The sequence below is a fragment of the Fundulus heteroclitus genome, unplaced genomic scaffold (assembly GCF_011125445.2).
Source record: "Fundulus heteroclitus isolate FHET01 unplaced genomic scaffold, MU-UCD_Fhet_4.1 scaffold_74, whole genome shotgun sequence".
Taxonomy (NCBI): domain Eukaryota; kingdom Metazoa; phylum Chordata; class Actinopteri; order Cyprinodontiformes; family Fundulidae; genus Fundulus; species Fundulus heteroclitus.
Window position 1 is genome coordinate 1,102,463 of NW_023397186.1, and position 144,179 is coordinate 1,246,641.

Genomic DNA, 144,179 nt, shown 5'->3' on the forward strand with positions numbered 1-144,179 from the left:
AATAAAGTTGAATATTTGCTTCACTTTGCGTCATACGTATCTAGTTGATTATATGACATTTTTTCGAATGCTGCAACTTGTGCCATCTCCACAGCCCATTCTTGCAGAGAGGGTACCCCCTCTGTCTTCCATCCCCTGACAAGCAATTGTGTGCCATTCATAATACTAGTCTGGATAAAACATTTAACATGTTTATCTTGTCCATTCAGAATGGAATGATCACTCAAAACAAATAATTTGGGAATACATGGAATTTGCCTCTTTGTAATCTCACATAGATTATCATAAAATATTTGTCCAGAATTGTTGGGTTTTGTGTAATGACCATAACACATGAATTAAAGTACCTTCCTCAGACTTACATCCCCAGCAGTGTGGAGTGGATAATAATCCTAATCTAAAAATCTAGAGGGAGTCCAATAAAAATGATGAATCATTTTGCAAGAGGCCCATTACCAAGACTCTGAATCAGCATAAAACAATAGATAGCTGCCTCATGTCCTTTTCCATAACTCTTTAAAAAAAATTCTAGGGGTTCTCCATTGTGGGGAACCGATGCAGCAGACCCAACCCCCCCCCCAACAACATATGTCAGATTTATCGTTACCGCTAGAGTACTCTAAAATATCACGATTATATTTTGGCCATATCACATTACCTTAAGTGACATCCCTTATGACTTGGATACAATCAGAGGGCAAGTCTTCTTTAAAAAGCCAGCAAGGAGGAGAAGGTGGGTGAACTTTCTCAATATGAAAGAGTGCTTGAAGACCAAAGTTTCTCCTGATGCAGTCAGTACTAGGTGGAATACTTTGTTTGAGGCAGTAAGTACCATGCAGAGCATGTTCATCGGTACAGAGAGTTCCTCTCGGCAGAAAACAGCTGACCTTCATCTCAGAGGGATGCACTAAACTGATGACAGCTCTAACAATACTGGAAGCAACCCATCATCCCACAGCAGTTTCTGCAGACAATGTAATGGATGATCTGGGGTCCTACCTTATGAATTGCACAGCAAAAACACGTGGCTTTGGTTTAAAAACAGATTTGCTACTGGGCTAGATGTCCATGGCAGAGAAGCCAAAGACATCTCTGCCATGGACTGTAATGCATTCCATCTGGCATTCACAAAATGTTCAAAGCACTGAGACACACAACCAGCCAAATAAGTGTACAGGTTGGCTAGGGTGTTTGATCCTAGGCACCCTACAGCCATTGAAAAGGGTATTCAAACCTACACACAACTGAAAACTCTTGCAAGCTCATCAGCAGAGTTGTGTTAACAGTGGATTGCTTATCAATATTCTGTGTCCAGCGAGCCTCTTATGGCTGGCTTGGAGCTTGGTGAATAATGGAGAGGCCTGAGTGTGAGATTCCCAAAGGTTACAGAAGTTGCAGTCCCCTACATCTACTTTCCTGTCAGTTCTGTTGACTGTGAGAGGAGTTTCAGTAAGTACAAGACTCTGCTCACAGACATGAGGGAATCACTTACAGAGTTGAACATAAAACGATTGACAATCATGTACTTTAATGGATACGTATGTGACAGATGGAAGAAGTAAAAACAAAATTTGTGTACAAGGATTTATTTTTTACAGGTTTTGTCTCTTTATGAAACATTTTTGTGTTGCTCTGAACTCTGAAGCATTTTACAGTTACAATGGGAAGACCCTTTCCTAAAATGTGAAAAGGTTGAGGTTTTTTGTTTTGCACATTAACAGTGTTTTTGTACTTTAAAAGACGGAAATATTGTTTTCAATACCTCTGACAGGCAAGAGTGGACAGGTTGCAAGAGGCAAGAGGGTTTATGGTCCGTGTATCATTCGTTCTTTCTATTTTCAATTGCAAATCAAAAAACAAAAAATAAAAAAATGACTGGTTATTTTGTTTTTTATTTCTTATGGTTAAACAAAACGAAAAAAGGATTGGTTTTTCATATTTCAATTCTAAGCTCAGATCGAAAATACGAAATGGAAAAACGGACAGCAAGGCAGAGTTTGATTTTAATATTTAATCGGTACAGTTTACGTGACCCGGAAATAGCTGTTTGCGACTTCAGTAAAATTAGAAAGATATTCACAGGTTCGGCTTTTCCGGATCAATAACTCATCTGCGGATGATTTATTCTACAAAACAGACACCTCTCTGTAACCACAGCAAGGCAGTGAGCTACAACCGTAGTTTCCTCAAAACGAGTCTCCCACCGCGCAGGGAGAATTACGTTGGACCCATTGCAGAGCTCGCTCCTCCGCAGATGCTTAGGGACCGTCTGCAAGTTGCTACCCCAGAAACATAATCACAGAGAAATATACAACAGCGTCACCAAGGAGAGGTGGATTATTATCAAATTCATTTCATATGTATCTGATCTCATGTATATCATATATTGGATTGGAAAATAATGTTTGTTTTTTTTTTAGGAATTTCCTAAAGCCTAAATGGCAAATGGCACCTATTTTATTATTAGAATAAGTATTGCATTATGCAAGGAGAGAAATTAGACGGGCTTGAGAAATGTGTGTCGTGAGGATGAAAACTAACAAAACGTAATGTTTGTCACACAGCGTCAAAATGTTTTAAAATGCCTTATTTAGATCCTCATAATTAATTTTATTTTATTTGTTTTAACGCGCCAGTCATTTTACTACCTTATTTGATAAGTTAGTCAGCAATTTACTGGGAATGCCTGCTAAAACGGTCGTATTTGGCAAAATTACCGTCATGAAATGGAGGGGGGAAATGGAAAAAACGAACAGCGCATCTGTCAAGTTATGTCTGAGGGGAAGGATATATGAAAGTTGGTCCCCGCCCGGCTCATGGCACAAATACAGAGTTTAGAGCGTATTGCCGCAGATCAATGCGTCTTTTTCCTCTGCTCATCTTGGTGCTTTTACGTACCAGGCTGAGAGGCAAGCGCTCCGTGCAGCAAAAGATCGCTAAAATTCCTCCTCACTACTCCTAACATTTTATCACTTTAGGAGCTATGTTAAAGTCCAAGATGCTTTGTGAATAACTTATTTTAAATTCTAAGAAAAATCGTAGAATTCGGGAAGTTCTAGGATTATTCCTAAATAGCTACCTTTTAGTCTTGTTGAATCTTTGTGAATACGGGCACTGTAGTCCTCGGGCATGCGCTCATATAGAACGTATAAACAGAGTTATTTTTCAAAAACTGAGGTAGAATAGGAAGGCTGGTCAGAAAGCAGCGGAAGCCGTGCACTGCAACAGACTCCAAGTGCAGCGACAGCAATCCAGAAACAAACGGCAGATGTAGCGCTCAAAAAGCAACCAAATTGGTTGAAAAACGGTACTTACGATCTCAGATAAGCAGATCCCAAAAACACAGCCACACAAACTGCTGAAATGAAGCAGAATTAACAAAGACGCACACCGCCACTATCCAACTATACAGGCGTCTGCCCCACCCGTCAATCGGTGGTGCGCTCCGATCAGCACCTGGCGCTCGCAGAGTGGGACCGTGGAGCACCATCTCACCAAAAATAAAAAATTCTGTATTGTCACCGCGTGTTACCGTGGTGAAATTTATTTTTGGCCACTCCGGCTAAGAGTACACCTAATACAGACAAACAGGCAATGAACAAGGGTTCGTTTTTTTCTCATTATAGCGTTCAAAAAAATAAAAAAATTAAAAAATAAAAATTAAAAGGATGAACATTTAAAAGTGTGTATGAACTACTTGCCCTCCATGAGTCACATATAACGAATAACGAGGTAGTAAGGCGCTTTTGTGCAATGATGATTTCAGGCTTTATTTACAGAAATGTGTATTTAGATATTCTGAGATAGTGTGCAAGTAGGCAATGACAAAGTGATTCTGACGACAGTGGTGCGCTCCGATCAGCACCTGGCGCACACCATGTCACCAGAATTGATAAATGGTACAAATAACTTGCTTTATTATTATTTTGTTTATAGTTCAGCTTGGATTTTATTTTCTGCGTAGCATAGGTTTGTGAAGCAAACCTATGCATAGGTTTGCTTCACAAACCTATGCTATCTGCGTGCGCGATTGCGCGCGCGCGCAGCTTCGGGCGGTGCTGATGAAACACATAGGCCTACGTCAAATTATCGAGGCGGAGCTCACTTTTCACGCGTAATCCATATAAAATGATTCACCTGACACCCCGATCTGCACACAACAGTTTGCTTCAGCAGTTATTTCTACCTCATTTATTTTTCCCCACTGCCACCAAGATGCCTCTGGAGTTTGAGCTGTGTCCCGGGCGGCCGATCGGAGGGAACCATCCGTGCTTCATCATAGCTGAGATTGGACAGAACCACCAGGGAGACATCGAGATCGCCAAGAAGATGATTAAAATGGCAAAGGTAAATTTGATTAATATTCGTTTCACACACACACACACACAACACAACACACACACACACATACATATATATATATATATATATATATATATATATATATATATATATATATATATATATATATATATATGAGATATATAGATAGAATTAATTTTATTTATGTATACAACACATTTTTAAGAGATGTGGTTTAGAAAAGTAAAATATTTTGATCATCCAGGCAATTAAATTAAATCCAGGTAATTAAATTAAATATGAGAGCTTGTAAAATATATAAATGAAATGCAAAACTCTGACTTTGTGTCTAAAGGTGTGCTTACCTAGACAAACCTTTTCTTCTCTCACAGTGGGGAACTTTGGGTGTGACAGTGAGAGTGCAGACTTACACACTAGATTAAAAAATATGAATTAAAAAAAAAGGTAATTTAATGTTAAGTTGTGACTCAGAAGAGAAGCAACTTATGAGAAAGGGGAAAAAATATTACCTTCAGGCAACCAATTTCCCCATTGTGGGACATTAAAGCAATTCTTATAGGAATTCTTAACCATCATATTGTGCCTAAGTCAAGAACTAATCACTAATCAAAGGTTCAATCCCTATAATCTTATAGGGTAAGGACTCTTTAGCCAAAGCGAAGTCTCACAATCCTTTGCGTGACATGACATGACATGAAGGGGGAGTGTTGGCTGAGTGGTTAGAGCAGTGCGCTTGTGCTCTGAGAAGGATGCAAGTACCCGGTTCGATCCCCAGTGCCTGCACTCTGGGTCCCTGAGCAAGACCCTCAACCCCTGATTGCTCCCCAGGTGCCGCACAGTGGCAGAAGTGAATTTCTCCATTGTGAGATCAATAAAGTTCAATTACTGTTTACATATCAGCACAGCCCTCTCATGGAAATTGATGAAAATGTCCAGAGAGGAGAATTGCTTTAATGTCCTGCAATGGGGAAATTGGTTAACTGAAGGTAATATTTTTTTCTCCTTTCTAATAAGTTGCTTCTCTTCTGTGTTACAACTTAACATTAAATTATCTTTTTTTTATTAATATTTTTTGTGTGTAAGTTTAGTGTATCCTAAGTGTTTTTGCCACTGTCAAGCCCACATTTCCCCATTGCGAGAGAATAAAGAGCTCAGAAGTCTACAAATGAAATGCTTGTTGGGACTAATACATTGTCTAAAATTTATTCTATTAATTGTAGGCTCATGTCCTATTCTTAATAATGAAAACATTAAGGTTATAATTTTGCCATTCCTGGTTGTATTATTCATGAAGATACAGAGAGAGCTGTGTTGATCCCTTGGTAAATAGAAGATCCCTGCCTTTTATTGTGCCATGAGAAGACACCCTAAAGGCACACAGACAAAAAAAACCACAAAAAAAACCGACATCAGTTTGGCTGCCAAAAAAACCCATAAAAGAAACTGCCCAAAACTGTAAACAGAACATGACTTTGCAAAACTGGTTTGACGAATATTTCCCAGTTCCACAACAAGTACAAGTATCTTTACTTCTAAATGCAAACATGAAGGCAAAGAGCTTTGGTTAACAAATTTTTTTTCAGACATTAACACACTACTAAATTATTATGCTGATGGGTTAAAGCAAAGATCATCAATTTGACTGAACATTTTTTCTAGTCAGCCCATATATTCCTGGGGCCATGGACATCATGACACATTACATACCACACTAGCTTGTTGTACAAAGTCAACTTTAACCAAATCTGGCAGTTTTAAAATATGCATTGACAATTCCTGTATCTCTCCCACCTTTCAGTTTAAGAGCTTTGGCGTCATCCTGGACAGCCCTCTCCATCCTCTCCTTCACTTTCCACATCCATAACATCACCTGGTTAACTTACTTTCATCTTTGCAGCATCAAGCAAGTTCTTCCTTCCCTGTCTTACCAAACTGGTCCACAGTCCACTCATCTCTCAACTTTAAAATTCAACACCCTTCCCTCCCTGTCCACCAAAAAATCCTCCATAAACTGCAACTGGTAAAAAAGACAGCAGCTTGCACATGGACCGCGGAACGCATTTCAAATTGGTCGGGCCCATCAGTCCGGCGCGCATGCGCGAAAAACCCGGATGAAAGTGAACTACCCATTTATTTAACTTTTTTTCTGACGTTCCAGCACACACGCCCCGTATTTATTTCCACTTACAATCATTATATTACAGCTAACACAATATTTACAGAATAAAAATACTTTAAAAAGAAAAGTCAAACTCACCCCTGCTCTAAATATTCCCAAAAAATGGCTCCGTCTGTCATTATGCTGGATGAAGTCCTATCCTCAAAGCATCCACTATGGTCAAAAGATCCCTGTGTGTGTGGGCATACATCAAGCTATTTAGTCTTTTCTGGGTCGTTGTTAATCTCAGATAGGTCTTGATACGACGGAGGGACGAGAAACACCTCTCAGCACTTGCAGTGGACACCACTGAGCTATATTATACACTGGAGTGCTGATTTTGCCGAAAAACTGAAGTCACTGGCCGCCATCTTGCTACTCCCTACTCTCACAGAATCCCATAGGATTTGGTTGCAACAACAAGCAGTTTTCTGGCTGTGTAAAAATATTTCACAGGTAATTCTACAGTCAGTGGATGTACTAACACTATTAACTACTAGGAAATTAGGTGCTGAAATATTTTACATGTTATTCATATTAAAAGTATGTGTATATGTATATATGTATATATATGTATACACATATGTAAATATATGTTTTTGTACATTGTTATTTATATATTTATAAATGTTAAACATATAAATTTAAATGAATAAAATGCAAAATATTTAAGCACATGACTTTCTCAGTACTTGATATTTTTAGAACATAACATAAAAGTATATGGCATTTGACATTTTAAAAGTCTTAAGCCCCCCCTGAACATTAGAAAATCCTCGTTATTCGATGCTGTAGCGCACATATTCCCTAGTTACTGGGGGGAAATAGGGAGTACCAATATGGCGGCTGGTGGCTTCAAAGCGACTCGTTCAAACAGACGGTGATTAGCACTCCAGTGTATTATATAGCTCAGTGGTGGACACAGCCTTAAAGCTAACTAAGCTAACGAAGCAAACGAAGTAGCGGTCATTTTGTTTTCATCACATGACACAATCAGCCAATAGGGTAGTTCACGCGTGACGTCAGCGCTACGTCCAGGTCCGGTATTGTGCGCACACCACAAATTAATAAAACAGGGTCTTCTTATGCTATTTTTAAGTCTTTCACTTCACTTCTGATAGATTTCTCGTTAAAAAAAAATAACATAAAAAAAAACTCAAGTCAAGGTTGTAAAATTTACTTTAATCGGTAGCTGTTTCCAAATTTATAAAATACACACCACAAAGTAATAAAGCAGGCTCTTCCTACGGTGTTTTTTAGAAGAAGTGGCGAGTTAACCCAGCGGACTTGCTAGTCCTTCAATCAATAATGCAAATGTACATCACGTGATTTTTTACTGTTTAGAAAATGTTTAAAGACCTTGTTTTATTAATTTGTGGTGTGTATTTTATAATTTTGGAAACAGCTACCGATTAAAGTAAATTTCAAAACCTGCGCACAACACCGGCGTGTAGGCACAAACAGTACTGTTCTCGTCTACTACATGACAAAACGGGTGATTTAGAGCGTACTTTTAGTTAGTTTATTTTTGGAATCTAAACAATGCCTACGACTTGTTGTGCTCCAGGTTGCACACAGAGTCATTCCAAATCGTTGGATGTACGTTTCTGTCGTTTACCGAAGGAGGAAGGACGAAGAAAGAAATGGATATTTTCAATGAAAAGAGCGCAGGCAGACACTCCCAATGGACTGGGGGAGCCAACATACTACGACAGAATTTGCAGTCTACACTTCATCTCCGGTAAATACAACTTAATTCTGCTCTAGTCATTGTTCTACTTAAATAGCGGCGGAGGGGAGGTGGCGATCTCTACACGGGCCGGAGAAGCGGCTGCTACAGCAGCAGCAGCCGCTTCTGCGGCTGTCTGGAGCAGTTTCTCTGTTTGCGTCCGCCATTGTGTTCGCCTTTTGCCTACCAGTCGCGCATGCGCGAAAAACCCGGATGAAAACAATAGCAGTGAACTACCCTATACATTTTTAGATGGGATGATTTATCGCTTTCTCATTGGAGAATGATGCTGCTGCCATAGACTATTGTGCATTTGAAAAAATAGCTATTGAATAATTTTATTTTATTTATATATATTATTTTACATGTTTGATCATCAAAAGTAGGTAGGGCCGCGGCCCTACCGGCCCTACCGGTTCCGCGGTCCTTGAGCTTGCATCATTACATCATCTACTTCACACATGTACATTAACCCCACTGGCTCCCTTTCACATTCAATATAAATCAATCTTATGAACATATGAGGCAAACCACACTCTTATTCATTCATAAATTTCTGACTTTCATATCTGTCCAAGTGAATTCAAGTTCAAATTATTTGCTATGCTATTTATATATTTTTAATTTTATTTAGTACCATGTTAACCCACAGGGTGATCTTAAGGTGGTTATAAATAAAATGTATTACAATAAAAGGTGAATATAGACAAACGACACTTCTTTTTTTTTTTCTTTTCCCACTGTCCTGTCTAGCAGTGTGGCAATATTGAATTGATGTCTTAATGCCAAATAGAGCTCGACAGATTTTACTTTCACAAGTGGAGCAAACAGCTTTCGCCATAATGCTCCGCTTGATTTATGCATGTAAATAGTTTTATTGTGATTCCTGCGGGAAGTATTTCAAATTATGTGGACACTACAATGGGAAAGTAGGAGAGTAAAGGAAGAATGAGGAAAAAAAAGAAAGAGAATAAGTGAAAGAAAGAACAGATAAAAGGGATAGAATGATAAAACGTCTTCCGTCTGCTTCATCACCTGGAAAGAGAGATGCAAAAGAACAGCACAACCAACAGACATAAAGCAACAGATACAATAGAGTAACACCTTGATACCATTGCTAAATCAAATGTATTATTATTTAAACTGATGTATAATGTGATAGCTGAGAAAAGAAAGTAAATAAATAAATGATGGGCTTTCTATATAGAAGTGAACACTTAGTACCTGGAACCCAGCACCTGTGGGTGTTTGTGAGAGTGCACTTGTGTATGTGAAATTTATCCAGAAGAAAAATGCTCAATAGTGGTTGTGAAGAATCAAAGGCCCGCCTCCCCCGAGCACTGAGGCGGGCGCCGGGGGAACCAAAACCCCAGACCCCCAAAGAAGGACGCCCTAGAGGGGCCAACACAGGAATTCTGCCCCCCACCAAGGTATGAGGAGAGACGACCCCGAGGAAATCCCCCAGCCACCGCAATGCCGAAGCCCCCAGGAACCACGTGGGCGAGCCCACGGGCTCAGCCAGCAGCCAGCTTTGCTGAAGTGGCACCGGCCATGGACCCCAGGGCCCCCCGCCCCCCGGCAGGAGCATCGACAGAGCCCGCGAAGCAGCCGCCAAGAATGAGCCGGCACCCACCCGGGAATCCGCCCCGAGCCCAAGGGCCGCCAATGGCGGCCCTCGGGCTCTCTCACAGTGGGCGTGAGAGTGGCAAAAACACTTAGGAGACACCAGACTTACACACTAGATTAACAAATATTAATTAAAAGGTAATTTAATGTTAAGTTGTAACGCAGAAGAGAAGCAACCAATGAGAAAGGAGAAAAAATATTACCTTTAGGCAACCAATTTCCCCATTGTGGGACATTAAAGCGATTGTTAAAGGAATTATTAACCATCATATTGTGCCTAAGTCAAGAACTAATCACTAATAAATGGTTCAATCCCTATAACCTTATAGGATAAGGACTCTTAACCAAAGCAAAGTGCGTCAGCAGTTGCCATGATAAGTGGTGTAAATCAATGAAAATGTCTGGAGAGAAGAGAGAGTGCACTTTGTAGTTCATTTTCGGGAAGGCTGTAGGCCCGGATTTGACTCACATCATCCATGAGCGTTTCCGTCACGTATTGACGTCAGAGTTAAAGGCTGTCCAAAATCAGCACAGCAGTCTAAGGCTCCATTCCCCCACGATAGAGTTCTAACTCCGTGGGGGGTCAAGGAAAAGGAGCTAGGAGCAGGAGCTACCTTTACCAATATGGAAATTTGGTTGTGTTCATATTTCATATAACTTATATTGTGTTTCTGAGGATCATGAAGGGTTTTGGTTATTTGATGTATATTAGAGATGGATTGGAAGGCTACAAATTAAATGCTTGTTGGGACTAATCGATTGTCTAAAATTTATTCTATTAATTGTAGGCTCATGTCCTAATCTTAATAAAAACATTGAGGTTATAATTTTGCCATTCCTGATTGTATTATTCATAAGTGGAAGACACGGAGAAACCTGTGTTGATCCCATGGTAAAAACCGCCATCAGTTTGGCTGCCAAAAAAAAACAAAAAGAAAAAAAACCTGCCAAACTCTGTAAACAGAACATGACTTTGTAAAACTGGTACAAAAAATATTTCCCAGTTCCATAGTAAGTACAAGTATCTTCTTCTAAATGCAAAACTAAAGGCAGAGAGATTTGTTTAAATATATTTTTTCAGTCAGACATTAACATACTACTAAGATTACTGTGGCTTTAAACAAACTGGGACACATCACATGAGAATGCTGTGGTGCTGTGGGCCTGTAAGTGAATATCTTTTGATCTAACACAAAAGATCACTGTGTTAAACAAATTGGTAATAATTCTTGGACAAAAATCGCGTCAGTCTTGGAAGAAGGTGAGATGCTCAAATGTTGGAAACAAGTGTGTCAAGCATAGAGTAATCTTAATCCAGCCTATAGAGGCAACTGCAATAAATAAAGGATAACTGATTTTACACTTCAGAAATTGTAAGCAATGCCTACTTAACCTTCTGGTATATTGCCAGGCTAAGGGGTCTGGCAGGCCCTCCCATAAAACCTTCTCCATTTACCACATCAAAAACTGTGAGAATGGCAGCAAACTATCAGTGTCATAATTTAAACATTTTAATAAACCAACCAAAAAAACAGAAACTGCAAAGGAAACAAACAGTTTAAAGTAGAAGCTTTTTCTCCACATACCCTGACATCTATTTAAAAGATTACGTGCATGTGCAAAGACATATGTACAGTACTCACCATTTGAACAGCACAGCTACCGTGACATGGCCTAAATGCCAGATTTCACAGATCCATTTTTTTTTTTTAAATCTTTGCACAAATAAAGCATTGAAGAACCTAAAGAGGGTGTTTGAAATTAATAAATATAGCACCATCTTACCTTTTTAGAAGTGCCCTCTCCGGCATAGCAGCGTCTCTGGAGGCTATTAGGTCTATTATCTCTAAGCGCCCAAGATGCTGGCGTAGTATTATCACAGTTAGCTGCGTTCCCCAAATTGAAGCTGGATCTGGTGCAGGGAAGATCAAAACACAGGGGTGCTGACCGCATATGTGATGACACTGGATGGATCATAACAGAACCTGCAACACTAACATTTGTAGCATTTGAGAAACCATAGGGAAACCACACAGAATGATGAGAGAAATGAATTGGCCAGGGAAAATGTTTCAGGGGTTTAGAAAACTCAAGGATTTGGGACCTATTACAGGGCGCTGCTGTACAGGCAGAAAAAAATATAACACAGTGGTAATGTTAACTGGTCATGGTTGGAGTAAAGATGACCCCTGAGTTGCATGAGGCAAGCGGGTGCAAACATAACAACTACTATTTGTAACCTTTCGAGCAGTAGTAGCTGCCAATTGCCACAGAAGATTTTCAGTCACGCCATGAAGATCAATAGCATGTCATTTCCCCACTCGATGCAAATGAGGTGTCTTAAAAACCTAGGTGATAGTTGGATAAGATGAAGTCAACACAGTGACAAGAAAAACATTCTTAATAACATTGGAATAATTTTTATCACAAAACCATATAATTAATATAGGTAAACATGCAACCATAAGGCAGCATATTGCCAGATTTTCAACAGTCCTGAAGAAAGTCATGTTGTTGCTCCATGCAGAACAATGAAAAATAATGTCAATGTTGAAAAAAATAAAATAAAAAAAATAGCAGTGTCTCTAGTAGGTGACCATGGTGTAGCAGCTTCTTGGCGGGTAACACAGCGTCTCTGGAGGCCCTCCCCGGCGTAGCGGCATCTCTGGAGGGCGACCCCGGCATAGCAGCGTCTATGGTGGGCGACCCTGATGTAGCAGAATTTCTGGAGGGTGACCCCGGCGTAGCAGCATCTCTGTAGGACTTCTCCAGTGTAGCAGCATCTCTGGAGGCCTTCCCTGGTGTGGCAGCATCTCTGGTGAGTGACCCTGACATAGCAGCATCTCTGGAGGCCTTCCCTGGCGTAGCAGCGTCTCTGGAGGAGTTCCCCGACATAGCAGTGTCTCTAGAGGGTGACCCCGTGGTAGCAGCATCTCTGGAGGCCTTCCCTGGTGTAGCAACGTCTCTGGAGGCCTTCCCCGGCATAGCAGTATCTGTGGAGGCTTTCCCCGGCGTAACAAAATCTCTTGAGGCCTTCCCCAGCGTAGCAGCATCTCTGGAGGGCGACCCCTGCGTAGCAGCGTCTATGGTGGGCGACCCTGATGTAGCAGAATTTCTGGAGGGTGACCCCGCCGTAGCAGCATCTCTGGAGGGTGACCCCGCCGTAGCAGCATCTCTGGAGGACTTCTCCAGCGTAACAGCATCTCTGGAGGCCTTCCCTGACATAGCAGTGTCTCTAGAGGGCGACCCCGTGGTAGCAGCATCTCTGGAGGCCTTCCCTGGTGTAGCAACGTCTCTGGAGGCCTTCCCCGGCATAGCAGCATCTCTGGAGGCTTTCCCCGACATAGCAGTGTCTCTATAGGGCGACCCCGTCGTAGGAGCGTCTCTGGAGGCCTTCCCTGGTGTAGCAACGTCTCTGGAGGCCTTCCCCGGCATAGCAGTATCTCTGGAGGCTTTCCCCGGCGTAACAACATCTCTTGAGGCCTTCCCCAGCGTAGCAGCATCTCTTGAGGTCTTCCCCGGTGTAGCAGCATCTCTGGAGGGCGACCCCTGCGTAGCAGCGTCTATGGTGGGCGACCCTGATGTAGCAGAATTTCTGGAGGGTGACCCCGCCGTAGCAGCATCTCTGGAGGACTTCTCCAGCGTAACAGCATCTCTGGAGGCCTTCCCTGACATAGCAGTGTCTCTAGAGGGCGACCCCGTGGTAGCAGCATCTCTGGAGGCCTTCCCTGGTGTAGCAACGTCTCTGGAGGCCTTCCCCGGCATAGCAGCATCTCTGGAGGCTTTCCCCGGCGTAGCAGCATCTCTGGAGGACTTCTCCAGCGTAGCAGCATCTCTAGAGGCCTTCCCTGGTGTGGCAGCATCTCTGGTGGGTGACCCTGACATAGCAGCATCTCTGGAGGCCTTCCCTGGCGTAACAACGTCTCTGGCGGGTGACCCCGCCATAGGAGCATCTCTGGAGGCCTTCCTCAGCGTAACGTCTCTGGCGGGTGACCCCGCTGTAGGAGCGTCTCTGGAGGCCTTCCTCAGCATAGCAGCATCTCTTGAGGCCTTCCCCGGCGTAGCAGCATCTATGGAGGGCGTACCTGGTGTAGCACCATTTCTTGCGGGTGACCCCGGCATGGCAGCGTCTCTGGAGGACTTCCCCAGCGCAGCAGCCTCTCTAGAGCCCTTCCCTGGTGTGGCAGCATCTCTGGTGGGTGACCCTGACATAGCAGCATCTCTGGAGGCCTTCCCTGGCGTAACAACGTCTCTGGCGGGTGACCCCGCCGTAGGAGCGTCTCTGGAGGCCTTCCTCAGCGTAGCAGCATCTCTTGATGCCTTCCCCGGCGTAGCAGCATCTATGGAGGGCGTACCTGGTGTAGCACCATTTCTTGCGGGTGACCCCGGCATGGCAGCGTCTCTGGAGGACTTCCCCAGCGCAGCAGCCTCTCTAGAGCCCTGCCCTGGTGTGGCAGCATCTCTGGTGGGTGACCCTGACATAGCAGCATCTCTGGAGGCCTTCCCTGGCGTAACAACGTCTCTGGCGGGTGACCCCGCCGTAGGAGCGTCTCTGGAGGCCTTCCTCAGCGTAACAACGTCTCTGGCGGGTGACCCTGCCGTAGGAGCGTCTCTGGAGGCCTTCCTCAGCGTAGCAGCATCTCTTGAGGCCTTCCCCCGCGTAGCAGCATCTATGGAGGGCGTACCTGGTGTAGCACCATTTCTTGTGGGTGACCCCGGCATGGCAGCGTCTCTGGAGGACTTCTCCAGCGTAGCAGCATCTCTAGAGGCCTTCCCTGGTGTGGCAGCATCTCTGGTGGGTGACCCTGACATAGCAGCATCTCTGGAGGCCTTCCCTGGCGTAACAACGTCTCTGGCGGGTGACCCCGCTGTAGGAGCGTCTCTGGAGGCCTTCCTCAGCGTAACAACGTCTCTGGCGGGTGACCCCGCCGTAGGAGCGTCTCTGGAGGCCTTCCTCAGCGTAGCAGCGTGTCTGGAGGGCGACCCCGGTATGGCAGCATCTCTTGAGGCCTTCCCCGGCGTAGCAGCATCTATGGAGGGCGTACCTGGTGTAGCACCGTTTCTTTAAGGGTGACCCCGGCATGGCAGCGTCTCTGGAGGACTTCTCCAGCGTAGCAGCATCTCTGGAGGCCTTCCCTGGTGTGGCAGCATCTCTGGTGGGTGACCCTGACATAGCAGCATCTCTGGAGGCCTTCCCTGGCGTAGCAGCGTCTCTGGAGGAGTTCCCCGACATAGCAGTGTCTCTAGAAGGCGACCCCGTAGTAGCAGCATCTCTGGAGGCCTTCCCTGGTGTAGCAACGTCTCTGGAGGCCTTCCCCGGCATAGCAGCATCTTTGGAGGCTTTCCCCGGCGTAACAATGTCTTTGGCCGGCGACCCTGACGTAGGAGCGTCTCTGGAGGCCTTAATCAGCGTAGCAGCGTCTCTGGAGGGCGACCCCGGTATAGCAGCATCTCTTGAGGCCTTCCCCGGCGTAGCAGCATCTCTGGAGGGCGACCCTGATGTAGCAGAATTTCTGGAGGGTGACCCCGGTGTAGCAGCATCTCTGGAGGCCTTCCCCGACATAGCAGTGTCTCTAGAGGGCGACCCCGTGGTATCAGCATCTCTGGAGGCCTTCCCTGGTGTAGCAACGTCTCTGGAGGCCTTCCCCGGCATAGCAGCATCTCTGGAGGCTTTCCCCGGCGTAACAACGTCTCTGGCGGGCGACCCCGCCGTAGGAGCGTCTCTGGAGGCTTTCCTCAGCGTAGCAGCGTCTCTGGAGGGCGACCCCGGTATAGCTGCATCTCTTGAGGCCTTTCCCGGCGTAGCAGCATCTATGGAGGACTTCCCCGGCATAGCAGCATCCCTGGAGGCCTTCTTCAGCGTAGCAGCGTCTCTGAAGGCCTTTCCCGGCGTAGCAACGTCTCTGGCGGGCAACCCCGATGTAGGAGCGTCTCTGGAGGCAGCATCTCTGACGGCCGTCCCCGGCATAGAAGCCCATCTTGCTGGTGACCCCGTCGTAGCAGCGTCTCTGGCAGATGACACAGCGTCTCTGGAAGCCCTTCCCAGTTTAGCAGGGACACTGCTATGCCGGGGAGGGCCTCCAGAGAGGCTGCTATACCTCTCTGAAAGCTACGCCATTTCATAAACGTTTCACCCAAAATAAATATCACAAAATAACAGGATCAGGTTTTAGGTCTATATCAATTGTCTGTAATACTCAATTCAATTCAGTTTTATTTATTTAGCACCAATTCATGAAACATGCCATCTCAAGGCACTTTCCAAAGTCAAATTCAATCATATTATACAGATTGGGTCAGATTATACAGATTGGTCAAAAAGAAATTCCAGTCTAAGGAAACCCAGTAGATTGCATCATGTCTTGACAAGCAGCATTCACTCCTCCTGAAGAAGCGTATAGCCACAGGGACAGTCATCTGCATTGCCCATGGCTTAGCAGCAATCCCTCATAATAAGTAAGCATGAAGCGACAGTGGAAAGAAAAACTCCCCTTTAACGGGAAGGAAAAACCTCCAACAGAACCAGGCTCAGTGTGAACAGTCAACTGCCTCGACCGACTGGGGGTTACAGAAGACAGAGCAGAGACACAAAAAGAGAGACAAAAAAGCACAGAAGCACACATTGATCCAGTAATCCGTTCTACATTAGATGGTAATAGCAGGTGATCTGTCTTCCTTGGATGATGTCACAACTAACAGAACGCCAGACCAGGTGTACCTACTATAAAGAAAAAAATGACAGAAAACAAAAAGTTAAAAGCTGAAATGACAAAAAGCAATGCAAATTGAAGAACAGTAGGAGAACTCAGCAGAGTGAGAGAAATATACCCCGTTTACACTACCCTTCTTTAACCATGCCGAGACCAGTCCGAGCACGGTAACTGAGATAGCTATCGAGTGTAAATGGTTCGCAAACTGAACTGGACCGTGCCAGACACAACCGGACTGAGCTACATCTAGACCAGTTCGATGAGTGGGCTCGGCCCGGTTTTTTCCTGGGTCGTTTCTCAGATAACAAAGAGCACATGAGCAGTCAGCTGACTAATTTTGCGGTTACAGACATTCATAAAAATACTAGCTTCCTTACCGTGCCACATGGTTTCCAGTGATGATTCTGCTTAGCAGTGTGAACCTCAACGTCTGTTGTTGTTTCCTGTGTCTGTAAGCCCTGATTAGACGTTCGTTTGTCTTATCTAAAAGCCAACTCCGGCAAGTAAATTCACCAAAGGTTGCCTTCTTCGCCTGACTCGCCACAAAAAGCATTTATAACCAAGCATAACTTCCTGAATGTTACGGGCACCGCCATTTTGATTTGCTTGAGTCCCTCCTTCAATCCCAGAGAGCAGTAGTACCGTAGATCGTCACTAGGAGGCGAGAAACCGTGCTAGGGTGATGTGTAAACGGTCGTCAGAACCAACCTCGTCTTGGTTAACTGATCCAAGCTTGGTCCGAGCTCAGCATGGATCGTTTCAACAAGGGTAGTGTAAATGAGACCCTGGTGTCCTCTAGCAGCTTAAGCCTATAGCAACATAACTATAGAGATAACTAAGGGTAACCTAAGCCACTCTAACTATAAGCTTTGTCAAAAAGGAAGGTTTTAAGCCTAGTCTTAAAAGTAGACATGGTGTCTGCTTCACGGACCAAAACTGGAAGTTGGTCCCACAGGAGAGGAGCCTGATAACTAAAGGATCTGCCTCCCATTCTACTTTTAGAGACTCTAGTAACCACCAGTATACCTACAGTCTAAGAGTGAAGTCCTCTGTTAGGAACATACGGGGTAATCAGAGTTCTGATATATGATGAAGCTTGATTATTAAGGGCTTTATACGAATATCAATATGGGATGTTTAAAGCGAACAGTTCTTGCTGTATGTTATATATTGCTGAACTCTTCTTTCCTTAATTATCTTCCAAATGGCCCAATTTATTGTCATTTTGTGCACCTGCTCCTTTAAAGGTTTCTGCATGTTTCTGCTTATTAGTGCAAGTACCACAAAGGTTTGAAAAGTTGCATAGTTATATATTTATTCAAAGTATAACAATGTGGATGTTAGTAAAACATCAGACAATAGTCAAGGGTAGCCTCCCATCTAATTTTATCTGAGTATTCTACAGTGACATGCCATAACAAGAACATTTTTATTACAAATGCTGATGTGTGTGTTGATTTAAAACTATGAAGTCCAAGATGTATTTTATATGTAATTATATCCTCTTCTATAGGACTGTGGTGCTGACTGTGCCAAATTCCAGAAAAGTGAGCTGGAGGTGCGCTTCAACAAGCAAGCCTTGGAGCGTCCCTACACCTCCAAGAACTCGTGGGGGAAAACTTATGGTGAGCACAAGCGCCACCTGGAGTTCAGCCATGAGCAGTACAGGGAGCTGCAGAAATACGCTGCAGAAGTGGGGATCTTCTTCACTGCCTCAGGGATGGACGAGGTAAGACTGACTTTTAGTTACTGGTTTATTATGATTATTCCGCTCAGAGGTTCAACTTCTTTTTCTATCTCTGTGTTTTAGATGGCAGTGGAGTTTCTCCATGAAATCAATGTACCTTTTTTTAAAGTGGCATCTGCAGATGCCAATAACTTTCCCTACCTGGAGAAGACAGCCAAGAAAGGTGAGAGGGAATTACCATTATTCCGCAAAGGCTTGTGATTTTAAGTAAAAACAAAAAGGTCTGTACATAATCATCACTAACAGACCGTATACCAATTTGACAAGTTTATTCAAAAGTCCTGTTCATCAACACCACAATAGAATGCTTCTGTTTCATTCTGGAGTCTCGCCTTCTTTATGCCGCTGTTCAAACTTAGTTTCAACTGGTGTCCAGAGAAATCTGACTGCACCTCAAACTCTCTGTGCTAATAGACAAATCGTCTACATCACATACACTTTAGCATCAAATATGTCTGTTCTTCACATGTGCTGTCATGGCACATGCACTTTTAAGGTATACCATATAGAGAAGCTGGTTTCCTACACAAGTCAAAGCAGTTTTGATCAACACAGGATGTCTCAAGATGCTATCCTAAGTGTGTGATTGAATTTATTAAATCCAGGCTCAACCCAGCACCAAAGTAGACCAGCCACATTATGACTTTTAACCATTTGAATTTGCCATGATTGCAGCTACCACGCATGCCCCAACAGGGTTACCCAACCTCCAAACCCCCACCATCCACCTGGATGCAACCCAAATCCCAACATCAAATCAAACATAGTGATGGTAGCTTTGTTGCTTCAGATACATCATTCCTCCACAGCGATGTAAGGCTGATTACCAGGTAGCACAAGTGCTTAATGGCAGTAACTCCCGCTAAGAGAGCATAATCTGAAATTAGATTTAGGTGGTGACTGATTTTTTTTAACCAGGTTGGTCCGGATAGCACTTTTCTCTTAAGAAAATTGTCTTTTGAAAACTGTTTTTTTATTGCCTCTGATTGTTTATAATGATTAGGATGCTCCCCTCTTTTTTGTATCAGGCCGTCCCATGGTGATATCCAGTGGGATGCAGTCCATGGAGACAATCCGTCAGGTGTACAAGACGGTGAAGCAGCACAATGAAAACTTTACCATCCTCCAGTGCACCAGCACCTACCCTCTGGACCCTGAAGCTGTCAACCTCAGAGTGATCACGGTGAATAGCATACTACTCTTAAAAATACGAGCATCAGAGAAACATTGGAGGCTGCAGAGAATTAGGTTTGGAAAGGTTAACGTTGATTTTAGGCAAGGCAAATTTATTTATTAAGCACTTTTCAGTAACAATACGATAGAGTCTCGACTGAGCAGGAGCAGAACGATGTAGATGGGAGCAGGAGTTGGAGGACCGGAGAGAGTTCTTGGAGGTGCAGGGCTGCTGTGGATCCAGAGGTGCGGCAAAGAGAGTCCTTGGAAGTGCAGGGCTGGGGCACAGAGGTAACAGGAGATCCAGCAACAAAGTAAAACACTTACTTGGATGACAGACGTGGAGACTGATGACGAACCGGTGGGGAAGAGAAGACTGAGAGAGGTTTTTGTAGAGAGGCTGGCAGGTGGAGTGAGTTCGGACTGATTAGTGCCAACAGGTGTGACTGACTGCTGAGGGAGTGGAGGCTGAGCTGTGTGAGAGGAGGAGGTACAGGAAAATAACCAGGAAAACAGCCAGGCCAAAACTGAACCATGACAAAAACATTGCAGAGACAAAGGGAAACATTAAAAAGGAAAGCACATTGCAGTGGATTAGTAGCAGTAAGATATAAGACAATTTTTAACTGCAAACGAAAACATTAATGAAAGCAGCGCTAAGCAAATATGTTTTAACTAGGGCTGGGCAAGTTAACGCGTTAATTTCGTGTTAATTCATTAGACTATTAACGGCGATATTTATTTTATCGTGCATTAACGCATGTTGCTCACATGCTTTCAGTCAGTGTCAGTCAGCACGCGCGCTGACTGCAGCGCGCTGTCACGGCAGCACTCTGGTGCTCCCCCTCCCCTCTCGTACATGGCTCAGCCTGGCCCGCCCACTCAGCTCTCACACAAATACAACACACAAACAGCTGAGAGAGACCGCAGCAGCGGAAAGCCGTTTGGCTTTATTTTAATACCGTAAATGAAATCCAGCTGTATGTTTTGTAAAAAGCCGGTTCATTTCAGTGGAAACACAACAAATTTATCTAAGCACATGAAAAAACATGAAAACGTCGAGCCACAGAAACGGACAGAGGAGACGAAACTTCTGTCATTGCCCCGACAGACCCACAGACGTCTCTGACTGAGGCGTTTCAGTCCTCCATGGAACATCCAGGTAGATCAGTGTTCATCTTCAGCAGCAGTTCATGTTAACTTTCAAAGTAGATATTATCTATCATATGTTACTGGAGCCCACACATAACATGTAATTAAGACCTTGAAAGAACGCAGTACATATATTAAAAAGTGTTATTTAAGATAAGATAACATTAGCTAATCCTTTTTTTTATCCCACGACGGGGAAATTTATAGGATTAAAGCAACAGGCAGGTGCACATAACACAGACAAAATTACATAAGGATTGAAATATATAAGAGGTGGATTAGCGAAAAAACACTGAACATAACATTATTGTTATTATTATTATTATTATTTAATTGTAATAATAAAATAAAAACCACAAAACCCAAAAGGTCAACAGTTTCATGATACATCAAGCTTAGGGACTGGCTAATATACAGCAGGTCAAAAAAGGCCATATTTTGGCTACAGTGCTTGCTGTTCTCTTATGAAGAAAAGATCAACTAGTGCACTAAATTCAATAGATGGGTTGAAAATATCCAGTATAAAATAAGATAAGTGCTACAAATGTTACAACACTTTTGTTCATATGGCAGCAGAACATTAAAATAAAAGTGCTCTTTACACTACTTTTGAATTCATTCTTGGAGTTTGCGCATACAATGCGATTAATCATGATTAATCGGGCAAATTATGCGATTAATCGCGATTAAAAATTTTAATCGTTGCCCAGCCCTAGTTTTAACCTCATGGGTTTAAGCACTTTTACAGTCCTTTGGGAGTTTGTTCCAGATAAGTGGAACATAAAAACTAAATGCTGCTTCTCCATGTTTGGTTCTGGTTCTGAGTGTGCAGAGTATTTTGAGCCAGAAGACCTAAGTGGTCTGAAAGGTTGGTACACTGATAACAAGTCTGTGATGTGTTTAGATGCTAAGCCATTCAGTGATTTATAGACTAACAGAAGTATTTTAAAGTCTATTCTCTGAGGACTTTAGAACTGAGGTGATGTCGTCTACTTTCTTAGTCTTAGTGAGGATGCAGGCAGCTGCATTCTGGATCAACTGCCGCTGTCTAATTAACTTTTTAGCAGACTTGTGAAGACACCGTTGCAGTAATTAATCTGACTAAAGATAAATGCATGGATTAGTTTTTTGAGATCCTGCTAAGACATTAGTTCTTTAATCCTAGAAATGTTCTTCAGGTGACAGAAGGACAACTTTGTTATTGTGTCTGGATGCCTTTGAAGGTTCAGGTCTGAGTCCATTATTACACCCAGATTTCGGGCCTGATCGGTGGTTCCTAGCTGAAGCAGCTGAAGCTATGTGCTAACTTTTGATCACTCCAAAAAGAATTACTTCAGTTTTGTTTTTATTCAATTGATTTTTTTTTTGCCACATCCATGCATTAATTTCTTCTAAGCATTCACTCAGCACTTGAATGATTTCGTAGTCATCTGGTGACATGGTAATATAGAACTGTGTCATCTGCATAATTATGGTAACTGATGTTTGTTATGATCTGAGCTAGAGGGAGCATGTAGATATTGAATAGGAGGGGACCCAATATGGACCTTTGGGGAACACCACATGTGGTTTTTGTGGTCTCTGATGTAAAATTACCTATTGACACAAAAAGGTCCCTGTCCTTTAAGTAGGATTGAAACCAGGAAGGCCGACCCAGTTTTCCAGATGCTCTGACAGAATGGAGTATCAAATGTTACACTAAGGTCCAATAAGACCAGCACTGTGGTCCTTCCACAGTCTGCTTTTATATGGATGGCATTAAGCACCTTGAAAAGGGTGGTCTCTGTACTGTGGTGAGCATGGAAACCTGGCTGGAAAATGTCAAAGCGCCTGGTCAATGTTAAGAAGGTATTCCATTGTTGAAACACATCTTTTTCAATAATCCTACGAATGATAGGGGGAATTTGAGATGGGCCTGTAGTTCTGCAGAAGTAGTTTGTCCAAATTGTTCTTTTTCAACAGTGGTTTGATAATTGCTGTTTGTAGGGCCTCTGGGAATATACTTGAAGGAAGGGACGCATTTATTATCTGAGTCAAATCAGATGTTGTGACAGGCAAAACTTTCTTAAAGAAAGCTGTGGGTAGAACATGAAGGCAGCAGGAGGAGGAACTTAGATAGTGTATGTTTTCCTTTGTGGTTTATTTGGCTCAATTGAGACATTTTGTGAAGATGAGGTCTAGTTGGAGACACCTTTGGTACTGAACTTGACATGGATGTACAAACTGCTCGTGTAATTTTTAGGATATTCTTGGTAAACAAGTTGGCAAATTCGTTGCAGGCCTTGGTTCAGTGGAGAACAGCTGCCACTACCTGCCAATAAAATGCCACTGCCAGAGCAGTGTTGTGTATGCACAAGATGGCGGAGAGCCCGCCCAGCAGATCCAAACATTCTCTTGCTAAAAACCTTATAAAGCAGTTGCTTAGTTGCTTACTTCTTTACTAGAAGTAGTGGTGTTCCCCCGAAAGGTGATGCTGGTGATGGGTGAGAACAGGAGGGGAAATGAGTGCTGGGCTGCAGTTACAGGAGAGGTGGAGAGAGGCGTGGCTTGATACACATCTTGTTTTGGTCTACAGACAGCGTCAAGCCACGCCTAGTGGTGAAAAATCGCTTTTACTCCTTTAAGTGGTTAATTTCCAAAGTAGCTACTTTGTTTTTAAATAACAAATATATTATCCACTTATTTACTTTAGGAATTTCAGAAGGAATTTCCTGATATTCCCATTGGATATTCTGGTCACGAGACTGGAATCAGCATCTCTGTGGCAGCGGTGGCTATGGGAGCGAAGGTCGTTGAGCGTCACGTTACCCTCGATAAATCCTGGAGAGGTAGTGACCACGGGGCCTCACTGGAACCCTCTGAACTGGCTGAGCTGATTTGCTCTATTCGTCTGGTGGAGAGGGCAATGGGGAGTAGCATCAAGCAGATGTTGCCCTGCGAGAAGGTGTGCCATGGCAAGGTTAGTTAGACTTTCTACTTATTAGAGTTACCCAAAATTACAAAGCATTAGATCAAAAACTTTTCATCTTTTATAATCTCTTTCCTCTTGATTCCTTTGCCTTCAGCTGGGAAAGTCAGTGGTGGCCAAGGTGAAAATCTCCAAAGGAACAGTCCTGACACTGGACATGTTGGGGGTGAAGGTGGCTGAACCCATGGGCATCCCAGCTGGTGACATCTTCCAGCTGGTTGGGAAGACTGTGAACCAGAATGTGGAGGAGGATGACAGCGTCCTGCCAAACATGGTGGACAACTATGTGCAAAAAGCTGGATTTTAATAAAAAAAAAAACACTTAGTTTTCAGTCTTCTCGAGGGGATCGTTTAAATGGGGTCCAAAGTGACACAAGTGATTTTGGGAGTGATTTTCTTGGTGTGTGGTGGCTTTGTCAAATTTATTTTAAATAATCAGTCATTTAAATTACAGCTGAAGAGTGAACTGAGTTGTCTCAGTTGTCATCTCAGGTTTTCTAAATGATTTTCTTCCTTTGCTCGAGGTAAAGTCTAACTGGGGTTTTGATTTAATTTTTTTCAAAATGAATCTAGAGACTTGGTCATATTTTTAGCTCTGTGGTTGGTACTTAAAAAAGATTCACAATTGGCATGTCATGCTTCTTAGTACTTAAGCGGAAGGCAACTGGACTTATGTTTCTTGAAGATGTTTCACCTTTCATACTAAAGCTTTCTTCAGTTCTGAACATGGCTGGATGTGAAGCTATATTCAGAGTTGAAGGGAACTCCAGTTGTCTTCTGTTTAGGTACTTGGTATTGTCAAGTCCTGGACTTTACAACAGATTTGGTTGTCAATTATCCAAGTCAGAGAGGGATAAATCTGCTACTATCAGCATTTTGTCACCATATAAAGATGAAAGATGTAAACTCCCACATGTGATATTGACATATTTGCATCTGAGAACAGACATGTTTTGAAAAAATACAAATCTCTAATAAAAAATGTTGGCAATAAATAATGTCCTCTGCCTCTTTTTAGCATACCTATTTGTTGAGTCTAAGTTGTTGACTTTAACCATGTTGAATTAAAAGCTGTGCTCCCCAAGTTCCATAAATTCATTGAGTTCCCGACCAGAGAATATAATATATTAAATCAAATTTAATGCAATATCCCAGGAGCATATAAAACTGTTGCGTCAACACTTTGAGTCATCAGATCACATCTCTGTGGACCTGATCCCTGCCTACTGTTACTCTATAAATCAGGCTGCGGTCACCCTAGGTTCGTTTACTGAATAATGTGGTGTTTCTATTGTAGACTTCTGTAGCAATAAAAGACTCTTGAAACCATAGGTAGATTTTACCATATTTAATCTAAAAAGTAGAGGGATGTTTACAGGCTCTGGCTTCCAGAGTCCTTTTATCTGTAATCTCCATGGTAAACAATATTGCTGTCCAGTCTCTGTAGTCTCATAATCTCTAACACCACAGACCACTGATCTGCAGAACAAGATCCGTGATCAAAACCATTAAGGTTTGGACTGAGGAGGCCTGCTGCTTAGCTTTACACGACTGCTTTGAACACACCGACTGGGATGTATTTAAAGAGAGCACTGATCTGGAGATTTAAAGAATTACATAAGAAGATATTGCATTATATGAATCCATATTATAATAGGCACACAATCTTTTAGTATATAACAAATATTTATGTATTATGTATAGTGAAAATATTAATGTGGTGATGATGAAATTAGTGACATCAGGGGTGTTAAAGAAATGCATCACAAATAAAAAGTAAAAAAAAAAACATTTCTGTACATAACATGATTTACCAAGTCTCAAATTAAAGTGACAATCACATGATTATGTATGAATAGGAGTGAGAGTAAATAAGTTTTTCTTTCTTCCCATTCCTTTTCGAGATAAATTTTTTTATTTATGTATAAATACAGTATTATGTAAAAAAAGAATTAACTGGATGACTTAGACATTGTCTGGTTCATACTACATGTGTATTATTTATTACACATATTTGTATATATGCGTATTTAGATGTATTTTTTGTTTCTTTTTTTTACTCAGTATGGGGTATAACATACATTTATTTTTTTCTGTCTGTTTTTCTTTCTTCTTTTTATATGGCTCAAAATAAAGCAAACTACAATATCTGCCCACTAACGATTTGATTCAATAGAAACCTGAACAAGTGATACAAGTTACCTTGCGATTGATCCTGTGATCTACATAAAAGTAGCAGAAATATACAGTTCCATCTCCGGAAGATGTCAATAAAATATATGGTAAATGCTACACCTGTGTTATGCCAGAAGCTGTTTGAATATGATTATTATTATTAATTATAATTTGGTGTTATAATTTTAATAATAGGTTAGTCAAACTCAAATAGTAGCTATAACAAAATATGACTCAAATGGTGGTGATTATAAGGCTCTAAACTTGTAATGCCTAAATACCACTAATGTATTTATTAATTAGCTGTTATGAACTCATTTATGCCGGAACAAGATTATCCGATCAGCTTCTGACCGATGAGATTTATCCAGCTATGAGAACCCCAATATAACTGCAATTCGAGTTTAAACCCTTACTCCATATCACCATTCAATGATTGTGTCTCTGTTTTAATGTCAGATGTTAACACGAAAAGTGGTACCTCTATATTCTGAAAGACCATGCAACTGTGAATTGGAATGAACACAAACAATTACTATTCCACAAGTTGTTGCTTTTATTGAACCAAAAGCAATTCCCTGTTACAGTGATTCTCTGATTCAACAACTTTGGAACTCTACTCACTACTAAACCAAACATGCAAAATATATGTGGAAATAAAAGTCAAAAATGGATTAAAATGAGAGGCAGCAAATCTTAGTTCAACTCGCAGTTGTTTAAACATCACATTCAAGACGTCGCCATTTGATGTAGCAGCATTGAAAAGCAGAAGTAGCTCTAAGAACGGGGATGGACGCTTCAGACGCTTTTCAGCAAGCTAGCTGCAGCTTAACCACACTGTCCCTTCCCAAGATGGGGACTATGACGACACGTGATTTATAACCCTGCGTGTGTCCCCCCCCCCCTCTGGTCATTCATGTTTTATCCCTGGGGGGGACACCCCCCCCCTCTGGTCTGAATTTAAAAATGTATATAAATTAGGGCTGTCAGTTTTAACGCATAAGACCACAACGCCCAAAATTTTTTTTGTCGCCGTTAATCGCGCGTCAAAACACACACACGTTCCCTAATGTTTTTCCCCACCGCGCTCTCCGGACTGTGTTTCTTTTATCCTCGGCGCTTTCCGTAGTTTCAAGAGAGCTAGAGACTGTAGCAAAACAGACCTGCGCTCACTGTTGCACAGGCTGTTCATTTCATGCGACTTTGGGCTTCTTTTATTCTAAAGGCGCTTGTAAATTTTATAAGTCACGGGTTGCGTTTTTTTTTTGGGCACGTTTCTGAAAGTGAAATCACTTATTTGGGCTCTAAAATAAGTGACGAAACAGCGGTTATTAAGAGACCTGCCTGCACTAGACACTTTGAGTGTATCCAGCTGAAATATCCCTCCACCATACTATGCTAAACAGTCTCATTCAGGGTATTAAGCTCCTGCCCAGTTACAAGCAAAGTGTCAGACTGGAATGACCTGGAAATTTAAAACCTTTTTCCAGGCTTAAACTGTATGAATATGGATGTAAACAGCAAACAAAAATACTGTTGTTGGTGTGAAAGCTCAGAATTAGTGTGTGAGAGAGAGTGAAAAAACGATCAATAAAACTTATGACTTTATTGAAATGTAAAATTTTTATTAATACCTAATACCATGTCTATCTTTGTTTAAGAGGCAAAAAAATATATCGGCACGGTATTTATTTACACATTTGTTTACACATTGTGTAAACATCAGTGCGTCATGATTAGTTATTTAGCCATCATGGTCCAGAGTTTAACATTTGGCACTAGGATGTTTTCATTCCAATTCTCAAAAGTGCTTGAAAAATAACAAAACAAAAATATTTTTTGTACAAGCATGTATTTTATTAGTGTCATTTATTGCAAAACTGCATATTAAAATGCCCAAACAGGCTATTACACTTTCAGAAATAAAAGGATAAAACATACAATTAATTTGCAATTAATCTCGAGTTACCTATCGACATTATGTGATTAATCGAGGAAATGATCCCCCCCTCTGCTTTTTTTGCAAATCGCACACTGAATACATATATATTTCATAAAGAAAACCTATTTTTAGCATTAGGTAAAATAAAATGTAACAACAGTGAACATGTAGGTGCCCAGTCAAAATTAACACTCTTATTTCTCTTGATTTTTTCCTGCCATACCTTTAAAATTGTGTTTTTTAATCTTATTTTTTTTAACCATTCCTCTTTTAGAAGAGGTTTTACGTTAGAATTATATTGCACTTTGCTTCTCCTCTACATGAGTAGACCTGCAGGCTTGCCCTACAGCAGATCTTCTCTAAATTAAGACAGATGAACAATTACTCCTGAAGACACTTTAATCGCGTCAGTGATCCCTTTTTCTATCATTCAAAACTTTCATATGTTATTGACACTAACATCTTCGTGATAATTCAGGGATTTTATTTTTCCTTTTTATCTTTATATGTAAATCAAATAAACAAATTTAAGACAGCTGTAAAGTAGGTTGATCTTAATTCTGGCTCAATTCCCGCATTTAATTTGGAGTTTTATTTGTATGATTCAGTCCTGTGGTTATGTTTTCACCACTATCTCTACAACTGTATGAGACAAAAAGGTTTTAAACTAGTCAGTGGCACAAATGAGCACACAAGCGCCTCTCCAGTCTAAGTGAAATGCTTTTGCAAATTTCACATGTACAGAGTTTTTCAGGAGAAAATTTGGGTAATTCATGGTGGGAAAGCCCCTCTATCTTGCTGAACGCTGTATTTGTCTATTTGTGTGCATGCGTGTGCGCAGCAAAGAGGCAGTTCAGCAGTTACAATACATACACCTGTCTCCCCCCTGGACTTACATAGAAACGATAAGTGCCCATGGTTTCCCTTTTTTCTTTTATTGTCAGTAAAGGACAAAACAGTCTATTGTTGTGAATGCCCCACCCCACCAAACACACACACATACATCCTTTTTAAATATAGAGGGAGGACCTTGCCTTAACTTCAATTCATTTTCAAACAGTCTATTATTGTGAATGCCTTAACCCCTACACCCCCCCACACACTCAAACACAAAAACACACACTATAAAACTAACACATAGAAGACACGTTGCTTTTGAAACAATGGCTTCCCCTGTTTAACCCCAGAGCTTTGCCCATGTGCACCACCGACTTCATTTGCAGTCAGTACTAAAGTAAGACTAAGTTTCCTAGAGCAAATGAAGCAATAATAATAAAAAAACTCCACTCTGTCCAGGTCTCCTGTCAATCCCATCGGCAACTCAGAGCAGCTGTGAGGGGCCCCTCAGTAGTGACTGACGGGGGGAGAATTATAAAGAACCTGTTGTAGATAAAAATGTAATGCTGCACCTTTTCATATTAAGTTTGATGCTTAAACTTTGATAAAAAAAAAAACATGCAAATTGATAAGTGCAAATGAAAATACACCAGGAGCATGTGGAAAGGCATACGGGCGATCACTGAATACAACACGCCCTCCCTCCCGGTGGGTGAAGTTGATGCTGACTTCTTCAACTGACTAAATAACTTCTTTGGGAGGTTTGAGGCACTAAACAGCACTCCAGCAGTGAAAGCTGTTCCCCGTCAGGAAGAGGAGGTCCTCCGCCTTGACACTGTCGACGTGTGGAAGACTCTAAGGAGAGTCAACCCGCGGAAGGCCCCAGGTCCCGACAACATACCTGGGAGGGTGCTCAAGGAGTGTGCAGGTCAGCTGGCTGGTGTCCTCACAGACATTTTTAACACCTCGCTGGACCAAGCCACAGTGCCAGCATGCTTTAAGTCTGCCTCCATTATTCCGGTGCAGAAGAAACCTCAAGTCACCTGCTTCAATGACTACCGGCCTGTTGCGCTGACTCCCGTCATGATGAAGTGCTATGAAAAGCTGGTGAAAGATCACATCGTCTCTAGTCTCCCCCCAACATTCGACCCGTTCCAGTTTGCCTACCGACGGAACCGCTCCACTGACGTCGCCATCTCCTCTGCTCTTCACCTGAGCCTGACACACCTGGAGGAGAAGAACACACACGTGCGGATGCTGTTCCTGGACTTCAGCTCGGCGTTCAACACCATCATCCCACAACATCTGGTGGGAAAACTGGAGCATCTGGGCTTCAACACACCCCTACGAAACTGGCTGCTAGACTTCCTCACCAACAGACCTCAGTCAGTCCGGGTCGGTCAGAATACCTCTGATGTCATCACCCTCAGCACGGGCTCCCCTCAGGGCTGCGTCCTGAGCCCCCTGCTGTTCACCCTGATGACACACGACTGCGTCCCCAGGTTCACCACCAACCACATTGTGATGTTTGCTGACGACACAACGGTGGTGGGCCTGATCAGAGACGACAACGACCAGGACTACAGAGAGGAGCTGGAGCAACTGGTGAGCTGGTGCAGAGACAACAGCCTGATCCTGAACGCGGAGAAGACGAAGGAGATCATCGTCGACTTCAGGAATAACCGGCCCCACCACGCTCCACTGCTCATCAACAGCTCAGCTGTGGAGGTGGTCAGCAGCACCAAGTTCCTGGGGGTGCACATCACAGACAACCTCACCTGGTCTGTGAACACCACATCACTGGTGAAGAGGGCACAGAAACGACTGTACTTCCTGAGGAGGATGAGGAGAGCCCGCCTGCCCCCGCCCATCCTCAAGACCTTCTACGGAAGCACCATAGAGAGCATTCTGTCCAGCTGTCTCTCTGTGTGGTGTGGAGGCTGCAGTGCCTCCGACTGGAAGAACGTGAGAAGAGTGGTGAGGACAGCAGAAGGGATCATCGGTGCTCCTCTCACCTCCATCAAGGACATTTCATCTCAGCGCCATGTGTCCCGAGCCCGTATCATCATCAGGGACCCCTCACACCCCCACCGTGGACTGTTCTCCCTGCTGCCTTCTGGGAAGAGGCAGCAGGGAGAACTTCCGCTGCAGGTCCACCAGGTTCTGCAAAAGCTTTTTCCCTGTTGCCATCAGACTGTTGAACTGCCGAAACTGCTGAAGCCACAAAAGGGACTCTGAATCTGCTGAAGCCGCAAAATGCTAAATGTACTCTGTACCACATTCGCATATTGCACATTTCATGCCATTAGACAGTTGAAACTGCTGAAGCCAAAAATGGACTCTTTTCCCTGCATGTTTACATTGTTGAGATTGTTTACATTTCAATTGATTACAAAATCACTGCTGCACCTTATCCTGCAATTTACTGTAATTTACTGTGATGTTCTCAAGCTGTATGCAAACAAAATTTTGTTCTGTACGCACTCTGTGCATACAAAATGACAATAAAGTTGTCTAAGTCTAAGTCTAAGTCTAAAAGCAACAAATACATGAGAAATGACCACATGTTCAGCCTGTTAAATCTGCCCCATTTCACAATGATTTATTGCAGCGGTGTTGAAGTCTGTTAATCTACAATAATATGTATAAGTTCTGTACACTTCGAGGATTTCTGGTTTGATAAACTCCTACTCATGAATCTTCCTCAGGAAAACAAACAAGAATCAAATGGGTGCCAAAGTGCATCTCACTGAATTTGAATGTGGCAGGGCAAGCGAGGCCACAGAGGCAATTCTAGCGATGCAAAACGCACCATTTAGGCGAGTAAAGCGAAGCCAGAGCGACACAACACCTGCGATGGATGCGAAGCGACCTTCGCTGGAGTTGAAATATTTCAACTTTTGTGTCTTGTTGCAACAACCAATCAGGAACTGGATGTGATGTCGGGTGAAGGACTGCAGCACAGACAAAGCTATTTAAATTCAACATGGAAGACAAGCTGATCTGCGGTCAGCCTGAGTTGAGTATGTCGATAATGTCAGGTGAGCAACAGCATACAAAAGTGGCGATATTGTGGCGCCATTCGCGTTCAAGGTTAACACACCTTCATGATTTGGGTTTTGTTTTTGTTTTGGACTATTTTGGAGTCCAAAACAAGTATTTCTATAAGGTTTATAACAGGTAAGGTTTCATACTATTGAATGAATGTTTAATGTCAGACAAAGTTTTTTACATATTTTTTTAACAATTCCATTATAGAAGGTTTTTATCTTACCATTTTGCTGCACTTGTATCTTTGCTCCTCCTCTACATGTGTAGACCTTCAGGCTTGTCCTGTAACAAATCTTCTCTAACATAATACAGATGAACGATTACTCCTGAAGATACTTTAATCACATCAGTTATCTCTTTTTCTATTATTGAAAACATTCGTCTGTCATTGACTCTAATATTGTTCTGATAATCCAGCAGAACGTAAGAAGGAATTTGTTTTCATCTTCATCTTTACATCTAAATCAAATAAACACATTTAAGACAACTGTAAAATAGGTTCTCTACAAGTTTTAATTTGAATTAAAAGAAATGTTTCTATTGCATTTTAATGGGTCTTGCTATTTAAAATTATCTTAATTCCATAAATATGTGCATTGGTAAATTAATATTAAACATTTAAAAGTTAAGCTAATTGATTTTTTTCCCCACCTGCCATTAATATAGCATTGGGGCAACAACCCCACAGAGTGTGAAAACCAATACAGTGTCTGTGTTGGTTGTCACAGGTAAACTTTTTTGATTTAGTGATCAATAACTTTTAAATAGAATTAGATACAAGATAATAATAATAATAATAATAATAATAATAATTTGTTTTATTAACTAAGACTTTAAGCTTCGCCCTGATATAAAAATGTATTTACATTAGGGCGAACATGAACTTTCCCGAAGTCAGGTAAATGCATGTCTCACGCTCATTGTCTTGCTGTCAAGTGAGTGAGCTGAACTGTCTGTTCGGAGCTCAAACTAATCCCCATCTTCTGTGGTGCTGCTTTAATTTGTTTCTCACGGTTCCAGTTTCAGCATTGACAACGCACACCCAAATATTCCTCTGACCAGCATCCCCCTAGTTTGGAAAACTATCAGCACGATTAAACACTGATATGTTGGACTTTTCTATTTCTTTTTTTTTTTTTTTTTGTAATACACATAGTACAAAGTGAGGACATAAGGTTTGTTGTAAGTAAATATAAAAATTAATTGCACAAACGCCTCTCCACACCGAGTATTCGGGGCAGAAAGAACTTCCAGGTAAGTTAGAATATACACAGACCTTTTCACGGGGAAACTGGGTAGGCCTATTTCATGCAGGGAAAGTCTCTCCATCTTACTGATTGGTAACTGGTTTTGTGATTTTGTTTTTTAAAGTTTTTAACTGTTTTCCATTTTTGTTTTAGACAGTGCATCAATAAAGACTCTTCTTCCGTGTCAAATTATGGTTATATTTTGTCCATACGCCTTACTACCTAACTCCTCCCAGCTAACCTGACTATTCTAGTGAGAGATGCAAAAGTGTGTGTTGATTTAAAAAAATGAAGTCCAAGATGTATTTTATATGTATTATATCCTCTTCTATAGGACTGTGGTGCTGACTATGCCAAATTCCAGAAAAGTGAGTTGGACGTGCGCTTCAACAAGCAAGCTTTGGAGCGTCCCTATGGTCCCTACACCTACAAGAACTCCTGGGGGAAAACTTTTGGCGCCACCTAGAGTTCAGCCATGAGCAGTACAGGGAGCTGCAGAAATACACTGCAGAAGTGGGGATCTTCTTCACCGCCTCAGGGATGGACGAGGTAAGACTTTTAGTTACAGGTTTATTGTAATTATTCCGCTCAGAGGTTTAACTTCTATTTCTATCCCTGTGTTTGAGATTTTTTGTAAAAACAAAACCTACTTTGAAGCAAACAAGTTGGAGTTGCTTTCGATTCAAATATATATATATAATCATCACTAATAGACCATATGGCATAGAGACAACAAAGATTGACCAGCTTATTTAAAATTCCTGTTCATCAACACCACAAGCGCCTAATTATGTTTAGCTTTTGTTTCAACCCGTTGTCTCTTCTTCTTCATGGTGCTGTTCAAACTTAGTTGTAACTTGTCTCCAGAGAAATGTGACTCCACTTCACACTGTCTGTGTGAATAAACAAGTTGCTTACATCAGATGATTTTTAGCATCAAAGATGTTTCATATGTCCTGTCCTGGCATTTTCGGTATAGCATATAAAGAAGCTGGTTGCCTACATGTGTCAGAGCAGTTTTGGTCTGACACAAAGGATGTCTCTACACAGTATACTAAGTGTGTGATTTAATTTATTAAATCCAGACTCAATACAGCATCAAAGTAGGCAGGCCACAATAATTTAACAGTAACCAGTGTTCGTATGACGTTCAACTATTTGGTTGCAGGCACGACTCAGACCCCAGCAGGTCCACTCAGCCCCCCAAATCATGACTTAACTGTGATTAACCACAGTTTTGGAAAGTTTAGATCAAATTCACAAAAAACACTGTTTACTATTAGATCTGTAGAATCAAGAAATAAATCAAATAGAACCTGTCTGACAACATGAAGCAGGATGAAAGGTCTCGACAAGCAACATATTATGTTCCAACTGAAAGAAACATAAGAGATAGGAAACAAAGTGATTAAAATCAGTCAGCCTTGAAAGCAGCCCTTTTTGAAAGATTTTTGAACTCCCAAGATCCACGGAGAGAACCACATAAATGGAAGAAACATGGAGTAGATGTAAATCCTGCCTGGAATGAACTTTCTACCAAATTATTCCCAGAGAGCATTGATGATTTACTTAGGAAGTCACAAAAATAACCCAAAATAACTAATATAGCTTTGTTTTTTTTTTTTACTTTTTTTATTTATTTATTTGGGACAGAGGACATTAATGAACAATCAAATACTTCTGTACAGACTGAAAATGGCCCAGATTATAGCATAGTTGCTCATTTTCATCTGTAGTCCCGAGGCAGGAAGACTAAACAACACAGTGAAAATATACAATATCAGGCAAATAATCAATTCAATTCAATTTTATTTATATAGCACCAATTCGTGAAATATGTCATCTCAAGGCACTTCCCATAGTCAAATTGAATCAGATTATACAGATTGGTCAAAAAATTTCCTATATAAGGGAATCGCATTAACAATCATTCAGACAAATTACGTTTCAACAATAAAAATCAGTAAAAGTGCGAACGTGACAGAGAACGTTTCAGGCACTTTCTGAAAGTACTATAGGTAGGATATTCTCTTATATTAGTTGGGACATTGTTCCAAAAGTGACTCCCTCTGACTGCCAGAACCGTTTGTCCAAAGCTTGTTTTTCTGTGTGGGATCTCAAGGTCTCCTCTGGAGGTGGCTCTGGTGCCAAAACCTCTGTCAGTTCTTAGTTTTATATATATATATATATATATATATATATATATATATATATATATATATATATATATATATATATATATATATATATATATATATATATATATATATATGTATATGTAAAAAGTGGAGGTGGGACTAATGCAAGCAGAACTTTGTAAATTAAACAGCTATCTTTAAATTTAATAAAGTTTTCAAAATCTAATATGAAATGTGGCTCACAGTCTTTTGCATCCTTTGTGTTCATGCTCTTATTTTGAAAACAGTTCCGGCTGCTACGTGGAACACGTCGCTCTAGAAAGGCGGAAGTAGTTCCTGAACCCGAAGCACTTCGGGTTAGTCTGCACTCCCCACTGAAGTCCCCTCCTGCGGTCCGCATTTTCATTCATAAATTACCTCCCACGGTCGCACCAGTTGCCCCACCATCACCACCAAGATGCCTCTGGAGTTTGAGCTGTGTCCCGGGCGGCCGATCGGAGGGAACCATCCGTGCTTCATCATAGCTGAGATTGGACAGAACCACCAGGGAGACATCGAGATCGCCAAGAAAATGATTAAAATGGCAAAGGTGAATGAAAGTTGGTTTTGTTTTGAAGGATTTGTGTTCAGGCGGTGCTGCGCCCTGATTGTCAAGCCTTCCGCACTTCGTTTATTGCTCTTCTGATAATAGAATCAATGGGGGGCGGGAATAGAGCGAAGCAATGCCATTGGTATTAATATGAAGCATTTCCTAAACTAATCAAGCATACAGAAAAAAAAAAAGCTCAATTTAATATCTGTCGACGTTCTTTTGGCAGCATTTAATTGACTAATTACACGGAGTAATCCTGCAGGTTTTGGTGTGCGCCTGAAGCAACGTTCATTCATTCTTCAGTCAGGGTGCAGCTCCCAAAGAAAGTTGACATAACATTCAGGTCCGGTGACCCCCACAGAACCTGTCTGGGTGTTACACATGGCTGCTGTGTCTCTTTACCCGTTTAACCAGTTTCAGGTTGTCCTTTTTTGTGTGTATGTGTGTTTCTTTATAGAGCCAGTCCGAGCAAGGTTCTTCATTTTAAACAGAACCCGTCAAGGGGGAGAAAAAGTTTGGATAAATTAGTGCATTTAACTGTTTAAATATTTCAATGATACAAATGAATAATAGGCAGCCTACAATTTCAGATTTGTTGTGTGGTAAAGTGGCATTTACAATCATTTTAGTTTTGTTTCACAGTCACGTTTTGAAGAACAATGTGGGTTTGTTTTATCGGGCTTAATTGTTAAACTCAGCTGGCAGGACTTTTAGGCAACCAACCAGCTGTAGTAAACTGATATGCAAACTAACCAACCAAATGTTTGGGTCCATTTGAGCAGGATAGAATTGGTTCATGATGGATTGTCTAAAATAAAACATTATTATTATTATTATTATTATTATTTATTAAGAGCCAAATTGCTGCTGAAGATGGGCATTAGCCCCCACAACCTTGCACATATAAACAGGTATAGATGATGGATGGATAGTAGCAGCAATAATAAAATAACTATTGAATAATTGTTTAGAAATTCTATTATTTAGCCACGTACCTAACGCATTGACGTTTAAGGTGGTTGTATGGTTTATTATACCTTTCCATTGTTTATCCATTGCGAATGATGTACCTTTAAACAAAAAATGAACTAAACTACACTACAACATCCCCAACTTCTAGGTCTCTAATAATCTGTAGTCTTTAAAAAAAATAGAAAGCAAGCACCCTTTTACATACAAATACACTGACTGGATAAAAAAACTATAAATAAATATGCTTTGTGCCGAAGTTAAGAACGTATTTTCACCTCAACAGGACTGCGGTGCTGACTGTGCCAAATTCCAGAAGAGCGAGCTGGAGTACAAGTTCAACAAGCGAGCCTTGGAGCGTCCCTACACCTCCAAGAACTCCTGGGGGAAAACTTATGGCGAGCACAAGCGGCACCTAGAGTTCAACCATGAGCAGTACAAGGAGCTGCAGAAATACGCTGCAGAAGTGGGGATCTTCTTCACCGCCTCAGGGATGGACGAGGTAAGACGGGTTTCAGTTCAGAGCTTCCAGATGGTCGGATCAGCTCAGAGCTTTAACTGCAGTCCTCTCCTGCGTCCTTTAGATGGCAGTGGAGTTTCTCCACGAGCTCAACGTGCCTTTCTTCAAAGTTGGGTCCGGAGACACCAACAACTTTCCTTACCTGGAGAAAACAGCGAAGAAGGGTGAGACGGATGTGCTGTCTGTAAGGTTTTGGCTTTGTGTGTTTACTATCCAGGCCTTACAGTTACACGGTTTCATAGAAACGTTGAACGCAGTTGTTCCTTGGCTATGCTTATGCGTTGCATTAGTGCAAAACAGACAATTTGCTATTCATAAATCCCCACCGTATTCATTTTTCTTATCCTCCTACAATATTCTCCATAAGATTATTCCTAAGTATCTGTAAACCGAAAAGTTGCCATAAAGCAGTTGAATCTCAGGTTTCCTCCAGTCTTCTCATTTCTTTAAGCACAGCCTGCACACTATGCTGCTTTTCAGGTACCAACACTGGGCTGAAAGTGAGTGAAAAGGCAGCCTATATCCCCCAAGAAAGTGTCGAACGACATTCAGAGAGTCTAGACAACTTCTGATCAAGAACGGCAGGTTCCTTATAAGCAAAGTTAAATAAAATTGGGGGTGGTTTAAATACTGTGTGTCTGGCCCTGACAAAATTATTTCCCAAATGCATCTTGGGAGACTGCTCTGGCCATAAGTAAACAACCAGGCCGTATTACACAATGGTCACCAAGGCAAGATGAGCCGGCTTGACGTTTATATAATAATAACACAAAATCATAATCAGACTACCTATTTTGTCTTCCACAACCACATTTTAGATTTGGCTCTTAATTTTTGTTAGATCATTTTTTTTGAGACCTGGGTCTAAACAGCCTTTACGAGCCACGATAAACCCTCCCAGATATCAGGATGTTCAACTCTTCTTCTGGTGTCAGGCCGTCCCATGGTGGTCTCCAGTGGGATGCAGTCGATGGAGACAATGCGCCGGGTCTACCAAACGGTGAAGCAGCACAATAAAAACTTCGCCATCCTGCAGTGCACCAGTGCGTACCCTCTGGAGGCTGAAGATGTCAACCTCAAAGTGATCACAGTGAGTACGATTTAAATTTTCTAAGCTTTTTTATTTTATTTTTCATATGCTTTCAACTGTGAAATTTAGGTTGGTCAATGCAGAGGATGAAAAGCACACACAAATTAAACTCAAAATACTGCTAGTTTTTGTTTTTGTTTGTTGTTATGCCGCACAGTGCCTAACTCAATGAGTTCATACCACTTTTCTGAATTTGTCACGTTAAACGCACTAACCGCCATGGGTTTTATGATAGTTCATCTGGGTTTTGTGATCAAACAACACAAAGTAGTGCATCATTTTCAAGTGGAAGGGAAATGATGCAAGGTTTTTAATTATTTTTTGATAATAAAAAAAATACCTGCACACTTTAGATTTTTATTATAATTTTTTTTTTATTCAGCCTCCCTGAGTCAATACTGCTGCAGTTACAGCTGCAAATTATAATTTTTTTGGGTATCTATCTACCATCTTTGCTTATCTCAAGACTGGTGTTTATTTGTCCAAGTGGTTAATCTCAATCAGTTTGACCAATTTTTTTTTACCTTTTTATTGTAGGTTAGTAAAAAAAAAATTAAAATATTTGGAATATAACTACATTGTGTTCAATTTGTCAGTAAAACAGCTCAAAGTTTGTGCTTTCAACCTCAAAAAAGTTTCTGGGGTATGAATACTTTTATAATGCGCCGAATATAGCCGTCTGTACAAACAACACGCATATCAGAAGGAGAGAAGATACAGCAAATGTTATCAGCAGTGGTGTCTACCAGAATTACAATGTTTTTGTCTTTCACCGCAGGAATACCAGAAGGAATTTCCCGATATTCCCATTGGGTATTCTGGTCACGAGTCTGGAATCAGTATCTCTGTGGCAGCCGTGGCTCTGGGAGCGAAGGTCATTGAGCGTCACATAACCTTGGACAAGAAGTGGAAAGGAAGCGACCACGAGGCCTCACTGGAACCCTCCGAACTGACTGAGCTCGTTCGCTCCATTCGTCTGGTGGAGAGGGCGATCGGAAGTGGCATCAAGCAGATGTTGCCCTGCGAGAAAGCGTGCCATGACAAAGTCAGTCTAACTTTCCCCTCTGATGAGTTGCATAAACATGGGATGCAAACGAATATTCTCATTATCTGTAGTAATGCGCCCTGTCATTACTTTTTCTTGCAGTTGGGCAAATCTGTGGTGGCTAAGGTGAAGATCCCCAAAGGAACAGTCCTGACTCTGGACATGTTGGCGGTGAAGGTAGCCGAGCCAATGGGTGTCCCGGCTCAGGACATCTTCAAGCTGGTTGGGAAGACCGTGACCGAGGAGGTGGACGAGGACGAGAGCGTCCTGCCTGAAGTGGTGGACAGCTACGGCAAGAAGGCCAAGTGTTAATCACAGAAGAAAGTTGAAGTTTGTTGAAAATAAACAGGCACTTAATTTCAAGAGGTGTTGCTTATTTTTAAAGGGATAATCTGGATGTCGACATTTTTAAGTATGAGGGTAATTTTTACTCTGTGGGTGAGTTTGTGCCATTTACCTCAAAAATGATCCGCAATTAGCCAAATGGTTGGAAAGTGGACTGAAACGGCTTAACTCTTTGATAAATGACTCGTATTGTTCTTTATAAAAAAAAAAAAAAAATCATTACATTTTCAGAATGTGGCCTTAACATGACACTTTTACTGACAAACTTCATCTCTGTTAATGCTTTTCTAAGCTGCACAACCAGCAGGTGGAGCTGTTAGGAAAAACATTCTTTGCGCTGAACCTTAACCCTCCACTGCAAGGAGAAACAAAAACTGAACACATGGGAGATGGAGACGCTTTGATCATTTCATTCAGACCGGTGAGATCAGAGCCCGTTAGCCCAGCAGCCATTGTACTGTTTATGCAGCCGTTCACTGGGCTGTTCAGGGTGTAACCACAAGATAAACACCTTCAAACCTGATTTCTGTTTTTCTTTCGGTCGGTGTATCCTTGGTTCTGCTGCCATAAGTTCCAGGCTTAGAGCATTCTTCCCACATTAACTCATGTGTTTTTGCCACGTTTGTTATCTGAGTTGTGACGTTCTAAAAGGAAAACCTTCAAATAAAATAATTATAAAATGTTGGTGTGGATCCTTGCTTATAGAGTCTTTCAGTCACAAGTTTAGTACTTAATTTAAACACTAAACCTAGAAGGTGGAATGATGAATATACATTGTTATGCTTACGGTTTTACTGTACATAGAGTAATTTGAAAAAAAAAAATGTTATTAAAAAACATAACATGCATGCTTATTTTTGAATTCATATGTGCTAAAATGTGCAACTTAATTGTGTTTATGCTAATGTGATATCTGATTTTTCCCGCATGGCACTCAATATAAAAACATTAAATACAACATAATTTATTTGTCCAAAACCATTTTATAACATTTTTAAAGGGACAGCGTGTAACTGATTTGGCTTTTAATTAGCAAAAAGAAAGTATTGCTTTTATAAATACATATTCTGGCAAAGTCTTATAACATCACATCAAAAATGAGAGCATTCTCATAACTCAAAATTAGTTCATAAATACATAGGTGTCGGTACACCATGTTGCATCGCCATTTCTGATTTCAGTAGCTCAAAGGGGACAAACTTGTTAGCCTACTGTGAGTTTTTCCTGTTCGTTTTCTATATGAAGTGCTGTCGGAGGAGTAGTATAGAATAAACAAAGACAACTGTAGATCATGTTGAAATGGAGAACCATCCGTATTCTTTGCCCAGTGAAAGGGAAGAGAAAGTAACCAAGAAAAGAAAAAGAAGCAATAACCGGAGAAAACTAAAGTCTATACCAAAGCAGCTATTATTGCCAGGTGGAGTGGAGATTCAAAGCGTATGCGAAGGTTTCAGACCTTCTGCTGGACAGGTAAGTTAATTCAATATAACAGTGAAGTTTATTTTTCTGTTATGTCAGAAACAGGGCAGTGTAGTCCAGCAACTACTCTGACTGTGCAAGAGTACCAGAAACCATGCTTAACTGTACAGTTTTGAGTTAACTCATCCGAGATACTGGTGAGGGTGATCAAATCAGATATAAACGCATTTATCAAAAGCCTGTTTTTTGTCAGTTCAAATTCTACCACCAGGGTTCCTAAGCAGTCTGGATGCAGTTTCTTTTCAGATCTGGATAAATATTTAATTAAGTTAAATTTTATTTATATAGCAGCAATTGACAACACATCTCATCTCAACGCACTTTCCAAAGTCATATTCAATCAGATCAGACAGACAGATTGGTCAAAAGGTTTCCTATCTAAGGAAACCCAGTTGGTTGCATTGCGTGTTGACAAGCAGCATTCACTCCTCCTGAAAGAACGTAGAGCCACAGGGACAGTCGTCTGCATTGTTGATGGCTTTGCAGAAATCCCTCATACTGAGCATACATGAAGCGACAGTGGAGAGGAAAACTCCCCTTTAACATGGAGGAAAACCTCCAGCAGAACTAGGATCAGTATGAACGGCCATCTGCCTCGATCGACTGAGAGAAGAGACACAAAAAAAGCACAGAAGCACACATTGATCCACGAATCCTTTCTAAACACCTTCAAATCTGATTTCTGTTTTTTTTTTTAATCTCACTCTGGATCCGCATCTAAAGGAGCAACCCTGGTAGATGTATGTCTCAAAAGACTATGTATTTAAATACAGATATGGAATAAGAAAATAGAACATTTCTTACCATACTCTATTCCCTTTCCCTTTGTCTAAATGTTGTGTCCTTCCTCCCTCATGTGCTTCCTTTCTTGTGTCCTTCCCGCCATCTTTCCTTGCCTCCTTTATCTATCCATTCATTCATAAATTTTTTCATTTGTTCATTCATTCATTCGTTTGGCTTATTTATGTTCTTCCATATGGTTAACCTCTTTCAAATGAATGGAGGAAGATGTAAGAAATGTTTGGTAGCACTTTAATGAACCTTTTAATCAACACTAGTTCCTCCTTTATGACCTTAGTGCTTTATAAACAAGAGGGTGCTCATTAAAGTTGAAGATTCCTAAATAGGGCTGGTTTTAAGTTCATCAAATTGGTGCAGCAATGCCGATCCAGTGGTAATTTCAGCACAGCCAAAATAAAAAATAAAATAAAAATGTCTGTCACCGCCCGATTATGTGCATTCGAAAAGCCTGCCAGTGTCCCGATCTGTCATCTTACTGGAAACATTTGGTAGAACATTAAGAAAAATAAATTAAACAACAAAAAAAGAGGTTTCAAATACTCTGCTACGTCCGTAACCAGGTCATAACTTTTTATTCTGATCTCACCAGTCTGAATGATTTTTTTTATTTATTTTGCTGACATGAATCGCTCAAAATTTCTGTTGTTCCTTTGATCCTGCTGCTGGTCTGGAGTGGTGTCTAATCGTCTTCTTCCTTCCAGCATCTCACCAATTGCAGTTTGAGTTGGTTGCACTCACACATGCAGTAATAAATCCATTTGTCATTCGACATTAAGTTTACATTGTATGACATTTTAACCATGTCTGGGTTCTCCCGGCTGATTGGGTTAGAGAAGACACATGACTTTGCAAACTCCATTTATACCACTTTTGTTCACTGAATTACATGTGAATTCTGCAAGTGTTGATATTAAAATTATTGTATTCACTCATCCTTGTTGCTACACAAGGGAAACATAATGTATTCAGTAACATCTAGACATTCAAATCCAAACTCTAAAAAAAGTAACACCATCACAGCTTGAGCAAGGAATATACATTTGCCTATCTTTTTTTTAATATATAACTTAAGAAGGTAATTTGAGAAAAGGCATTTCATATCTAGAATGATTGATCATCCGTCTCATTGCTGAATCATAAAAGCTCATGGCCTGATATATTACATATTACAAGCATTGCTTGTAATATGCAATGTCCTGCAAAAGTATTTCTGACCCTTGAACCCTATTGCATTTTGTTACAACCACTTGATTGTAGATTGAAGGATTAAAAATACATGTGGTGTGGACAAGTGATATTTTAAATCCCACTACTGCATAATTTAAAAGGTATTTCAGTTTTACACAGTCTATTCTATTAGACAATAATCAATCATTGTACATTTTAAATTGTCCGGGAGTTAATCTATTTGTAATTACTCCAACTTGTTTCTATTAGTAGTAACAACACATCACGTAAGGCCAAAGAACAAAATCACCAGGAGTCACTGGTGAAATCAAAGCATATGTTTATTAATAGTTAAATCTATATTTGCAGGTATTCAATGGCAAGAAACACATGAAAGAAACTGTGACAAAAAAAAACCCAACATCTAATTCTACTGATCAGAAATTAAAGTGGTTTGGCCTAAATCAAACCTTTGGCAACTTATCAACCAAACAATGCAACCCCTAAACACTTTAAGACCTTTTACAACTTTTCCTCAAGAAAGTGTAGAAACATCTCCTTGTATTTTCTAATTCTATGTTAACTTTCAAACGGATAGGGAAGACGAGAAGGAAGGGGGAAGAGGTTCAGTCAATCCAAATAGATTCTTGTCCTTGTGTCTCACTCTGTACATTTCAGCTTTTAAATGTGTAAAACTGTCAGACATATACCTCAAAAGACCTTGTACTAGCAAGTCAAAGATGGTTCTACAAAGTTTTGACCCAGAGGGTGGAATATTTGTGTACATTTCTTATACATTTTTGTGTTTTTGTTTAGTCAAAAAATAAATATAAAACCATGTATCATTTCCACTTCTGCTTTATGAAGAGCTAAAAGGGCATTGCTGAAGTCAAACGTGTGTCACTGATCAACCCCTACAACCTGAGAATTATTTAGGTCATTGTCATTTGTGAGTGGCTTGCTTACCGGAGCAACATGTGAGAAGAAGCCAATCAGATGAGAGCTCAGCGCGCCGTGAGAACCAAGAAAAGGAGTTCTGTTGCCTTCTGCTGATGCATTTTGTAAGACCTATTTGCAAAAATTATCAACTGAGAGCCAAGTCAGAGGTTTGTTTTCAGAGTATGGTCGCTGTCTTTCTGTCTGTAACGTTGCACAGAATTAACCAAGCTATACTTTACAAACTTTCCGCAAAGCAAAACTCCCATCAGTTTCGTGTGGGTCTGCTAAAAGTAATGGTTCTTCACAAGTTAAAATCCTGCAGGTTCTCTGAAGGCAGAGCAATAGTAATATTGGGGGATGAGCTGCTTAACACTCAGTTCTCCTGAGAAGAGATAAATGCCCATTATATTGATCTAAGTGACTACCTAAGCTATCCCTCCTCACAGAAACAGGGTCCCACCCTTTCTCCTTATAAGCTAGCAGCCATTTAAAGCATAAGCTTTGGTCAGTAAGCTGCTGCTGATCCCAGCGTCTAAAAGGAAACTCTTTCTCTCTGATTTTCTTTTTCTGGGAGCCCAAATAAAACCTTGTCTGGCAATATTGAAAATTTTAACAGCTGTAATGGAAATCTCATGCATAATTACAAATTTAGAGTATAATCCTTTCTGCTAGGCTTGAATATTCATGCATTTGTACCTTGAGTTAAATGTCAGCTTCTTCTAGAGTTTGAGTTCCTGAGTATTTATTATTATACCAAAAGTATATTGTGGACTAAAATGGTCAGTAAGGCTACTGTGAGTTTTTTTTTCTCTGTTTAATAACTGGAAGTTTGCCTCAGATGTACCTCAGCCATAACCAGAATGAGGTTTAGGTTAGCTTCTTTGATTGTGTAACTAGTTTAGCCTGTACAGAACAGTACATGGTGCTTAACATAGCAGATTACAACCTAGATTCATGGCTGAGGTTAAACTCCTCTGTCCCCAACCAGGCGTCTCCTCAGGTCATGTCCTGTTATTTCACTGTAGGAAAAGGGCAGAATGAAATACAGAGAAAGGAAATGAAAAAAGATTTTTGGGATTTTGCAACCTTGTCATAAGATAGCCAACATGTAAATAACTTTGAACATCCTAAAAGTTTTTTTTTTGTGTCTCAGAATTTGTTTTTGAAAACTGTGCACTTATTCAGACAGAGATGAAGTTCTGAAGGTGGATGACGAGGTGAATTTGTTAGAACTCTCCCATCGCAGCAACCAGGCGCAGAGTTTCTGTTTGCATGTTCTCTCAGTGGATGTATGTGTTCTCACTAGGTAATCTATCCCAGCATTCAAAATGTGCCAGAACATATCAGATTAATTGACCACTCTAAATTTCCATTATTATTCTTTTTTGTTTTGCAGAGTGCATGGTTATCTGTTTTGCATGTCTTTGTTGCCCTGATGGACTCGTGACTGTTGACCTGTTGAGGATAGACACCAGCCCCCTGCAAAAACTTAGCATGTATAGAAAAACGATTAGTGCATGGGTCTTCAATGTTTTCCAGGCCAAAGACCCCCAAACTGATGGCGAGATGGAGCGGGGACCCCCTAATTTTATATATTGTATAAAATTGTGTTATATCAAACTGGTCCTATAGTGCCATGTGTAAATGTACCTTGTTATTGTGCATTCAATACTAAGATACTCAAATAATACACAGGTTCATATATTCATGTTTTTATTTTAAACATGTGCGAGGCACAGTGAGTAGGGTGGCCATGCCACTGCCATTTATAAACATAACATAACACAATAAACTGATACCTGCCAAGATCAACAATGTCTGTCAATTGCATGTAATCATGCATAAAAGCTATTTAAATGGACATTTTTAAAACATAAATGTGAAAAGGAAAATAAGTGATGCTTGTTAGTGCCACTGGCATGCATAGACATACCTGTTATATTGCATACAATACTGAACTATTAACATAACTGACAGATTCATGTTTTAATTTTAAACATACATATGGGAAGTGAATCCTCAAACCATCTATGGATGGCATACATACTCCCACATTAGTGAGATGTCTGACCCTGATGAGTAGCACACAACTTGTCTAACCTTGGACGTATGGAGGTTGTAAGGCAGAGAGTCATATCAGCCTCAGGCTGCAGTCTTGACCTGTATTTGTTTTTCAGGTAGGTGAGTGAGGAAAATCCACTTTCACAAAGATATGTTGTAGCAAAGGGCAACAGGCTCATCATTGCTTTTGCTGCCAGTTGTGGAAAGTCTTTATGGCAAGATATCCAAAACTGGGTGAGTGGTTTAGTTTCATATATGTTTCTGAACGTGCTGTCAGTGGACAGTTCAATGAGCTGATGCTCCTCTGTCACAATAACAACACTTTTGCGACCCCCATGCAGTACCTCCGCGGACCCCCTAGGGGTTTCCGATTTCGAAAACTTTTGTGGTGCCTTTTCACAATGGCAGAATAGAGAATAAGTTATTGCCATCATTTCCCACAATGATAAACAGTTTAGCAGCTGTCGTTTGGCAGTGTGAATATCAGACGCAAACAAACAATACATTAAGAGCAATAACACTAAATTGCATGGGCAAGAATTACAAATGGCACATGCATTAAGTGGCCGTGTTGCGGGTGATATACAAAGATTGCGTCTGCAATGGAAAAGACGTGCAAAACTAAATCATTTCGCCCCATTTAAATGAGTAAGCTGTGTGTGCTACTGGCAGTTTGAGAGAGGTTGTAAAAGAAAGATGAAGCTCTAAGCAATAGAGTTGGATGTAAGAATGATAATATTTACTTGAAAAAGAATACTGTTGATATTAATCATGAACATTAATTTTAGTGCATTTTAAGTATCAGTGCTACAAACAAAAGTTACAAAAAATAAATAAATAAATAAATAAATAAATAAATAAATAAATAAGTTAAAATTAAAGGATAAAATATCAATTAAAAAACTTGGAAAACAGAATCAGCTCATCCCGACCCTCCTCTGACAGAGGAGCCGTATGATTAGACTTACAACACGATTAATCTCTAAACAGCTGGATTTACCTCCTCCAACTCCTCACAACAGCAACTTGACCGGAAATATTCCAGACCAAGGTAGCCCTGAAATAATTTAATACAACATAACTGGGCGTCGCACAGAGCCCATTAAGGAACATTGAAGGAGGAAGAAATTTGGATGTGCTCTACCCCCGCTGCTACACCATCCCGACCACCAATGGACCAGATCACTTTTCCAGAACTATAACTGACTTGATGTTATACTCTGACTAAAAAGTGTCCCTTTAATATAGTTTGAGCGGTGTAAGTCAGAGTCAGTTTAGGATGTGTCAGTACTGTTGTGCAACACATCATGGATGGTGGATTGTCTGCAAAGATCAGGTGTTGTACTCAGAGCCAATTACAGACAAGAAGGAGATGAAAGACAGAAGGCAGGGTGATGTCACCCCCGCAGCTTGATATTTATAGCTAACATGTCGCACAATCATGGTTCTGTCTGAATAAAATGGGCAAGAATGAATTCTGATTTATTAAGGAGAGAAGTGAATGGCTTCTTTAGTTTAAAATTGTTCTCTTCTGGCCTTTTACAACACATTTTTTTCAAAAGGTTTGGTAAAGTTTTTTTTGGTCTTACTATGACTTAATAAGATGAAATGCCACCGTGGCAAAGGATTGAAGTTTGTTTAGTAAGACGAGCGGCTTCGCTTGCACCAGGGATAACAGGGAGGAACACTAAAGGAGGGTGTGTCTTGCTCTGAGCTGCAGTCTTGGAGCTCCACCTCTGCTCACAGATGAAAATCCACCATGGATTAAGTGTTGGGACCTTCAGATTGAACACTTGACATTTGGGACTGATCTGCTTTGGGAGTCAATTTACAGGAATATTACCTCAAAAACGTCGGATTTGACTTCGCAGAACCTGCTGGAGTCCCTCCTGCAGCACAGGGACTATCCGAGAGTGGTATGAGAGCCGTGATTTTTCTTGACTCTTAATGTTTCAGATGTTCCATTGTTGATTTAGCAAGAGTTGCTTCAAGATCAAGGTTTTATTGTGAAATTCTTTGAGAAGAGTGTAAATCTTTTAAAATTGCATTTACCATTACTGATAAAACATTGCACTGCACCTTAAAATTGCGTAGAACTTGAAACAGGTCAGATATTTAGTTTGACGTTTTTTCCAAATGATACTCCTGTAGAACTTCAAAGCAATGCACAAATTAAGTTTAGCTTTTCCTACCCGTCCGAGATGCTAATTTCGTTGGTGTCTGCTTTTTGACTTTTGTGCTTCGGCACCAGTGAGCACAGCCTCAGGCTTATCTAAGTATATCTTCTCAGGGATTAAACTGTGTCTTAATGAGCTTTCACTAATGTCCAAGCTACAGTTAAAGGACAGCTCTTGAATGAAGGTTCTCAGTATAAGAAACCTTTGTCACTTTAGTAGAATTGTTGCTAATAATACATACTTAGACTCAGACAGACTTTATTGTCATTCAACTGCACATTCACAATGTATATTTCAGCAAAACCATTCATAACACCATGTGGTTTAGCGGCTTAATCTTAGATTTGAATTTCATTGAAATGTTCATATGTTATTCTCAGTTACACAACGACTAAAACTACAAACGTATGCTTTTTTAATAACCCAGTCAGCTGAAAACATTTCTCTTCAGTTGCAGGTTTAACACCATAATAAGGATTTTCATGAGTTCAAATGAATGACAAACCAAAATTACATCTCAGCCACTGACTGTTAAGTTCATAGTCAACTGTATTTTATTCCTCAAATATAGTACTTATATTTATTTTATAAATTGACCCAGTTAGCTAAACTACTATGAAGGGATAACTGTGTTGAGCTTTTAGTCACACAACTATATCTGCAAATTGTCCTGCTAGCATATACATTTTTCCAGAATAAAATTATCTGTAACTCCAACAAAATTCTAAATGTTCACAACTAAGAAATTATGCTGTGTTTTTAATAAGTTAATTGTCCAGAATGCAATAAAGCTTGAAGTTCCAACTCTTAATATTATGCTGTTGGGTAAATATATGCAATTTAGCTCTTTCTAACTGAAGCAGACAAGTCCTCCCCATCCAAAGCATTAATGGCGCACTATCGTATTTAAGTTAAAAACACTACCACCAGGCTTGAAAGCTGCAAGGCTCCATGAGTGGAAGAGAATGATTGACTTAGTGACTCTAAGCTCTCAAAAGCAATCAGTAACGCTTTTAACTTCACTATTTTTACCTTAGCACTGACCATCCATCCATCTATCCTTAAAAATAAATTTTTATTTATGAAGTCTTACTTTTGAAAGGATCTTACCAGATTATGATCAGCTAAAATGTTGAATGGTTTAAAGACAGTCACTGCAAAAAGACTTGCTTAGATCTTAGATTTTATGGTATGATTAATCTGATGTTTACCATGTTCTAAAAATATTTAAATTTAACCTAAAGTCTACCGAAGAGAAGGCTTTTTTTAATTTAAAGTATTAGATTTTCCTTATTGACATAAATTCATCGGGTAACAAATGCAAATGCTTTTAGACTTAAGCAAATAATTAATGTTAAAGCAAGGTTTAAATTTTGGTAGAAATTACAGAAGTTGTGCATTTTAATAAGATGCATAATATTTCCTGCTGAGCAGAAACAAGGTGAATTAAGGAAAACAACTGATAGACATTGCAAATGATGGCAAAATTCAAAACAAAAAATCTGCAATGAAATAATTATTTAGCTTAAAATTGCTGCCAACCAGGCAAATGAAAACAATGGCGGACCACCAATTGACCAGCTGTGGATAGAGATGCAACAGAAAACTAAAAGAAAACAAACTTTTTATTCAAATCTATGGATACTTTGGATGCTTCTGGAAAGTTTTAAGACGTTTTTTTTTTTTTTTTATAAAATCTACACTTTACCACAGGCATTAATTCTATGCTCCTTTCTTTGTCCTGCAGTGAGTAATATGAGGAAGCCTTTGAATGTGCTTGATCCTGGAATAAGACTACAGGACCTCCAGGGTGTTTAGACCAAGGAGCAGCATGCAAACCAACCCCTGACTTGTAGCCACCAGCGCCACCAACTCAACTTTTGGGGCGGGAATTCCAGACACTCCAGCTCTGTCTGCCAGCCTGCACCAAAACACCATGGATTTCATGCTACCCATAAGAAGTCAAGAGATGATAGCTTTCTCCTGCTCTGATCCTTTTCTGGATCCCCATGGCACCAACACCCGGTTCCATCACCAGGTCATAAAGAGGAAGCTGCGGCCTGGGCGGATTCTCGGGTTCATCATCAGCCTGGGGGCTGTCTGCACAGTTTGTTCACTGAGTGCCTTGTCACTGGCCACGGTAATGGCCACCGAGCCGAAATCAGTTGCCGAGTCCTCAGCCGATGCAGCAGTGCCCCAAAGAACTCTTCTGCAGCACCAGAACTTCTCAGCAGCGCCAGAAGACACACCGGTGGCCATGAAGTCATCCCACTTAGAGATGAATCAAGGAGACTACCCAACAGACTACTTCAGTGTGGAGGACAGACGCCAGGGCTATGTACTTCTTCATATGTTTGGAATGCTATACATGTTCATAGCCTTAGCCCTCGTTTGCGATGAGTTTTTTGTCCCCGCACTCACTGTCATCACAGAAAAGCTGGAGATTTCAGATGATGTAGCTGGAGCCACCTTCATGGCGGCAGGTGGTTCTGCCCCAGAGCTCTTCACCTCTGTCATAGGAGTCTTCGTCTCTCACAGTAATGTGGGCATAGGGACCATTGTGGGATCTGCTGTATTCAACATCCTGTTTGTGATTGGGATGTGTGCCCTATTCTCCAAAGAGGTGCTGAACCTCACCTGGTGGCCTCTGTTTAGAGATGTCTCTTTTTATATCATCGGGCTGCTCCTTCTCATCTATTTTTTCCTGGATAATCAAATCACGATGTCGGAAAGTATCAGTCTGCTGTTGTGCTACACCTGCTACGTGACATTCATGAAGTACAATTCTCAGATCGAAAGTCTCATCAAAACCAGGCTGGGCGGCAACCAGGTGGACGAGCTGGAGGCTGCTCCAAAGGTGAGCCTCCATCCATCCATCCATCCATCCATCCATCCATCCATCCATCCATCCATCCATCCATCCATCCATCCATCCATCCATCCATCCATCCATCCATCCATCCATCCATCCATCCATCCATCCATACTCCCATCCATCCATCCATCCATCCATCCATCCATCCATCCATCCATCCATCCATCCATCCATCCATCCATCCATCCATATATGCATACATACATAACTACATACATAACTACACACATACATTTCTGCAGAAAATTCTGACTTGTGTTTGAATTTTAGACCTTTTTCAGAAGCATTTATATTTTACCAACATTAGCTTTTCTTGTTGACCGTTCTTAGATGCCTGATGGGAGTCCGTGTTCCTTTTATTTGAGTAGTACAGTTCCAAACACCTGATGTTCACCAAAGGGCTTTATTTTACAGATAAAGAACTAAACAACAAATTAAAATGATAAATCAAGTATGAGACACGACAAAGTTGAATAAAATAGCAGTAGAAAAAAAAGTAAAATAGCAAAATGCAAAATACAAAACACGTCTCATGCTTTATGTGAAGCCCACTAAGTAAAACCACAGTGAAAACTGAACATGTCTTTATGGCACACAGAATGGCAACATTTCGGTTTTGGAAACCTGAGAGACCTTAAAAGCAGAAGTGAGACAGACTGGAATCTGTTTGTATTTGAATACCCTTGTAATACTGATACATTCTTATTTAAAGTTGAAGCTGTATGGTTTTTAAAAAGGCATAAGCGTTTCTGATGCAGTTGCCTTTATATAAGGCAGAGTTGCAAACTCTTCATGCTGACTAAGCCTGTACATAAACCTCCTCTTCAGTCTCTTCTTTTTCTGACCTTGTTCAGACCAGAGTCTAATAAGGCTCTTAAGAAAGGAGTGATGTAACAGTTCTGGCCCAACGTCTTCAAGTAAATCAGATTAAGATTCTGGAGACATTTGGGCCAGAATGGCACCATACAAAATAAAGGATTATATAGATCTTTCTCCTAGACAATGCTGTATATAAAGGAATGTGACCATCTGCATTAGCTGGATAAACATGCAGAAAATATTTCATTTTATGCTAGGTCTTGATGAGTGAAAGAAAAGAAAGAGCAAATTCAACTTTAGGGTTTATATGGGTCACATCCATTGTATTGTGCATCTCCTAACAAGGTCAAAGTCAGCTAGTGGCTGTGCACTGCCTGGCATCAATGTGGAATTGCTTTTATTTTTTGCACCCTTTGTCAGTTTATAACTCACTGCTGAAGGACCTACAATGAATATTAATTCTATAATATATATATATATATATATATATATATATATGTGTGTGTGTGTGTAACATAAATTAAACATGTGGGCTCATCAAGTCTGGTTGTCTTCAGTTTAAGCCTGTTGTAGTTGTCGTGACTTGGAAGATTCAGAGTATGCACACGTATATATTATATATAGGTATTGAGACTGAATTTTTAACAACTTACTAAAAGCAAAAATACTGAGTACATGGCAGAAAACAATTATGAGGAAAACCCCCACCATATCTGAATTATAAATGGCTGGGAGTTTTTCACTTGCTGCAACAAATACCTGTGCTGCTGTGCTAATGCTAACTTTTACAGCAACAACCAACACATACTTAGTTTGGGTTGTGTTTTTTTTTTCATTTATTGTTCTCCCTTGCCTCTTTTGGGTTGTGTTTAATCATTTATGTATTCTTTATTTAAAAATAAACAAATCACGAACAATAACTTTTGAAGCTGAAGTTCATGGGAGTTTTAAATTGAGGCTCTCCTAAATTTGTATTGTAGCTAGTTGTACTATGGCGCTCTTGTAAAGTTTTGAGCACATAGGAACAAGAGGAGAATGAGTTTAGAATTTATTTTAAATGCAAACAAGAATAAAAAATGTATCTGTGCATTTAAGGAAATAAAATCAATAAACTAACAATAAGTAACTCCCCACAAATTTGAAGCATTAGCTCATGAGAGTTAAACAGCCTCTGTATTAACTCATCACGTCACCTGGCTGTGATGCTGTGCTAATGTTTTTTTGGGTAAACAGGAAGACAAGGAAAGATTCAGTACATATTGCTTTTTATGGAAATCTGTCATTATCTATATGTCTTATGGAGAAAAAATCATTAAGTGTATAAAGTTTAAAACAATGCTTTTCCAACTTCCTGTGGTAACTAGCTGTGCTGCAGTGCCAAAACTCGTTTGAACATAAACAGGAATAACAAGTAGAGATTTTGTTTCAGATGTGCTATTTAGATTTTTTTCCTCCTCTAATGCAACAATGGAAACTAAACATATAAAGAGTTTATTAGTTTTGTTGACTTTGTTTATGCTTATGTCAGCTAAAGTTCCTGGTGAGTCCTTCAGTCGCCACAAAAGTGGGTTCAGGAGCAATCCTTATCTGTCTAACACTGAGAATTGGAAGAAAACATGCACTTTGGATATGCTCTCTTTATAAATAGATTTTTGAAGAGTCTTATTTGTAATCAAAGAAAAATCAAAAACAGGAGAAATACAATTAATATTTGTTTTATCCAAGTACAACATATGTCTGTTTAATTAATTTTCCAAACCTTATCGCATTTAAATGGGATTAACCAAATTCAATATATGCTATCTTCTCTTAACTACAGAAAAAAGGCTGTGAATAAAGTAATTAAGGTTACAAAATAAAAAATAAAATAAAAAAAGATTGGTTGCCCTCTAACCACAGAGCCCACCCATTATTATCGTTGCCTTTTTCAACAACTACCCTCTGGAAGACGACACAACGCTTTCAGACAATGAACTTCCAGACTCAGAAACAGTTTATATTCAGCTGCAATCAGCACATTAAACAAACACTAAATACAGTCTACACTACCTCAGACTTTGCAGCTGTCACGTTATCATCTTTATTATCTTCTAATATATGAAAGATCGAAACAGTTTTCCAAATTATTTAACTGTTTTGTCTGTGTTGTGTAATAAAGAGTTGCCTAATTTTGATGCATTTTCTTATAGAAACAAAATTGATTGTTCTGATTCTGCTGTACAAAAACATCCAAGGTAATATATATAGGTAAAAGAGATTGGAAAACAAAATTTACATGCCATTTTTCTGGGTGCAGGTACAGCATATTGATTCTTACCTAGAACCATCTGTAGGCTGAAGCTGTGGGTGCAATTTATAGACATGCTAAACATAGTTTTGGAACATCTGAGGTTATAGTTCCTGACATCCATGATGGTGTGAAGTAAAAACTTTACTGCATCTGCATAAAGTGACATGAATCATAGATTAGAGATGCTAAAACAACAACCATTGTCATTTTTCTCTCCATAAATCTCCTTAATGTGTAGAAGACAGGAAGGATTGTTGCTCGATTGCAACTGTATTGGAATAATATAAAACTGTCCCTTTATATCATAAGTTTACCAAATGATTTAGTTGGGAAAGTTTATGATTATACATAATGTGTGTGTTTTTTTAAAAGTGACAAGTGACCTTGTAGATCACCTATTTGATTTTTTGATTAACCTATTAAAATGTATACTTACATTATATACATAATACAAGGTTTAGATCATATTTGTAGAATGTATTTCTTAGTTTTAACGGTATAATTGAAGTCAAAGTGAAAGTGAGCTTTATTGTCATATTAGCTATATTCGGTGTGCAGATAGACAAACTTGTGAGGCTCTGGTTTCCCAGTGTAACATGAATACATAACATACATCACATGCAGGAAGATAAATGTAACAGACACAAAATCTGATGCAAAATAAGTCACTAATAACATTTTAAAAGATGGAAAATGTCATCGAGGGACGGTGGATCTCGGTTGTTTCTCTGTAGTCCAGAAGGAGCCATCCATCCACCCACCACTTCTACAGGAGATTTTTATGTCAGGATATCTTTGGCTGCATTCAAGCCATATAAAAACTTATTAGCCATTATTACAGGCTAATAATGCAAAAAACACATCTGAGTGCAATCTAAATCATGGTGAACCTGTTGAAATGAATAAATCACCACAGTCTTCATGTTATCGTAGTCAAGTAATTTATATTTACATAATACATCTGAGGCAATAAGGTGACAATGTTAACATTTTTCTATTTGTTACATGTTTTCAGAATCGTCTAAGCAGTAAACTCTGTATATTTAACTTTATATATAAATGCAACTGCATCAGAAAGTTGGTCTCTTTGACATTTCTGTCCTTCTGGGAATCAGCTGTTCTCCTGCTCGTCTTTCTTCAGCCTTAAGAGCAGCTTTTCTCCTTCTGTCGTCCCGGCACTTGATGTCCAGATGCCTTGCCCTCATGTGTCAGTAGCTGCTCAATAATCCCTCAGGTTAATTCTTCCCAATCCCATTAGAGCCACTAATAATAGCCAGATGCTCCCTGGGGGAGAAGGAATCATCAGATCCCCTGAGAGAAAATGTCTGCGTGCTCCTTATGTCTGTCTGCAGTCTAGCTCGAGACATGGTGTGGTTTTTCATCTTTGGGCCTCAGCTCTGAATATCTTAGCTGAGTTTGCACTGCTTTACTGGGGTTAACGGGGGCTTTGTTGTGGAAGGCAACAGAGTTATGTGCAGGTTTGCTCTATGATGGCAGTAGAGTCAGCAATCCTCTCTGATCCCTGATCAACTGCTTACCAGCTGTGACGACAGCAAACACAGTGCACCACACAGCGGTGTGATGAAGCAGACTGCAAAAGAAAATATAAAGATGAGTTTTAGATTGCAAAGCACAGTTTGGGTTCCCTTTAAATAAACCTAGTTGGAGTTTAATTAATCAATTTAGTTCATGAATTACTCCAGGAGCACCCGATGCCATTGGTTTGAAGGGGAACTTTTTTTTTTGTTAAAATCGCTTTTAAAACACAAGGTAGATATGAATTGTGGGCAGATGAGGTTATGGCTTGGTGAGCTGATGGGGGAGGGGGTTGTTGCCGGAGTTCACACGCAGGGTTGAAAATTAGCAATCTAAAAGTGGCGATCCCCGCGGATTAATCCTAGATAAGTCGCACAGCTCGACAGTGAGGTGGACGAGGGGTAGGAGACTCAGAGAGAGAGAAAGTTGATCTAATTGCACCTCAGTGGCATGATAGTAATCAGGATGAGGGGGGAGCGTGGTGTAAAGCTGCTGACCCCTGGTCAGCACTTTTCACCTCAGTAGATTTATGCCTTATGAAGCGCCCCCTGCCTGGAGAGGCGAGACCACCAGACTGAAGTGGCAGCTCAGTGCAAAGTAGGGAAACAACATTGGTCGGTGTTTGCCTTGTTCTGTGCAAATGTGGACAATATTTGACCATGTGATGATTATTTTTAGAGGGATTTTGTTCAGTCAATTTTGGACCTATTTTACTTGGAATTTGCAATTTTTATAGATGAGTTTTTTTTTAAACAAATCTTATAATCAGTTGAATTCATTAATTTATATTGAACATGAAAGACAAAAACAAAGCAAGAACAAAACTCAGACATGCAAAAGAGACAGTTCAAAAAGGAGTTTCCTAATTTGTGTACAGCCAAAAGAACAAGTAGAAAACATCTCTAAAACCACCCTCAGCTGTTCACCTCCTGCATTGTGTGTGTATATATATATATATATATATATATATATATATATATATATATATATATATATATTATGAATTTATATTTATATTTTATGAATTTATATTTAGGTATTACTTCAATCCATCACCCAAACTATTCTATAGATCCATCTAACAAATTGAAATACACACAAATTTTTAGTTGTACAAACACATAGTTTTTTTTTTTTTTTTATTCTCCTTGCCTTCTAGATTATAAGCCCCATCTATAAGTCTCTAAAATTTTTTTGGGTATTGCCTGGAAGTCAATCTTCTCTTGGCCTGAGCATATTTTTGCCTTTTTGAGTTTGATCCAATAGATGAGTTTCAGTGTTGCTGGGATAACATTGTTATTTTCAGTTTGTTGATTATCACCTCAGCAGGTAATTCTAAAATGGTTGAGTAAAGACCCAGGATGTACTATAGCGGAAATCTGTTGGTTGGTAAACATTTCAATATGCTTTTTACAGTGTTTTACTAAAGTAGCTCGCTTTTCAACATTTTGCCACATTATAACCACAACCTACAGTTTTATTGGTATTTTATGTTATAGACCAACACAAAGTAACACATGAAGTTCAACATTCTTCCCTTATAAAACTCCAAAACGTGCGCCACGCGTTTGTATGCTGTCCCCCTTTTTCTGATAGCCCTTAGTGAAATCAGTGTAACCAATTTCAGTCATTCGAAATCTGAATTTGTGAAGTGGTGTCCACCTATGTGTAATTAAATCTGTGTCCACATAAAGCTGTTCTATCCGCAGGTGTAACCTGTCGACAGGGCAACGGTAAATTGTGCACTTCACCAATCTGTGCTTTTTAGAAAATTGGCATGAAGAAGAAGCCCATAAGAAGTCCTGTTTGAAGTTTGCTACAAGTTAGGCAGAGGATACATAAACAGGCGAAAAAGGTTCTCTGATCAGATGTGAATAAAACAAAAGGTTTTGTCCTGCATGGGTAACGTGTGGTGAACACTGCACATAAGCCTGCAAACCCTATCACAGTGTGAAAAAAATGGTGGCAGCAGGATCATGCTTTGGAGACGCTTTTCTTCAGCATGTTCAGGGAAGCTGGTCTGAGACGATAGAAAATATGAAAGATAAAGATACATTCGGGTAAATTCTGTATGGAATCTTGTTAGAGGCTGTAAAGGACTTGAGTCTTGGATGGAGGCCCACCTTCCAGCAGGAAGAAAAGCAGCACATTTGTGTATTAAAATGGTGCAGGCAGCGACCAGACATTGGTGAATAAATGGGGGAAAGGACTTCAAAACTAATATTCACAGACAAAGGCAGGTTTTGACATAGATCATGCAGTTGCTCATTAAAGACATCGGATAAAAACAAAATTTATCAGTCAGATGAGCCCTAAACAAGTTTTTTATTGCTTTCATGCATGTGCAGTCAACAGGAAGATGTCAATACCTGGTTGTTGCTGATTATAGGTAGACTAGCTTACGTGCTCAGTGCATAACGACACTGCATTTTATTCAAGCCCAGAATCTCCGATAATTTCCTGAGTTTTAATTGGTTGGGGGTGCGGCAGAAAGAGGAACTCGCAAGCAGTGCCATTGATACAAGAAACAATATTCTACCATTCTACCATCCATATTGTGCCTCACTCAGTTGACCTGGTTTGCGAAGAAGAATGGAAACAAACTTAGTACTTAAGACACAAATAAATGGTAGAAAAGTGAAGACTTGAAACAGCAATGGCAGCTAAAGGTGATTTTACAAAGTATTGACTTGCAAGGGTTAATATAAATATAAACCAAACAGCAGTAGTCCTGAGGTGGCCTTTAAGAATATCTTCTGCACAGGGTAAGTGGTATATATATATATATATATATATATATATATATATATATATATATATATATATATATATATATATATATATATATATAAATAACTGTGGGATTTTTACTAATACTTCAAATCTTCAGGGTTCACAAAAGAAGCTTAAAGGGAGAACAACACTTGATTTCCTTAAGTAAAGCAACAGATCTATATTGGCATCTACAGTAGGTTTATTCCTCTTCTCCTGATGATAGCCTGTGCATCCAATCTACTTTTATTTATCCTTCCTCTTTAAATAATAAAAATAAGGTTTCAGACAATATTTTGAACCTTAGGATGACAACAATCTGTGGGATTTACTGATTAGATCTCCTATCAGGTTGGCTGCTATTGGTAAAATAAGCAAATTTATAATTTAATATACATGTATTTAAGCACCTTTCCCCCCCAAAAAAACGTTTTCAAATATATCTAGTATTGATTGTACAGTACAATTTATGTGACTGATGTAAACGCATGAAACAACTAGAGTTTTATTGCAGCTGTCTCTGTTTTAACTGTACGGCAGCCATATTTGGTTTTGTTGGTTTGGTGGGAGAGCTGAGGGACCACAGCATGACTTTCTGAATACTTTCTGGTGCAGCAAGTCAACAGCACTGACCCTGGACTTTAACATTAAATGCCTGCAATCTTAATGAAATAATTTGCTACTGTACGTTACAAGTTTTCTTTATTGCACAAATATGGACGCCAAGAGAGTGTAACGATGTAGGACAGCGGTGTCCAAAGTCAAGTGTGTTTTAGATCTGACCCTGCTCCAGCACATCTGATTCAAATGAGTTATTTACCTTCTCAGTCTGTCATCAAGGTCTGCAGAGGCCTGATAATTAAGCACTCGACGGGTTAAGTTGTGTTGAACCAGGACACAAACACATCATGCTTAATTGTGTATAGGTCTGATTTTCTGGTTTTAATTTTTCTATGGATTCTCCTTTGGTGCCAGGTGATAACTGTAGGCTCATGCATATTTTTTCTCTTCAAAGCAAGCTTTCATAACTTTAGATTGCCCAGGAATTCATTTTAAAAAAGAAAAAAATCAGCATTTGTCATTACAATTGTACATTCCAACAAAATTTGTCTTCTGCATTTAACCCATTCTTTAGGGAGCAGTGGGCAGCTTTTTTATTTATTTATTTAGTTAGTATACTGTTCAGTCTTTTTCTGGGGAGCGCTGATTTTAAACATTGTTTCTTGATACTAATTTATTAACAGACTAAAAATCAGTAAAACTGATCAAAGACTGACCTTCATGAGCTGTGGCGCCAACCCAAGGTTGTACCTGGCAGTATTTCCCATCTTCCATGGGATTTGAGGGCTCACTTTAAGTGAATAAATGGATTTTAGCCCGACTCTTACCTGCAGTCAACTTTAAACAAGTTATGAATCTGATATGGAAAATCAAGCCATTAATATTAAAGATAAACTTCAGTTACATTAGGTTTTGTACTTTTTTAGTTCATTGTACTACCGATCGCAGGTACAGACCTAACAGCAGGGGGTGCTGTTGTCACATTAAGAAAGCCTGTATTTTCTGGACAAAAAAAGCAAGGCTTTCCATCGAATGCTAGAATGCCAATAAATATTTTTTAAGAGATTATTGAGAAGGCTATAAATAAATTGTGACACACATCTTTAATAAAATAAAAGCAGATTAACACCTTTTTTACCTTTTGAAAAGTATGGTACCTCTTTTACGCAGTCTTTTTACCTTTTGAAAGATTCATGTAGAGCCAGGGATATGAATAATATTGTCCTTAACACCCGTCATTTGTGGTTTTATGGAGTTTGTGCTGCAGATCTGAAATGCAAACTGTATCCTTAAATTAAATATCCAGAGTCCATGATATCTGCAGTGAAAACAGATTATCTTCCAGTGGTATTTTCACTTTGTTTTGTGATCATAAGCACATTCCGTTTTGATTTAGCGTTATGAAGAGGTGATGAAGTCTTGAGTCTTTGTCCTAAGAGAACAATTAATTGTGCTTTGTTAACTAAAGTCCCATAATCTGGCTCTCTTTCCAACTGGAAGCCACAGTATAATTGAAATCACCTGTCAGCCTTTTTTTGTTGTTGCTTGATTGTTGCTTTATTTTTAGTTTGTGTTTTAAGGTGAAATTTTGTAATACCAGAGAAACAGTGTCGTAAGCTAACAGTATTTTGCAAGGCCAGTATTGAAACTATTTTATTTTTTGTTAATTACTCTTAATTGATCTTTTAAAATCTTATGTTTAAAACTTTGTTGCAGTCATGCCTCATAAGTGCACATACTATCATGTAAAATATCTGTATTTTATTCAAATAGTTCCTCTTTGCTCAACAAGAGCTATTTAGCTGACAAATATACAAACATAATGTTTCCAGACTGGTTAATGTGTGATTTGATTATTGTTTTTTTTTTTTTTTTTGTCCTCTGTAAACCTAATGAGTAAGGGCTATAAAAAAACCACACTATTTAAATGTATTCATGGATTTACTTTCTCTCTTCATTTTCAAGGTAAAGGAACCAGGAGACGATGAGAACAAGTTGACTGTAAGTTTGTTTTACATGTCTCTGTTGAAGTATAATAAAGTCTATTTTAAAGGAAAACTGCTTAAACATGTCAAAGTTACCTATTTGTTGTTGTTTTCTAATAATGATGTAAAAGTATGTACCTTAAATATATCCTGCATCTGTGGTTTGATTTTGATTTTACAGGCCAAACCCCGACTGCAAAGGGAAGGCAGCTGCGCATCTCTGCACAACTCTCTGATGAGAAACAGCATCTTCCAGCTCATGATACACACACTGGACCCCCTCAGTAATGAAGGCATGACTCGAACAGAGAATGCAAACATCATCTCAGATCTGATAGCTCTCTGCTTAGAGCAGAAATGAAAGGCTCTTCCCTAACTTGGAGCATGCTCCACTTCTCTTGTGTAGTTCACGAACGCCATGCTGATCTGACTGAAAGATCTGTGTCGTTTCCTTCAGGACAATTTAAGGAGAAGGCATCCATCCTCCACAAAATGGCCAAAAAGAAGTGTAAAGAAGATGCTGCCACTGCCAACGGTGTAGGTGTGTAGCAGCAACAAACTCATACTCTGGCCGGCTGATTTGTTTCTTGATTACTCATCTGTTTCTTTGTTTTTGCCTTTCAGTTGATAAAGCCCCCTCAAATAGTTCAAAGGTTGCCGTGGAGGTCACGCCGCCCATGAATGGAGTTGTAGGAGGACTTGAGGTATGTTTTTCTCTCCACACCCATCTGTTCATTCTTCACGCAGTAATTAAACAACATCTTTGCATAAATGTACATATTTGCCCCAAGTCTAAAAAAAGCAGGGGCAGGTGTAATGTGGATGCTTGCTAAGAAGACAGTACTGTTTGTCTGACAGTAATATTTGTACATTATACTATGTCATATATTTAACTTCTCCTTAGGAGGGTGAAGAAGAGGAAGATGAAGACCAGCCTCTGAGCCTGGCCTGGCCAGATTCCCTGAGGAAACAGATCACCTACCTTCTCATCCTGCCCATCATCTTACCCCTTTGGCTCACACTGCCTGATGTCAGGAGAGAGGTGAGTAAAACCACGTTTGTCCTGCAACATTTACTCCTGGATACAAGTGGCTTAAAATGAGGCTCAGACCGGGCTCAGCCTTAGAGATAGGGTGAGGAGCTCTGGTATCTGGGGGGAGCTAGAACTGGAGCTGCTGCTTCTCCACATTGAAAGGAGTCAATTGAGGTAATTCGGGCATCTGATCAGGATACGCTTCCCTTTTGGAGTTTTCTGGGAACGTCCAACTGGGAGGAGATCCCTGGGGAAGACCCAGAACTCGCTGCAGGGACTATATACATCCCGTCTGTCATGGAAACGTCTTGGGATCCCCCAGGACGTTGCTGAGGAGAGGGATGTCTAGGTTTCTCTCTAGGACTAGTTGCCCTAACAACCCAATCTCAGACAAGCAGAAACACATTGATGGATTTATTCAACGTGAAGTTACAACATACTGTACTGACATTATCCAACCCTCGATGCAAATTAAGTTTGGTGGCAAAGTTCAAAATTCTTTAGGTGTTTGTGATAAATAAACTACTAAGGAACAATTAAAATAGTCAAATTAAACAAATTTTAAATGTATCCAAATTCCACATTTATGAGTCTGGTTTGATCTCAAGCACATGTTGCAACCAACTAAAGGCTTTATTAGTAGCGTCCAGTGGGCCTGAGATGGAACATCTTAATGACCCCGACTGAGTCCAAAGAATTGTCCAGAAAGAGCAGAGACTGAAAAATACCTTCCTCAAGACTTGGTGGCAGCATCAACTGAGATTTTAGTACCTACAGCAAGGCACATGCCATATGCTGAGGCTCTCCTTACCTGAATTCTAGGATGTGCACACCTTATGATCCAAAAACACAATCTTCTCACTACGATGGAAATAAGCCAACACAATTCTGTTCTTTAGAGTGATGAATCTAAACAGGAATTGTTCAACTTTAAGGGTCAGAAATATGGTCTAAAAGAAATAGAATGAAGCATATGCTGAAAATAACACCTTACCTACTTTAAAGCATGGCAGTGGCTCAGTGATGCTGTGGGGCTGCTTTGCCTCCTCTGATGCAGGAAACCTGTAGCATGTGGAAGAGAAAAGCGATTCAATCAAAAATCAGGAAATTCTTGCAGAAAATATCATGCATTCTCTGAGAAAGCTCAAACTTAAACATCACTGGACTATCAAACAAGACAATGATTCCTCTCATATCTTAAATTCCACTTAGGCTTAGTTTAGGGAGAAGGCCTGATAGGTACTGAAGAGGCCACCATGGTTGCCTGACTTAACTTCTTTGAAAATCTTCCATTGGATTTGAAAAACGGCCGATGTAGCAATAAAATGTTGCAAGTTACCCCAGAAAAATTAATAAACTGGAAGCCTTTGAGGCGAGAACTAAGATTTTTTAGGAACACTGTCAGAAGCTTGTGTTTGGCCGTGTTTATAGTCAAACATAACTACAAAAAGGTGCATTAATAAGCACCAAAGGTGTTTATTATGCATGTGTTGAACACTGCAGGAGTCAAAAGATATGCCTTTCTCTTGTTGAAACTGATGAACTACTTGTGATATTTTAACTTTTCTTCTTTGACTTGTTCATTGCACACTCCTACTAGTTTGAATATTTTGCCAATAAAACAAATTTGTAGTTGGGGTCGAACAATATCGGATGCACCTGTATGTTCCCCATATATTAGTGATGCACAACATATTAACTGTAAATATTCAATTCAATTCAATTTATATAGCACCAAATCACGTCATCTGAAGGTACTTTACCAATTCAAATGTCCCCAATTGAATTATGGCACATGCAGCATTATTCTGCTCCTGAACAGCAGGCTCCTGAGAGCACTTAGACACAGGACAATCTGCATTGATGATGGCTTTGCAGCAATTCCTCATACTGAGCATGCATGAGGCAACAGTGGAAAGGAAAACCCCCCTTTAACAGGGAGGAAACCCTCCAGCAGAACCAGGCTCAGTGTGAACGGTCATCTGCCTCGATTGACTGGGGGTTAGAGAAGACAGAACAGAGACTTCAAAAGAGCCCCAGAAAGCACCAATTGATCAGGATACTTTCTATTTTATAGGGTAGTGGCAGATTATCTGCCTCGAAAGTTTATTAAAGACCCTGCTAGTGGGTCCGAGACAGGACCTAACAATATTACCAACTTATATTTTTTAAGAGCTCTACGAATCTTGGAATCACAGTCAGTATCAATCATTCAGCATGACTCATGGGGGTTTATTGAATTGGCTGAAGATTGAAAATTTGTCTCAGAGGTTGTTGTTGTTTTTTTCCCCAGACATCTGAAAGGTTCTTTCCGATCACTTTCCTTGGATCCATCTGTTGGATTGCTTTCTTCTCCTACCTGATGGTGTGGTGGGCTCACCAGGTACTTGACAAGCACAGATACACTCAAACATAAAGACGAGACTTGATTGGTATCAAACACGCATCACATTAGTTCTGTACTCTGATCTTTTCTATCTCTTGTAAAGTGCGGCCATGAGGGTTGTCAGTGTATTATTATAGCAGCGAATCCGGATTAAACACTTCTCTAGATCAGCCTGTAGAACAACATTTTGATGCAGAAGTAGAAGAACAGACGTGAATATAAGGTAGTTACAGATGTGTGCCTCAGTATTTCAGTTTTAGAGGAAAAACAGGCATTTATTATAAAAATATTGGTAGACTTAGACTTAGAGACTTAGACTTAGACAACTTTATTTGTCATTTTGTATGCACAGAGTGCGTACAGAACGACATTTCGTTGCATACAGCTTTGTAAATTTCAGTAAAAGTTAGATTACAGTTTTACGTGCAGCAGAGATTTAAAAGTAAACATAGATTTAAAATACACTATAAAAAATAAAATAAAAAATACACTATAAAAACTATTGAAATGTAAACAATACAGGAGAAGATTAATAATAAGATTAATATTCATTTTTAGGAGCTGTCAAGGAACTGAATGTTTTGTTGAAAGTCCTGTGATAATTTAAATTCATAAAGTTGTTGGCTTTGAATCACCTGGCAAAGGAGTCTCCTAGGCTTTATGAAATATCGCTGATACAGTTGTACCATTACCAAGTCTTAAGCTGTGCTATTACTGTAAATTGTAAAAAAAGAAAAGTTGTCTAAGTCAGAAGCCTCAAGGAACACCTCTGATTTAATTAAACTCTCAATATTTGCTCTATTCAAGGTTGGAGAGACTTTCTGGATAACAGAGGAAATCATGGGTTTGACCATTTTAGCAGCGGGCACATCCATCCCTGACCTGATCACAAGTGTGATCGTGGCACGAAAAGGCCTTGGTGACATGGCCGTGTCCAGTTCCGTGGGCTCCAACATCTTCGATATCACTGTCGGGTAAGTCCTCCGGTAAACACTGACAAATCATCTCTAAATAAGACATCTGTGAAAACCTGACCACCTCCCTTCTGCTCTGCTCCACCAGTCTGCCATTCCCATGGCTCCTCTACAACATCATCAATGACTTCAAGCCAGTGGAGGTGAGCAGCAACGGCCTGTTCTGTGCCATTGTCCTCCTTTTCCTCATGCTCCTCTTTGTCATCATCTCCATCGCGGGTTGCAAATGGAGGATGAGCAAGTTTCTGGGCCTTCTCATGTTCCTGCTTTACTTCGTCTTCCTGGTCGTCAGCGTCATGCTGGAGGACAAAGTTATCATGTGTCCGATCACCATCTGAAAGAGGGACTCCTGACGAACTAAAGGTTTAAACTTGCTCTTCAACAGTGCAACGACAAACTGCCTGTTCTACGTCTCAAATGCTCGTCACACAAACTGTACTGTACACACATATGTAAACACATGCACACACTCACAAGCTGTTGATGTGGATCAAGAAGGAGTTGTGATGTAAATCAACTTTGCTGGTTTAAGCTGTTGCATCATAGCTATTTCACAAAGCCATGCAGGCCTATTCTTTTTAGGCCACCCAATGAGGAGACTTTCTCAGCACCATGTGACTAAATCTTGCAGTCGGGACTGACTGAGACCTGCTGAAACGATGAATGGAGATGAAATGGAAGCTGGATGTCGGGAGAAATGTCTTGTTTTAAATGAAGGACAGAGACTGTACAACAGTGGAAGAAGAATCTCTACCACTCAATGAAGAAATTAAGAATATAAACTTGATATGTACACTCAAAGAGACACGTTGCTACTGTTTAAATGCCAGAGGAGCTTTGACTTTGAGGTCAAGGAAACTGTCATGGAAAAAAACAAGAAAGGCCAAGGTAATTTCTAATTTTGATAGCTGCTTTGTAGGCTTTGAGATGTTAACAGTATGCAATACTTGATATTTTACTCTGCAATGTGATAGAAAGAAGAATACAGTTGCTTGTCAATGATTTCACAGTGCTTTCAGACAACACTTTATGTTCATCCCATCCATAATATGTAATGGATTAAATATCAAATAGTTTAAACATAACTTGTTTTTTTTATTACATCTTCCTATGTGTGCTGAAAAAAATAATTTGAGCGTATCTGTCTTTTTGGAAAACACATGATGGCAGAGATGTATTTTTTTTAATGGGCTGACCACCCAGGGCGTCATTTCACTGGGGGCAGCTTGACCATTGCATGTCCAGTCAGTGGGGAGTGGGTGCATCGATGTGAAGTTACAGTCTATGCAGCTCAAGAAAAAACTTGCCATTTACTGGTGGAGGGTAAATTTGCTAAAGCTGTTGTTGGATCTGAAGTTTTCTAATCTGAGCTAAATTAAAGGGGTCTTTATACTCTTGTTTTTAAGGAATCTGGACTACATTTGATCATCTTTGTTCAAAATATTAAAAAAATGCTCAAAATTGAGCTGTATTATTCTGCAATAAATAGATATATTTTAAAACATAGATTGAGACTTATGAAATGTTTAAATTATATTTAAAAACATACAAAAAAGTTATGGTTTTTTTTTTTTGCATTTGGGCCACCGCAGACTGAAACAAGCATGAAAACCCCCAATATATGGGCTGGTCAAAGCTGGACTGAAATATTTTACTGTGATTAAAGATTATTTAAATTCCAATTTTGAATTGTGAGACCATTAATCTGTTTGTGACTCCTAAACAAATGTGCATTGGGTGCAGAAGGAAGGGGTGTCCCAGGACGCCCCTTCTCGTAATAACTGCCACTGAGTGATGGATAAAAGGTTAGCTCCCACTGTCGTGTCGTTCTTGTTTAACTTTTTAACACTTTTCTTCAGATTAGAGATTAATGAAAATATTTTTTAAAAATCTCATCAACAGGTAACTCTGATTTTAACCTGCTATCCTGCTGTAAAACAGACTACACATACTGTAATTTTATTCCAATGTTGTTGAATTTCTGTAAGACAATGACTTAATTGCCATTTGAAAGAGGATGTAGTGTTCTCGTGTGCGCTTTGAATCAGGAACGTCTCCAGCTGTGACCCAGCTACGGCTGCGATTGGAGTTAAATGTGATGAAACGACGTGTGCATGTAGACAATCTCAGTCTTTTTCATCTTTTCTTTTTAAATGTACACAGACTTTCAAAAGCCTAAAAAAGTTATTATCTACAACCAATCAAAAATACTTTAATCATGTAATGATGTTCTATCAATTAAAATGGTGTTGTTGTTCTACAATAAAACAATCCCTTTCTGTATTTGCATTATCTCTCATTTATTGGGATTTGTTCATGTATTTAGTATTTTGATGAAGTTTTTTGAAGTGCCAATAAAAGCATCAGAGACTCAACATGATGTGACAATAAATAAAAAACGAAATAAACGCCCTCGGTTAAAAGATATGTTAAGTAGTGTTTCCAGTTAAGGCCTTGAGGAACCAGAAAGTTTGTTTTCTAATGTTTCTGTTTATGATGGAAAACATTTTATTATTATTATTATTATTATTATTATTATTATTATTATTATTATTATTATTATAGACCCAACACTCTAACCCCAGAAAATAATAAAACTTCTTCAGCACCTTCATTTTCCAAATAAATATACAAATTGTTCAGATTGTACCACTGTACCCTCCACAAATTAATTGTGATTTTTAAATTTTTTTGTTGTTGTAAGAAATAGGACATAAAATCAACTGGTAACTCAGAATATTTCAATTGGGGAAGTGGGGAGTTTGATTTGGAAAAATTCATAGGAACCCTGGGTCATAGACAAAAAATGTGTAGAAAAGTTTGTGTTTTTTTTAAAGGAGACATGAACCATTTCTGTTTATGTGTTTTTGTTTCTGTGATGCAAACTGATTTATATTACTATTTATATTAAACTAAACGTTTTATTTGTTTTTGAACTAAAATTGCACAGTAGGCATTTGTTTTGCTTTTTCATTATTAAATAGCTAAATTACTACTATTTTACTATTCATTATTAGATATAAACAAATATAATACATTTGTATTCACATTTTGCCCAAAACTTATTTACATTTCCCCACAGTTTGAGTTTGAGGGGTTTGATTTTAGGGTAATACTAATAAAGTTGTTTGTAAATTGTAAACTGAGATATGTCATTTTAACCTCATAAAGTGAGTTCTAGCCATGCCACCTGCAGTAGTTTACTGTGCTGTTTTCTAATAACCTGGTTCTTACCTAGCTTCTATATGCAGTATCTATTTTTTTTGTTTGTTTGCTTTTTTATTAGGTTTGGTTTAATATGACTCATGTGAACGTGAGGAATACAGCTGCATGAACGAGTGCATAAAAAAATATCCCAAAAAATCTGCAGATTCAGCACCATGATGAATAGTAAATGTATTACCATTTCTGGAATAATATTTATGCAACATTTGAATCCTGCTGTAAAAGCATGTTTTATTATCTCTGTAAAATATGTCATAAGTTAATAAATAAAAAAAACCCTAAGAGAATAATTTTATTTATTTATTCAACAAGCCTTTCTTTTTTGCAAACTAATTAAACTGGTGAGTAACTAAAAAAAAACATTTACAGCTGGTACCTGTATTGATATCATTATTATTGTGGATAATACATGAAGCATAAATTAAGCTTCCTCATGTCATCAGTCTGAATTGCAGTGTCATCTATAAGTTTTGTGCAGAAGCTTAACTTTGACACAAGCTTCTTACAGAGTTATATGTGGCCTGCTGCCATAATCGGCACGATGGGGCAGAGATTAACTGGACCTCTGAGGACAGCCAGAATACTCACCTGTTCACCTTTTTATCCACATGCCTGTTCAGTGACATCTAAGGACATGAGCTGTCCTTGTCGTCCAATGGACAGCAGAACAGACAAGAGTATGTTACCCTGTCAATTAGCTTCTCATGTGAAAGACCCCCCTACGTATCCATAAAAAGGTTGAAAAGTCTTTCCAGGCTGAGGTTTTGCTAATTCCAATTTTTTCTATAAGCAATTTATGCATTCTCAAACAAACCAAACAAGACATGAGGTGCCCTACGAAACTGTACAGAAACATTAAACTCAACCACAAACTGGCAGAATAGGAGGAGCATGGCAAGACTGCAATCCTACAAAGTCATGACCTAATCTGACAAGCTGAGCGAGGAAAAGTAGCCAAGAAACTTCTGGTACTCCTAGAGGAGCTGCAGATATAACTCAGGTGGGATAAACTACTGAAAGGACAACTCTTCTCTGTGGATACCATAAATGCGCCCTTTGTGGATGACTAGCAATAACAAAGCTATTGTTGAAATAAAGCCTTGAGACGTCCTGTCTAAAGTTTGCTACAAGCTATGTAGGGGAGACAGCAAGCATTTAGAAGATTTTGAAGAAGGTGTGATGTTGAGAGAAAACTACTGATCTCTTTTCCTGACCATTGCACATCACTCTAAACACACCATGATGGTGTTTAGAGTGATGTGTCTAGATAGATAGATAGATAGATAGATAGATAGATAGATAGATAGATAGATAGATAGATAGATAGATAGATAGATAGATAGATAGATAGATAGATAGATAGATAGATAGATAGATAGATAGATAGATAGATAGATAGATAGAGTCAGTGGTGGCCTAGTGTTTAGTGGAGCCAGCTGTTTATGTCTCTTGGAAAAGCTGCAACGTTTGCCGGTTCAAAGTCTGTCATTCTGGGTCCCTGAGCAAGACCTTTGACCAAAAATTGCTCCCTCCCTGCACGCCACTTAGTGTGGCAACACATTGCTTCCTAAGGGATGGGTTGTATGCCGAGAAAAAAAAAAAAAATCCCCTCTGTGGGACTATTACAGGAATTTTCTTTTTATATAGTTATTTTTTTCCCCCACTACTGAGTTCTTTTGTTGGCAGCCCAAGGAAAGAGCAGAGTCTTAATTTCCAGAAGACAAGGTCAAATTTTTTTTTGGCCATAAAGCGGTACAGCGTTGGACTCTATCCTAGTACACTCCCCAGAGTGAACCTGCGCTGTGGCTGGCCTGCTCACAGCATTTGCATAGGGCGGCCAATCAGATTGTGCTGCGTGCCTAAATCCAGCCTATTGTTCGGGGAGTGTTCATCCAAGACAATACAAATGTATTGTATTCCAATGACGAGACTCGTTATGTAGAAAAAGTGTATCTGTAAGTGTCGGTAGGCACATATTTAGTAGACCTGCTGACAGAAGAGAGAAGGCCTTGAAGATGCAGTAGGTCCTACTGATCAGTCACTCAGCTCTAAGACGATTGGGAATGCAAAGAGGGTTTCTAACACTTACAAAGTGCTACCACACAGTAAATGTCAAGTGTCAGTTCATACACAACCAGTAAATGACTAATGTAAGTTTTTCACACACTTAATCACAAAAGGCCAATTCCAATAATATGGCGAGTATATTTTCTCACCATAGCATGAGCTACGGATAAAAGAAAATAACACAAATGAAAGAAAAATGAAGTTCGTGGCTGTAATATCGCAAAATCTGTAAATTTGGCTCATGCGTGCTCATTTTAAAAGCATGTTCAGTTTCAACTCCGGGCCAACAGGTGGCAGTGTTGCACTAAAACGATTAGGAAAAACAACGGAAGCCCTCGGCTGTCAGTTTTATAACAACAGTCCGATGCTGGGCTGAAACGAAGCCGAGTCCCGTCCATGGGAGCAGCATGGAGCCGTCCGAGTCAGAGGGAAGGGATGCTGCCGGTCCCCCGCCAGACCAGAGCTCCAAGCCCGAGCTGTCCGCCGCCATGCGGGCGAAAATCGAGAGGAACCGTCAGCGGGCGCTGATGCTCCGCCAGGCGCGGTTGGCAAGCCGCCCTTTGTCCGCCGTGGAGGGAGCAACCTCGGCCAAAGTTTCCAAGACGGTCGACTCCGGCGCTGGTTTCTTTATCGACGAGGAGGAGGACGGAGAGGATGAGCGGAAAGCCACGAAGGTGGTGCATCAGCCAGGTGCGTCCGTGGAGGCTGGGACTACAGCGTGTGCGTCCGGGCATGTTTCCCCCTAACATCTCCTCTTGTGCTTCTGTTCTCAGCTCCGGTGATCGAGCCAGACTACCTGCTGTGTGATGACTGCCAGAAACCCTTCATGGACTCTTTCCTCAGCAACAGCTTTGACCTGTCCGTGTGCGACAAATGCAGGTACACTTTCTATCGTATCCCCGCACCTGAGGCGGTTCTCTGGCAGCTTTACGCATTTCTAGGCTGAACATTTGGACAGTTCTTTAAAGCCCGCTCCAACTCAGTCAGATCTGACATAAGCAACCGTGAACAGTATTTTTTTTTTTTAAGTATCGCCAAACATTATCTGTTGGATCTAGCGCTGGACTTTGACTAGGCCATTTTAACACATGAATACACCTTGATCTGAGTTTACACCATTCCTCTGTAGCTCTGCTCTATGTTTAGGGTCGTCGTCCTGGAGGCAGGTCAATCTCTAGTCGTTTCCAAACTCTCAATAGCATTTCCCCACATTTATCCATCAAACCTGAAACTAGGCCTGTCACGACAAATAATAAATCAGTTATGCACATAATACATTTTAATCAAGCTTGATCATTTGCATATGCGTGCCTGCTTCCCCCCCTTGTCCTTTCCTCTCCTCTCTTTCTCTCTCTCTCAGACTGGATAACAAAAGGTTTCAGTACTGTGCATCAGGATGTAGTTTTGTTTTTATGCCGTCATCATATTACTGGAAAAAGGTCTCCAAATGATAATGTTATGATTTCATCGTGATAATATAATTTTTTTTTTTTATCGTCCAGCAACATTTATCGCGTCAGGCCCATCGTGTTGTGTTCAGGGTGATCTGAAGTGTTGCTTTTTCTGCCCACGCATAGCTTTTTGCAAGTGGGCAAAAATAAATGAAGAATGTTTTGGTCTCACCTGACCAGAGCGCCTTCTTCTAAACGTTTGCTTCATCCGCTACGTATCTTGAGGCGTTTGCGACGTGCAAACTCCTGCGGCTTTTCTTGCTGAATTGCGTTCCTCTTGCCACTTCCATAATGATTTGATTTGTGGAGTTCAGAGCCACGGCTATAAATCCCTGCAACTTCTACAAAGTTACAATGAAACTCTTCTGGCTGCTTCTTTGATTAAAGCTCTGTTCAGATGAATGTGTATGTCTGGGTAGGTTCACGGCTGTGCCATATTCTGCTCATTTCTAGATTATATTTTGAACAGCCCTATGTCAGATGTTTATTTTGGGATGCTGGTTCAGAACCTAGCTCTGCTTTAAACTTTTTCCTGACCACCATGCTGTGTTCTTTGGTCTTTTTCAATGATATTTGTTCTCTAATGTTCTCAAACACAAGAGGCCTTCATAGAGCAGCTGCATTTAGGCTGAGACTTAATAGCATTTGATCAGTAAAGTTGTATTTAATCAACACATTGTTACCCATATATTTATTTGACTCCTATGTTGCCTCATAAACTCTCCAGCTGAGAGTTGGATGACCTCAGAGTTGTTCAAAGTGACGGCGAACGTCTTTGTTCCTCTTTAGAGACAACGAGGAGAAGCACAAGCTGATCTCCAGAACGGAGGCCAAGCAGCGCTACCTGCTGAAGGACGTCGACCTCGACAAGAGAGAGCCCCCTCTGAGGTTTATACTGAAGAAAAACCCTCATAACTCGCACTGGGGGGATATGAAGCTCTACCTTCTGCTACAGGTGATCAGCTTCCTCAGATGAGATGAACATTTTATCCCACTAATTAACAGTACCGCTCCTCGTTTCTTCATGCTTTACCTTGAAGCAACCATACTTTCTTTTAATCTTTTAAGGTGGTTTTGATCCACAGTCCTAACCAAGTCATAACACTAATATATTTGGATGATTGATAAAGTTCATAAAGCAAGGAAACATGATATAATCAAAGACAAAATCAAACTACTTGAGAAATTCTGAGGCTCAAATGCATGATTTTCACACATTTGGTGCTCTAAAGAGCTGCCTTTTATTTAAAAGAAATGTTTTTAAAGGCAAAAGGAAAACCTTTTGGGTCTATCAGTCTCTCAGCCTGGAGCACAGCCCAATCAAGACCTTCTTATCTTATCAAGGTTCTCATTGTCCCTTTTTCCAGCTCTGCTGACAGGAGAAAATCTGTAAGATGATTCTTACCCTCCTCTCATTGTTGGACAGTTTCTCCATCTTAGATCACACCAAAGCTAGATTGAGTATGAACAGAAAAACAAGATGTGTTGTAAGGAAGTCTTTGGGTGATGGTGAGCACATCCAGGTATGGAGAAAAAAGCAAGACCAAACTTTTCCCTACCCTTAACCTTGATTCATACCACTAACCCTTGATCACAAACTAAATTCAGGAGTAAATTAACACATTTGTTCCCTGTTTTTAAAAAGGCTTAAACAAAAACAATCATTCCTGTGACACTGGTCAGTTAGGGTTCATGGCAAATTTTTTTTTAATATATTTTCCAGGTATAGGTTAGTATGAAGATATAGAAAAATATCAACATTTTAATTCTCCTTCCCATGCTTCAATATTTCCATCTCGTCACTCCCTCCATTTATTAATTTTCCACAGTCCTTCACTTCTATTAGTTCTTATACATATCCTCCATAAATTTGCGACCTCTTTGCTCTTTCAAAACGGGCAAAAATAAAACAGAAAACTGGACATTTTGACTTGAAAAATGTGGAGACAAATAGATGAGTAACAATGTGTTTGTTTGGAATAATCATGTGGGTTGTTTTTTTCCCGGGTACCTCAGGTTGAGAAAAGGTGTATGGAGGTTTGGGGTTCAGAGGAAGCACTGGAAGAGGCCAGAGAAACGAGGGAGGAGAACAAAGAGGTCCAAAAACAGAAGCGCTTCAACAAAAAAGTCAAAGGTTGGTTTCCTGCTTGACGGAAAGGTTTTTCACGGGTAGAACCGCCTCCCACTTGCGTGACGTTTAATGTGTTTTGTGCATAATGTGTCAGAGCTGCGCAGGGCAGTGAGAAGCAGCATGTGGACCAAGAACACCAGCGCTCACCAGCACGAGTACGGACCCGAGGAGGTGGTGGACCCAGAGGAAGACCTCTACAAGAAAACCTGCACTACCTGCGGACATGAACTCACCTATGAGAAGATGTAAAGATCTACTCGTGTGCATTCTTACACACTCTGCTCAAATGGACCGAGATAATTGGTGCTTCTGCCTAGAAGCATTTCAGGATATTTGAAACCCCTTGAAACAACATTAAAAATATCTTAATTGGAAACACGGCAGGTTTGTATAGAAGCTGAATATTTATACGAATTACACATTTTTGAAATAAACTTGCAAAACTAATAAACTGTTGAATGTGCATCATTAATTTTTTATTTTATTTTTAACAACATTTAGAAGCTTCAAGCATGTGCTTGCTAGTAGTTTCTGAAAGTGATCTGACCTCTGAGGTGCCTGTCCATATGCAATGTCTTGTAAAAGCATTCAAACCTCTAGAACTTTACCAAATGATGTCAGGTTACAACCACAAACGTTCAAGTTTAGGATATTGTTTCATAACAGTCTGCTTTAAACGTTTGTGCAAATTTATCCCTTGCTGGGTTCCTTGGTCTTCATGATGCTGTTTGACGGAAGTTTTAACAAGCCTTCACTAAACACCTGCATTTATACTGTTAGATTACAAGCAGGTGACTTCTAAAGGCTTCTGGTTTCCTTGGATTTTTAAGGTTTCAAAGGGACGCTGAATATATGCATGCCAAGTCATTTTACATTTTATGGCACTAGAGGCCTTTAGTCATCAGGAAGTTGATGGAAAATGGGCAGAAAAGAGGGTTATTCGACCTTTTGAAAAAAAAAAAAAACTTTATAAATATCAAATGTAATTTTTTTTTTTTTTTTTAAGAACTACCCTTTATTTTTAGGTTAAACACTTTTGCAAAAAGATGGATACATCTTCCTAGATGTTTATTTGTGTAAAAATCAGAAAAAAAAGTTTGACCTATATTTAAAAACCGTTTGTTCTGTATCATTTTCAGAGAAAGTTGAGTCATTTGTGGCTCCAGACCCACAGTTGGTGGACCCCAGTTTTATTAGATGATCTCAGGGCACTTTAGAAACGCAAGGCTATGAAATCATAGCAACAGACTAAGTTTAAAGGAGCAATAAGTGAAATTTCATGATTTTAGATGGAAATACTTTTGTAAAAAACCAAAGGTATTGCTTTAGATGGAATATGGTACGACATCACACTCGCCATCTGTGTTGTTCTAGTGTTTACAAAGCTGGGCAATTGTATGTGCAACCATGTGAACAGATTCCACTCAGGGCTTAGCCCCTCCCTCCCAATAAAATACCACTGATCACCTTATGATCATGATCCATTACCACAAAAAAAAAAAAAAAAATTGGCAAAGAAGTTATCAGATCAGGAAAGAGACAAAAATTAGGATTAACAACGGCCTCGTGTTTCCAAAGTGGAGAGCATTTCAAGAGCAGGCGCAGCTGCAGTTTTACTCAGCAAGCATTTCTCCTCCAGCCAGGTAACAGCATGAAGTTTGTTTTTGTTGTGCATTACATGATACCCCTATGTACAGGTGCAATACGACAAAGTGAAGCCAAAGGCATAATTTTGGCAATTAAAGCAAAGCCAGAGCAATGCAACACCTGAAATGGATGTGAAGTGACGAGTTGAAAAATCTGAACTTTTGTCTTGCTGAGACAACCAATCAGGAACTGGATGTGGCTGTGATGAGTAAGGACTGCAGCAGAGAGCCATTTTCACTCAACTGGGAGGATAAGCTCATAATGGCAGTCAGCCTGAGTTGTATGACTCCAAATATTACAGAGACAAGTCCAAAGTGAACCAACCTGCAGAAGAATGAGGAGACTGGCATGGCATGCAAGTGAAAACTTAACTAGATGCCGCTATTGGACTACTGGCTTGTTGCCAGCCATGGGAACGGCAGGCAATATGTCAGGCTTACGTCAGCACGCAAAAGTGGTGACTGAAGCTGGAATAGCGTTCAGAGAGATTTCACTTATGGCTCCTTTGGGAAACCAAGCAGATTGAGTCAGGTCGGTGACTTGCAGCATTCAGTCCATCTGAAAGAGTGCATAGCCACAATGGAGTCACTTGCATTGTGTTGACTGCACCAATCCCTTGTACTGAGCATGCATGTAATGACAGTAGGGAGGAAGACTCCTTTAGCACAGAGACGCCTCTAGCAGAAACAGGCTTTAAAAAAAAAAAAAAAAAAAAAAAAAAAAAAAAAAAAAGCCCACCAAAAGTAACAGGACTGATTCAGGAGTGCTTTTAGTGCGAGAAAAGGGTTATGGCAGTACTAGCTCCTTTGCTTTGACTAGGAAACAAATGCAGCTACTAGGCTCTGACCCAGTTCAAGTCTGGAGGATGAAAGGGCACAGACGGGTGTTGCTGTTAGAGCTCAGCCAATATAGATAGAAAAGGGTAAAACATTGAAAGACTGTCAAACATAATTGTATGTTTTACAAGGTAGTTATGAAACATTCCTGCTGACAAATCCATTCATGAAACCTTACAATTGTGTTTTAGTAATTATAGTGATGTCACCATATTTTTTATATATAGTTTCAGAATTATTTCACTTATGTAGGTAAAAAGACTTGCAAGTAGATGAAAAAGTATGAAATGTTTTTTGCAACACCAACCAACTTGTTAGTTATTCCTACAGAGCATCCTAATTAGTGGCAGAATGAGTGTGATTCATGTGGTTGTATTGCAGCAGGATTTTGATTTGTGGCCCATTTTATCTCCTTGTACTCCACAGCTCTTCAATCCATAAACAGCCTAAAATACAAAGACTATGCCAAATACAAGCACCAACACAGAAATGCTACCTGTTGTAAAATCCTTTCCCTGAATGTGTTGATCAAAATATTTTATTTGTGAGAAACCATTTTGGTTTTTAGTGGCAAGTTATGATTAAACAGTTAAATGGCATTCCCCCCCCCCCCCCCCTAACAGTTCTACTTTAAAGAGGGGGGAAAAAAAAAAAAAAAAAAAAAAAACCCACACACACAGCAGCTGTAGTTTTTTCCCCCCCCCTGAACTTAAAGTGCCCCAAAACTGACAGTTATGCACTGCAGCTGACAGTTGCTGCTGCCCCCCCCCCCCACCACCACATGCTGTCAACCATTCAGTCCTTTCTATTAATATCTCAAATTAAAAGGAAGCATGTTGTGTTTGAATCCTTATAGAATCAGCACCACCATACACATTGTAAACATGTTTATTAACTTTTAGCAAATTTATTAGAAATTAGTTTATTTAAAATTTAAATGTTTTGTCCAAGTCTGGTGCCTTAAAACACAAATCCATTCTGCATTGCATCGACCTGGACTTCCTCAAGGTCACCCTAAAAATGTATAAAAGAAAAGAAAATTTACTCAACAGCAGACTGACAGAATTTCCCAGTTTAAATGTGCAGATACCTACATCACTGAAGTACTTCTGAATGAGGTTGTGTGCAGCCTGGTACACTATCTCATTTGCATGGTTCTGCAGCATCTCAATCTGTTCCAGTCCTCCCAGCTGTTCAACAAACAGACAAAGCCTTTCGGTTTCTCCAAGCTTCTCTGCAGCCTGAAGAGATTTCAAAGCCGATTAGTCTTGTTTAGTAAATTAAAGTAAATTTGATAAGAGTTGCCATTCACCAGAAACATGTTGTTGACCGCTTCCAGTATGACCAGGATGATTTTGGCATCCTTGACCTTCAGCAGCTTAATTATTGCTTCCAAGGCTCCACTTTTCACAAGCTGGACCACCTGCTCAACGTTGCCCCCGCTGGTGAAGTTTGTCACTGCCCAAACGGCTTCCCTTTGGCTCTTCAAGTCTCCCTTTAGATATAGAGAAAAATTGTTCAATGCATACAAGAGAACAGATTTGAAATATATGTTCATGAAAAAACTCCCAAAGAAATTTTTTTACAGTGTGTATGCAAAAGTGTATAATTGTGCAGTTTCAGATTTGAGACCATTTTGCAAATTGCATTCTTTTCAAATTGCTTTTACCAGATTATGTTCTCTACGCTTGAGGGAGGGACTTCCTCTGGAAGGAAGAACGAATACTTATTTCTATTAGTCAGCAAGGACCTTAACAGCCTTTCAATTTCTCTTTGTGCCACCTTTAGATGAAGCCTCACCAGAAGTGTAAAGAATGCAATCATAAATCTAATAAAAAAAAATTCTTTGTAGTAATATTGAAAAAATTCCTCTCCATTGTCAAATACCAAAACAAGGACAATTGTGAAATACTGCAGGAATTGTTGATGTCAGGAAGAGAAAAGCTTTGCTTAAGCGATTGAAAAGTGGCACCAGAGAACCAACCCAACAGTGGTTCGTTTCCAGAGGTTTGACATTAACAGTTTCTTGCAAAATCGGTTGAAAGCGCAAGTTTTGCACACAGGTCATGCCAACATACTAGTTTATGCAAACAAGTTCTTATTTGAAGTTATATTCTGCATCCTTTGTTGCATTTTGAGGCTGTGGTAGAAAAAGGTTGCTTCTGGTTGCCCATCATTGTTCATGAACTGTCAGTAATTTGCCAGTAGGGGTCAGCATTGCTACACCAATGACAGCTCAGGAAAACAAGTTTTCTAAAGAGCAGGTCCTCCAGGGATCATACACATCCATTTTAGACACCGTTACAGACTATGAGATAAAAGGCTTTGGCTGCAAAAGACTGTTACCAGGGAAAGGAGCCCAATGACATCTGCCATGCAAACACATGGACAGTCATCTTCCCTGAAGCCAAGCCCTCAGGCTATCAGTGATGTGGATCCCACAAGACAACATGGAGTAGTCAACCAATCTGAGCAGGCCTTGTTCATCCATATAAGCTGATGTGGCTGGTAGTTGGACACTCTGGTGTCCAGAAATCTACCTGTCTTGCATCGTTTATGTGAGTCCAGTAATAATTATTTCTGGTTAAAGAGTCTTGTTACTACAGAAGTCTACAATGGAAACACCACATCTTTCAGATAAAGAACCTGGGGTGACTGCAGCTAGAGGCGGTCAATTCTTAACATGAACATAAGTTTTACCCCCTCCCACATCGCAGCTGTTTAAGTGTTGCAGTACCAACAAACCTGTTTGCACTGCACTACAGTGGAGACCCAAAAATTAAATCATTGAACCTTTATCAGTACCAAGAAATGTACACACAGATCATTACACCAATAGATGCGCACGCTACTTACATTTTTGAGCACTTCCACAAGAGGAGGAAGAAGGCCGCAAGTGATGAGCTGCTGGATTTGCTTACAAGGTCCTGCAGCAATGTTTGACAGAGCCCAAGCTGCCTCCTTCTGCACAGTGGGTTTTGGGTGCCTCAGTAGGTTTGGTAGGACACTGAGAACACCAGCATCGATCGCCATCTGGGTGTGCAGGTCAGAGCCACTCACGATGTTCCCAATGGAGCGAAGAGCTGGGGTCTAGAAGTCAAATGAGGAGAACGCCAGGGACAACATGCAGAGAAACAGGATTGGCCTCAAACTCAATGTTTAGAGTTTGATTTAAAATAAATTCAGAGGTTTCAGGTTACCATAACACAGAGCTCCTTGTTGTTCATGAGCTCCACCAGTCGTGGGACAATACCAGTCTTCACAACTACATCAATGCGGTCATCACTGCCATCTGAGAGGTAAGAGATTGCCCAGCATGCGTCAGACAAGATGTCCTTGTCAGAGAGATGGAGCAACTGCATCAGAGAAGGAAGCATCTGCAGAAAATACAACATGTTAATTTTCCCCATTTAGAGAAACACTGGATGCCAATATAATTTCAGACTAGTTCTTAAACCTGGTTAACTGCAGACATTGGGGGACATGGGTTCTTGTTTCGGCACAAGTTGGACAATGTCCAAGTTAGGTTCCGCAAGAAGCCAACCTGCAATTATGCATAGTTTTTGGACTTTAGAGTTCAGCATCCAAACACATGTGAAAACTTAAGATTTGTTAAAGAAAAAGATTGACTCACTGGTGCATCTGGGGAGATGTGAGCCAGCAAGGCTGGGATGACATTGCACTCAATGAGGACATCTCGATAAGCTGCACCATCACCTGTAAAGAGGCTTTATTTTAAAGTAATTGCAGAATTTTTCCTAAATTCCTTCAGGAGTCCATGCATGATGGCGAAACAGTCTGACCTGCAATGTTTCCAAGAGCCCAGACAGCCTGTTCAACAATGTGCAACATCGGTGATGTGAGCAAGTTGATAAAAGCTGGTATAGCTCCATGATTCACCACCTGAGGAGGAACAGTCCTCTTAAAATGGCCATTCATAAACCATAATGACTTAAAAAAATACAAATGATGTTTCTGCAAGTGCTGTTAGATACCTGCTGTGTGTGCCAAGATGTTCCAGAAGCGATGTTTGTAAGAGCCCATGCTGCTTCAAACTGCAGAGTCGGCTCATCATCCAGCGACAGGAAGGACACAAACCGCGACAGCAGACCAGCATCAACAATCTTCTTCATTGGAGGATCATGGTCTTTAGAGAGCAGCTTTCTGAGGGAAGATCAAATGGAAGTTCTAGTGATTTTTCCCCTCATGACATGCAGCGACTTGGGCAGGATGAAGTCTACAAGTTCACTGGATCCCCATTTGTACACTGACCAGGAATAAAATTAGTCATATTGTTCTGGTCCCTGTTTTGTTGCCAAAATAGCACTGCCCTGGTCTTTGTGCCTTTGAGGCCATGCGTAGATGCATCCCATAGTCAAAGAGTTAGACGCACAGTCTAGCACATCCTACAGATGGTCAGGTTGATACCGAGAGGATATGGACCCCAAAACAACTCAAATATTTCCCAAAGTACTTTAGTAATAGATTATGATTCCACTGAAAGGAAACCAGAAACATTTCCCTAAAAAAGGTGCAAGTGACCAATAATGTTCACATGGAATCTGTTTAAAAGTAACAATTACAGTACATTGATTGCAAGACTTCCCAGTAGAACACTGCATCAAGAACCTCCCTCACTTCCCTTCTTCCCCCACAGTGCTTTCTGGGGCCCCATGTGTTCCCTGAGAAAAGCAATTCACATAAAAACCAACCACATAAGAAAACCTGAAGCCATGCACAAAAGATGCACTGTACACCAACACTTGTCAGAACCATAATCACCAAGTTGAACCACAGTAGCGCATCTGTTGGCTCAGACCCTACAGGTAAGCATCACTCTCTACCTTTCAGACTTGAGCATCAGTAAGTCTAAACATTTCCATGATCAATGTAACCGATGTTGCCCTGTCTGATCACTTTTCTGCCATCTTTGAAATCATCATTTCCAGTGACTCAGTTAGCCGAAGGGACATCACAAGAACACACATCTTTAAAGGACAATGCCACTGAAAACTTTAACCAAGCTTACTCTACTAATTTATTAGTTACAGGACAAAGTGGAAGTAGAAGATAACCTTCAGTCAAAAGTTTCAGATATCATTGACTGAATTAAAGTGATGAAGTGATAAAAAAAGGGGGGGAAAAAAAAGAAAAAAAAAAATTGTGGAGAAGTGCTCCAGGAGTTAGAAGTGGGGAAAAAAAAGGAGTGTAAAAAAGCTGAATGCAGGTGGGGAAAGACTAGACTCCAGGTTCACTATGACATCTATAAAGAGACTGTACAGATTTAACCTTCAACTGAAATATACAAAGGAATCTTTCATCTGAGATCAGCAGAAACATTTAATACTAATGCCTCATTTGCCAGGTTAACAAACCCTCCTGAATGGCTTCTGAACTCCACCAGGGCCTGCAACAAATTTGCTAATCAGAACCAAAGCTGTCTCCAACAACCGATCTTGGCAAAATGTCTCAATTTAGCCAAATAAACTACAAAAGCTTAGAAGAAATGGATCAGCCAAGTTCCTCCTGCCATCCAAATGTTCTACCCACAGCTTTCTTTAAGAAAGTTTTTCCTGTCATGTCTGATTTGACTCGGAGAATAAACAAAAAAAAAAAGTTTCAGCTATTAAATGTTAGCTATGACTAGCCACATTGATGGTTCACATTCAGGTTTCCGTGCTCGCCACATTACAGAGACCGCTCTTGTCAAGGTGTTTGATGGCAATCATATATAAAATGCAGATTGTGGAAGAACCACAATCAGCTGGATTTGACCCAGGATGCTGCAGCTGCTCCTGTTCTGAAGACTAAGAAAGTAGAGAACATCACCCCAGTTCTAAAGTCCTTACACTGGCTCCCTGTAGACTTCAAAATACTCCAATTAGTCTATAAATCCCTGAATGGCTTAGCACCTAAATGCATCACAGATTTGTCATCAGTGCATCAACCCTCCAGACCATTAAGGTCTTCTGGCTCAAGTCTATCCTGTATACCCAGAACCAAACGCAGAGAAGTTATTATGCTCCACTTATCTGGAACAAACCCCCAGAGGACTGTAAAAGTGACCCTGAATTCATTTGAATCAGGGTTAAAAAAAACAGTTTGTTGCCTTTAAATATTAATGTTGAAGTTTGTAGTCCAACTTGTCTTATACTGCATCTTGTCCTGCTGCTACTATTCCAATGCGCTTGCTTTTAATGTTTTCCATCCATCACTAGTGCCTTTCTTTGCACATTTGTCTTTTCCTTCATGTAGGCTACATCACTTTAACGCCTTGTTACTGAAAAGCGCTTTACAAATAAACATGCATGAAGCAATAAGCCTTGACATTTTTTGGATAATGGTCTTGCAGCTCTAGCATGCAAGAGACAGATTAGAGTCACCACAGACTAAACTCAGATAACCATGCTTACAATATCATAAAGAACTGTTTGGAATTTTTATTTGGCAAGTCATTATACTTTAATGTTATGCATCAACACTTTTGATACTCAAACCTGACATGTTTATCTAAGCTTCTATGTGAAGCTCTGAAGTTTTTTGCCTATTTGAATTTTGTCCCCCTATCATTTACTCAAATCTGTACGCTTGCCAAATCTCCCTGCTTTTAAAACACACAGGCTTTGAGAACAAAATGTACAACTTGCTTAATACCTCCCTTCTACTAACAGGTACCACAAATGAGAAGTAGTCGGGCCACCAGTCAGTGGCCACTATGTTAATAACTGAGCGGAGAATGGTAACACAATTAACCCACCTGGCTGCCTGGCATCCCCGGGTCTGGGCTTGCCGGTCGTCACAGTTCACGTCTCGGATTATATCCTCGATCCTGAAGCTCACCTGCGTGATGAAGACTGTTGGAAACCACCCTGGCTGGGGATGCAGATGAAGAATCAGTGGTGTGAACTGACCGTGCCGTTTTCGGGTGAGAGAGCCTCATCTTCGGGAAGAGAAGACAGTGAAATGTTTCTCCTCTTGAAGAAGTTCTCCTCCTTCTGTGCTTTGCGCAGCTCCACGCACTCGGTGATCCGCTTCTCTCGCAGTTTCTATAGCAAGTTACATTTTAAAAATCCATGTTTAAAAAAAACTAAAAAAAAAAAAATCACCACCTCATTAAATCACAGATAACTTACTGCCAAATCTTTCCCCTTGTTTTTAAACTTGGAGATGCGCTCGTCGCCGCCAATGGAGGTTGTGGGCATGTTGGCGGCTCTGTCAAAACGGCTGACTCTAGTCAGTCAGCACACTTCGGCATTAGGAAGCACCAGGTTATAACCAAGAGCAACGACACAGGTGAGTCCAATAAAGACTTGATTGTCATCATTTACCCGCAAGTGTATGGAAATCCAACAGTGCCACAACTTCATAATTGATAAAAAACTGAAATAAAACAGAAAATATATACTTTATTAAGAAAGCAAATCCATAAGCATTTAAAATTCAAATGAATTATTTAATGTGAAAAAGCACTAAAACATTTTCTGTATGTGGAATAAAAAGTTCTTCAGTGTTGTTTCAACTTCATTATTTCATAGTACTAGTTGCAACATGTCATCAAATGTTTTTTTTTTAACTAAGCTTTAACCATCAAAGTCAGTAGGTGGAGCTAACACTGCTAGCGATAAAGTGATTGGTCTGCAGTTGATCTGATGTGCAGATTAACCAATCAGTTGCTATTTTCATAAACCACGATTACTGTAGCAAGTTGTAATAAAATAGAAATTAAAATAACTATATGCATTTTAACACATAGACTGCAAGCAGTTACTGTATTCACACACATATAATAATAATAATCATCTTTATTATCATTGCAACATACATTCCAATGAAATTTGTTCTCTGCATTTAACCCATCCCCTTGGGGAGCAGCGGACTGCCATTGTGAGCGCCCGCAGGGAGCAATCTGGGGTTAAGGGTCTTGCTCAGGGTCCCAGAGTGGCAGTCTGTGGGAGTTGAGCCCAGAACCTCCAGGACAGAAGTCTGACTGCAATTAGGTACAGAGATGAGATCCTCAGACCCATTGTGAGACTATATGCTGGTGTGGTTGGCCCTGGGTTCCTCCTAATGCAAGATAATGCTAGACCTCATGTGGCTAGAGTTTGTCAACAGTTCCTGCAAGACGAAGGCATTGATGCCATGAACCGGCCCGCAGTCTGTCCTACTATTTCCTTCTATTTGTTTTTTTTTTATTTGCTCTACATAGAAGAAAGCTTCGGTCAGTTCTTTTTCTGTTAGTCTTAATTGATATCAACAGTTTAAACCAGTTTACTGACTGGTACAACGCTTAAAGATTGGGGCAATTCTTGCCCAAAAATGCTCTGGTAATGCTTTGGTTTCATCCTGATCAGCAGATGGCAGCACAGCATAACTGACCTAAATGTGTTTGCCTATGTTGTTGGTATATATGAAGTAGCAATTTTCAGGATATCCAAATTCTAGAGAAATTAATGAACAATATAAACGGATCTTGTGAATAAAGTTGCTGTTCTGATATCTACATAAAACCAATGGAAATTTACTGAAGTATTGAAGTAAATTTCAAGGTTTTATTTTATTCACATCTCTTAAAAACAGCTAAAAAAAGGAAACAAGTGAAAATAGCAAACAGCTAAGACAGCTAAAACTATCTACTTAAAAATAACCACATGTAGAGAGTCAGTTATGGCCTTGTAAAAGTATTCATTGTGACTGAACCTTTCCATATTTTGTCCTGTTCCACAGAGGTATGTTTGAGAACATTAGTGGAAAAAAACTAAATCCTGAGGACCAATGACCACATTAGAGGGGTCAGGGATAAAGTTGTGGAGGGTTTTAAAGCAAAGTATAAAGCAAAGTATAAAACAATAACTCAAATTTGTAAATTTGTCATGGAGAACTTTTTAATCCATCATTCAAAATTTGGACACGAATGGCACAACTGGAAATGTTCCACAACTTGGCCTGCCATCCTAAACAGACAGTGATGCAAGGAAAGGATTAATCAGAGAAGTAACCATGAAGCCCGTGGTCTCAGGAAGGACTCAGGTACTCAATCTGTTGACACAAAAACTGTAAATTGTGCACTCCAAAAATCTGGCCTGTTTGACAAGACGAAAACTGCTATTACAGGAAAACGCGGATTGTAAGTTCTGAAGACACATCTGTATTTCCTGGCCCTCAACACCAGTAAAAAAGAAAAAAAAGAAAAAAGAAGAAGGGAAGATTAGTACTTCATTGATTTAAGTTCTTGGGAAATTGTTGCAACTTCAATTAAGTACGCCTTGGATTAATTTTTGATTATTATTTTTTGGTATTTTATTCCCGATTTGTTATCGTTTTCATTTTGTATCAAATTTGTTTCTATTGTTTTATACTTTATCTTCCTATGATGTCATTGTTGTGAACCCATCGGGGCATCCGTCACAAGACCTGAAAATTTATTGTTCACAGATAAGCTCCATCCAACCCTAATTAAACTTGGCTGTTTTGAAATAGAATTTGACAAAAATAAACAGTCTACAGGTCTTTTGTCTCCTGGTAGAGAAATAATCTATAACTAATCCCCAATGCTTATATATTTCTCTTCACTGGTACTCTGTTACATAAAGCATACAATTACATGAAAACAATTCAATTAAAGACAATATTTGATGCAAAGTTGCAAGTTTAGACATTTTACTTATTGGAAATGAATTTTCAATTTTGAACTTTTCATACAATGTGCCTTGAGATGACTTTTGTTGGTAAGGCAAGGCAAGGTACAGTTATTTCTAAAGCACTTTTCAGTAACAAGATGATTTAAAGTGCTGATATGGTACTCCTATCATAAACTGAATTGAATGGAACTTGTTAGCAGTGATTTTTTTTTAATGGCCAAATATTTTAACTATTTAAACTTTATGTGTGAAACACAAATCAGCCACTTAAGCATAAAGGATGATGACATGTCAGCTCTGTACATTTGTTGCATGCTGACTCTTTAACCTGGAAGCGCTCATGGTTCCTCTGGGACACACTGGAGGGTGTGAACCGCCTCTGCTGATTAGCTGAACTCGAACAATGTAAAGTGAATGTAGGAAATTCCATTGTGTACGTTTATGGCTTCTCATACACTCCCACCTGCATGAAAAACCCACACTTAGGAATTTAAGAGTCATATAAGATGTTGACATTTTTTATTTCACCACCACCTAATTGAAGATTCTTAGTGAAATTATGAAAAATTATTACATGTTTTCCTAAACAGTATGATTTATTCATTTTTGTCTGCAATTCCTTTTTCTGTCAGTTCAACAAGTTGTCTTCCAAAGTTATTTTACTTTGATCTAATAATGTTCTCATGATGTTAGGAAGGTTAGGATTATCATTTCAGAGCTCAGATGATTGTAGAGGAGAGTCTATGAAAGCCCAGTCTCCAAGTTCCTAAAAGCTTTGAGGTGCTTTGTTGTCGATATAGTGCCTGGTATCCCCACAAACCTCCACCTTCTTTTTCCAACAACAGAGTGGTGGTTTGAAAAGAAGCAACCTGGGAAGATGGGTGTGAAAAAGAGGGGAACACCTCACCAGGTCACTAATTCATACTAATTTGATTAATTACACTTTTTCAATCCCCTTGTTTGGCTGTCTATTATTCAGCAATCAAGTTATTTTCTAAGATTACCTAATAGAAAAACCGTCATATCTTTGATTAAAGAACTTGATGGCCCTTTCTGACTATGACGTGTCACAAATATTAGCCTTTATAATCCCATGAAGCTCTGATTTGATTGGTCCCATTGTAGCCGCACTGAAAGATTAGAGGACTGGGCCATATCAGATCTAGTGACCACTAGTTGTTATTTGCCATTTTGTATTCTTCATGTCCCTATGGAGCTTGACAGATTGAATCCCAGGCTCCTATCTCGAAAAACATCCTGCAAAGCATATTTAAACAAATGCCGTGTTCACTCTCATGATATAAATTAATGGTATCAAATAATTCTTCATGCTTACCTAAATGTGGTTTAATTATCCAGCCCGTTCTCAGGTCTAGGTGCATCTAAACATATTTTTGTTTGTGTCATAATCTAAACTATGGTGATCCACTTGTATTAATCCTGTTTTCATATCGAACAGGTTCATTGGTCATTTTGTTCTCGGTTGTGTTTCTGCACTTGCTTTTATTGCGATTAAGAGGGAGTCCTTAAAATGTCTGAAATAAATAACGACGGCAATATTAACACATTTAAAAGATGCAAAAGATGCCTGAAGGAGTCACCCTCATCTGTTAAACAATTATATACAAACTAAAGAACAATGGGAATGTCCAACCATCATACGATTTAAAAGGAGAGGGGTTCTGTGTTCTGCAGGTGAGCTTGTTTTGGTGTGAAATGTGCAAATCATCTCTAGAACTGCAGTTAAAGGTCTTGTGAAGATACTGGCTTTAACTGTTCCCAAATTTTATGACTGATGTTTAATCCTTTAAACTGAATTTTGTTATTTTTGTCTATTTTTTTTTTTTTTTACATTTTTGTAGCACTTTGAGGCGCCAAAAATATAGTTTATTCAGTCCAGGCCTTTTACCTTTGTACTAAGTAATTGTTATATTTTTGATTTAGATTCCCCAAAGTTTACTTAAATAGATATTTTTGCTAATTTCCAACTGATCACTAAGGTATTAATAAGTGATTTATAAGCTGTAAATTATGCACAAGTCTCTCTCTTTGAGCTCCTCCCTGACCATCGCCTTAATCTATACACCATCATTGGTATAGATTGTCCTGCAGAGTTGTGTCCACACACACACACACACACACACACACACACACACACACACACACACACACACACACACACACACACACACACACACACACACAATGTACCTCTGCATCTAATCTGAGCTGAGGGATGTATCTAAAATGATTTCTGTATAAAGTGCATTACCGAGGATAGATTCTTGGCAAGGAATCACTGTGTGTGTGTGTGTGTGTGTGTGTGTGTGTGTGTGTGTGTGTGTGTGTGTGTGTGTGTGTGTGTGTGTGTGTGTGTGTGTGGTTTGAGGAACGTGGACAGACAAACTTGCTCTGATTTATAAAAACGATGATGCAGTGTGGCAAAGACAAAGGTGGGCCTTGTCTGTCTGCAGGACTCAGCGGTTCTCAGGTATCAAAGGAGAGAACCAGAACCACAACAGGATGTGGGCTGGAGTGACAAAATGAGAAGAGGGAGAGATTTTAATTTGTGTGGGTTTGACTTTTTATGTATCAAAAGATGTTGGGAATTTCCATCTGGAATAAAAAAAATGACATTGATATGAGACATATTTGGGATTGTAGACAGACCTGCTCCTGTAATGCTTCTCATCCTTTACACATTTTCAAGCCTTAGGTATGAGCTCTTATATTTCAAACATCTCTCTTGCTCTATTTGACCTTCTCGATACTTGTTACGGCACCATTTACGTCCACTGCATAAATATTTCATGCTGCTTCTCCAATACCTGCCTATTGATAACCGAGACAAGATTCAACGCAGGTCCAATCCATCACACTCACCGCTGACGAGGCTTCAGAATTGTGTTAAGCCTGTGTGTGTTGAAAGATCATTTGTTGTTGCTGACAAAGCCATAGTGGCTTAGACAAATGATCTCAACAGCTGGGAGATCGAAACAAACCATTCATCATCTCCTCACAAAATCCAAGAACAAAAAGACACAAACACAGAAATGTACAGTCACGTGAAAAAAACAGAGGACACCATAAAATGTTTACTTCTTTCAGAAGAAATGTTCACATGCTGAAGTCTAACTTTATTTTTTAAATTTATCTCTGAAAAAGAAGGCACTTAATTAGATAAAAAACACACATACACACAGTAAAATAATATTGTTTTATTCACAAACAATGAGTTTTTTATCCTGGGAATAAGGTAAGGCACCCTACCATCTAACGGCTAGGGTTACCCATTTACTCTGAAATATAATAATTAATGTAATGGAGACAGGTTATATAATAATAACTCCAGTGAGAAACTTCTCATGGCCATCTTCCAGTGTCTAAAATCAGTCTGAGTAAAGTTTGCCCCACTGCTTACTTTCGCCTGTACAATGTTTGAAGTGTTTCTTGCATGTAAAGTTTGTTACAAGTCCTCCCAACAGCATCTCAATGAATTTAGGAAATGGTCTTTTTTTCTTGTACTCATCCAGCCTGTGGATGATTTGTAAGTGTATTGTGGGTCACTGTCGTGTTCCAGGGTCCATTCCTGCTTTAGCTTAATTTTTGTTTTTACAGACGCTCACATTTTCCTCAAACACCCTCTGATATATGATAGACTTTTAGGATGGTGATCTGGCCAGGTCCCGTTGTAGCAAAGCCTCCCCAGTCCCTGAGATTTCCCTCCTTTGTGCTTCACAGTTGGTATTCTTCTGGAATACTGAATTTGATCTATGGCAAACATTTCCTCTGTTATGGTGTCCAAACAAAGAACGTTATTTCTAAAGGCCTGGTCTTAGGAAAGCAAAGTTTTCCTCCTTGCATATCTCAGATGAACGTGAAAGTTGTCCAATCCTTTTCTGATAGTACAGAGATAAAATTTCACATCAACAGAAAAAAAAAAAAACTGCTGTAGGTCCCTGGACAAAATCTTAAGGTTTTTGCAGACCTTTTTTAGCACCTTGCGATCTGCTTACAGGGTGAACTTGCTTGAATGGTCCGACCTGGAGATCTTGGCCATTGTTTTGAGTGTCTTCTACCCAAACCTTCTTCAAAATCCTGAGTAATGTGTTCTAATCATGCACCTGATGTAGTGTGTGTCTGATTTTAGCTCTTATAGCTGAGAATTTATTCCTGACCAAAATTAATCTATGGGGGGTTAGAACGTCGGGACCACTCCGACCTCAAATCGGGATATTCAGCATATTGGATTTTCTAGGCCCTGTGTTCCCAGAGGACAAACGAGCACGCAGCTTGTTGAATGTGACGTGTAACCAATCAGAAAGTGAGGTGAGGGAAACCCTGGGGCAAAAAAACAGCTCCCCTCCATATTGCAGCAAACGTGGAGTGCTTGTTAGCACTATCTCCACAACTTCAACCAATGCCTTTTCTTTCTGTTGTGCCGTCTGACTGGACACCACACACTGTACTAAAAAAGTATTTTGGGAAACTGATGGTGGCTGAGCTGCATGGGTGTGAGCGAAGGTGCACCTGCACTCTGGAGGGTGGAGAGCGGCATTTCAGCACCTGGGAGGGAGGTGGAGCCGGTCTTCTCTGCAGGGCGTAGCAGAATGCAATGCTCAGAATCTAAAGCTGCACATTGGCCAGTCATCATCAGTGGCCAGGAAGTATTTGATCCCTGAAACTGCGTTTCCTTCTAATTCTCTAAATCTACGAGGTCTTCCAACCGTGCCAATGCATCCACTGCGCAGCATTACACACGAGTGTATTTGTTCACAGCAGTTCAAGTAGCCTTGCTGCCTCACGCCTTGTCATAATAATCTGTTAATCTGTGGTACACATCACCCTGGTGATCATCCAGAGATGTGATGGTAGAAAACCCAGATAAAATGGACTGTTATTTAAGATTTAGGATGGCTTATGGACTTTTATTTGTTTGAAAAGTCCTTTTCTATAGTTATGTCTCCCCAGCACAATCGTGAATAAGACTGCGGTTTGAATCCTTATGAAGAAGTTGATCTATGATTAAAGTCTGATATGGAATGAAACTGAAGTTTGAGAGGAATTGTGATGCAGTTTGGCTGTGATTTACCACTTTAGCATCTATGCCGCCAATTTCCTGGTCTCCAAATTATTATTTTCTTTTTAATAGATCCCAACTTTTGCATGGAAAGTGACGTACGCACGATTCAGGCCCCGTTTTGTGCAAACACAAGCTTTATAAATGAGACACTAGATCTGCAATGTGAATTGTTAACAAGTGAAATAGCCAAAAAGCTATAAGGGCCCACATTAGTCCCCGCCCCCTCTGTAACGTGACACTGGTCTTAACGCAATGCCACACCAGAAAAACATCAATAATTACCCAAAAGGAGCTGTTTCTTCTGCTCATCAATCTGGGAATGGACATAGATGCATTTCTCAATAACTTGAAATCTGAGTGGGACAGATTCTTTGCATGTCGGAAAACATTTGAAACCAGTGCAAATTTTCTCAGGAGAGTATGTCTGAGTTAATATACCCAATAGGACAAATGGAAAATCTCAGACAACCCAAGCCCCAGACAGGAGGATAAATAACAAAAAGACTGAACTAATGACTTGTCTAAAACTGCTGCTACAGAAAACCTCTATTCTATCAGCACATGAGTCCAAAGTAGTAGCAGTGTATTAGTACACGCACCTTCTACCATCTGTCAAGCATAGAGGTTGAAGAGTGAAAATTTGAACTAGTTTCAGGATGATGAAGTCATTGCATTCACCATGAGCACCTTTTGCATGCCAAAGTATTCCAGTGTCAAAGTTTTTAGAAATTTTTTTCACAGTTGAAACCAAACCCTAAACTGGTTCATCCGCAGGACAATGATCTAAAAGACAACAGAAAATCTAAAACAGGATGAATGAAAGAAAAAAAATACTGTGTAAGTCAAAATCTGGACCTCAGCCGGATTGAAATGCCATCACAGCACCTTAAGGGTACTTTCCAAACCTCGGTGAACTCAAATGTTTTAAGTGATTCAATCAAAATCTCAATATGATCATGATGAGATTTCCTTGGCAGAAAGAAAACCTTTTTTTTAATGTCAGAGCTTTTGTCAAAGAATCAGTTAGTTGGCAGTATTAAACTACAGGTCAACTCCCAACAAAATGTCCCAATAAAGAGGTTTTACCGGCGCTGACATTTGCTCTAAAAAGAAAGACAACCCCTCACATCTGTGATGCGGAAGTGTGGTTACGACTTCAAGTGAAGCTGCAGCTGTTTGTGAATGCTGTAAAAGAAAGTGGAAAAGTTTTCCTTGTATTTTCCTGGAGCTTGGTCGGTCAGACTCCCATCAGCGTGCAAACGTGAAGCTTGTTTTAATCCACCTGTGTCCCTGCAAAGCAGTGGTGCTACTTCAGCATGTTGGTGACGTGCAGTAAAAACTGAAAGCCTCTGCGCTCTAGGATGAACGTATTGACAGAGAATCTGTCTGTTGGTAATGTCTATTCTGGACAGCTTGTCTTAGTAATATCATATTTAACTTGTTGCAGATGTATCAAAACTCATTAAACTTTTCAGGTACAACATTTAGTGTTTGTTGGGATTTTATGTGATAGACTGATTAATGTATAAACCAGGGGTGTCCAAAGTCAGGCCCTTGGGCCATTTGTGGCACTCTGAATAATTATGTTTGCCAATCGACCACAATTTAACAATGGAGTAAAACGGGCCTGCAAGCACCTGGATTGATGCAGATCAACTCTTTTTTAGGGTGATTTTTTTTTTTTACAATTTCTTCTCTTATTTATCATGTTTTCACTTTCATTTAAATGGACGCTATTAATTAAAGCCTAAATGCAGGGAGTCCTGACCCAAGTACCTTTCCTTTTGCCGAGCATAGACCAAACACCTTTCTAGCCCAAAAGTGAAAATCACCCCAAAAATATGATAATTAAATCTCTGCTTTTTAATAATGTGATCATGTGAAACTCTTTATGTTCTGATCAAGCAAAGATTTACAGATTCCTTTTCTTGAAAAATTAGACGACATTGTTTGCTCCATTAAAATGTTGTATGTTTAGTATACGATAAAGCAGATGAAATAAAATAAAAACGTCACAAAAAATGTATTTTTACCCTGTTTTATTATTTATAAGATACTTTATGTGGCATATGAGTGCTTTTAACAAGAGGATTTTGTCCCTTGTCTCAAAAAGCTTGGACACCACTGATGTGAACAGTTCCATTGTAGCTCTGGCTGAAAGGTGAACCTGAGCCTCAGTCTAGGTCGCATGCAGCTTTTTACAGGTTTTTTTCAGCATTGTCTTGTACTTAGCTCTATTACCTCTGACCAGCTTCTCTGTCTAGCTGAAGAAATGCATCCATGTTGCTGCCAGTTTGAGTTTTCCACGATACAAAGCATTTTGCATGCAGCCCAAAGCATTTCAATTTGGTTTTACCTGATCAGAGCACCTTCATTCACAGGTTTGACGTGTCCTCTCCAGAAAAAGGTGAAAGAAAGAGGAGATAAAAGGCAGAGAATGATAAAATAATAATAAGATCTTCCCATCTGAACTGTGACTATCTGCAGGTCCCACAGTGTTACTTCCTGATTAATGCTCTGCCAGTGTAGGTGAACACACATGTCTTGATTGGTTTGTGGCTGTGCCTGAACAAAACAATGCAGCTTGAGATGTCTGGAGCCTGTAATACTGTTTTATTAGCTGACCTTTCTTTAAATCTGACCAACACATTCTTCCTGAACTCTCTGCTGGGTTCCCTGATATTCATGGAGCTCTTTCTTCTTTGATGTTCTCTAACAAACTTCTGATGCCTTGACAAAAAAAGTATTTATATGGAGATCATATTACACACAGGTCATATCTATTTATTAATTAGAGGACTTCTGAAAACAATAGATTCCCTAAGATTTACAAGAGTAAAAGAGGGCTAAATTTAAGTGCCTTTATGAAGTTATGTTTAGATTCATACATCATTTATGCATCACTTTGTAAGGTTTGGGGTTGTTATGCCACATTGTTTAAAAGTTCAAGAGGTGCGGAATTTTTACATCAAATCTTAATGAATTAATTCCAACTCAGTTTGTTTATCACGTGAACCATTTATCCAGCAATAGTCATGCCTTGCGGTGACTGAGTGGTATAATCTGAGAATCAACAAAGTCCCCCATAAGAAGAAAGGGAATCAAAGTAGTGGGAGAAATGGGGAGGCACTGGAGAAATGCACGGCTGGGAACTTCAAAGGTGAGCATGAAGCTCAGACAACAGCCAAGAGCCCACATTGACTCCACAAAAGATATGGAGAGAGGGTAAAACCGAGGACACAGTTTCACAAAAACATCCTTCATTCTTGACTGTGCACAAAAAAAAATGCCAGCTGGCAGACAGACAAGTAGAGTGGGGGGCTTTAGGGGTCCAGACAGGACATTAGAGGGTGAGTGGATGTTAGTGTGGGGGTGCGTGAGGCAGGTATCAGGTGTATCTGAGCAGAGAGGCCCCTAACATGAGCATCCTTTATTCAGTCGTCTCCCTGGCCTGGACAAAGACTGGATCCCCGGAGTTTCACCATGCCACAGACAGACTGGGTAATATTAGAAGGACTTAATAGCTTCAAGATAAAGGGAAGATGGTTAAAAGAAGATTGTAACATGGGAAAATGTTAAAAACATAGTTTTGCAGATGTTCTGTGCTGTTGCTATTAACACAAAGGCAGTTTTCCCACCAGAAATCCTCATTTTGCTTCCCTAAAATGCTTATTCCCTTAAAACATATGAGAGATATCTAGAAATATTTAGCTGTAACTGTTATCAATTCCAACAATAAATAGCCAGCAATAGTAATAAATCACTAATGAACTAAAGACTGAATATTTCACAATACAATAAACACCCCTTATAGTACTTACATAAAACCTAAATGTATCGTTCAGAAATAGAGAATAAACCCTAAGTCCTTCATCTTTTTAGCACTTTTATTTCTTACAATTATTTTTATATAAATTACTGAAAGTATTTTTTTTACAAAAACATTTTGGTTGGTGACAAAGCATACTCCCAAAACAGGAATATTTTATACACCTGTGAACTTGAGTAAAATCCGATCCATGGGGTTTAATATAATGTTGCTCCAGCCTTGGTAGCTATAACAGCTTCAACTCTGCTGGAAAAACAAGTTATTGACATCCATCAGTCTGAAAATGGCTATAAAGCCATTGGATCAGACACTGTTGACACCATGGAAGGTTATGGACAGGAGCAAGGAGCAGGCACTAGGAACTATACCGAGATGTATTTGGATGGAGCCAAAAAAATAGTAGAGGTAGCCTGATGATTTTTGGCTACTTTGGTGCTTCATTACCAGGATGACACAACTGCTGCAAACTTGAATTCAACTCTACTAGGAGGTCCTGAAGGAGAATTTCCTGTCATCAGATTGGGAGCTTAAGCTCAAGCACTCTCTGGTCATGCAGGTGGGAAAAAAAGGATCCAAATGAAAAAAAATAAATAGTTATGCAAATACAAAGATTTGTGCTTTGATAAAGTTTCATAATTTTACCGTTTCTATCCAAATTAAAAAGTAACTTAAAAAAAAATCCTTTTCTTTTTTTTAATAGTGTGTCAAAAAAGCTGTCTCCAGCAGAATAAGGCAAGGTTTAAACTTGTGGATAACAAAAGGCTTTCGTTGACTTTTAAAATCCACTTCAGATATATGATATTCAAACAATTTCTAAGTGTTACGGTAAAAGGAAAAAAAGGAAAACAAGAATATGTGGATCAAGGTTTTAACCAACATAGCTGGCATATGTAACGCCACCTCAGCCTTGTGTAAATACTTTAAATACTCCCTGATCTTGAAATGTTGGGGGGGGGGAAAGGTTGAACACGGTTCAGATACTTTACTGGGCGTGTGTTCTTGACAAGAGATAAGAGTTCATGTACGAAACTGATCCCTGCTTTAGTGCCACGGTGTCTGTGTGCAACAATGCAACAACATCATTAACATTTATGGAAGAAAAGAAAGTTCATTCTCCGCATTGTTCTCAACATTTGCAGGTACACAAATACAGAGCCAAATCTAAACAATCATTATCATGCTTAACTGACATGAAAATTTGTTTGTGACTGTGTGCTTGCAAGCTGCTAATATTTGCTTTGGCTTGAAGACATTTTCTTTTACAAAGTTCATTTAGTGTTGATGGTGGTTGAAGCCATATTCTCCAGTGTTACGGCAGGATCATGCAATTGAGATCCTTTGGTATTCTACAAAAAGGTAGAACATTCAAAGACTAACAATTTAATTAAGGCAACAAGTTTGACGAAGCAACCCTCCTGTTATGAGATAATACAAGGGGTGAAAGGACCTCCACAAAAAAGTCTTATATATCTCTCAGTGAAAAGAAATACTGTAACAATTGGCGTGACTTATGTTATGTATGGTGATATGTTACTAAACAATGTTTGTATGGGTTAAAATCTTAAAAATTGTGATGTGCATTTATTTGTTAAAGTCTTTTAGGATCTTCTGCAGATCTAGACTGAAATTTTTGTGCAGAGTAGCTTGAAAGCTGTCAAATAGATGGAGAGAATGTGTGAACATCACTTATCATGTCTTGTCACAGATTCCAAGAAATATTTGGTCAGGTTTTTGACTTGGCCGCTTTACCACATACTATGATCGGACCCATTCCACTGTAGCCCAGAGGTATGTCTAGACTGTTTTTTGTCCTTTTTTTTTCTTTTACATGTTTTCTTCCAAGATTGCTCTGTTTTTAGGGTTAAGGAATGTATTTGCAACACACTGTAGTCTGCACCACTAAAGTCTAGTTTGTGCATCTTCCCAGGATTTCAGTACCACACCCATCGCTGGTTTACATTTGCAGGGAAGAGGTTTTCTTTTCTTTTTTTTCTATGACAGACAACGTTTTGAACAAAATAAACATAAATCAAAATTAGGTGAAGGTGTATTTCCAGATACTAGAAAAAAAGATCCTGCTCAGTAACAGCAATTAAGCCTGTTGGAATTTCTTTACAAATCTGCCTACGTATTGTTTAACTCCATTTGTAGTCTAACTCAATTAATATTATACTTTTTGGAAAGGATGATAGATCTCACTTTAAAACGTATCTTTTTAGACAGGCATACTCTTTATGATTTTTAGATTTAATTTGAATGTAAGGATCCTATCCTGTCTCCCGTTCTCTTTTTTTATTCCTGCTCTTTGTTGATTCAATGTTTATTGGATTGAGCGTTTTATTGTTGATTCTGTAAATTGACCTTGAGTGTTGAGAAAGGCACCTATAAATTACATTATTGTTATTTCCTTGATAGTGTTGTTTTGCCAACCAAAATGAGAGACCAATCATTAGTCATGTACAAAATGATCAAAAATGTTTTCAGCAATTATATTGATTACTGAGAACGGGGGATTTGGGCACTTCTAGTAAAAAATATTGAGGACACAGAACTACTACTGTGGGTTGAGTGCAAAAAGTAGAGACAGACATCAAAGAGCAGTGGAAGAGGGAAACAGCTGGTCAGTGTATGTGTGTCTGTCTGTGTACATGAACACACCTTCAAAGGGTTCCCTGGATGTGCTGGCCCACCTGACTTCAAGCACCAATGTGGGACACACACACACACACAGTCTCTCTCACATGCAATGTATACGCACAGCCCACCTGTCATTGACTCTCGGCGTGTGCCTGCATGCGTCGGTTTCTCCTGAGTGATTAAAACACACAAAGTCGCACAGATAAATCACAAGCTCTCTGGATGCTCAGGGGGCCCACAAGTGCTGACACGTCCAAGGCTCGACGCACCAGATCGGCTGTGATTTCAGTCTCTCGACGAGAGAGCTGTGACCTTTAGAGAGGAAATAAGGCCTCGGATTTGTCTATGCGTTGCGGCTTTTTTTTATTTACTCCAACACCAGCTTCTCATCTGTGCTAATTTTTTGTCTTTTTAAGTTACTGTCATAAGTAGCAATAACTTGAAGAAAAAAAACTCTGGTCTGTTGTGGAGAAAGTTGGGCACAGATTTATTTACAATATTGCTTTAGCTCAGCGGTTCCCAAACGGTTTTAGCCGCACGCCCCTTTCTGTGTCAGGACACAACATCCACAGCAGGATCTAAATCTGAGTCTGACTCACAATTCAGGGCGCAGAATAGAAACACGAAGCAGTTTAATTTGATTTGTGTACAATGGCGAAAGGTATGCGAGAGAGAGAGAGAGAGAGAGAGAGAGAGAGAGAGAGAGAGAGAGAGAGAGAGAGAGAGAGAGATTTTCTGATTTCCGCTCGTTTTCTGCTCCCGGATCCGTTGCAATTCTCTTCTCTGTTACTTCTGATTCTTCTCTCTCTTGGTTCCTCTCCTCCTTCATCACTAACTTTGACCTTAGATGTCTCACCTGCAGGACAGTCTCCCTGATTTCAGCCAATTGAGCATATTTGCTAGAATGAATGAAGTAGAGGCCACAATCTAGGTGTGCATATACAGTGCAATGCGTAGAAGAAGATAGCTTCTTCTATATTTCATCTTAAAATGAAGCGTACAAGAAGACGTCTTCTAAATACGTTTTCATTTATTAAATTTACAGTTTTTGATTTTAATTTTTACAAAGGAAATGTGTAAATACACATTTTTATTGTGTGGGGAAAAAAAAAACACTGTAATTGTGCAAATATCAGACCACCATTACATTTTTCATTGTGTGCACTCCCTAGCAGCAGCTCTTTGGGAATCCCTGCTTTAGCTGGTTTGAGGGCAGGTCTGGAGTTTGCCTGGACCATTGTAACACTTTAATTCTTTACATTTTAGCCATTCTGTTGCAGATTTGCTCTTGTGTTTCAAGTCATTTTCCTGCAGATGACCCAGTTCGTACAAGTAACCGCTACCAGATGGCCTCACATTTGATGCTGACTGATAAGTGCTCAGGTGGAGTGGCTGCAGAACAAGCCCAGATCACCAGCCTTCCCCCACCATGCCTAATAGTAGGTACGAGCTGCTTGTGATGATGTGGTGTGTTTGATTTTGGTCAAACATGGTGCTGTGCAATGTGCCCAAACATCTCTGCCTTGGCCCCATCTCTCCAATGGATATTGTTTCAGAATTCTTGTGGTTCCTTAAGATGAAGTTTTGCAAACTTCCACGTTTATTCAGAGAGAACAAACTTTCTCCTTCCAAAGCTTTTAAACAACCTACACTTGATTTGTTTCTTCAATCTGTGTTTGGCATCACAAACTTTAACATTTAACATTCTTTCTGAGGAGTGAAAGTGCTAAGATGTACTGTGGCTCTTTGTTTTCTTTGCAATTAATTCTGATTACTGCATTGTCTGACCTTGGGGTGGACTAGCTTGGTAGATCAAATTGTCAAATCAGATTGTTGTGAAATTGCCTCATAACATTTCCAGATTGACTGACAGCAACAGTTGCTGATTTGACATCATTGTTGAAGTCTTTTCAACTTCACGTTTCCTTAACACACCTTTATGCTCCAAAAAGCTGTCCCAACTCCAGCTTTTACAGGGTGATTTGGATCAGTTAAGCAATATGTTTGATTGCTATATACCCTCTTAATAGGGACATATCATGCAAAACCTACTTTTCTAGCCCTCAAATACATTTTGTTGTATACTTGGAGTTTCAAGGAGTGCAGAAAACATGAATTTAGTCTGCCCGGGTACTGTGTAGATATCTTTATATTGTTTTTGGTGCATGTTTTTCTCGGTTTTGTATTACATTTAGTGAATATCATGGGATTTGCTGCGGCGCTGCTAAACATGGTCATGGAATTCCGGCTTACCAATTTCGCGAATCCGCTCTTTTTTGTTCTCAGAGCAATTTCATAGTCCAAGTTGAAGAATGCCGAAGCTAGAAGTGGATAAGTTGTTGGTTGTTCATTATACCGTCACCCAGCGTATGACAAAAATGGCAGAGCGGGGTGGAGTGGAATGCTATGCGACCTGCAGAGGGGCAGGGTGTGAAGAGCTCCTTTAGATTTCAAGAGACAGCACCAAAAGAAGTTGCTCTCAGACACACCTGAGAACAGGGGTAAAAAGGGAGGATGTGGGGGTAAACTTGGAATACAGACTGAAGCATTGTATTTCCACTTTATATACACTTTTCAATGTGAAAAGGAAGAACTGAAAAGCATCAAATGTTCCCTTTAAAAACACAGATATATCTTATATTTTTTTTATACAGTAAGATGTTGTGGTGTTAATGGCCTTCATTGAAAGTAATTAGACAGGAAATCGTAGAAAGAGATGGAAGGGAAGGAAGACACAAAGCAAAAAGTCCCAAGGCCAGGATTTAATCACTAGTTATGTTTACATGAACAAAATTTAATGATTGGATTGAAATGTATTTGGATTAAATGTAATGTTCTGTTCTGGTTTATGCTTGTTATTTGGTTAAGTAGCTCTTTCCTGCCTCTGGGTTTATTCCTGTTTTGGATTCTAGTTTAGCCTCTTTATTGTGTTAGTTATCTGGTCCCTGTATTAGATCTGATTTCAGTTCTGTGCTTTGTTTGTTCTGTTTTACTTAGGTCTAAGGTTTATTTTCTAGTGTCCTGTCTACTCCCTTAATTACTTTCACCTGGGTTTGGTTAATTAGTCCCCCCCTGCTTACCTGTCTGGCCACCTATTTAAACCTCCCTCAGTTTTCTGTTTGTTGCCGGGACTTCGCACATGTTTCACGTCTCATGTCCCCATGCTTTTTGTCTCAGTCCTCATTTATTCCGGTAAGAGCTCTCCAGCATCCTGCATTGTACCTGTCTGTCCAATTACCAAGTCTGACCTGTTTGCCTTATTTTTGAGTCTACCCAGTTCCTGTTGGTTTTTTGGTTCTGTGCTGGATTTCTGCTTTTTACTCTGCCTGGACTGTTTATGTTCTGCTTGCTGTATCCACCATCATCATAATCTCCATTAAATCCTGTTTAAGCTTACCTGAAGTGTCTGGCTGAATACCGGGTTCACATCCTCCTAAAATCATTACATTAAAAGCAGAAAATTATCAGATTGTACCATTTATATGGGCACACAATCAATTAATCCGATCATAATGTGTGTATATGCGCTTGGCTTTATTCAGAATAGAACCACACTGACATGCGCAGTTATCAAATTTCCCTAAGAAAATGCAGAAGAAGAACTTTCGTCTTTGCTGTACAACAAAAATAATGAATAAAGCAGTATAATACGAGTTTGTCTGCCGTGCGCCCAGGCTGGACTTGCACCAGGTTCTAATTACAGTTGAGTCGTTAATGAATAAATAATCATTTTTGAGCTCTTTAATGTTTCAAATAAAAAAGTTATATTGGGAACTTCGAAAGTTTTACATGCTTATGTATTTCCGCCACTCAACAACATGGAAATATGCCACGTTTACGTCGGGCGCACATGTGCACTCGGGTCAGTTTGCCACATTTGGAATAATTTTATCCTGACAAGTGTTTACATGCATGTTGATCGGATTATCAATCAGCATAAACCACCCATGTCATTAAGAATACAATTTTATTCCGGTTGAGCTTAATCCGATCACAATATTCCAATTGGCTTGTTTACGTGACACATTTTTATCCCGATCTACCCTTTAATCCAATTACTTTTGTCCATGTAAACATAGGCAGTGACTAGCAGCCTCTGTGTATGGGGTCCACGCTCTACCGTTCCCTGCAAATCAATACATTTGCATAGAATCATCAAAATAGTACTAAGCTATTGGGGTTCAATCATAACATTTAATTCCTGCTTCTGCAATAATTATTTATTTCCTGCTTGGGGTCTACTTACCTTATTGTAGAATGGTCTCGTAAGATTAACTGGAACAGGGCAATGAGATATAAATCAGATGCGAAACTGAGAGACAAAGCAGCTGCTTGTGGGTCAGACTGCTCTGTTGTAACAGATTAACAGCTACAGAGTTTGGCTTTGAACAATGGCTGCAAGAGACAGCCATTGCAAGCCAGATAAGCTTTAAACAATTGGTGCATCATTGCACTGAAACCGATCTAATGTGTCAGTGGCTGATATATGACAATAATAATGACCATGATATGATTATATTGAAAAATATATCTTGGCATGTATACATATGAGCATGTCATAATTAGTACTATGACATGAATTAATATAAATATGATTATTAAAACTGATCCTATAGAATAGAATTTGGTTATTGATGAGGTTGCGACATGCCAGGGATTGAGTCAAAGTTGTGATAACTTCTGTGATGTAGCCTAGAAATGTCCGCATTGAACTTTTTCACATTGGTCTGGATAACTTTAGACAAATTCAACATAAGACGGTTAAAACCAGGCCTTGTACATGCACAAAACTATTTAACAAAGAAAGACAAAACGTCTGGAAAATATCTGAGACTGGTGGAAATGACCTGACACCTGTGGTGTTTGTGTTCCAGTAGCTCAAATCTTAGATGTGGTAGGAGGCGCACACACACACACACACACACACACACACACACACACACACACACACACACACACACACACACACACACACACACACACACACACACACACACACACATTCATACAGTACTTCAACAGAGCAGCCGCCAGGAAAGGAAACTCCCTGGCTTGGAAATGCAGCGATTCTCCACATCCTGATAACAGATTGCGCCCATGTGTGTATGTGTGTTTGTGTGTGTGTTTCTTTCACGTTTTTATATGCTTAGCAAAGACTTTGTTTCTGTCTGTATTTTCATGCGACATCATTTGATAGCTCTTCTGTCATCTGCTCTGCAAACACATACACTCATTCAAACCCCCTGACGCTTTTCCAAATAATGTGTCATCTCCACATGCCGTAACTCCTCAGGTATGGAGACTGTCATCACTAGAGACACCTCAGGTTCCTCCTTCAAATCTCTCTCCATTGAAATAGAAATGCATGGTGACACAATAAGACATGATTGGACACATTATTTCTATGTGTGAGCATTCATGTTGTTGCTGTGAGGTAACTAGATTTTTAAGAATGGAGGTCACGGTCAGGACAAAATCTGTTTTGTCAAAAATGAAAAAGCTCAAGTCAGTGTTGTCCTGAGAAGCAATATTTCAGAATCAGGGTTTACTGGCATCCCAGTTATTACACGGATGAAGAAATGGTTTAGGTAATCGGTGCAGTAGACATACATGTCCAATGACAGACAGAACAAATATTTAAAAGCCATATTAACAAAAACACATATAAACATGCACATGATATGAATATATTGTATGAACTCAAATGTGTTCCAGGCTTAAGTTAACAAATTCACAAAGTGAATTTGTTAGCTTAAGTTATAAACAATGGCAGCTCCTATACATAGAAACTTATCGCCCAGCAGTAGTTCTTTGACTTGAATACATCTTCTTTAAAGTATTGTTATTCATTTCTAAATAAGCTCAACATCCTCTAAATGTCTTCCACATAGAACTCTCAAGATAACGCCATTTTATATGATTAGTTGTTTAGAACTTAGCAAAATTACATTCAGAAAAAGTATTTATACCTTTAAAGGTAGAGTCAGTGATTTTTCCAAAAGTTTCCCCAAGTCCGTTTTTGAATAACTGTACATTCACCTGCGTCTTACCTGCTCAAAGTATACCTTACCTGCTCCATGTTCAAAGTATCCGGTGAGAGCAGCGGAGCTACAATGAATGGCTAACACAAAGCTAACTGCTAAGCTAACGGATACATAAACACAGTAGCGGGTTTTGGCATTGGCAAACTGGGCAGCTAACCTTTTTTCAATGACACATAGGGAGCGGCACAAGCAGTTAAAAAATAAATTAAAAATGATCTGCACCCCAAAAGGAGTTTCCCAATATCTATCATATCGTCGTGTGAGGAATTGGCACCCCTTGCAGCTGAAGATGCCCTGCTTGCTGTGAGAACACGCTGCAGTCATGCACAGGGAGGTTCAGGAGGATTCCCAACCTGTTCAGCCTGAAACAGACCAGCCGGTTGGGAATCCATTTTTTCCCCCTTCTACAAAATAATAAAATGCAGCTGTGTGGATGCACGGAGCCACCCACGAGGCCGTAGGTGGCACAGTACATTATCAGGCTGAGTCAATCTGATATTTTGCACAATAAAAATGGCCCCTCATAATTTAAAAGCAAGCAAGAAACTGGAGAGAAGTAAAGTAGCTAAGATGCTGGAAAGAAAGGAGAAATTAATGAGTAGAGTAGAGAAAATGTCTGCAGGATAAATCTTGTGTGCGACATTAACCAGTTAAGTTTTTTTACTGCTTTTTTTTTTTTAACTGTGGGATCGCAGTCCTTCACCGGATGAGTGAGGTCAGTGTGACAGTCAGCCAGGCTAATAATGGACCGAGCAGCATGACTACAGGTTAGCAAACACTCCCTACATGGTATCATCCCATCCTGGACTTAGAGTATGAGTGGGTTTTGGATGTGTTCAGGGCACACAGAACATTAAAGAGTATGTAATGTGTGTATAAATAATTACTCTGCTTTGTCAATCAAAATGAATGTCAATCCATCGTGGCTGACGAGGAAAAGGAAGGCACTACAAGGGGGAGTCTGTGTTCAACGTATATCATCTTTTTAAATACAGGCTACATCCTGTTTTCATGTGTTTTACAATCCCATGATAAATAGAAATAAGTTGAGTAATTCCCTTACTTTTTTGTGTGTTTAACGCGTTCCTTATCTTTTATTGTATTTGTGTTCTACCACTGTTCATTGTATAATGTTTATAATTTTTGCTGTTATTGTTCATTGTAGCTGAGGAGGCCAATTTAGACTTAGACTTAGACTTTCTTTATTGTCATTTTGTATGCACAGAGTGCATACAGAACAAAATTTCGTGTTCACACAGCTCAGAGAAATTGCAGTAACTCTACAGGATACGTTGCTGTGAATTCACAGTACAGGGTTAAAATGCAGTAATAAATTGCAGTAATTTACAGGATAAATTCCAATTGATTTCTGGATAAAGTGCAGCAATGATTTAACAGTAGACAGTTGCAATGTAAACAAATATGCAGTAAGTTTCCGGATAAAGTTTCAGCCGAGGTTGTGGAATTGATGCAGAGGGACAGAATAACGCCAGTCATAAAAGGGAAGAGGAGGAGTAAGAGACAGATGAGGAGGGACAGGAGAAAGAGAAGGAGAAGGTGATGGAGGAGGAGCAGGAACTACCTAGAAAACAGTGTCAGGTGCAAGGGCTGGTCTGGGAATAGGTGTTTGCATTGAATCCTATAAAATCTCCAAGGATTGCAGTCCAAACCAAGGCTTTTTGACATGTTTTAGCTAATAGGCTGAACATGTTGTTTAATTTCAGGTCTAGCTTGTATTTGAAGGTATGATAAGCTGTTTTTTTTTAAACTCAGAGGGTTTTTTTTGCCTGGGGAGTAAATAAATGTAAAACCATCACTGCATAAACACTAGAAGTGTGCATGCACATCCAGCAAGCGGAAACTCAAGAGTTATGTGAGCGCCTCAGAATGATTGGCATGTGGGACAACCGATAGATAAGGTGATACCTCCAGAATTTGAGGGACAGAGGGGGGTGAGAGCAGGACCAAAATGCTGATAAAACTGTAAAAACTCTAACCAATCCCTGTGGGGGCCTGCAGCTCCCGCAGAGATTGATTTTTTTAACATCCTTTTTCTGAATACATAATGTATTGAGTACTTTCAGGATGGAAGGACGATTTTACCTAGTATAACAAAATGTGCCTGTGCAAATTCTCAGTTAACTGAATCAACAGCAAACAGGCTTAAAACATCTATCCAGGAGTCTTTCTCACTTCTGGTGGCTCGCACTTGAGCCACTTTTGATAACAAGAAGTATTTCTGAACAGGATTACCAACTATAACTTTAAATGAAAAAAAGATTTAATTGGCATTACAGCCAAACTTGCTCATAATTTCATGTCTTTAAGATTGGAATTGTGACCTTCTTACTGTCACAATAAGCTTTAGCTCTCGCCACAGATTCTTTGTCATATTCAAATCAGCACTCTGGTTGGGCCGGCAGAGCAAACTTGTGAAATCAGCCAACAGGAAAATAATGCAAGATCCGACTCTAAGGCGGATCTAAGGCCACAATAAATGTAAGGGACTGTTGCAGTCACCCCTCACAAGTGACTGCCCATCACAGCAGGGTGTGCCAACACCGCTATGTACCAAGCCCCCTCAGATTTATCTCCTTCTCTGCCTGTGGACCCTCGAGGAGAGGGGGGTTCTACACTGGGGAGACAAGCCATGGGCCCGCATGGGGTTTGAATAAATAAACGTGCTCAAATGGGAATGGAGCTAAGTCTGCAGTCTGTTTTCTGCATAACCAGACACTGAAGTAAAGTATTCTGAGCATGGTATTTTTTAAATCCTATGTAATGCACCCGGTCTGAACGCTTGTAATATTCTAAGCTCGTATGAGAAGCAGGACTTCTTGTTCATGTGTCAGTAAAGAGCAGCAGACTGATGCCCTGAGGAGGCCCGGGTGGCTGTTGTTGTGAAGTCATGTTTTGCTTTTAAAAGCTTTCAGCCTGACCGCTGTCTACACCTTTCTGAAAAGAACAGTCACACCAATACTCATAAACACTACCACACACATGCACATGCATTCCCACAGCTGCTTTGAGGTGAGGTTTGGTAAAAACTTCCCTGCCTGTCTTTCATGTGTGAGGCTTAAGAGCTGTCACGGTAACAGCAGGAAACTGTGATGCTTTGATAGGCCCTCCGCACTGGGCAGAAACCTGTCAATGGCAAGTCCGGACCTGTCTGTGTGAGCGTGTGTTGATGCATCTGGGTACGGGTCAGGTGCCGCCTTTAAAGACAGATTGATATTTTGGAGATGGAGATCAGATGACAATCTGAATATGAGTTTGAATTTAAGATAAAGTGAATAGCTCTTTTTGGTAAATTACATTGGCAGCTACAGGTTGGTTTTAGTGTGACAACTGCTTCCACCATATGTGTGTTAGTACTCTTTATGCATAAAAATACTGTGTGGAAAGTTCAATCCCACCCACTATTTACTGGGTCCACTGCCAAAACTGAGTGGGGTAACCCTGCCCTAAAACAAAAGTATCCTAAATTCCGCACACTTAACTTTTAGAAAATCTTTGCATATATTTATTTATTGATGGAGATCTTTTTAACAAAATCACTTATTGATACTGTCACGGTCCACAGGTTTTGCTTATTGGTACTGGGGATTGTGCATCTTTCTGTTTTCCCCTTTTTTAGTATTGGTCATTAGTCTGATTCTGTTCTTCCCTGTCTTCGTTTAGTATTCTGCTCATTGTGGATTTGTTAGTTACGTTTAGGTCAGATTTTCCTGCCTCTCTTTGGTTCAGTTAGTGAGTTTATTTTGTCATACTCTGTTTATTCATTCTGGTTTTGTATTCTTGTTAGGTTCTGTTTTCCTCCCATCTTTGTAATTTCATTGCTCTTGCTCTCCCTCAGCCTAATCACTGTCATATATGTCACCTGTGCTAACTGCTTTCACCTGTCTTCCCCTATGTCTCCTCTCCTACTTATTCTGCCAGTTTCCTCTCACTCCTTGGCAGGTCCTCTGTTTTGCTTCCCCTGTGTTTTGTCTGTAAGTTCAGTTATTTTGAATTCAATAAACTGTAATTTATTTATTTATTTATTTATTTATTTAACATGCAGCTCCCTAGCTCTTGTCTGCATTTTCTGTCCTGCTAAAACTACTCAAAACCTGACACTAACTACTTACCTGACTCCGCCAGATAGATTTGCTCCGCATATCCATCTGGAAACCTTCCGTTGAAGTAATTTTGGGAAGGGGCGAAAATACTGGTTAGCTGATTGGCCTACGTTGGTGATAGACGGGCCAAATGAACCAATCAGATTCGTCGTCGCTCTGTTACGAGCGATGACGAAAACACAACCACAAGCCAAGCTACTCTTGCTGCGGCAGGTAAAGGCTCGTTAGCTCAGCAAAGAAATACTCTGTAATTCCGATAAAACTTGCTCGATAGCCCCGCTAACGCTAGTTTCATCGGCTGAAGCCGCCATGTTCTTTAGACTGAACTGTCGTGCTTCCCGTTGCGTCACACCTCAACCCGCCTCAAATCTAACGCTGATTGGACGTTCGTTTGGTGAACGGCTCCAAATTTTCTTTAACGGAGAGTAGCCAGATTGATCTGCGAGTGAAACCTCGAAAGCTCGCGAGATCAGGATGGTCTCACGAGGCTAACTAACTACAGCATTTCTTGAATTTCCAATTTGCTAGCAAATTACATTGTCCTTCTCAAACAACTTTAACTTAGTAATAAATTACTTTTGTTTTTTTGTGGGTATAAATATGGCATGACACGGGCTCATTTGTTTCAGCCAATAGCCACAGAACTGGACAAGAATCCAGGTTGACTTGATACTACGCACAGTTCGTAGAATGATAAGGGAATAAAGCTAAAACTCCAAAGTTTCCTGGAGTTTTATCTTGAAGGACACCAAGTGTGCATAACAACTATTAGACACAATCTACATGCAAACCAGTTGTTTTAGAGGCATGCTACATAAGAGCCTCTTCTGTCCTGCCATCAAAAACTAAACAGGTGTGCTGTAGTCAGATGATACCAAGCTTGGGCTTTGCAGGAAACACTCCAGGGGGTGTAAAACAAAGAAGGATTGAGTAGGAAAGCACCTCTGCCAAGTATAGCAGAGTATCTGTGATGCTGTGGCCTTGTTTCTCTTTCCAAGGCCTTGGGAATGTTGTTAGCACGTATGGCATCATAAACCTTCTGGAATATGATAATGTTTTGAAGGAAATCAGGTAATTTACCAATGGGTCATCATAGGGTCTTTCAGCGGGATAATGGTCCACGACATATGCCCAAATCAAAACAGAAATGCTTGACATGACAGAAAATCAATCTTCTCCCATGGCCATCTTAGTCATCAGACCTCAAAAACAAGAAATAGCAGTAGTTACCGTCAACGGTTAATTTTTTTAATTGAAAGATTGTATCAGGAGCACACACTCACAGCGGAAATACTTTACGTTGACGTGAGGCCCACATGCACCTTCGGGTCAGGTTCCCACATTCAGAATAACTTGGACTGCATCTGAAAACATCTAATTATAGCTCCTAGCTCCTTTTCCTTGACCTTTGATGAGGTCAACTGTAAGAACTCTATTGTGGGAAGGAAAGGAGATTCGGACTGCTGTGCCGATTTCAGCCAGCCTTTAACTCCGACGTCATTATGTGACAGAAACACACAAGGATGATTCTAGTCAAATTCAGGCCTAAAGTCTTCCCAAAATGAACTGCAATGTGTCTTCTCGCCAGACATTTTCGTACATTTTCGGTGAGGTGGGCGGTCTTTGTACGTCTACAACACAAACGATTGTGGGATTCCATATAGCTCTTTAGCACCACTGTGGGACATTGCAGGATTCCTATGCTAAAGGAGCTATGATAGGAAGCATACAGGCACATTTTCCCACCTCCTTCCTTATTGACTGCACTATTTGGACAGTACTTATCATGGCGAACGCTGATACACTTCCGCTTTGGCCCAAAAGCCCTTACCAATTAAACCCTTTTGGATACATTCTTGATCCTGCCAAGCGTTTTCATGCATGCCGATCAGAACGGCAGAACCACCCATCTCATTCAAAATACAGTTTGAGTTTAAAAAAGGGACAATTCATATTAAAGGACATGTGTACATAAATATGACAGATTATAGCCTATGCCTAATTTCCATCTGTAGTCCCTTCGGCAGGTTGAGTTTCATTCTGATTGCACTTAATCTGACCACAATATACCATATATTTCCCAATATTGGCGTGCTTTCATGACTCATTTTATTCCGGTTGGCCCTTTTATTCTGATTATTTATGTCCATGTAAACGTTGCTTATGTTAATTTTGCCAGGGCAATCTGACCACATTACCCCCTAACCTTTCAATGAAAATACTGTGAAGTTTCTTGTTATGCATGACTAAAATTTAATAGCAATTGTCCTACCTTGGGGTTTTGTTACATGCCAACTACAAAACTGCTCAGTGAATCTAAAGGCCTGCTGACTACCTATAAGTATAATTTTACAGGTAAAAGCAAATCAGGAACATTTTGTAACTAAGTAAGTACATTTTATTTATTCAGTACCTTTTTCAGACAGTAGTCACAAAGTACTTCACAGTAAAATGTTAAAAGAAAATGTTAGGAATCTTACACACAAAAGAATATGTGTGTATTAAATAAACATGAAAAAACTCAAATGTAATGTGCACCAGCTAATATCTGGAAGGGCTGAATATGTACATGATTTAAAAGCATTAAAACAACCATTTAAACGACAAGAAGGTTGGAAAGTGAGACAGCAAAAGCTTTACAGCACTAGCACACAGTTGAAGGCAAAACACGTCCACCTACTTAGAATTGATTTTGCATTGGAGATAATCAATTAATCTTCAACTGAACTCACATCAAGCACAGGGGACATAAAGCACTGGGGAAATGCATTTCAAAGGAGCAGCGGAGGCATTCTTCTCCTCCGCCATCAATGATGCATTTGACACACATTTGTCATGTCAAGACCCTCAGGAAAATTCCCACCAATTATTCAGTACAGAAGAAAATCCATGACTTCTGCTCCCCTGCCATTCGGAGAAAATCTCTGCTGTCACTTTTTCCTCCAGTCCTTCCAGAAACACCAATGGCAGCCCGTGTTATTGGGTTTTTATGATGACTGTACAGTCTGAACACGTGGAAGCATCTCTCCTCCAGTGAGCCCACAAATTATGTTACATTGATCTGCTAATCTAGTGGGGCGGGGAAGTGCAAGACTTTCATTCAGCTAAAATCATTACTACCCCAGCAAAACAGAGAGAGATAAGGCAATTTCGTATGAGATAAAAAAAATGTAAATTCTGGGAAAGAAAAGAGAAAAAATGTGATTTTAAAAAAGAAGCATCTAGCCTAGGCAGAAATTAAAATCACGAAGGTTAAAAAGTACTTTTGAAGGTCACAGCATCTTGTATCTCTCATGCCTGTTCTAACATCTGAAAGGCTCAAGCAGACTCTGCAGAGAGCACGGGGGACTTTGCAGTGGGAGGTCTCTGCTGCAGTCAATAGCGCTTGGCGAGTGATCTATCGACAGAGCGGGAGCGCGTGAGAGATGAGTTCAATATACTTCAATTTAGCTCCACTTGCTTTAATTACTTCCACCATGTGTGTGTTTGTATGTGTGCTCCCCCAGAGACCGGTTGGCTCAACACTGATAAGGAAAGTGCTGCTCTGGCTGTTATTTAGGAGACTGCAGAGTTTTCTGGAAGGTAGGGACTCTGTATGTCGTAGTCGTGTTAAGGTTTTGACATCATCAGACTTCCTCCAGGAATTTAACACCTAAAAGAATGTGAGTCATTTAAAACTTAACAAAAATAATTAGCATAGCCAATTACTTATTAATAAAACAATAAAGAAAAAAAGTTACGCTGTCAAAGCCGATGTAACGCCCTTCGGTTGATATAACTTGAGTGAGACACTTCCTGTAGCTATCTACCAGTCTCTGACATCAGCCTTTCAGCTTTCAGCTCAGACGTGTCAGGGGTTTTATGCGCGCTCACGTCATCTCCGATGGAATCAAGATGTGGGCTTTGACTAGGACCAAGACTTTCCGTTTCCTAATTCTCAGTCAGTTCTTGGTGGATTTACTGATATGTTTTGGGTCACCGTCATGTTGCAGGGTCCAGTTCTGCTTCAGCTTTGATTGTTTAACAAATTTTCCTTAATTCCTTAATATTAATTACGCCATGCTTCATATTTGACTCTATCTTCCTGGAATGCTGTATTTGGGTTATGTTGAACATGTCCTCTTCCACCGAAGCATTTTTACAGCACATCTAGGTAGTCCTTAGGATCTCAACAACAACTTTCTCAACTGAACAAAAATATGTAGATACTTCTCTGTGGTTCCGGCAAGTCCTTCATTGTAAAACAGGTAACATGGCCACATTATTAATGATGCCATTGATACTGTACAAACGATGAGCTGTGTGGAGGTGCAATACCATGAAAAAGGTTGAATTCCAGCCAGGACGCTTGTGCATGAAATTTGCAGTCTCTGCTATACCTGCAACCCATCCCGGACGAACAGAAGAAAACGAGTACTCATACTCGTAGTTCAAGTAACATTTAAACTTACAATAGAGGTGGGATTGAATGTGCATTGTGTTATGAAGTATGTTTATTTTTTTTTATTTTTTAGGGGATTTTTTGCAGCTCTAGAGGCTTGCTTTTTCTGAAAGTATGCTGACAGGAAGGGGGGTGGAAGAGGGGGAGAGACATGCGTCAAAGGACTGTGGGTTGGATTCGAACCCGGACTAAAGGACTAAAGGACTAAAGCCTCTGTATATGGGTTGCGCTACCTGCTGCGCCACAAGCGCACCCCGAGTATGGTTATTTTTGATGGACTTATTTGCACCAGTCCTGAAGGTTTCAAAATGACTGCAATAGCTTTACTTTTCTTATGGACAAATATGTTGGATTCATACCTGTTTGAGCTAGAGAATGTGAACTTTAGAGCACACACAAACATAATTCAGTCACCTGAACTAATTAAAGTTTAAACTGTTTCCAATTATAAACACACTTTGATTGCAAGACTACATACTCAGTGCAAATTACAGTGTTTCAGACACGTTCAAATGACTTCAAAGATGATTATTTCTGATGCACTGAGCTCATGTTATTGACTTTGGAGTTCCTATAATGTTTCTTAAACCAACAATAATGTTTATCATCATAAGACATAGAGTTTTGTGTAAACATTTTAATGCGACATAACTCGGGCTTGTGTTAATCACCCACCTTTGGGCCCAAACTGTCTTGTTTCATATAATTTGTGGTATGACTTAAAGGTAGTGGTTAGATGGGTATGTGACCTGGGATGGGTTCTACTCAGCCTCATGTTCAGTAGCTACAGAGCTGTTGGTGAAAACAGGGAAGAAAATATGTGCAGTAGCGAGAATCTCCCGTCTGCAGCATGTCAAAAATGTCAGGTAACACCTTTTCATTGAAACAGAGAAGAGAACAGGAGGGCGTGGAGCTGCAAGTCAAGGACATTTAGTTTATTTACTACTTTATGATGTGGTTTAACTCTATTGTTTTTTTTTGTTTTTTTTGGTTTGTTTAGGTTTTTTTCAAAGTAATTTGACAGGTGCTTTCATCACATTATTTTCCTAAATGTACAGCTATAGTAGAAATAAAGTTAAAAGCTTTTACAAAATGACAAATGTCTACAGTGTATCAAATCTTTGAATTAGGCAAACAAAGCCCTAGATGAATAATACAGAAGGTTATTAAATATAATTTATAGTTTTAATTTTCGATGATAGTTGATTTATAACATTTACTACTTTTTTGACAGCAAATCCTGCCTTTAGTTATTTGCCATTGTGTCCAACAGAGAAAAGTGAGGCGAACCGGTTATAGTGGGTTGTTTTATGGTGTCTTTTTAAGGTATTTATATGCCTTAAACTTCATCACATTTTAGCACATAGCAAATGCAAACTAGCACATTTTCTTGCTGTCCACACTGCTTTTCACATTTATTCACAAAATAAAAGTGTGGTATGTTTTAGAGTGTATTAGAATGTCTTTACTTTGACTACCCTAAATATATCCAGTGCAGTCATCCACTGCCTTCAGAAACCACCTATTAAATGAATAATGGTCCATTCTTGTGTCATTTATTTTCAGTATAAATCCGGCTCTTCTGTGAAGGGCTCAGAGGTTTGGGAGAGATTATTTTTGAACAAACATCATGAAGTCCAAGGAATGCAGCAGACAGTTGAAGGATTGAAATATGGAGTTTAAAGCAGGTATATGTTCTAAAAATTAAAGCAGGTATAGGTTATTAAAGCAGGTCTATGTTATAAAAAATCCAAGCTATGAAAATCTCACAGAGCACTGTTCAAACCATTATGTGGAAATGGAAAGAGCACGGCACAACTGCAAATCTAGAAATTCAATTAAATTTTATTTATATAGCGCCAATTCCCAACACACATCATCTCAAGGCACTTTACAAAGTCACATTCAATCAAATTATACAGACAGATTGGTCAAAAAGTTTCCTATCTAAGGAAACCCTGCAGATTGCATTGAGTCTTGACAAGCAGCATTCACTCCTCATGCAAGAGTGTAGAGCAACAGTGGACAGTTGTCTGCATTGTCAATGGCTTTGCAGCAATCCCTCATGCTGAGCATGCATGAAGCGACAGTGGAGAGGAAAACTCCCCTTTAACAGGGAGGAAAAACCTCCTGCAGACTCAGTGTGAACTGCCTCGACCGACTGGGGGTTAGAGAAGACAGAGCAGAGACACAAAATCACAGAAGCACACATTGATCCAGGAATTCTTTCTATGTGATATGGTTATACTGGATGATCTGCCTCACCTGGATGATGTCAAAACTGACAGAACGCTAGACCAGACTATGAAGAGAAAAAAGACAGAGAGAACATAAGTTGTAAATGTTCACATACTTGATAAGCAACTACTTTCCCAAGAAGTCTAGATAGTAAAAGGAGATTAGATATAGGTCTGTAATTTATTAAATCATTTTGATCAAGAGGGTTTCTTAAGTAAAGGTTTAATAACAGCTACTTTAAAAGCCTATGGTACATGTCCATTTACTAAGGATAAATTAATCATATCTAAAATGGGGGCATTAATCAAAGGGAATATCACCTTAAATAACTTGGTTGGGATTGGGTCTAACATACAAGTATAAGGTTTAGATGAAGCAAAAATGTTATATAACTCAGAAAGCTCTACTGCATCTAAACAGTTCAAACACCAATCAGGTTTTAAAGATTCCTCCAACACTGCCTCACTTACTGAGGACGAGGTAATCATGTTTGGGAGGATGTCTATGATTCTATTTATTTATTTTCACTATTTTTTCATGGCTCTAGTGGATCGCTTTTTTTTTTATGAAAGTAGGCTGACAGAAGGGTTGTGGAAGAGGGGGAGAGACATGCGGCAAAGGACTGCAGGTTGGAGTCGAACCCAGGTCGACTGTGTCAAGGACTAAAGCTTCTGTATATGGGTTGTGCTACCCGCTGCTCCACGAGCACGCCCCTATGATTAAATTTTTAATTGAAACAATTTTATTTATGAAGAATCCCACAACGTCATTACTGCTGAGAGCTGAGGGAATGGATAGATCAACAGAGCTATGACTCTGGGTAAGTTCGGCAACTGTACTAAAGAGAAACCTGGGATTATTTTTATTCTCCTCTATTAGCAAAGAAATATATGCTGTTCTAACTCTGTGAAGGGTCTTTTTATACAACAGTAGAGTGTTTTTCCAGATAAGGTAGGATTCCTCATGGTGTGTAGAGCGGCATTTTCTCTCCAATTTCCTAACATTGTGCTTGTAAGAACGCAACTCTAAATTAAACCAGGGAGCCAGCTTCCTGTGAATAATCACCTTCTTTTTCAAGGGGGCTATGCTGTCAAATGCAAAACGCAATGAGGAAGTGACACTGTCAACAAAAGCGTCTATTTGTGAATGGGAAGAAAAAAAACACTGAAAGATGGTTGCTACTCCTCTTCCTCTTCCCTTAGTTCTGGGAATGTGGAAATTTAAATAATTAGATGGAGTTGACTTATTTATACTAACATAGTCCTCTTGCAGCCAGGTTTCCATTAGACAAAATAAATCAATCTGATTATCAAAAACCAATTCATTAACTAATAAAGTCTTGGGAGGGAGAGACCTTCTATTTAATAAACCACATTTTATTGTTTTATTTTTTTTATTCAAATTGACATTGATTTTTATGAGCTAATTATGATTTGCTCCTTTTAGATCAGTTTTTAACAGAGCATATTCCCATGTGTGAATGGTCCAGTCATAATCCAAAATTAAACTGAGAATCTGTGTCAAGATTTAAAAATTGATTTTCACAGATGGCCTCCATCCAATCTGATAGAGCTTTAGCTATTATGCTTAGTTTTAGAGACCAACAATTTGTTTCAAAGGCTTGGGCATTATTTATGGTTCATTATGTCTAACCAAATACATTTGTAAAGACATCCAGTTTGGCTAAACATTACGCGAGAAACAACACAACACCTTGGTGTTTTAAAAGTTGGTCTAAAAGACATGGATAAGTTCTTCTTTGAATGCTATTCATCATTGCAGGGAGAGGTTCTAAAAGCTCCACACTACTATTGTTAGCTTTGGATTCTACTTGTATGTGTTAGATGAAGCTCCACATGTTTAGATGTGATGCTTCAAAAGTGTTGCTCTATATAATAAACATTCTTCACATGCTTTATGACTACCTGAAACAATATGTGTTGCACAATGCAGATTTATAATGATGTAACTGCAGGTCATAGGGAGATTGGGTAATTCATCAAGATGGGATGCGTCAGGGCTGTCTCATGCGTCTAAGAATGTAGGAAGAACCAATCATGTATTTCTTTCTTTATTTTTTTGTCTGATACCAGTTGAGTCATTCATACATGCAAATAATGTAGCACGCAAAGAAATGATTGGATGCAGACCCAAAAAACATGCAAAACGTACACCTGTGTGAGTAATCTACGTGGTACATAAATTAAAAGACACAAGAAAAGTTCATGTAAAAGTATTCAGTTATTGAATATTAATTTTATTCTTTTTTAATTTTAACAAAAATGTGTATATTTCAAGCGGAAAAAAATATTGCTTTTACTTGATGTGACAAAAAGATTTTAGTTATGCATTATACACATTTCATAAGACTTTATTTGCAAAGTGAATTAGGTGATACACAGTGCTCTGAAAAAACAATTCAACCTCATACAGATGTCCTCTGTTTTTGCTTTTTTGTCACACTTAAATGTTTTAGATCGTCAGGCAAATCTTAATATCAGGTACATATACATAGAATACAAAACGTTGTATTTAAATTATTTAAATTAGTGCACGGGGGTCCTACAAACCATCCCTGTCGTTTGGCACCTCTACAGCACTGGAAAGGGTTACAAAGAAATTCCTACTGCTTTGGGACGCTAATGAATCACAGTGGGAGCCATTATGCATAAATAATCGGTGGTGAACCTTCCCGATAGTGGTAGATCTAACAATATTAGAGCACACAAAGGATGGGAGTAAATAATCCAGAACAACATCTGGAACACTGTAGGCCTTACTTGTCTCACTTAAGGTAATTGTTTATGGTTCAACTATAAAACACTGAATAATAATGATATCCATGTGAAAAGTGGACAAATACTGCTGCTGACCAAAGAGAGCACAAATGTCCATCTCACATTTGCTCCAAAACGCAATGATCCCAGGGACTCTTCTTAATATATTGAGTGGACTGACTAAAGTGGAAGTTTTTAATGGCGTGCATGTGTGACGCCTGGTGATGAATTAACACAGAATTTCTGTAAAAAAAAAAATCATCATACTGACAGTGAAACATGGTGCTTGGTAACTGCTGAGATTGTCGGACCGTCAGTTCACAACCTCAAGAGACTTGTGGGCATGTTCTAGCACAATGATCCAAAGTAGCCTGCATCTGACTGAAAAAGAGTGGCATGACTTTCATAAACCTTTTATGCTCAGAAACTCTCCAATGGGGCTGAAATAAGGGAATTCTGCATAGAAGAGTAGGATACCTCCACAGTGATGGACAGCTCCCACTGCCTGTTAGGACAAACTGGGTCACACAAACTAGGGAAAAATGTTATAAGCCTTCTTTTTTTTTTTTGGCAAGGCATTACAAGGAAGCATTTCCAACATTTTAGGAATTTTCACAGATTTTCTTTAGCTTTTTCTTTTTCTTGCATGGACCATTATCTGCAGGATCACACAGTGGAGATCTAACCAGTCAATGGAAAACCCCACAGATGAGAGGGAAGAGTGGGGGCGGACGTTCGGCACTACACACACACACACACTTGGGCTTTCACACATCAGTCAGACAGCCCTCTAGTCAGGAGAACCCCTGGCTCACCTTCACACAGATTTATAGATCACACACACACACACACACACACGCACACACATGCACACACGCACTTTGTTTAAAATGCAAAGTGAGGACCGTGCCTTGACTTCCATTCATTTTCAACCCTGTTCTATGGCCTTACCCTAACCCCAATTGTAAACCTAACCATTACTAGTACATACCTAACCCTAATCTAAACCTAATTGACACCTTAATTTTAAACCAACCCCCCTCCCCCAAAAAAGTGAGGCGAGAAAAAAGGTCCTAACATTACTTCAAAGTTCTCACTTTACTAGTAAAATGCATAAAAAAAATTCTCACTCAGCTGCAGGTAGAAGTACACCCACACAAACACACACTGAAGTTGTGCTGACATGAATTTATGCAGTCACTTTGACTCACATAAACATGCCTCCACCTCCTTGCGAATACACTTACACACACACTTCAAAGGAAGGTCGTAACCTGACAGGCTCCCAAAATCCAACAGCCCACATTGTCTTTTTTTTTGTATATTTCTCTCTTTTTTTTTTGGAAACCCACCTGTTTCTTGCTAAACCTTTAACTTGTACCTGTGATTTTTCTTTCTAAGCCAAGTTTTAAGATCAGTGTCTGACACACTCTTAGCCAGTGTCCACATGCTGGTACTCAGACACTGTTTGTCTGAAGTTCCCTCTTATACTACATTGTCTGCCCCTATCAGAGGAGTCTACACAAACGGAATGGCCCAGACACAATGTAGCTATCCTCTGGCTGCTGCTGCTGCTGCTGGGTGGATGAGAGCTTCCGCACTCTGTAATCTTATCTGCAACATGTTGCCAAGCTGATGAGCCTGTATGCTGGCTCTGACCTGTAAATGACAAAGTCCCCTTGATGTTGAATGCAGCTGTACAGACAAAACTCTTAGGGCTGTTGTTTCCGCAGCATCTGGGCAACACGGGCCAGATGTTGGAGGTTGAGGAGTTTTTTTTCTCCTATCAAGAGGACAGGTGTTAAGGGGGGTCCATTAATCATTTTTTTTTATACTGTGCAATCCCTTGAAACTCTGAGTCTGGGTGTAGTGGATTAAAAATTGTAACCACCTAAAATCACATGTCAGGTAAGAGAGTTTTTAAGACTGAGAAGTAACTGACTTCTCTATTTACTTCACTTTCACCCCATTTCCAGGCAGCCTGAATCTACAATGTACCTATATTATTTACCCACTTACTCCTTTTCACTTTCAATTTCCCTTGAAAAGAACATGTAGCTCCCGGTGATATGCAAGTGAGTCTTTTTATGCATTGCTTTTTAAAGCTAATCAGAGTTTACAGGGACTTCTCATTATTAATCAACCTGGACAAGGACAGATATTCATGTTTTCAACACCCACAGGGTTGTCATAACAGGGGGTGACGTTTATGGAAGACACAGATGCGGGTAGTCCAAAGTCCAAAAATCCCAAAACGTGATCTGATGATAATGAAATAATTAATCCAACAACAAATGTGAATATGGAGAGGTGACACTGGGAGGGGCAGACTAGAACAAGATTGGGGAGAATAACCAGGTGTGAGTCAAGGACGAATATAGAGGAATATATTCTGATGAGAATTGGTGAGTGGAACAAGAAACAGATGAGACTAATGAGCAGAGTGGAAGCAGCTGAGAGTGTAATCAAAGTACAGAGCCAGAGGGAATAAAAGAGAATGAACGGCAGAACAGGAACTGAACACAGTCCAGGAACTATTAAGCAGTACACAAACATAACATATCTAAGCATAAGAAAGACTAAAAACCAACAGGAGTCTGAGAAGCTCAGAAACAATGAGAAAACTAATATGCATTTTTTTTTTTTAGTTTGGATCTCTTTTTATCCTGCTATTTTACTATACATCTTTATATCTGATCTATTTTCTCTCAACATCTTTTGGTTTTATATTAACTTGTAAAGTACCATATGGATTGTTGAAAAGTGCTATTATAAATAGACTTTGATTGATTAATTTATTGATTGATTGACTGAATGATCCAAGGGCCTTGGGAACCGTTTTACAGTGTGTGTGTGTGTGTGTGTGTGTGGGGGGGGGGGGGGGGGGGGGGGGTGATGAGCTCTTTGAAAGACCTTTTAAGAAAATAAATAAATACTAATCTGGCAGACTACTGACATGACAAACAGAAAATAGGTGATGACTGAATTTTTAAAAATGCAAATGTCCCATAACATAGTGTGTGTCCAAATAAACACAGAAATGGTTCGCCAGACACATAATCAACCTTCCTCCATGGTCGTCTCTGTTCCCAGCTCTAGATCATGTAGAAATCTTGTGGGATTATTTGAAAAGATTAGTGCAGAAAAGAGATGCCAGGATGCTGAATGAGTATTTTTTTTCCCAAAAAGAAACTATGAAAGATCTCTCTTTCTCTCTATTAGCTCCAACTGTGTGAAATGTTACAGAAGACCAGGCTTATTTGTTTGTTAGATTTTTTCGGAGTGGACGCACATTATAAAGTTACTTTTTAAGAATATTCTTAAGAATATTTTACAAATTCTTTTTGAGATTATGCTACTGCAAAAACGATGAATTTAGTTTGCAAGGTTTGTCTTGACAAATCTTTCTGAGATGTACCAATAAATGCGGAAGCAAGAAGCACTGACGAACTAAACCAATTTAATTATTGTTCAGAAATTGTTCCACGTTTTCCTTGTCAAACACCATTGCAGTCCTGTCTCCCCAATATCCTTCTCTTGCTAAAGATGTAATTATCACAAAAATAAATCAGACTTTTATTTCTCTTCTTCTGGTTGCTGACGGGGTTGTTGACTTCATGAGGCTACCCCATCATAACATCAGCACACTTTCTCACCTGTGCCACGGTGACCGCATAGTTTAGATCTCATTCTTCCCTTAAACCTGAGAGCTTCTGTATTGCTCACTGTTATCCAGACTTAGAGATGAGTCACACAAGACGTTAAGAAGAAATAAAGGTGGATGACTAAGAAAGGATGAAAGAAAGCGGCAGATCTCTGGAGTTGCCAGTCATTTTTTAATTGCAGTGTCTGACAGAGGAAGTGTGACTCCTCTCACAAATGATTTCATGTTATTTATGACTTGTATTTCTCTCTACGACTTAACTAACATATTTAAGGTCTAAAGACATTCAGTTGAACCTAATTAATCCTAAAATTTGTTACATTGTAGTAACAAAGTAACATTGATGTTAAAAGGACTCTTAAAAATGTTACATGACCTAAATTATTTTAGAGCATGGTGATATAATGAGATTTAATGTGTGACACAAGTGTTTTAGGTCAAAATACCATTTTGTTTTGCAGTTTACTCCTCATCTACAGGACTTTTATGTAACTGTGGCACTTTGAATAAAAACTTGAACTGTTCTTTTTTCTGATAGCTCAACATGCAGCTTCAGTGTTTTTATAAATAAGAGCTTACATTTGAATTTATTTTGGATTTTGTCTAATCCTCCAGGGTTAGAAAGATACTCACAATCTAAAAAAATATGCATATATTCTAACTAGACGTCCTCTAGGTGTGCACATACCCCTGAGCAAGTTGCAGAGAAACCTCACACCATTGGTGGCCACCAGCAATCTTCCGGCATAATTAACTTTAATTGGTTTATTTCCACCTGTCCAGGGTGTACCCCGCCTCTCGCCCGGTGATCGCTGGAGATAGGCACCAGCAACCCCCGCGACCCCATGAGGGATAAAGCGGTTTGGAAAATGGATGGATGGATGGATGGTTTATTTCCTCATCCAAATCAAGCCTTTAATGCAAAATCCTCTTTTTTAGCTCGTAAATACATTTTGTTGTGTACTTGGATTCTCTAGGATTTCAGAAAAGTGGAATGGCATGTGTCCAGGTACTGTGTAAATGTCTTTATATTCTTTTTAGGTCACATTTTTCAAGCCATTCAGTTTTTTCTTTTCTCTATGATGTTTTTTGAACAATTACATCATGGTGTATTTTGCAGAGCTGCTAAACAAGGTCACTTCCGATCTACCAACTTTGTGAATCCACCATTTTTATTTTTCGTCTCAATTTTGTAATCCAAGCTCAAGGATGACAAAGTTACAAATGGATAAGTGAAAATGTTTTCGTTGTTGGGTATATTAACCCTCACAACTGATTACACCATCCCCAATCCTTCTACAAAAAAATGCTCTGCGAGCTGGAGGGGTGCGGGATGTGAAGCGCCCTCTTAGTATTTCAAGAGACCCCCACAGTGATTTGTTGGCCTGTAGAGCTAAATGAAAGGACTATTAGTTTTATTGACCCCTAGTGTTTCAAATCGGAACAACATATACACAACAGCCTGAGGCTGCCATGGACAACAGCTATTTCCTAAATGGTCTGTTGCTGTTGTGAAACCCCACTGAATTTTTACTTACACGGGACAGGTATATGATGTTGTATTCTGTTCTATCTCTTGTCTGATTCTCTTACTGGCTTCCATGTTTGCAGGCTGCTACTCTTTTGCCATGATAAAATACTAAATGCTGTGCTCTGTTTTAGAAAACCTGGGAACTCTCATATTTGGCTCAGGAACTGGGATGTAAATACGGGCTACACACTGCACCAAAGTAGTTCTGCACCGTACCTCTAATTTTGAACGGAGAAAAACTTGACTAAGTCATTGTCGATGGAGAGAACCGATTGTTTAATTGGAAATATTACTTCCATCCCGGATGAAAATGATTTTGGTTAACTTTACAATGAATTTCCTACTTATTGCTTCTTATAACAAGGAATTCAGACCAAAACATTGCAATTTCACTTTATATAGACCACAAATGAATTATTTGAATGTAAAAAGGAAGAACTTAAAAGCATAATATGTCCCGTTTAAATCTCAGTCATCTCTTTTGACCTATTTCCAATACTGTTAAGGTTGGAGACACTCTAGTTCGTATGCCTTACCCACTCCAAAAACAGTTTTGATGTGTCTTTTGGGATCAATATTCTGTTACATCATTCAGTGGTCTCCAGACTTCTCCCATGTAGCTTTTGATTTGAGGTGAAGTCAAAGATTTTGTAGGTGCCCCTCAATCATTGTTGTTACCTCCCCATTGTGCAATTCGCCAGCGCCACTGAGCACCCATAACATGACTCTTCCACCACTGTGCTTGACAGGTGGTACAGCGTTATTAACTTTGAAAGCCTCACCCTGAACTCGCCACACATTTATATTGTCATTGGGGCCCAAAAGCCGCAATTGTCTCTTTGGACCTTAAAATCTTTCTCTGGATGAATTTTGACATGATCATGAGGGCTCCTGCAAATTTGAGTAAAGTTCAAAATAATTTGCATCATTTGCCTTTTTTTTTGATCAACACACTCTCAGTCCATATTGATGTTAAATTTTAGTTGGGAAAATGGCATTTTGGCGATTTGCAATTGAGATTCATGGGTTGATTCGGAAAATCCTAGTCCTTTTCTTTTTTCATCTGAAGGGAATAGTTTGGGTCAGATTGTTAAAACTTGGATTTAGCTGAGTGTTCCAGCAAGATAATAATCCCAAGCATGTACTTTATGAATGGCTATCTCAAAACACTAACCTCCACATCGTTAAATATTTGTGGAAATTGCCAGGCAATCGGCCTGTTTAACTGAGCTCTATCTATTCTGATAAGTCAATATGTTACATATCCAGCTACTTTTATTTCAAAGCTTTTTGAGAGCAACAAAAATAATGTAGTTAAGGTGCAACTTGCCAAAGGACATTCAGCCAAATATTTGTGGGGGAGGATTACAAAAAAATCAATGATAAATAAAAGTTTTACACCCAATTCTTGTGTTTAAGAATCTCTGAAGTTGTATGTTGTATGAATATTCCAACGTGAAGCCCCAAAATCATTTTAAATTTGCATCTTTTCTGTCTGTACGCAAACCTTTGACTAGAATTTTAATAATAAAATGTTAAAATATTTTGTCAGTATGCAAAAAAAGGATTGCCTGCTTACTTGCATGTCCAATTTTGTTGATTAAATAAATCGCAGAATAGCTAATCAATTTAACATAACCTATGTAAAAAAAAAACTAAAAACTTGAAGAAAATGCTTGTTAATCATAGGTGAATGCAATAAATACAACAATAAATAAATAAATCCCATTAATTGTTCAGGGTATTTTTTTATTTCATCTTATATCTGTAAAAATATATTCTTGAAATAAATAAATATATGAAATAAATATAATGTAGGCCCTAAGAAAAAAAATATAAATAATAAAATCCATCAAAATGTTTGTCTTTGTCTTTTGTCAGTCCGATTCTCACTGTCTGACTGTAGATAGTCGGGTTGTAGAACATATAAAATTCCTTCACTGAACGAGTCCCTCATGCTTCAACCAAAAAGAGTTTTGTCGATGTCCGAATGAAACCTGATTGGACCCGCCTTTCATTCCGTCGTCTTCTTGAACTTTGCAGAAGAGTTGTCGTTTCTGAGCAGCAGCTGATTTCCAGAACAAGCATGGCTGCTTTCCAGTGCATAAAAGTACAATTTTATTTAATGCAAACCAGCTGTAGCAGCCTCATTAATGTTTTGTTTGTTTTGTTTTTTTAAATAAAATGTCTACTGATCTACTGAAGGGGAGCAGTGAAGTCCCAGCAGACATGGCTACGAAAGCCTACCAGCAGCAGATGATTCATCTCAACTATCAGATCCAGTTCTGTCCATCTGAGCATGCAATCTGAACAGGCTTTATTTGTATTTTGTAAAACAACAACTAATAAAAGAAAAAAAAAATATCCATTTGGAGTTTCTTTCCATATGCCACAGAGAAACATTTGAGGAACATCATCCATGTTCCCTTGAAAGAGTGTGCTTGTTTTCTACTCCTCATTTCCAAGACCTATCTCAGACTTTTTCCTTCTTGCTTTATCCCAGCAGCATGGACTGGATTTGGTGCTTTCTTCACTCTTGTTCCGTCCAGATCAGCAAGATACTCTATACTCCGTAAAGGAAGGGGATGACATTCGGCACACTTAATTGGCCTGTTGCCTCCAACCAGTTTTGGTTGCGTCGGGGCAAAATCAGCTTTCGTCCTCAGCTCTGGCCCAGTATGTCTCTGTACAGGTCTGGGACTCTCTCTGGATCTACAGGCCTCGGCAGGAAGTGTGTGAACCTCTGATGCCTCCGGGACCTTGTTCCGTTCCGTGACGTCCCATCTTTGTTTAGCCCAACGAAGTAAAAAGCACCTTTCTCCCCATGCCGGTAAATGTTTGAAGAGTAAGTGTTATACCAGTTTTCCTCAAACTGCTCCCTGAAAACACACTCTGCTGACAGCTTCTCCTGTAAGGAAAAAAAAAAGAGGGATGTTAGTTTTGTGATGCAAAAAGAAACACTTTTTGGCCCTAAATGTTCATGTCCACCTGCAAAAGGGAAATAGGCTTTATCATAAATCCACAAGGATAACAAATAAAATCTGGACATATGGCTGAACATATACCATATAGCTTATAGACCAGGGCAGTCAGGGGTTTGGGGTAGCCTGCCACTTGACAGTTTCTCTTTTTTTAAAGGGATCTGTCAGTTATGATTTTCTTATGCTTATTTACTAATCTGATCAATGGGGACTATTTATAGTGCACAAAATATAACTGTATATGAATTAGGAAAAAAAAAGTAAGGTAAGAGTTTAGTCTGTGGCATCTGATTTGAAGCTTCTGATCTGGCACTTCAGAAAAGTGCTCTGTCACATTTTTCTTATGTAATCAACACAGCATTTGATCCAATCTAGCTCAGATTCTAAAAAAACTTGCACTTGTCAAACCTGAACTGGATTACTCTTCACTGAACAGAGATTGGTTCAAATACAATTCAAGATATACTATGCAAGCGATTGTCCACTGTGGCTACATGCTCCTCCATGAGAACTGAATGCTGCAAGTTAATGACTCAATGCCATCTGCTGAGTATTCCTACATGGAAAACTTTTTACCTAATCTGTTTGTTTGATTTAAGAGAATTGACCTTGTAAAGTGCCTTGAGATGACATGTGTTGTGAATTGGCGCTATGTAAATACATTGCATCACATTTTAATGGAAGATATATACAATTCTTATGAATTTGTGAATGTTCAATGTTTTTTGTTGTTATATGACAGTATAACCAATTTACATTGTTGATCCATGTAGACAAAGAGGATTGCATGGGGCTCCTCCAAGCAAAAATCAGCACTGGGTAAATATATAATTTATATATAGTATATATTTAATACACGTGTGATTACAGTCACATCCTTACCGATCCGTACAGCTCTCCCTTGTTGTTCATGGCTAGGTAAAGGCCACTATCCACCCCTCTGATGCTGACCAATCCAACTGCAAGACTGATGAACTCCAGAATACCTGCATTAAAAGAAAATCAGATTTAAATTATATAGTGACTTAACCAATCCAACAGCAACAGTTACACAGAAGCACAGCGGTCACTTGCATGACAACAAAGAAATAAACCACACTAAGACACAGATCTGGCCCAAGGCTTCAGCAAACTGGGAAACTACCTAGGGCTTCTGATCCAAGAGGGGGCCCCAGAGAGCACTTGAGTTGTCACACAAGTCAGACAGAAATACAAATCTGTTGTCTATTGATACATAAATGGTAGTTAAGTGAAAGAACATTGGGATGCTATTCAAAGTGTCAGACTGTAAATATGTATTATTGAGAGAAATAGGTCAACATTTTAGAATGAGTATAGCTGTTTTTATGCTCCACCTTTCTGCTCAATCACCCAAATTGCTGAAGTAAAGATAAGGCAGTTAACATGTGAACATCAGATTATTATTTATTTTTTTAGCAGAATTGTCCGGATTAATTGTTTCTTTGTGAGAACAAGGTGAAGATCATAGTGCTTTCTGCCCTCTTGCTCAGATTTAATCTGTGCTCTGTAAGCCTCAAGGGAATAAAAAATAAAAACAAAAATGTATATGTATTTTTACAAAGGTAAGGTTCCTGTGTATAAATCATGTGAACATCAATGTAGTGCTGGCAACACACATTTGGCAGGGGAGTGTTTATCATGCTACCATCATAGGTGTTGTTGGAGAGGCAGGAGTGCTTAAGCAAACCAGAAGATAAAGAGAAAAATTTTGCATATATATATATATATATATATATATATATATATATATATATATATATATATATATATATATATATATATATATATATATATATATATATGTATATATATATATATATATATATCACCCATTTCTGCATGGCGCCCTGGGCAGAGCGCCACATTAGGCATGGGAAGAGCCGCCACTGAGACCCATGTAGCCATAGACCGGCTTTTTTGCTCTTGCATAAGGCTGCGTCAAGATCTGGAAGTGGCCGAATCAAGAACAAGAAGTTCTGCAGCCCTTAAGCACCAAAGAATCTCTGCAGAAGTCTACTTTGATGTGCCCGAGCTTAAGATGTACTGATTAAATCTACAAAATAACTAACTTTAGAAAGGAGATAGCAGAAATGTGCAAACGCAAAATACAAGATGTTGTCCCACTGAGGAAAAACAACTGGAAGGTTTAAATGTCAGAGCAGCATTGGTCTTCATTAGAGGAATTTATGATAAACGAAATTATTATTCTCACAGCATCAAATTATGAGTGTCTGAGTTTTGCATGCGATGATGGTCATGATATGAAGGCACAATACAGAAGATGTAAATGACGCAGTCACGCACTTAAATTTAAATCTCCTAATAATAAAATGTCCCGACTTGAAGTAAATATGTATTGCTTTTTAACACGTTTGCTTTCTATATACTGCGCTCTCCGCACACACCATACTGCTTTTATTACTACTACTACATCTGCTGCTACTACTACAACTACTACTGAACCAACCCCTAAATATGCCAATAGGTCCCTACCGAATCTGCTGTGGTCTTTCCTGGTGCCCTGCACGGTACCGTCCGCGTGGATTTCCAGGTGAAAGCCGGTCCTGCAGTAAAGCTGCCGCCGCCTCAGAATCCCTTTCAGGTGGCTGAGGTCCGCAAGGCTCCGGGAGAGTCTCTCCGCGGACACCAGGTGCTCCTGCTGGTGCTGCTGCAGCCCCTGTCCTCCCAGCACCAGTCCCGTTGCAGAGTTGTAGTCCACGGCCCCCGCCGGGGGGAGAACAAAATGCGAACCAACCGAAGCCGGCGCGACACCAAAGCTGTCCAAAAACCCGTTGGCGAAGCTCCCAACCTCAGCCGCTGCCCCCATCACAGATTCAGACACCCGATGCTGCTCTCAAGCGCAGGAGATCCGAGTCCGAGGTCCGAGGGATGAGCGAAGATCCACTGTTTGCCAGCGAGGATCGGCCCGGTTAAGCGACAGGAGAAGAAAAAAGTTGGATGCGTCGGCAGAGTGCGTAATCTTGGCGCACCGCTAATTAAATTGTCATTGAAGGGAAATTAAACTCCTGCGTTAGCGCGTATGAGCTGCAGCAATCGGCTTCTCTTCTCTCCTCCTCCTGCTCCTCCTCTCCTCTTCTATTTATCCGCTCCCTCTCGGTTCCTCACCTTTGGATACTCCCCCTTTTTCTAACCAGGGTTCCTTCTCCCTCTCTCTTCTGCTGAATTCATTTCAGGATTTTGCAGCAGAGCACTGACACAACTGCGCCTCACTCCTCGGCGCACTGGCTCATAATCACCCCGAGTTGCCTTTTTATGCAAATACGGCCTGATCCCCTCCTCACATGGCTCATTTGTGCTCGTTTTCATCCTTCTTGCTCTGCTGCTTCATCTTTGATGTTCAGTTTTAGCGCTCTGGACGAAATAAAATTGAGACTAATAAATAAACAGGGAGCAGTGAAGTCCATAACAGGCTTACAGGTGCTTCTAAATTTTTAGCTTGTTTCAAATGTTTTTCCCCTTAATTCTGTTCAAAAAGTAAAAATCTGATTATATATATTGATTGGAAACAATCGTGTTAACATAATTTTTAATATGAATTTATATTCACGGGGAAGATTGCTGACCTGACATTTGTCCGGCAGACGGACATCTTCCGCAGGGAGCGTAAGTCTCAACAGATTATCTCTTAAGAGGACAGTGCACAAAATGCGGTATCCACGCATGGTGGTGGAAAGTTAAGTGTAAGGAAGAAAGGTGCACAAGCAAATGGAATTACCACAGCATATAGAGGATCATAAAACACAGTCCATTGGTAAGTTTAAGGGAAACTGAAGGTGTGGACAACAATTTTGCCAGAGCTTCATCAGCCACCAAACACACAATATCAACTGTTGCATTTCTTGTGTTAAATCACCACAGAACCAGACACAATGGCATAATAATAATAATAATAGTCATACTTATCTTTATTCTCGTTGCAAAACACATTCCAATGAAAATGGTCCTCTGCGTTTAACCCATCCCTTTGGGAGCAGAGAGCTGTCATTGTTCGGCTCCCGGGGAGCATTCTGGGACCATGGGTCTTGCTCATATGTGGAAACTGCCCCATAGTGACAGTCTGCGGGGTTCAAACAAGGTTGTTCCTGCCTTATCTGAGCGCAGGCTGCTCTAACTAGTACACCACACCCCATTGGACCACAGAAGCATCTTACCTGGGCTAAGGTGAAATAACATGACTGGTGCCTGGTGGTCCAAAGTCAATTTTGCATTTCATTTAGAAACCATGTTGCCAGAATCTGGAGGAAGAGTGGAGAGGCACAAAATGCAAGTTGTTTGAAGTCCATTGTTAAGTTTCCTGGGTAGGTGATGACTTAGGGAACCATGTTGTATGCTGGTGTCGGGCCACTGTGGTTAAGTCAGCGTTGTCCTTAAGAGCACTTAATGGTTCCCTCTGCTCACCGGCTTTATGGAAACGCTGATTTCATTTTGTAGAGGGGGTTGGCACCTATTCAGCCAAAACTACCAATAACTGCATGAATGACTTTGAGGTCACTATGCTTGATTAACCAGCAAACTGGCCTGACCTAAACCACGGAGGGAGAGTCTATGAGCTATTTTCAAAACGAAGGTAACGGGCTCGATGATCGGTCACTGTAGCAATCTGGGCTTCCACCTCAGCAAAGCTACGCTGCGTTGATGCAACGATTCGTGCTAAAGTAGTCCCGAACAACTTTGTCTGTGAACATTTACTGTTCAGGTCAGTTATTCAATAAAAAACATTTTCTATAGGTCTTTTGTAAAAATCTCATTTTCTAAGAAGAGGACATTTTGAGTTTTGCTTGCTTTAAGGTAACTGACAGAAATAAACCAGTGGATTGTGTCTGTGATTTTCACCTTTTAAACGGGATTCTAATTAAATAAGATAAACCTGGGATTTCTCAGCTACACAGCTCCTCCCTCGGCACTGGAAGAGGCGCAGACCCATTCTCCTAGCCTGCTGTTCTTGTGCGCTTAACCAGTGCAAATAGATTAATTGTGCGCAGGTTTGAGGGTCACACGAGGGAGTGCGCAACTCCAGAGAAACTTGTGAAAATAAGCGGAGGTTGGGAGTGAAAACATAAAATGACATCGCTACTATCTTGCAGCTCAAAACCCAAATGGCTCAGGTGCACCGAGAGACCAGAGGAAAGCCCCCGTTTGCGCAAGTTTCACACCCGGCCGCTGATTTACTGCTTCTGTTTTATGTAAGGCAGCCGCACGTTGACAACACATATTACACGCGCGCGCGCGCGCGCACACACACACACACACACACACACACACACACACACACGCACACACACACACACACACACACACACACACACACACACACACACACACACACACCTGTGCAAACGACATCACTTGACTGTCAATCCCTCATTGATCTTTCCATTACGCTTTGAACATGGGGAGAAGCCCATATACATGCACCTATCCTTAATTGTGGTCTTAAAAAAAATCAAAGACGCAGGTTCAAAGCGCATCTTGTAAGAGGATCAACAACCAGAGTATAGCTGCGTGTTTGAACTCCAAACTCACAAAATACCCAGACACTTGACACTTGAAGGTCTTGAGGGTAAAAAAGTACCTGTGATGCTGATTCTATAGCAAATAAACTGAGTTTTATAGGCTTATAGATATTGGACTCTGTCATTGAGCATTAAGCAGAGGGATAATACGGGTTTAATATTGGACATTTAGTCATCTGAGGCAGCAAGAGTTCAATTGTGCAAGCATTTACCAAATACGTGTTATATGGGCCTATTGATCTAAACATACTTATAAAATGCAACGCTTCTAATAGATTGTGCATGCTTACTTGTTTCTGTGGAGGAATTTAATAGAGAAGTCAAACTTTTTTTTTTTTTTACAATTAGGCTTCTTGATGCGAAAGGATGAATTTTTCATATGTATATGTGTCTCTCTGCATACTTGTTTGATTCATGTAAATTAATATAGGAGCAGGTTCACAAGTTTATTTTTCTACTACCTTTCATGCAACAAAAATAATTGTTATTCATGTGTTCATACATCTATACATATATGAGTACAGTGCCTTACAAAAGGACATATACTCCTTAAATCTCTTCATATTTTGGTACATTACAGCCACAAACTTAAAAGTATTTTAGTTAGATTTTATAAAATCAAACAAAACAGAGTAGGTGAAGGGGGAGGAAAATGATGGCGGGTTTTCAAATGTTAATCTAAAAAGTGCTTCATGCATTTGCTTTCCACCTCCTTGAGTCAATACTCTGTAGCTGTAGAACCACCCTTTGCTGAAAATGCTGCAACAAGTATTTGGCCAATTTTGCACAACTAGAGATTTAATTCGCTCACCACTGGCCTTTGCATAATAGCCCAAGTTGTGTGAGACTGGATGATGGAGAATATCTGTGAACATCAGTTTTCCAGTGACCTATCAAAGATCCAGTTGGGTGTGGGTCAGGACTATATAATTCCTACATGTGAATATGCTCTGATCTTAACCATTATACTGAAGCTCTGATTTTACAATTAGTATTTGTACTGCAGGAAGCTGAACGTCCGTCTCAGTCACAAGTCTTTTGTAGCCCTCAACAGGTTTTCTTCCAGGATTGCCCTGTATTTAGTTCTATCCATCTTAAGTTAAACTCTGACCAACTTCCCCGTCTCTGCTAAAGAAAAACAACCCCACAGCATTACGTTGCCACTACCATGTTTTCCCAAGTAGGGTGATCGAACACATCAAACACTTTACTTGGAAACCGTCATCTTTAAAAGTGATTTTCTCAACCTACCTCAGAACCCTCTTCCACATTTGCCTCATACATGGATGTGGCAAACTCCCTCTGGTTTCCTCTGAATTTATTTGGTTTATTGCGCTATGTTTAAAGTTTGAAATGAAGTTCTTAAACTATTTATCGATGTGGCTGGTTGCAGGATCCTATATGTGGAATTGATTTTGGCTGCAACACGGTCGCACGCTCATGCCCTCAAATGCACGCACTCCCGCAGCCCCCCACAGCCTCTACAGCCCCCGCCTCTCCCGGGAGTCAAATTGATAAATGAGGTTCAGACACAGAGTTGTGCACGGTGTAGTCGCCTCATGCACCTATACCTTCGTTTCTTCAGCTTGACAAAAAGATATATTAGTTCACACATTTTACACAGCCCTACATGATTGCGCACACTGTATGTACCCTTGTGTGCAACTCAAACAAAGTGAGAGGGTATCTATATGTGTGTGGGGCGCACTCCTCTCCCTCCCTCCCTTGGTTCATTAGTATTTATGACCAACACAAAAGAATTTTTTTCAAAAGGAGGCTGGATCAATCAGAATAGCCTTGGGCTGATCAGATGTATTGGATATTGACCTGGCCTCAATGAAGACGTCAACTCCACATCCTCATGCTCACTCACAGGAGAGCAGTTCCCAGGGTCACATGATTTGTTTTAAATTATAACATCCATGTTCCTTTCACTACGGCTATGGCCACAGAGAGAAATCAAGCGTGAAGCGGCTGTAGCACGATGATGATGATGATGATGATGAGGAGGAGGAGGAGCAAGAGGAGGAGGAGGTGGGTTAAAGTTATACCCCTACGCCCCCCATAAACACAAACACAAAGAGATCACAGCCTTTAATGGAAAAGCTGGGTAATGGAATAACTGAAGAAAGTAGCCTGGAGGTTATTAATGCAAGTGATCTCCAAACTGCTGTCTGGGGAACTCCTGGGGTGCCACAAGGCAGGAAAAACAACAAAAAAAAAAAAACAAATATGCCCTGTATTTGGTCATAAAAAACACAAAAACTTTTATTTCATAACTTTCAGATTTGAAGTTTCTCGCACAAAATGTTAACACACCTTAAAATTGTTCAATGATTTTCAACACAGATCTCAAACCATTATGACTGAGCTTGAGCTTTTTCGCTGAGAATTTTTTTAAAAATAATTTCAGTCTCTAGATGGGCCAAACTGGTAGGTACAGCTGTGCAGCTGTGAATGCAGTGAAAGGTTATTACACAAATGTTGACTCGTGGGCTGGATATAAATACGTGCCGCACTATTCAGATTTGTATTTGTGAATGATTTTAAAAACATTCTTATTGTTGTTCTTCTACTTTGCATTTATACATTACTTTGTGTTGATGTCTCACATAATGTCCCAACAAACTGCTGTGACTGTAATGTTGCAAGAATGTGACAAGTTCAAGGGGAATGGAGGGGCATAAAATCTTTCTTTTCTTAATAGATTTCACATAGTTTTACCCTAGTACCTGACCATTTTCAATAAAAACGTCTGTTGAATGTAAAGCGTCTTATTTCTCATCTATAAACAATCTAAGTGTTTCTACATGACAAAAGAGTTTGTAAAAACGTCTTTTAAATTGAGTCTTTAAGCCATTTTTCATCCAGCACAAACACGCACTTTATTCCTATTCCTTTAGTTGAAACTAACAGAAATATTAAAAAAAATTGGTGAGTGTGTAACCACCACCAAGCTCATCTCCAAAGAAAAACCAAATGTATTGCTGAATAATGTTTCATTGCTCAGGTATTGTATGAGGATTTTTGCTGTTTCTTTAACAGATATAAACGTCAGACACTGCTGAGCTATACTTCTTTTATATCTTCCATATATATTTTTCACACACACAGACACACAGCATGATTTGCTGCCTTAGTGAGGTACATGGACTGCAAAGAAAATTAATGAAGAACAGCTTAAATCCAAAGTGATTTGAAGTATTGATCAAGACTACTTTAAAATTTAAATCTAACTATTTGGAAGCAAAGAAGAAAATGATAAGGGATATTCTTAATTTGATTACTTGCAATGTTTTTTGATTACAGCAACCATTTTACAACTGGTTATTAGGGAAACAGAAATCAGAAGAGATTAAGCACTTAAAGCCACACTCAACCTTTATCTTTATTTCAACCCAGACATTTTTGATATTTATTGTTTGATCTGTTTCAACTAAGTACTAAAGTGATCCATTGAGTTTCATGTGTGAACAGGTGACAGGCTCCTCCATTAGACTTCAACTCTTTATTCTCACAGCATCAAAGCCTTAAGAAAAGCCCCATCAGGTTAACTTCAGTCCTGCATGTGGAGACTTAAATGAAAACTCCATCTTTGATATTTGTTTGATATCTGTTTCCCACTGGCTTGCTTTGATTCTCTACTTACCCTTGAAAATCTGACACCACACTGACCCTCAATGAGAAGTGATGACTGATGCATGTTGATATGACCGGTCATTCATAATTTTCTCACTATGTAAAATGAGATGCCTTTTATGTTAGTTCCAGAAAGTATTCATGTGCATCAGTTTCAAGGTTGGCGATATAGTCAGCGGGGATTTCATTGGTGGATCGCTTTGAATTTAACTTCTACCTTTAAACGCAACAGTCAAATGAATCTTAGCATTCTCTATAAAGTTGGGAGGTTTTATAAAATGCAAGAAAGAAAAATCAATGTTTTCAAACGAGATCAACAGCTCAGGTGGGAGAATTGACACAAAAACTATTTTTGCTGCACTTTCCAAATCTGGCCTACAAGAGTTTCATAAAGAAACCCATTTTTGAAAGAGCTTGTCAGATGAGAGCAAAATTGTAAATAAAAACACAGCTTGAGCTTAAAAACCCCCACCGCCTATCACAATGAATGCACCCTCCATGCAGTGAAACATGTTGGTGGTAGTATAATGATGTGGGGATGCCTCTCTTTAGAAGGGACAAGGGATCTGATCAGTGCTGATGGAAAAATGGTTGGAGCAAAATACAAAAAGGAAATAAAGTCTTGAGACTTTTCGGCTTACACGCAAACCACAGTGTGTGGGTAAAAACAAAGACTGCACATTACCCTAAGCACCCCATCACCAAGGAGAAACATATATCATCCTGAAGGGATGCTTTTCTTTATCAGGACCAGGTGATGGAAAATAATAATAATAACGACAATGAGGATGATGATGCTGTTGACAGTAATAATAATAATAATAATAATAATAATAATAATAATAATAATAATAATAATAATAATAATAATAATAATAATAATAGAATATTTAATTTGTACATTTCACATTTTTTAATCTCAAAATCCTGCAATACAAAAATAACAACAAAAACAGTAGGAACCAAAAACGAGCTAAAGAAAAAAAATACTCAATTTAAAACTATTTTGAAAATGATAAAAAAAAAAAAAACTCGGGGCAAGGTACAACTGTTCTCTTTCACTATTAAAAAGCTTAGATGACACCATTTGAAACATGTTTGTAATTTTGACTTTTAGAAACAGATGAGCTCTTATAGCTCTTCCTAACTCATTTTACTGATCTGTTCAATATGTTCTTAAGACAAATTTTAGGGACACAGAACCCGCTTAACCCTTTTCGTCATATTTTATTACTCTCCGAACCTCCCCAAAATCTTATATCATCAATTCACTTTCTTTATTTTTCTTTATTTATTATTTATTTTATATTTTTATTTATTTCATAAACGTTTTTAATTACTTCAGTTGTTAACCAGTTTTGTGCTTTCGCGTAAAGGCGTCTGAGCAACCCAGTGTCTCGGTCGTATCCAAACAAGCCATATGGTCACACTCTACCTCTCATATAACAGTGGTTCTGATTAATCGCTCACTCTCTCTCTCTCAGCAAACCATCAAATCCCCTTTTTAGCGGGACTTCGCGCTCAGCCTCGCCATCCTCTCGCGATGAGACCGGCCGACACGCGACAGTGTCGAGCTGCCCCCCCACACACACAATCACAGCAACACCGACGGCAGCAATGGCCGCTTTCCGCAGAGCGGCAGCGCTGGCCGGTAAGCTAAACCTCTGGTCTGCGGCGAAAAGCGAGCTGCTCGGGGCTCCGAACAGGAATGGACGGAGGACTCGGAGGTGTCTGGCAGCCGGGCTGTCCGCCGCAGCGGGAGGTGCCCTGGTTCTGTACTTTTACAACGAAGTGTGGAGCGGCAGGAAGAGGATGAGGAGACGCAGCATCAACGGCTTGTCGCTGCCGTCCATCCCGACCGTCGCAGCTATAGAGAAGGTAGGTGGACGCAGCAGGAAGGGAGCCAAGACGCGGTTTAGCTGTGACACGTAGCCAGGTAGTGCGTCTAGTGCTTAAAATGCATCACGGTTGACGCAAGGGCCTCTATGGGTGAAAGAAGGAAAAAAAAAAAAAATCGAGGTCCCAGACCAAGTCAAATGCTGAGCATTTTCCTTCATGCTTCCTTCCGCACCAGGTTATATAACTCATTCCCTCTGCTCAAACTCTGCTTTTCCTAGAAGTTTTTTTTTTTTTTTTGAGTGGGCAAAGTGTGTCACTTATTTCCAACACGCACGGTGGAAACAGTTTGCTCACTGTTTGGATGCAGAGGAAGGAGCGGCGCTCTCCGCTCACGGTGGTGCTGAAATGACAACACGCTGAAGGCTGGCACTCGGTCACTCTCGCCACACTGCGCATATCAGGGGTTCTCGCTATGACGAGTGAAAAAAAAAAATATCCAGCACATCTTAATAAACGCAATAATGTTCAAAATCCAAATTCAGACACTTTATGAAGAAAAAAAAAATCAAAACAGCTCTATGTCAAAACAAATGATTTATCCCGAAAGAGGAGCAGAAAAACTTAGTAATGACACTTAGGGGTTGCATAGATTAGAAATTAATGTCCGTCATTTTATATTACAATTAATAACCTTGAATGAATGTTCTGCCTTGTTCGCAGTCAGGATGAATGTCATTTGATGGCTTTATAATCACTAAATGTATGCAGCCCAAACGTCATGTTCGTTGCTGTAGAGCAGTCATGTTTCCTGCATAAATGACACTCAAGCAAGCCTGTGCTGCACATTATACATATGTTTATACAGTAATGACTTAAGTTTAGATTCATACTCGAGTCAAACTTATGTAGGAAAAACTCACCCTCTAAAACTTGACTTGGCGTTTTGACATGTAACTCAACTTTTACTAACAATTATTTCATGTAACCACGAGTGAAAACAAGTTGAAAAGATGGACTTGAGTTACTTGCCATATCGTGTTATCTGTCCATGAGTTATTAAAGGCTCATAAACTGATCATATCTTTGGCTTTATGATATTGATTACATTGATGTCTCTCTGACTGAACGATGTAAACAACAAGTTTAGTCACTTATCTTCAGCATACTATTTTCTTGCTGTAGAGTTAGCTTTATTACAACACTTCCAACTTATCAAAGTAAAAGCACTTCCTGTCCTGTCATTCAGTCTTTGCATTGGGCTTTGCACATTATGTTATAATTAGAATAGAACAGAATAGCCGTTTAATGTCCCACAGTGGAGAAACTCATTTTCATCAGAAATTCGCTACAACAGACAATTGCAACTGAAAGGCTGTTTTTAAGGGGATAATGCAGGGAGTAATCAAAGGTCAAAATTATTGGAGAAAAAAAAAACAGCAGCTGGGGGCTTGCAGATGGCAGAGCCACTACATCAAAGTTCTTACTGATATATAAGTGTTACTACAGATTTATAATGACTGATTTCCTTTTTATATCATGCCCATTTATAACAAACACCATCTCAAAACACTGCATAGGACAAACAGGCACAAGACATATAAATATCTAATCAAATCAGTCCAGTTCACACCATAGCAATCCAGTCGTATAGATATATTCAGATTCAGTTGCACACAGTCCAGTTTGATTGTGATTATAATGCAATACTTCTGGGATGAACCAATTAAGTTTTTTAGTTGGCTGATGCTGATTTCCTGTTTACTTTGAGGTCTGAGCTAACTGATTCAGATCTTGATGGATTCAGATTTTAATGATTTTTTAAGAACTAGAAACACATAAAAAGTGAAAAATATGCTGCACTTTCTCTGATAAATGTAGTAGTGTCGAAACCCAGTGGTGGGCAGAGCTAACCAATAAGTTAGCTTCACTAACTCATATTCCACAAACAAAAATATTAGCTTTGCTACCATTAAACCGATGATAAATAGGGAAATTAGAGGAAGCTAATTACAATGGCAGGGCCACCATCTTATTTTACAAGCATGCTTCACAGCTTGTATTTAGTTGCATTTTAAATTCAGGTCAACTCCTAGCTTGACATAAAAGTTTGTTTATAAAATAATTTCTTTAATTTCTTTTTATGAAAGGAAAAGGAGGAAAAAATTATTAAAATAAAATTGGAGAATTTATTTTTAAACCATATATCCCAGCCCTCATTTATTAAGTTTTCTTTCAAGAAATCAGGTTGTCTCATAATTGCTCAAATGGACATTTTCAATATCTTATAAAGCTTTCTTAATTTTCTGCTCATTTTGAGCAGAATCTTAATAGTTTCAGATGGATTTTTTTCCTGTTATTTCTTTTCTATATTGGAGCTCATTCATCGATAACTTATAAATCATTAAGGTATTAACAAGACTGCTAAACCCAGACGATTAAACAGTGTTAACAAGCAACTTAATAAATACCATTTATCATGCTAGGTTCTTGGTTTGAATCACACAGACTGCCCCTCTGGGTCCCTGAGCAAGACCCTTAGCTCCAGAATGCTCCCCAGGTGCCGCACAGCGGCGGACCAATGCTCCCTGAGGGATGAGTTCTAGTGTTCCCTATGCAAAGGATGAATTTCATTGAAATGTAGCAATGACAAATAGAAATAATTGTTAAAACATATTTTTCCAGGTCATTCTTATCCTCATTTATCTGCCAGGTCTGGATTATGACCTTGCTGCTAAGCACATCAGTGACAGTTACAACAGAGCATTCAGTCTGACTGGAGAGCAGACAGTTTTTCATTGGGAGATTTTAACGGGTGTGGCATAACCACTCATCAATCTTCCTTTCAGCAACAACTCCCATCAGAATGAACAATATACTGGACTTATTCTTTGGTAACACCCAGAACACATATATTTCAACAATAAAAAGTGGATTACAAAGGACATGAAACGCAGCCACATCCAGGAATAACATGCTTTCCTTTAAGTTATCAAGTCCAGGGTGAGGGGAATGGAAAAAGAGTTTAGGAGGAAGGCCGCAGTGGCCAAAATCAACTCTAAGAACTGGGTGGAGAACAAACTAACATTCGGAAATGCAAGAGAGGTGTGGCAGGATAGAACTCCTTGATGAGCCGAGTCACAAAGCCTGAAACTGTCAGCTGTTCAGATGCTGCTTCTCTTGCAGATCAACTGAACAGTTTTTTTTTTTCACCCTGTTCAACAACAACACATCGGCCTGGATCTACCCACCGCCGAGCTCACTCCACCCACATCTCACAATCAACAAACACTTAGTGACATTCATTTTCCCAAAATTCAACCCACACAAAGCCCTTGGCCCTGACAGGCTCAGAGGCAGGGTGCCAAATAACCGCTACAGTCAGCTAAGTGGACCTCTCACCAGACTGTTTCTGCAGCTTCTGAACTCTGGTTCTGTTCCCAACCAGTGGAAGGAATCTGTGAATATCCCCATCTGAAAAAGCTAAAGCATCACAGGCTGACTTCAAATTTCTGTAAATACATGAAGAGGACTGTGTGTGACCAGTTAAAAAAAGGAAAGCGTCTGTAATGCATGGGACTGAGAATCTGGTATTCAAGCCAAACACGGAGTATGCTTAAAAGATGTATTAAGTAAAATGGAGTGGATGACAAGCAAGTGATGACCACAGCGATAAGAGATGGTGGACGGCAGACAGAGAACCAGAGGCAGACGATGCGTTGCAGGTAGGCTCGAACAGGAACTGGCAGACAGAACCAAACTAGACCAAAAGTTCAAGGCGGTGCACACAAGCACTAGCAGGTAGGGCAGAGCGAGGACTGGTTCCAGGGAAAACACAGGAACAAACAAAGGGAATCCGCTGGAGTAAACAACATATTCAGGTAGGTAAACAAGACAAGGCGTTCTGGCAGGGAGTGGTTGAATGATGCAGGTATGAATAAGGAGAGTGACAGATGATCTAAATGAGACTGATTAGTGTTGACAGCAGGTGGAACCAATTAAGGTAACTGTAGGCTGGAAAGTGACTAAGCTGATTGGATGATGACATGTGGCTGGTGGCTGAGAGGAGTGGAAAACCAGTCCAGAAAAGTCCAAAACAAAAGCAACAAAAAACTTAAATCACGGCAGTGTCAGATAAACTGGACCCACTCCAGTTTGCCTATAAGGTGAGATGTAGAAGATGCAAGCCTCGTGCTTTTAGACACCATCACCAAACACATCCGCCCTATACAGCCACACACTAGTATTGACTTTATGGAATTTTCCTTTGCTTTTACCTATCAGCATTTTCTGTGATGCAGCTCAACATACTGTACCCCCAGACATCCAGCCTTCGGTCACTATAGCGATGCTTTCTGTTTCCTTCAGCGCCTGAACAACTTTAGCCTTGCACACCTTGTAGAGATTTTGGATCATGGTTCAAGCAAAATGCACACGGGGTGGAAAGCTGTACTTTGGTTCTAATGGACTGAGAAGTCTCCTAAATCCCCCAGTTTCTATAACATGAAATAGCATCACTGAAAAAAAAAGTGTTGCAAATGCCAAATGTCTCTTGTTATTGCTGCAGTTCTAGCACACATGTTGAAGTGAGGTACAAAGGCATTTTTCAGCATTGTCTGTCCTTTCATTATCGTCCTAACAGGTGCTACTGCTTAAACCTGGTGCTGTGGCAGTTCTGAAGGTGTCTTTGCATTGTGCTAGTTTTAGCTGCAGTGTACGATAACTTTTTTTTCCCTTTTTTTTTTTTTTTTTGCAGCGCTTACATGTTTTTTATGTCCTGTCTGTCAGTGTGCCAAATGCTGCCAAACAAATGATTCAAGAGCAGTTGCAGCATCTTTGATTACAACTTCATCAGATGAAGCCATGCTGATCGTAATTGGCTTGTGCTGGCGAGATTGCAGAGACCTCAGCAAGAAATACAGTGATGTTTTAATATCACAAAATCTGATACAACAACGTTCCTAACATGTACACCTGCTGAGAAAAAAAAATATTTTCAAGAAAGACGTTTTAATGTTGGTTTACAAAACACTCAATGGATCTGTCATCACTTTCAACATTTTATCCAAGTACAACTTTCTCACTGTGAATCAGAAAACCAAGCTGTCCCGGATCAAAACAAAAACAGCAAGATAATAGGTTCACCTCAAACCACCCTATCCAAACTGGACAGCCTCTTCTCGTCCCCATCTTCACTCATTCCAGCTGCCCCCCTGAAGACATTTACAAAAAGTAATTTATTGCGTTTTCAGTACCCCCCCCCGCCCCCAAAAAATAAAAAATAAAACATAATAAGAACTGCACTTTTACACACTCACAACAGCTGCTTTTAGCTGTCACCATTTATGTGTTTTAATGTGCGTTTGATGTGTGTTTTGAAGTGTTTATTGTACTTCAAGTGCAGGGAGCTGTTGTTGGAGCCTTGTCAAAGAAAAACACGTCTCTCACCATCTGGTACAGGCAATATGTTTTTCTATTTTACTTAATTTCTCATAACATAGATTTTACTGCTGACTCAAAGCTTATCTGTTCATCTGTATCTCTCTCCTGGATGAATTCACTGAAAATGGTACTGCTGCCATTATCAGAGATTTTGACAATTCAGTTTTGTCTTCTTTTCTTAGAAGTATAACAAAGACCCTTAATCTGAATCTTGTCCTCATCAGGCTCTACAGTGGAACCAGCTCCCATTTTCTTTGTCCATGAGGCAGACATTGGCTGAGTTACATTTAATGTTCGTATCCTAGATGAAACCACAAAAAGGAGCTACTACTGCTATGTACTCTCTATTTATTATTTGAAATAGAAAGTGCTACTGTTTTTTTTGAGTGTATGGTCTGTGTTCTGAAACCTCCAGTTAGTCACTGAGCCTGGTTCTGCTGTAGGTTTCTTCCTGTTAACAGGGAGTTAACATTTTCGGTGTAGCTACATGCATGCTCAGTATGAGGGATTGCTGCAAAGTCATCAAGACAATTCAAGTGATTGTCCACTGTTGGCCCTGCGATAGACTGGCGACCTGTCCAGGTTGTACCCCGCCTCTCGCCCCTTGACAACTGGAGATAGGCACCAGCACCCCTCGCAACCCCACAAGGGATAGACGGTTTTAGAAAATGGATGGATGTCCACTGTCGCTACATGCTTGTTCAGGAGGCAGTCAATGCAATTGGGTTGGTTTAAATAAAACCATAACCTCTAACACAGGGGTGCCTGCAACCTTTGTATATGCCTCCACACACCTGAGGCAAATAATCAGGTCATTAGCAGGACTCTGGAGAACTTGACTGCAGACTGAGGAGGTAATTCAGCCATTTAATTGTGGCGTGTTGGACCAGGGACACATCTAAAAGCTGCAGGACACCCGCCCTCGAGGACTGGAGCTTGACACCTGTGCGAGAAGTAACCCTAAGCCTAAACATGCACCCAGAGCTAAAATAAAACGCTTTAAATCAAAGCATATTAATGTATTAGAATAACCCAGTCAAAATCCAGACTGAGCCTCTGTTGCAAGAATAAAAAAATATATATATTCACAGGCCCTCTCCATACAATCTGACTGAGCTTGAGCTATTTTGGTGAAGAATTTTGGGCAAAAACGTTGCCTCTATATTAATTGCTATTTGTAATTCAAATGAAAGGTGGTTCTACAAAGGGGAAATCAGAGAGATTAAATACAAATGCACACCACACTTTCCAGATTTTGTCAACACTACAATCATGTGCTACTCTGTGTTGTTCTGTCACATACAATACTTTTATGATGCACTGTCGAAATGACTTCAGTTTGCCTAGATGACTGGATGTTTTAATCGAATCGAAACAACTGAAGTCAACACGGAGTGGTTTATAGGAAATACTGAGAACACAGGTTGATTTATAAGCGATACTGAGAACACTATAGAGAGAAAATAAGCTGCAGCTGTGAAGGGAAAACACCCTGATGCCAAAGGGGAAAACACCTGGAGCATCTGCTGTGCAGTCATGAGAAGTAGGCAAAGCATCAGAAACTGTTTTAGTTGTGGATACATGATAACTACACAAGAACAAAGTGTACCATATAAATTCCAGTCTATGCTCCCTACAACTAAACAATTCTCTTTTTTAGGGGAGCCAACATCATTTTCTATCATGTTGTGCAGCGTGTGATGTCTGCCTTGTTGCCTGGGCAAAACTTTAAAAACTTTATTCATTAGTGAAAGGGAATCCCATGGGTATAGATGCTCCTAATCTTCATTACAGTAAACTCCCAAAAAGCCAAGTATTCATCTCTTACTCATGCCTTCTAGAGCCCCTTTGGTAAAGGAAGCATTAAAGCTTTATGAATGAACTTGCGCGCTCATTAGCATGTTTGCTGAGCCGAGCAGGAACTCTGTGTGCCATGGCCTGCAGCCAAGCAGGTTTAAATTTGGAAACCTCTCT

The 144,179-nt window shown here is 39.8% G+C and overlaps 7 protein-coding genes across 14 annotated transcripts in view; 5 read left to right on the forward strand and 2 right to left on the reverse strand.

The window, feature by feature from the left end:
* The first annotated feature begins 4,144 nt into the window (after positions 1-4,144).
* LOC105924831 (sialic acid synthase) lies at positions 4,145-24,581 on the forward strand. Its single transcript, XM_036134098.1, has 6 exons — positions 4,145-4,347; positions 18,060-18,275; positions 18,357-18,456; positions 19,322-19,476; positions 23,311-23,577; positions 23,684-24,581. Exons 1-6 carry the CDS (start codon positions 4,216-4,218, stop codon positions 23,891-23,893), a joined length of 1,080 nt encoding a protein of 359 aa, XP_035989991.1. The 5' UTR covers positions 4,145-4,215; the 3' UTR covers positions 23,894-24,581.
* A 10,714-nt stretch (positions 24,582-35,295) lies between these two features.
* On the forward strand, positions 35,296-40,221 carry LOC105929287 (sialic acid synthase). Its single transcript, XM_012867004.3, has 6 exons — positions 35,296-35,565; positions 36,824-37,039; positions 37,122-37,221; positions 37,993-38,147; positions 38,926-39,192; positions 39,295-40,221. The coding sequence occupies exons 1-6, from the start codon at positions 35,434-35,436 to the stop codon at positions 39,502-39,504; spliced, it is 1,080 nt and encodes a 359-aa protein (XP_012722458.2). The 5' UTR covers positions 35,296-35,433; the 3' UTR covers positions 39,505-40,221.
* A 7,511-nt stretch (positions 40,222-47,732) lies between these two features.
* Positions 47,733-68,850, forward strand: slc24a2 (solute carrier family 24 member 2). 2 transcript variants are annotated; one of them, XM_036134108.1, is made up of 10 exons: positions 47,733-47,900; positions 49,909-51,018; positions 60,980-61,015; positions 61,181-61,292; positions 61,406-61,540; positions 61,624-61,703; positions 61,904-62,041; positions 64,326-64,415; positions 65,226-65,392; positions 65,481-68,850. In XM_036134108.1, the coding sequence occupies exons 2-10, from the start codon at positions 50,098-50,100 to the stop codon at positions 65,728-65,730; spliced, it is 1,929 nt and encodes a 642-aa protein (XP_035990001.1). In that variant the 5' UTR covers positions 47,733-47,900; positions 49,909-50,097; the 3' UTR covers positions 65,731-68,850. The 2 variants fall into 2 exon arrangements, with proteins under 2 accessions (XP_035990001.1, XP_035990002.1); XM_036134109.1 differs by having other exon boundaries at positions 61,457-61,540.
* A 2,148-nt stretch (positions 68,851-70,998) lies between these two features.
* Positions 70,999-74,722, forward strand: xpa (xeroderma pigmentosum, complementation group A). The gene is made up of 5 exons (XM_012867000.3): positions 70,999-71,374; positions 71,458-71,563; positions 72,925-73,090; positions 74,152-74,269; positions 74,361-74,722. Exons 1-5 carry the CDS (start codon positions 71,092-71,094, stop codon positions 74,513-74,515), a joined length of 828 nt encoding a protein of 275 aa, XP_012722454.1. The 5' UTR covers positions 70,999-71,091; the 3' UTR covers positions 74,516-74,722.
* Positions 74,723-77,621: 2,899 nt separating this feature from the next.
* On the reverse strand, positions 77,622-84,025 carry kpna7 (karyopherin alpha 7 (importin alpha 8)). The gene is made up of 12 exons (XM_012867006.3): positions 83,883-84,025; positions 83,661-83,795; positions 83,507-83,589; positions 80,745-80,913; positions 80,553-80,652; positions 80,384-80,466; positions 80,207-80,293; positions 79,950-80,126; positions 79,606-79,839; positions 78,062-78,244; positions 77,844-77,990; positions 77,622-77,763 (listed from the first exon to the last, which is right to left on the reverse strand). The coding sequence occupies exons 1-12, from the start codon at positions 83,949-83,951 to the stop codon at positions 77,710-77,712; spliced, it is 1,521 nt and encodes a 506-aa protein (XP_012722460.2). The 5' UTR covers positions 83,952-84,025; the 3' UTR covers positions 77,622-77,709.
* Positions 84,026-124,574: 40,549 nt separating this feature from the next.
* LOC105929247 (fibroblast growth factor 20) lies at positions 124,575-129,599 on the reverse strand. Its single transcript, XM_012866941.3, has 3 exons — positions 128,248-129,599; positions 126,616-126,719; positions 124,575-125,660 (listed from the first exon to the last, which is right to left on the reverse strand). Exons 1-3 carry the CDS (start codon positions 128,579-128,581, stop codon positions 125,415-125,417), a joined length of 684 nt encoding a protein of 227 aa, XP_012722395.2. The 5' UTR covers positions 128,582-129,599; the 3' UTR covers positions 124,575-125,414.
* Positions 129,600-136,464: 6,865 nt separating this feature from the next.
* The window catches only part of micu3a (mitochondrial calcium uptake family, member 3a), a gene marked incomplete in the record, with an annotated part of 39,116 nt that continues 31,401 nt past the window's right edge, over positions 136,465-144,179 (forward strand). For all 7 annotated transcript variants that reach the window (XM_036134103.1, XM_036134104.1, XM_036134099.1 and 4 more), the window contains 1 exon segment: positions 136,465-136,805. In XM_036134103.1, coding sequence (XP_035989996.1) covers positions 136,545-136,805 — 261 coding nt within the window.

Coding starts and splice junctions, on each gene's coding strand:
- LOC105924831 (XM_036134098.1), top strand. CDS start 4,216: ATGCCTCTGGAGTTTGAGCTGTGTCCCGGGCGGCCGATCGGAGGGAAC. Junction 18,457..19,321: donor GGAGAAGACAGCCAAGAAAG/GTGAGAGGGAAT, acceptor TTTTTGTATCAG/GCCGTCCCATGGTGATATCC. Junction 23,578..23,683: donor AGAAGGTGTGCCATGGCAAG/GTTAGTTAGACT, acceptor CTTTGCCTTCAG/CTGGGAAAGTCAGTGGTGGC.
- LOC105929287 (XM_012867004.3), top strand. CDS start 35,434: ATGCCTCTGGAGTTTGAGCTGTGTCCCGGGCGGCCGATCGGAGGGAAC. Junction 35,566..36,823: donor AAATGATTAAAATGGCAAAG/GTGAATGAAAGT, acceptor TCACCTCAACAG/GACTGCGGTGCTGACTGTGC. Junction 37,040..37,121: donor CCGCCTCAGGGATGGACGAG/GTAAGACGGGTT, acceptor TGCGTCCTTTAG/ATGGCAGTGGAGTTTCTCCA.
- slc24a2 (XM_036134108.1), top strand. CDS start 50,098: ATGGATTTCATGCTACCCATAAGAAGTCAAGAGATGATAGCTTTCTCC. Junction 61,293..61,405: donor GGACCCCCTCAGTAATGAAG/GCATGACTCGAA, acceptor TCTCTTGTGTAG/TTCACGAACGCCATGCTGAT. Junction 65,393..65,480: donor ATCTTCGATATCACTGTCGG/GTAAGTCCTCCG, acceptor CTGCTCCACCAG/TCTGCCATTCCCATGGCTCC.
- xpa (XM_012867000.3), top strand. CDS start 71,092: ATGGAGCCGTCCGAGTCAGAGGGAAGGGATGCTGCCGGTCCCCCGCCA. Junction 71,375..71,457: donor GAAGGTGGTGCATCAGCCAG/GTGCGTCCGTGG, acceptor TTCTGTTCTCAG/CTCCGGTGATCGAGCCAGAC. Junction 71,564..72,924: donor TCCGTGTGCGACAAATGCAG/GTACACTTTCTA, acceptor GTTCCTCTTTAG/AGACAACGAGGAGAAGCACA.
- kpna7 (XM_012867006.3), bottom strand. CDS start 83,951: ATGCCCACAACCTCCATTGGCGGCGACGAGCGCATCTCCAAGTTTAAA. Junction 80,467..80,552: donor GGCTCTTGGAAACATTGCAG/GTCAGACTGTTT, acceptor GCCTCTTTACAG/GTGATGGTGCAGCTTATCGA. Junction 78,245..79,605: donor TTGTGGAAGTGCTCAAAAAT/GTAAGTAGCGTG, acceptor CTATATCTAAAG/GGAGACTTGAAGAGCCAAAG.
- LOC105929247 (XM_012866941.3), bottom strand. CDS start 128,581: ATGGGGGCAGCGGCTGAGGTTGGGAGCTTCGCCAACGGGTTTTTGGAC. Junction 126,720..128,247: donor GAAAGACCACAGCAGATTCG/GTAGGGACCTAT, acceptor CTTTTAATGCAG/GTATTCTGGAGTTCATCAGT. Junction 125,661..126,615: donor AGGGAGAGCTGTACGGATCG/GTAAGGATGTGA, acceptor TTTTCCTTACAG/GAGAAGCTGTCAGCAGAGTG.